Source organism: Oryx dammah, unplaced genomic scaffold (assembly GCF_014754425.2).
Source record: "Oryx dammah isolate SB20612 unplaced genomic scaffold, SCBI_Odam_1.1 HiC_scaffold_14, whole genome shotgun sequence".
Classification (NCBI taxonomy): domain Eukaryota; kingdom Metazoa; phylum Chordata; class Mammalia; order Artiodactyla; family Bovidae; genus Oryx; species Oryx dammah.
In genome coordinates, this window is record NW_024070198.1 from 4,040,217 (window position 1) to 4,184,395 (window position 144,179).

A 144,179-nucleotide genomic window follows, 5' to 3' on the forward strand; every position below is an offset into this window, starting at 1 on the left:
TGATTTTCTCACTCCAGGGACCAGAGTCTGCCTTGAGCTGTGTTTTTGCAACATCTGAGTATATGGAACATTTCTCTGAGTATGTGAATTCCCTCTGTCTAAACAATATTACCAAGGGCAATATTTTTTAAATGAATTTTTTCATTCTATAAATTATTTAATAAATGAAGAGTTAAAAATGATATGATTTTGACTCAATAGTTGTTGCTGTTCAGTTACTCAGTTGCATCCAACTCTGTGCCAACCCAGGACTATTGTAGTCTGCCAGGCTCCTCTGTCCAGAAGACTCTCCAGGCAACGTAACTGGAGTGGGCTGCCATGCCCTCCTCCAGGGACCTTCCCAACCCATGGATTGAACCCACGTCTCTTATGTTCCCTGAATTGGCAGCCAGATTCTCTACCACTATTGCCACCTGAGAAGACCTCCTATATATATTAAGAAATATATATATAATGTTTAAAAATGGTAGCAATTCTACCCCTCACAATAAATAAAATTGATTTTTCATATCGTATTCTCTTTTAAAAATATAAGAACTATTATTCAATATAGTTAATATATTAAAACCTTACATATGCCATCTCTTATATATATATGTGTGTGTGTGTATACACATCTTAGATTTATCAGGATCATTTTCTGTGACCTGCATAATTACAGATAACGTATTATAGAATTTTCAGAGTTCTTGACAATCCCAAGTAGTCATATTTATAGGCCAGAGTGATTCTTCCATGTATGGACTTACTAGGCTTTTCTCTCATATCCAGGAAGAGTGTTTGAGTGTCCTTATGCTAGTCTTCAATTTGGTATACCTAGATCATGACTGCGGAGAAGGCAGTGGCACTCCACTCCAGTACTCTTGCCTGGAAAATCCCATGGGCAGAGGAGTCTGGAAGGCTGCAGTCCATGGGGTCACTGAGGGTCGGACACGACTGAGCGACTTCACTTTCACTTTTCACTTTCATGCATTGGAGAAGGAAATGGCAACCCACTCCAGTGTTCATGCCTGGAGAATCCCAGGGATGGCGGAGCCTGGTGGGCTGCGGTCTATGGGGTCACACAGAGTCAGACACGACTGAAGTGACTTAGCAACAGCAGCAGATCACGACTGAGCTCCACAATCATGTGTTCAAATGCTTTGCAATTCACATCTGTCTGACTTTTATTTTCTTATATGAATTCTTTGGTGTGTATATTTGGGCCCAGGGGTGAATCTTCAATTTAATCATCAATATGCTATTGATAATAAGGAAGCATCTAGTATACACTGAATACTTGCGTATATTACACATTGATTGCACTATTTAGTCTTTCTAACAATACATAAAAGAGGTGTTATTTCCCCTTCTAGGCATGTGAAAAAAGAAGGCAGAATTATCCATGTTTAGCAGAATGGATGTTGCTCAAAGATTTGTCTCACTTTAAGTACCATGTCTCCGAGTTTCACTTTGCTGCTGATTAGCTGTACTAGCAGTGAAGATATGGAAATTCTTAGATTTTGATAGGAATCAATTTTTCAGTGAGTAGGGTCATCAAGACCTATTACACATAACTTGGCTTCTCTTTTTGATGTAGCTATATTAATATATAGATGGTTTATTGGAAACACCATTTATAACACATTGGGTCGAGTGCACCACGTGGGACATTTAACAAGATAGACCATATTCTAATCATACTCTCACAATATAATGAAAAAGATTCACCTCAAGCCAGAGGCTGTAAAGAAATTATTTGCACATTACACGTCTGATAAAGGACATGTATTCAAAATGTATAAAGGACTATCAAAACTCAATAATAACAAGACAAACCAATAGAATAAAAACATCATATTTCAACAAATACTCCACTCTGGAATATATACAAATGATAAATAAGAACAAGAAAAGATGCACAATGTCATTCAGTTCAGTTCAGTTCAGTCTCTCAGTCGTGTCCGACTCTGTGACCCCATGAATCGCAGCGCGCCAGGCCTCCCTGTCCATCACCATCTCCCGGAGTTCACTCAGACTCACGTCCATTGAGTCAGTGATGCCATCCAGCCATCTCATCCTCTGTCATCCCCTTCTCCTCCTGCCCCCAATCCCTCCCAGCATCACAGTCTTTTCCAATGAGTCAACTCTTCACTGAGCTTCAGCTTTAGCATCATTCCTTCCAAAGAAATCCCAGGGCTGATCTCCTTCAGAATGGACTGGTTGGATCTCCTGGGAATGCAAGTTAAAACCACAATGAAGTAACACTGCACATATATTAGAAAGTCTAAAATTAATAAAATGACACACTTGTTTTAGATACTAGTGTAATAATTTTTTGAAATCATTACACATATAACTACCATATGACATGTCATTCTATTCATATTTACCTAAAATAAATAAAAGCATAAGTTAATATGAAGATTTGTATATGAAGGGCCACAGCAGATTTATTTGAAATAATATCAAAGTAAAAACAGCACAAATGTCCATCAACAGATGAACATATAAACAAATTGTGGTGTATGAATGTAGTGAAATACGCTACAATAAAAGGTAATGAAATGTTGATATACATTGCCAGAATTGGATTCAGTTCTTAGTGCAAATGAAATAGCATCCTAGTTGACTCCTGCCCATTTCTAGTTGGCTGCCACTTTTTCAGTCAAGATGGCAGTGCACTTGGCTGAGTCCCAAGTCATCCTATTACAAAATAACACCTTCTCTGTCTTATATTTAGCAAAACATGAACACATTTAATGTCCAGATTACCATGCAATTATTTTAAAATTTTATTACTTGTGTATTATTATTTCTACAGTGTTTTTTATACTGTTATGGGCTTCTCTGGTGGCACGGATTGTAAAGAATCTGCTTGCAATGCAGGAGACCCAGGCTTGATCCCTGGGTTGGGAAGTTCCCCTAGAGAAGGGAATGGCAGCCCACTCCAGTATTCTTGCCTGATGAATCCTGTGGACAGAGGAGCCTGGCAGGCTACACCCCATGTGGTTACAAAGAGTCGGACATAACTGAGTAACCCTGGAAGGATCTTTTTTATGACTTCTCTTCCTCTCTCCTTTTATCCCTCCTTTCTCTGCTCTGTTTTCATTTTGCCTATCTCCTTGTGACCAAAGCTAGCAAAATTCTATATATTCTAAACAATCACATTCTCACCAGTGAAACAGTTATAAAACAAATATGTCATTTATGCGCAAATATCGATAGCTTCTTACAGCATGACTTTGGTATGACAGTGTTATATTGTGGTAAAATCCAAGTTTACCAAATAGTTTTTGTTATTACTATCAAGATTACAGTACTTCATGAAAATCAAGTGCTCAAATTCAAGTTTATGTTCCCTCCTCTTTCTTGAAGCCCTTGCAAGTATCAAATTTCTTTCCTGAACCTAATCTAGGAATAGGACTCTTACTGGTCTAGTGCACTCTTCTACTGTTAGTTATCAATAGCTTTTCTTTGGTGATATCCACTTATTTATTTCCAGTTTATTCATTTATTTACTATATCAGTTGCTAGCAGTAATGTTCCTAGTAAAATAAACAGAATCTATGTTATTAAGGGATTGGGATTCTCAGAGTAAAGGAAATAAAATGATTAATCAGTATCATAATATTATATATAAATATAAAACATTCATCTACATATATACAAAATATATATGTATATAATTTATTAGAAGTATTAAGGCATATAAACAAAGTAAATAGAGACCAAAAAGTGCTATGTTGCATAAAATTGGAGTTAATCAATATTTCACTTTAACCAAATATGTAATTGAATCAAGACTTTTCAATATATATGTAAGAACATTAAATGGAAAATGATAAAATAACTCTATTTATATGCAAATAGCATGGTTTTGCTTTAGTTCTTAGAGTATCAAAATCATATTTATTTAACATTCATATTATACTGAGAAAACTCTTACTTTCAAAACATTTCAAATAATTTGGCTAATAACGTCAGTGCATCTCTTTGTATCTCAGCGTATCTCTTTGTAGTCCCACAAACTCTCATTAAATCATGTTTCTCTTTTCAAACTGTTTGAAATATGGAATTTTTAAACGTGGGTCCATCACTGATTTGACTCTGAAAGTAATTTATTCTCTTGAGATCGTAGTCCTCAGGGATTAAATATGTCTAAGAAGTTTCTGATAAAAGTTATAAATATTCACATATGCAAATGCTGATTTTAATATTCAGTCTATTATAGCTCTTTATATTTTTTGTTTGTTTTTACCTCCACTGTTTATATTAAGTGAAGTTACAAAAATCAGTGATACTTTATTGGTTTTGACTTTCTTCATCCGAACCTCACTATAAGGCAGATTATGGATTAGTATGTTGATTTGATTTAATCTGTCTCTTTACATTTAGTATCAAGCCATTCTTTTCTATTTTTTTCAGATTGTTATTTACCCTCTCACAGCAGTCCCTGTGCTCATCTACAACCTAGTTGCTTAACATCCTAACATAGAAAATTTCACAGATATAAGAATGTACATGTGTGCTAAATTGCTTGAATCATGTCCAACTCCTCAATGCTATGGACCGTAGCCTGCCAGGCTCCTCTGTCCATGGGATTCTACAGGCAAGAATACTGGGATGGATTGCTGTGCTTTCCTCCAGAGGATCTTCCCAACCCAGGGATTAACCTGTGCCTCTTATGTCTCCTGCACTGGAAGGTGGAATTTTTATCCTTCCTGCCACCTGGGGCTGGGGAAAAAAAAAAAAAAAAAAAGGCAATTTTTAGGACATTCTTTCCTGCTATTTTATTGTCATTCATAGATTTAGGACCCCAAAATTCAAGCTGTAATCATAGTAATGAAACAGTTTTGAGTTGCAGTCTTACATTTGATTCACAGAAGATAATAAATCTCATAATACTGTCTCATTTGTAATCAAAATAAGGTGTAATCAGATTATCCATTTTATTTATTTAGTTATGAGTAATTTAGTTCAAGGTAATAAACTAAGCTGAAACAAAATATTTTTCACTACTCAGGACCACTGCTTATATATTTTCCACTTGTGTAAAATCATTATGCTTAAAACAGAAACATATTGGTAATTCACTGTTTTGTGTTTGCCTTTATTATCCATAAATAAGAAAAAATGGCAATCAGTTTTACTGAGTTCTGAAGAAAGTCGTGGTTAGGAAAAATAATTTAGAGTTGTATGAAATGTTAAAATCGCCAGTCCAGGTTCCATGCACGATACTGGATGCTTGGGTCTGGTGCACTGAGACGACCCAGAGGGATGGTACAGGGAGGGAGGAGGGAGGGGGGTTCAGGATGGAGAACACGTGTATACCTGTGGTGGATTCATGTTGATGTATGGCAAAACCAATACAATATTGTAAAGTAACTAGCTTCCAATTAAAATAAATAAATTTATATTTTATTTTACTTATTTATTTATTTATTTTTTGTCATGTTGAGCATCTTTTCATGTTTTTGTTAGCCATCATAAGTCTTCTTTGGAGAAATGTCTGCTTAGTTCTTTTAATTTTTTTTAAATTTTTATTTTTACTTTATTTTGCTTTACAATACTGTATTGTTTTTGCCATACATTGACATGAATCAGCCACGGGTGTACATGAGTTCCCAATCCTGAACCCCCCTCCCACCTCAGGAAACTATAAGCAAGGTGAAAAGACAGCCTTCTGAATGGGAGAAAATAATAGCAAATGAAGCAACTGACAAACAACTAATCTCAAAGATATACAAGCAACTTATGCAACTCAAGTCCAGAAAAATAAATGACCCAATCAAAAAATGGGCCAAAGAACTAAATAGACATTTCTCCAAAGAAGACATACGGATGGCTAACAAACACATGAAAAGATGCTCAACATCAGTCATGATCAGAGAAATGCAAATCAAAACCACAATGAGGTACCATTTCACGCCAGTCAGAATGGCAGCCATCTAAATTTATATTTTAAAAAATAAATAAAACCATTTCTTTTCCAAATTGAGAATTTCTATGGTATGATGAGATTCCTTCAACAACAAATGAACATGCTAGAATCCATACATTAGCCATTACTCTTTCCCTTTACCTGAAGGTAATTTTCTCAAAGGCATGTGTGTGATAGGATACATAAATATGCAGGTATTGCTTTTTACATAGCCATATTTTCTTCATGATACCTCCTGTCATCCAAGTACAAAACTTAGATTGAAAACATTATTCATCTTTTTCATATTGCCTAGAGAAAACAGTCCAAATTTAACTAAATTAGATTCCAGTGTACTTACACTAAAATAAAAGAATATATACGTTGAAAGCATTCATCCTATAAAAAGATTTAGTAGAATTTATTCTAAAATTCCTTTTCTTTAGAATAGTGATAAAACGTGTATGATAAAAATACTGAAAATGATTTTACTTCTATTTGAGGTAATATTTTGAAACACATGTATTTTATTTCCAAAGCATTTCATCACATGGTACTTAAGTGCTTCTCAAGGACTATAGTTTCGTTTCAGTATATAAGCCAGAGTCAACTCAAGATGGTAGCTGTTAGTTTCAGTCTTCCCTGGATGATTATTTGATTGGAAGATAAGTTTGCATACAGAGAGGAAAACCAATTTCTTTGTAGTCTTAAATTCTAAATTGCAAAGTCAAAATATATCACAGACATAGTCTTCCTTCCTACATCATTTGCAGCTAGTTTTCTGTGGGTTTCATTGCATCTCACTAAACTAGATTATACATAGTATCAATTTGGCATGAACTACATTCACTCTGAAGACAGTAATGCTCTGAAGCTCATATTCTGGTTAAACATGTAAATTGACTACTCTTGGCTATGATGACAATGCATCCTACTGATTCATTTTCACTTCTATTGTCCTCCCAAGGCACTATCTGCCAGGACTGCAACAAGAGATCTTTAGGTTGCTGTGTTTGTAATTAGCTTGCTGATTGTCCTAAATAGGATGGTTTCTGGACGATTTTGCTTTACATTTTGACTGTAAAGCAATAAAATGGTAACTTAGTATAGTCACTGAACAACGGATTCTTAAACCCATTTTACATCCACGTTTTGAAATGTATTTTTAACTGGAGAATGATTGCTTTACAGTGTTGTGTTGGTTTCTGCTGTACAACAATGTGAATCGGCTATAGATATACCTATATCCTTGAGCCTCCCTCCACCCATCCCAACCCCCTAGGTCATCACAGAGCACCAAGCTGAGCTCCCTGTACTAAACAGCAACTTGCACTAGTTATTTTACACATGGTGGTGCTTATATGTCAATGCTACTCTCCCCGTTTGTTCCACCCTCTCAATCCCCCACGAATCTGTTCTCTACATCTGCATTTATAATTCTGCTCTGCAAATGGGTTCATCAGTACCATTTTTCTAGATTCCCTTTATATCTATGTGTTAATATTCAACATTTGTTTTTCTCATTCTGACTTATTTCATTCTGTATAATAGGTTCTATGTTCCCCTACATCACACAAAAAAATTATTAAAAGTATTTGAAACACAATTATAGATAATAGTAATAATATGATTCCTACTATTAGATAGTCTAATAATCTGGAGAGATAATGATGGGATTTTCTTTTACGCATTGCCTTCTTGAGACATTAGGAAAACTTTAATGTCTTGAAGTTTCATTTTGTTGTTTTGGTTTTTTGTTTAAATAAGTAGACTTTTTTTTTACCTTTTTCTGACTCTTTAAAACATTACTTAATATTAACTATGGAAAAGCTGAGTTTATGAGACTATGAAGAAAATTCAACATTTAAAACATGATTCTTATGATATTATTTTTAAATATAAAAATAGGAAAATATAGATTATGTGAAACAATTTTTAATTATTTTAGTTGAAAATATAAAAATAGTTTTCTAGTATATCTATTTACAACACTTAGAAAAGTGACACTGTTGAAAGTCCATTTCTTAAATCTCTATTAATAAAGATTTAATACCACTCCTCTCTTTCTTAATTATTTAAAGATTTCTTTCAAAGTTGAAATAAACTTTGTCTTCTAGGTTTTGCATCAGAATAATGCAGATTTAGTCATTCTATAAGTGAACACTTCTTGAGCCAAGGTACCATTCTCGACTCTGATGATATAGTCATGAACAAAACAGAAAAGAAATTTACTCTTGTAGCACTTATTGTTAAGCAATACTGGTATTCTGAAAGTGAAGAGGAACTAAAAAGCCTCTTGAAGAAAGTGAAAGAGGAGAGTGAAAAAGTTGGCTTAAAGCTCAACATTCAGAAAACGAACATCATGGCATCTGGTGCCATAACTTCATGGGAAATATATGGGGAAACAGTGGAAACAGTGTCAGACTTTATTTTTTTGGCCTCCAAAATCACTACAGATGGTGACTGCAGCCATGAAATTAAAAGACACTTACTCCTTGGAAGAAAATTTATGACCAACCTAGATAGCATATTGAAAAGTGAGACATTACTTTGCCAACAAAGGTCCATCTAGTCAAGGCTATGGTTTTTCCAGTGGTCACATATGGATGTGAGAGTTGGACTGTGAAGAAAGCTGAGCACCGAAGAATTGATGCTTTTGAACTGTGGTGTTGGAGAAGACTCTTGAGAGTCCCTTGGACTGCAAGGAGATCCAGCCAGTCCATTCTGAAGGAGATCAGCCCTGGGATTTCTTTGGAAGGAATGATGCTAAAGCTGAAACTCCAGTACTTTGGCCACCTCAGGTGAAGAGTTGACTCATTGGAAAAGACTGTGATGCTGGGAGGGATTGGGGGCAGGAGGAGAAGGGGACGGCAGAAGATGAGTTGGCTGGATGGCATCACTGACTTGAAGGACACAAGTCTGAGTGAACTCTGGGAGTTGGTGATGGACAGGGAGGCCTGGCGTGCTGAGATTCATGGGGTTGCAAAGAGTCAGACACAACTGAGCGACTGAACTGAACTGAATGTATTTATCTAATTAAAAACATTGAACTGTTACCACTTTCTGTTACTTCAAATGGAGAAGGAACTGGCAACCCACTCCAGTATTCTTGCCTAGAGAATCCGGTGGACAGAGGAGCCTGGTGGGCTGCTTGTCCATAGGGTCGCACAGAGTCAGACACACTGAAGCAACTTAGCATGCATGAATGCATTACTTCAAAAGAACTTTGAGAGAGCATTTACAAGTAAAATGATATATTATTTTTAAAACTTTGTCTTTAAGAGAGAGACATGTAAAAAAGCAACATTAATCAATTGACTTAGATTTCACATTATACTGATAATCCTAATTAATCTTTTAAAATTGAGGTGAAGCATAATCCATTTCTATTATTGGTTATTAAGCTTGTATATCTACTGGTTTTTGAGGTGGAAATATCATCTATCACTACAAGTTATTCACGGTTTTAATTACAATGTCTCATTTAGTGAACTAACTTTGTAATTTTTCTATCAGGAATCTAAACTGGGGAAGGTAAGAGATAAGAAGAATTTATAAAAAGAGAGAAAAATGGAAAAAAAATATTCTTTTAATAGACAGTAGGTGACTTTATGCTATTTCTATACCCTAATATGTGGTGAAGTGCCCAAATTATTTTATTAAAAACTAAAGAAAAGAACACCCTTTGAGATTAACTCAATAATTCGGTACCCATGTTTCATGAACTCAAAATAGAAAGCAAATTAGATATTGCTTCTGAAAAACTTTATAGAGACCATATTCATATGTCTTAAGGCTTAGAGGGGGCAAAACCATTTCCTTACATTTATTCTCCCAGAGGGAATACAGCTCCATTTGTCACTCTCTTTAATTCCTACTGACCCTGCTGAGTTATTCCTCAAAGTTCCTCTGCTATGAAGCTGCTCAGCCCACATGGCAACCAAGGTATGTTCTCATTTTACCCTGGAGAAAAACCACAAGTACCAAAGACCTTTACAATCATCACACATCACAGAGACTTTCTTTCCTCATTTTTCAAGTGTCCTTTAAAAGTCAGAAAAGATGCTGGAAGTCAATATTGTATTTAAATTCAACCCTGCCTACGGATCTCCATCTGAAATCTCAGTGGCACTTTTATCACAGACAGGAAATATTCTTGGCAAGAAGCTAGAGGATTATTCATTTTTCATTAACTTTAACTTTCTTTTCTTCTAACTTATATACAGAAAAAATGTAATTTGTACAGTATCGATGGGAAGTTAAACAAATGTGGTCTAAATATTTTTAATCCTGTATTTTATCCCTTTAAAGACAAAGTTTTCATGTATGTCATTTAAACATAAATATTACTAGTCTGGTATGCACCCTTCCAAATTTTTATATGGAAATGCATCGTTTAACCTTGTTCCTTCTGATATAGGGCCATCATTAAAAATTTTGATGATTGTACCCAATTTTAATCTGTGAAACAAGAAAAGATAAGCAAATCTATTCAAGGTAGCCATGTAAATAGCTGTTTGAGGATCTTCTGACTGTACATTTTATTTATCTGTTGTTGGCTGCTGGTAATGAGAGGTGCCATATGTGAGATATTTAATATAGAATCTGGGTCTAAAAATATTGAGTCAGGATTTGGGATTTACCCGAAACATACATGAAATTACTTCATACTTTAAACTTCAGGAAGCAGGTAACCATTAGAGAGATAAAAAGTGGAACTTTAACTAAGTCTCTATTATTTTCTTTCCTTCTGTTTTTTATTTTCAATAAGATCTGAATTCAATTTGGAAAATGTTCACATTAAGAAACTATGGTTTTTATAATATTAATTTGCAAAATTTTCTCAAAGAACTATTGAAACTCTATAGCTATAAATTTAAATTTGATTTATTCATATTCATTAATACTTTGTAAAAACAAATGTTCTATACATCTGTGTCTCTTTTGCTGTCTCGCATACAGGGTTATCATTACCATCTTTCTAAATCCCATATATATGCGTTAGTGCACTGACATGACCAGAGGAATGATACAGGGAGGGAGGTGGGAGGGGGGTTCAGGATGGGAAACACGTGTATACCTGTGGCATTCATGTTGATGTATGGCAAAACCAATACAATATTGTAAAGTAATTAACCTCCAACTAAAATAAATAAATTTATATTTTAAAAAATGTTAACCATGTTAGATATATATAAAACTAAAAATCTGCACATCTTTACAGATTATATTGTATGTTAAAATATTAAAATAATTAAAATTTTATTTTAGAAAGGATACTGGCATTTAGTTCAATTTTTTTTCCAGTCACCAACTCTGTAAATCACTCCAATAGCACTTTACTACTTTATTTCACTCTATATTGTGCTACAGTTTTCTGCTTTCATATTTTATTGAATAAAACATATCTTTAAGGGCCAGATAGCTTTTAGTTTGAACCCAATCTTTTTCAGTTTCCAAATATGTGTCATTGAAAGAGCCAGATAAGCTTGGTGAGCGTCAGTTCCTTCTGATGTAAGATAGGATGTGGGAATATACACCAGGACATTTCTTATTGAAATGTTCTAAAGATACTCTAAAGAAAATGCCAAGAACATACATGTGATATATCTTGAACAATGAGGAGTTAATAATCTCCTAACTCTAATGAATGTTTCCATGACACACACTAACCACACCTGTGCACGCATATATGTAATGACCTGCTCTTTGCTTTGTACCCTAGTGTACATGAAGTTGTTTAAGTAAGTATATTTGAATTCAAAGTTTATAATCAGAAACTATTTTATTGTGATTATCAAATGTTAATGTGATATTATAAGCTGTCCTTCTTCCTCATCACCTTCCATTTTGATGTCAGGGTATAGTTTTATAATAAAAATAATATTCACTCAGAGTAAAATAATAGAAACACACTAATCATTTAAAATGTATGAAGCTCAAGAAATATAAATACATAATTTTATCTACAGTTCACACCTCTATGATATAGATGCTATTTTCATAAACATTTTAGAAAAGAAGACTCTAAGAAACAGGAAATTTGAGTAATTACCCCAAAGTCAAAACTGTGGTTTTAAAGACTTGAGCATCTACTAATCCCCCCAAATGGAAGCAATGGAGGGAGCTCTTCTCGGATAAATGGAAGATAACCTTAGGTTGATAAAGTCATATAGGTTCTGACTGTCTCCCTATGGAACATCCTGTACTTGAAAATAGCAATAGATACCAATAGAGTGAACAAAGGATTGCTATGTCTAGAGGGCAAACATTTTCTAAATCACTTTGTCCCTAAAATAGCTTGGTTAAAAGCTATTTGAGGTAAATATTCAATGTCATATTTCATTGTTTTATCTCTTATAGAATAAATTCTGTTTATTACCTTTGGTTCTCATAGAACCCTTTAAAACTGTTGATATAATTCGTAAGCAACTATTAAAATGTTACCTTTGAGGAAGGATCCGGTGGTTGAAAGACTATGACTGATTTTGTCTATTGATCAAAATATAGATACATTCTCCAATACTTCTACCCTACACTCAGGATTTGAGTTTAAAATGTATATGTTTCATGTAAATGGTTTATATACATGTATATGCTGCTGTCTTTATTAATATTAATGCATTATTTGAAATTATGAATGTTTAACAGTGTAGGAAACTGCGTTATTGAACATTTCAGTCATATATTGATCTTATGGGAATAATTTATCAGTTAGAGTTTCTTTAGGAGCAAGTAAACTGGTTAAAAGAACATGTAGCATATCCATGGGCTAATATCATAGAAATTATATTTAATCGGTTTTATAGAAGTTTGATAATTGTAACCTTTCTCTATAGGTGGCAGTTTTCTTTAGGTGCTAAATTTGAAAACATGTAGGCTATAAATCAACCTTATCATCAATTAGCTATTTGCAGATCTGACTACAATATCAAATTGAATACATAAGCAGAAATTTTCAAGTCTCTTTCAGTAAACAGTGAAATTTCACACAGCTGTGGTTTTGTGAGGAAGATAAAACATACACATAAATTATTTCAAGCTGTAAAACACCAACTGATAAGTGGCTAAGACTGTGAATAAATTATTTAATTAAAATAATACATTGGAAGTTTGGGTCGCCATTATTTCTATTAGACAGTTATTTTATTGTCTTAGATACTTTGATTTTCATTCTAAATCTTAAAATTTCAGGTAACATTTTCCTCTCATGGTGGTTTATTTCTTGTTTCCTCTAGTCATTTAAAGATAATTGAGCATGGTGAGGTTATAATTTATCTACTAGCATACAGTTTTCAAATTTATTTATTACCCAAGATGTTCAGATGGTCACTTGACTAATATGTCAAATAGGCACTCAGTTAACATTTGTTCTTTTACTTGTATCAGCAGAGACAGATTATATTAGGACAAATTAACAGGGTTTTCTTTATGTTTCCATCATAAAACTATCACTTCAGGATAATTTTCATAAAGCATATTCAAAGATTATGCATTTTGTAGAAACTCCTTAATTATATTTAGTCCTTAAAACAATTTACTAAACTATTTCACAAGCTGATCTTTGTTTAGGTAGATCTTATCAATTGTTTATCCCATTAATAATTTCCAAATACTTATGGTTTTTTTAGGAGATAATATAAATATACAATGACTTTAGATATTACTAAATATCTGAAAATATTAAAAACTACATATTTATATAAAAATGTATACCTTAAAAAGGTGTTTAAATTGATTTCAGAGTTTGTAGAGTTTATAATCCCTGAAAGGTCAAATTTACCATTTGTCCCAGACAAAGCTGCCCAGAAAATTGGTGTAACTTATGGATTTTCTCACCTTTAGAAAGTTGTTTCCTTCTTTTCTTAATATTTGGTAGCTTTTAGAATTTGTAGAGTGGTCCTGGAACATTTCCAAAGTGACAATTTTATCCTGACACCTTGGTTTGGTTCCTTGACACTAGGAATGAATTCCAAAGTGGTTTTCTCTCATAGAGTTTTTAGAAATTAGACATCAAAGATAAATTTTTTACAGACCACACTTTCTTGGGGATGTCTTGCTCATGTGATTATTTTATAATCCCAATAGTTACAAGATACTTTGTGACTCCACCAGTAACAATCTCATAATCTAACTATTAATATACCTATCATGATGAAAAAATATTTGCTGATGAGAGAATCACAGCTTATACCATCATTATCATAAGGTTAAAAGGGTGAGTGTTAAAACCTCTTCAGGAAGTTCTGTGTAGTAGTTCTCAAAATATAAAGTGATGAGTCACTGTCAATATCACTTAGATGAAATTATTTAGAACAAATGAATGGAGATTTATATTAAAATATAAATTTGCATTATGCCAAAATACTCCATATAGAAATCTAAAAATAACCCCAAATAACTTATTTACTGAATATTTTTTGACCAGTAGATCAAGTGCATATAGACTGGCTTAAGGTGTATTGAGTAGATATAGATTATCTTGAACATTTTCCTTGGAACTTTTGCTTTCAGGATGTTTCTGTGTGGTCATCAAGTTCAAGTTTCTCTGAGATAAAGTGGGTCTTTTCCTTGTTACTAGAAGAAATTAATGAAAACATCACACAGATGCTGTTTTTTTTGTTTTGTTTTGTTTTTACTGTATATAACAAGCATTTATTTATCCCCTTTCCACTTATTTATTAAAACTAGTAAGTAAAGATATACTTGTTCTGGGTAAGAGGCAAAGTTATGTAAGAACATAACTTATAAAATAGATAAAAGATTTAAAGACAGCTTATTTCAAACTTCCCTAAACTTTATTTCCTGTTTAGATTAGATTCCACTAGACTGAACAGACTGGGGCTCTAACAGTTCTTCCTGACACATAGCCATGCCCACATCTTAGTCCAATTTGTTGGAACAAAATCAATTCTCTTCTCATCCATCTTACCTTGAAACTGTTAAACTCAGAGTATTTTATCACTGGATTGTTTTCTGTTCAAGTACTCTCATAGAGAGATATGCAAGGATACATGGGTTTTTCAGTTGAGGCCCCTGGGGTCAGTTTTCAATCATGATAGACTTAACTATTTAAACTTTCTGAAGATGAAAATATGTAGTTAAAAGTATGAACTAAAAATTATTTATAAATCTGGGCCTCACTGGTGATCACAAAGTGATATTGATTCATTATTCTAAATACATTTAGAATAATGTATTTTAAGTCAAAATATATTCAGTATCTAAACCTTAACATATGAAATATAACTTAAAAAATTTAATTTATAAAAAGATTTTCTTTTTTTTTTCTATTAGAAGAGAGGTCACAGCCAGCCTAGAGTTGTGTCGCAGTTTTTCTTTTTTTGACATTTCTCATTCTTCCTGTGATGCTAAACTATTATATGAGGATTATAGCATTTTTGTCCTTAGACTTCTGTAGGAATCCACTCTTTTCCTGACCTTTGTTTCTGAAATTTGAAATCTACCTATGCTGTGAAGAATTCTGACATTACACAAATTCCAGAAAACCAGAAGGTTCAAAATCACAGGGATTTTCTTATTGTCAAGCAGAGATATCAGTTATATAGCCTCTGAAAAATCTTCAGTTCAAGCTATGGTTCTCAACCCCAGCTACACACAGAAACTAATTTAGGACTCCCCATCCCCTGGGACTGAACCAGAAAATCTGATTTAATTGGTCTGAGGTGGGGATATTTTAAAGGTGTACACATAATTCTACTGTGTAGCAATGGCTAAGAGCCACCCTTAAAATGGGGCTGCGGGAGCTAGAGTAGATTCTAAGATTGACATGAAGTTATCAGTGAAACTCTGATTTTAAAAGTTTATTTCCTATATTATACTTTTTGCAAAGTAACCGTGTAGATAACATTTTGAGGATATTTTGCAGGTGTATCTCATTTAATTGAATGGGAGATGGGAATGTAAGAATGGCATGTGCGATATTTTGGTCTAAGAACTTAAAACAAAATGGATGTTGTTAAATATCAATACCTGCATATATTTTTCAAAATTATCCCTAACGCAGAACTGTTAGGCTACAAGTAGATGACTATTTCATACAGGCCGATCTACCTCAAATGTGACTTTCAGACTCAGTTCAGTTCAGTTCAGTCGCTCAGTCGTTTCCGACTCTTTGCGACCCCACGAATCACAGCACGCCAGGCCTCCCTGTCCATCACCATCTCCCGGAGTTCACTCAGACTCACGTCCATCGAGTCCGTGATGCCATCCAGCCATCTCATCCTCTGTTGTCCCCTTCTCCTCCTGCCTCCAATCCCTCCCAGTATCAGAGTCTTTTCCAATGAGTCAACTCTTCCCATGAGGTGGCCAAAGTACTGGAGTTTCAGCTTTAGCATCATTCCTTCCAAAGAAATCCCAGGGTTGATCTCCTTCAGAATGGACTGGTTGGCTCTCTTTGCAGTCCAAGGGACCCTCAAGAGTCTTCTCCAACACCACAGTTCAAAAGCATCAATTCTTTGGTGCTCAACCTTCTTCACAGTTCAACTCTCACATCCATACATGACCACAGGAAAAACCATAGCCTTGACTAGATGGACCTTAGTCGGCAAAGTAATGTCTCTGCTTTTGAATATACTATCTATGTTGGTCATAACTTTTCTTCCAAGGAGTAAGCATCTTTTAATTTCATGGCTGCAGTCACCATCTGCAGTGATTTTGGAGCCCAAAAAATAAAGTCTGACACTTTCCCCACTGTTTCCCCATCTATTTCCCATGAAGTGATGGGACCGGATGCCATGATGTTCGTTTTCTGAATGCTGAGCTTTAAGCCAACTTTTTTCTCTCCTCTTTCAGTTTCATCAAGAGGTTTTTTAAGCTCCTCTTCACTTTCTGCCATAAGTGTGGTGTAATCTGCCCATCTCAGGTTATTGAGATTTCTCCCGGCAATCTTGATTCCAGCTTGTGTTTCTTCCCGTCCAGTGTTTCTCATGATGTACTCTGCATAGAAGTTAAATAAGCAGGGTGACAATATACAGCCTTGACGTACTCCCTTTCCTATTTGGAACCAGTCTGTTGTTCCATGTCCAGTTCTAACTGTTGCTTCCTGACCTGCATACAGATTTCTCAAGAGGCAGGTCAGGTGGTCTGGTATTCCCATCTCTTTCAGAATTTTCCACAGTTTATTGTGATCCACACAGTCAAAGGCTTTAGCATAGTCCATAAAGCAGAAATAGATGTTTTTCTGGAACTCTCTTGCTTTTTCCATGATCCTGTGGATGTTGGCAATTTGATCTCTGGTTCCTCTGCCTTTTCTAAAACCAGCTTGAACATCAGGGAGTTCACAGTTCACGTATTGCTGAAGCCTGGCTTGGAGAATTTTGAGCATGTGAGATGAGTGCAAGTGTGTGGTAGTTTGAGCATTCTTTTGCATTGCCTTTCTTTGGGATTGGAATGAAAACTGACCTTTTCCAGTCCTGTGACCACTGCTGAGTTTTCCAAATTTGCTGGCATATTGAGTGCAGCACTTTCACAGCATCATCTTTCAGGATTTGAAACAGCTCCACTGGAATTCCATCACCTCCACTAGCTTTGTTCGTAGTGATGCTTTCTAAGGCCCACTTGACTTCACATTCCAAGATGTCTGGCTCTAGATTAGTGATCACATCATCATGATTATCTGGGCCGTGAAGATGTTTTTCATACAGTTCTTCCATGTATTCTCGCCACCTCTTCTTAATATCTTCTGCTTCTGTTAGGTCCCTACCAGTTCTGTCTTTTATCGAGCCCATCTTTGCATGAAATGTTCCCTTGGTATCTCTAATTTTCTTGAAGAGATCTCTAGTCTTTCCCATTCTGTTCTTTTCCTCTATTTATTTCCATTGATCTCTGAAGAAGGCTTTCTTATCTCTTCTTGCTATTCTTTGGAACTCTGTATTCAGATGCTTATGTCTTTCCTTTTCTCCGTTGCTTTTCGCCTCTCTTCTTTTCACAGCTATTTGTAAGTCCTCCCCAGACAGTCATTTTGCTTTTTTGCATTTCTTTTCCATGGGGATGGTCTTGATTCCTGTCTCCTGTACAATGTCACGAACCTCATTCCATAGTTCATCAGGCACTCTATCTATCAGATCTAGGCCCTTAAATCTATTTCTCACTTCCACTGTATAATCATAAGGGATTTGATTTAGGTCATACCTGAATGGTCTAGCGGTTTTCCCTACTTTCTTCAATTTGAGTCTGAATTTGGTAATAAGGAGTTCATGATCTGAGCCACAGTCAGCTCCTGGTCTCGTTTTTGTTGACTGTATAGAGCTTCTCCATCTTTGGCTGCAAAGAATATAATCAATCGGATTTCGGTGTTTGCAACAATATCACCTGAAAAACATGTTGAAATATCAGTTTTCTGGGCCCAGCTCTGACTTTATGAATTATAGTCCCTTAAGGCCAGAACTGGGCTTCAGATGATTTTTTAGACACCTGAGCCTAAGAAACATTAATAGAGCTTGAGTTCTAATGGATACTGGAGAACTCTTCCTGCTTCTGTAACATCTCTGAGCAATTGTAGCTCATAGATCCTAATTTTGTGTAGATCTTCTTTCCTGTTTGATAAATAATTGAGACTCAGTTGTGGGCAAGGCAGTGTGTTCACTGGGTACATATACCTTGAGATCATAAAAATTTACAAATCTGAATTTAATGGTGGTAGTACTGCAACGGGGAAAAGGGGAAAAAAGTTATTAACTTCCCTCCAATCCCATTCATATATTATGCATCATGTAACTCCCCATTTTCAGGAAGATTGAAAGAAGATTCAAGAGTGCTGCTGGGAAGAATTATATGCATCTTGGCAGTACTGCAGTGCTTGTTGTTGGGATGACTTGATGTGAAAATGTGTCAGTGTGTAGAGCAGCATGCTCATATCAGAAGTGCCAGCTGTTCTGTGGGAGAGAACAAAGAAATTCACTGGCTTGCTTTATTTCTTAAGTGTCATATCACTGGGTGTGCCTCTGACCTTCAGAAGCACTCTGATGGGGTCATTGTATTTGAGTAAATCTACAGGTAAGAATTATAGAACTTCTACAGTAGGGTAGAATGTGACATGTACTTTATCTGCATTATCCTTTCTTTGTGCTACAAATGTAGATGCAATTTTTATTCCATTTCCACATGAGGAAATTAAGATTGATAAGGATTTATAGCTTACCTAAAGCCTCAATACTTAGTGGTATAGCTGAGACATGAGTACATCTTTTTGATTCAGAATACAGACCTGTGTCATTTTATATACTCTTCATATAGTATGTTTAGTGACACTTGTATTAGTTTCCTAGGGCTGCTAAAAGAAACTAGTGGCTTTAAACTACAGAAATTGATTCTCTCATGGTTCTGGGAGGCTGGAAGTTTGAAATCAAGGTATTGGCAAAGCTGTGTTCTTTCTGAAGCCTGTAGGAGGGGATCCTTCTTTGTTTCTTCAAGATTCTGGAAATTTGCTGATAATTTATGGCAGTCCCCCATATGCTACTGTGTAATTTCAATATCTACCTTCATCATCCTGTGGCCTTTTCCCTGTGTTTTTGTGTCAAATTTCCCCTTTTATTATTATGAGAAACTAATCGGTGGATTAGTGCCAACTCTAGTATAATATGACCATACCTTAACTTGGTTACATCTGCAAAGTGCCTACTTCCATATAAGGTCACATTCATATTTTTGTGAAAGGAGAAGAGGAGAAGGGTTACTGTTCAACTCAGTAGATCATTTTTCAATAACTTGTGGAAACGCAAGCCATCTGACAGCACATTTTGGCATTATCACAGTGAACGGACTTATATTTCTGTTACTCATCTTAGCTCCCATTTCACATTTCCATTGAAATCTCGGTCTATTTTTCATGCCATGCCTCCCATGATTTCTGTCACATTTTTAAGGGGAAAGGACTGAGGATCATTCACTCTATATTAGAATATGTCTTTGTTCTTCTGTATCTTATAGATCTACCACGACAAAAAAAGTTCTATATGGCAGAATTTCACTAACTATTCTGATTAAGAGTATAGACAATAACAATATAGATTGCTTCCTAGTTATTTCCTAAGTTCCTAAGTTCTTCCACTAAGCCATGCTGCCTCTGTGATGCACTGATGGTGATAAAAATATGGATAATGATTTTTCTAAGGAAGAGGCTGAGAGAAAAGGGTTGCCTGATTTACTGTATAAAGGAAGAGATGACAGTCTGATTTATAATTTTGAGTGGATAATAGAAAGATGGTGAACTGAAGTACAGAGTGAAAGAAGTCAAAATGGTTCAAAGTTGGTTTAGAACATGGAATGTGATCTGATGAGGAACCTGGAGGTTTAACACCCTGAGATGGAAAAAATGAGAAAGGTTGTAGTTCATTTACAGAAACAAGGGACAGATGGAAGGGGAGAAAATTCAGGAAAGAAGGAATTAAATTATTTCTTCTAAGATATTACTTATCTAAAATAAGGTAGTCTAGATGCTTTAGAAGAAAAGGTGTCTGTGCATAGTCCTCAATACCGAAGACTGCAAGTGAACTGCAGGTGTTCAGACATTGAAAAATGTTCAAATAATGCACATTTAGAAGTTAGAAAGTATGAACTTTGAGAAATATACATGACGATGGCCATTTGCAGCGTACATTATATTCTTAAGGTAGAAGAAAAAATTCCATGGACAGAGGAGCCTGATGGGTCACAGTCTATGGGGTCACAAAGAGTTGGACATGATCGGCAACTAACTTTTTTTTGCTGTAGTAATACAGCTGTTTGTGAGCAAATTATAGAAAAATATCATATTACTTAGTTTTCTATTGTTGTTTGTTGTTTTGTTTCTGTACTTTAGCTGTTCCACAGTCTAGTATGTTGTCAGGAATGAGAAATGAGATATAATTAATTGCAATATATAAAATGTATAAAAATATCTGGTACAGTATAACCACTGTATTTATCCCTATTAATTAAAGTTAATGTGCTACTTAAAGTCAATATATCCTTAGAAATAAAATATTTAACATTAAATTCAGACTCCCCTTGCTATACTTTTGGGCTTCCCTAGTGGCTCAAAGGGTAAAGAATCTGCCTGCAATACAGGAGACCTGGGTTCAATCCCTGGGTCAGGAAGATCTCCTGGAGAAGGGAATGGCAACCCAACCCAGTATACTTGCATGGAAAATTCCATGGACAGAGGAGCCTGGTGGGTTACCGTCCATGGGGTCGTAAAGAGTTGGGCATGACTGAGTGACTAAATTTTTTTTTTCCCGTACTCTACTTAGATCATTGTCGAACATGAGTGTTTATTATATGGCATCAAATAAGATGAGGATTAAATATAGAACAGCAAAATGTGAGCTTCTGGAATTGGAATGCATCTATTATAATAATATGTGCATAGTAGGCCTCCAGTAACTGTTGAGTGGTTGAAAGTAACCTGAATTTAAATAAGGACCACCAGAACAGCAAACATAAAGGTCACTGTGATAGTGTTTGCAGAGATGACAGTTCATATTCTCCAGAGACTGAATCCCAGTGCTTAGCACTGTACCATGCAAATCCAGAGAATGCCTTGGAAAACATACTGTCTATTTTCATTCCCACATTGCCATCATAATTTGGTCCCCATGATTTCTCCAGTTCAGTATTTTGCTCCATATATATTAATGAATTAATATTTATTATATATAATTAATTAATATTAATATATATTAATACCAAGGATTTAACAGTGGGTAGTTGCAGTTGTTGCTTGATGCTATATCATATTCCACCATTTATTTTTGATAGAATGTCTGAACTCTGAATGTAACACAATTACCGAAGAAAGTGTTGATTTTTGTCTTTCCACAAACAGAAAGTGAAATGACACTGTGTTCATTTCTTGTCAAGCAAGAAATATTCCTAGGAGACCTTTTCCGAGTTCACTGCAATCTCTAATAAAATTTGACAGCAAAGAAATGTTTTTCTTTCGGTAAATGTCTGGCAGTAAGTAGATATCTGCTACAGATGCCAAGTTATTAATTTTATACCACCAACCTACTGCCTTTACACTTTTGCACTTCTTTTCTCAATTTAGAGGTTAAAGCGATGTAACACATTTTTTCTGTCTTGCAGGAAAAGAGAAAAATTAACACAGCTTTGATTTTAATCAATATTTTTCTTCTAGAATTAGTGATAAAGAGGAGAGAAAAATAGCTTTTCAGTAAAAATTCTTGTTTTTAGCAAAATTGAGAATTCATAAAGTATTTTCATCTTAGGCTGAAATTATTTTGAAAGTATTGCAATAACATAAATAAATAGAAAATAATTATCTATCTTTGTGGTTGAGCTCATCCTTTGGCTAATATAATGCAGTAATTTCTAGCTTTTCTAAGGCATTATATGCAAATGTGACAAAGTCTAGGGGAAGAAGAGACATCTTGTTTTTCCCCTCTCTCACGAAAGACAAAGTCTGTTCCAGATGACTGCGGTAGACTTTCCACAAATCATTCTCCAAAAATGGATAATAACCTAGTCCTGAACTGATTGTCAGCAAAGGAATTGGAGTTATGATAATTGGCTTAGATTAATCCACTGTGATAATAATGGATGTTAGAAAGTTGAATACAATATATTCCATAATAACACTCCTCTGAATTAATGCTCTAATTAAATGAGAGAATTAAAATGTTCAAGCCTATGCCTGGAACATCATGTCTCATGCATCAGGACTCAATGCATGGCTTGTATTTTTTTAGAATGTTATTTGATTCTCAAAATTCATATCCCATTGACTACCAAATTCTGTTTTATTAACCACATTTTAAGAGAAGTCTCTTATTTATCAGTATTTTCATAAACATCCAGATCATATTCAGTTTGCACTTTTATATATATTTTAAATTTTTTTCTTCCTACTTCCTGTTTCAAGCCATGTTTCATTAAACAGTGGTTTTGTTGTTCTGCCAAATTGTTTTCCCTTGACTCACAAGTTTGCAATGACATTATCCTTCATTAGTTACTGCAGAATAGCTCTAAATTTTCTTCTTTCCTTATCCCAGGTGCCCAACACATGATATTATTAGATTGAATCTACTTAGCTTTCAGTTTATTTTTTTAAGGAGAAGGCAATGGCACCCCACCCCAGTACTCTTGCCTGGAAAATTCCATGGACGGAGGAGCCTGGTGGGCTGCAGTCCATGGGGTCGCTAAGAGTCGGACACCATTGAGCAACTTCACTTTCACTTTTCACTTTCATGCGTTGGAGAAGGAAATGGCACCCCACTCCAGTGTTCTTGCCTGGAGAATCCCAGGGACGGGGGAGCCTGGTGGGCTTCCGTCTATGGGGTCACACAGAGTCGGACACGACTGAAGCGACTTAGCAGCAGCAGCAGCATGTTCTTATGTGGAGAAGGAAATGTCAACCCACTCCAGTATTCTTGCCTAGAGAATTCTGTGGACAGAGGAGCCTGGGGGGTTCCTACCAGAGTCGGACACAACTGAAGCGACTTAGCATGCATGCATGCACTGCAGAAGGAAATGGCAACCTACTCCAGTGTTCTTGCCTGGAGAATCTCAGGGATGGGGTAACGCTAGGGGGCTGCCATCTGTGGGGCCGCGTGTCCGACTCTGTGCGACCCCATAGACGGCAACCCCCTAGGGTTACTCTCGTCCCTGGGATTCTCCAGGTAAGAACACTGCAGTGGGTTGCCATTTCCTTCTCCGATGCGTGAAAGTGAAGTCGCTCAATCGTGTCCGACTCTTTGTGACCCCATGGACTGCAACCTACCAGGCTCCTCCGTCCATGGGATTTTCCAGGTAAGAGTACTGGAGTGGGATGCCATTGCCTTCTCCATTTTATGTGCTGCTCACATTAAATGTTGATTTTCTCCCTCTGTCTTTGGTTTTCCTCTTAGTCTTAGTGATCAGATTGCTCATTGTACAATTCAGAGATTATTACCAGTGTCTATCATGAAAGGAAATTCTGTGATCCCAGCCTCGTGGTATTCACACCATGTTTAATTCCCTCCTCTTGGATGTATGCTGGCAGTTGTATTCTGTTCGTTAGAATTGATGGGATGGAATGTCCTTTTTCAGTTCAGTTCAGTCGCTCAGTCGTGTCTGACTCTTTGCGACCCCATGAATCGCAGCACGCCAGGCCTCCCTGTCCATCACCAACTCCCGGAGTTCACTCAGACTCATGTCCATCGAGTCAGTGATTGCCATCCAGCCATCTCATCCTCTGTCGTCCTCTTCTCCTCCTGCCCCCAATCCCTCCCAGCATCAGTCTTTTCCAATGAGTCAACTCTTCGCATGAGGTGGCCAAAGTACTGGAGTTTCAGCTTTAGCATCATTCCTTCCAAAGAAATCCCAGGGCTGATCTTCAGAATGGACTGGTTGGATCTCCTTGTAGTCCAGGGGACTCTCAAGAGTCTTCTCCAACACCACAGTTCAAAAGCATCAATTCTTCGGTGCTCAGCCTTCTTCACAGTCCAACTCTCACATCCAAATATGACCACAGGAAAAACCATAGCCTTAACTAGACGGACCTTAGTCGGCAAAGTAATGTCTCTGCTTTTGAATATGCTATCTAGGTTGGTTATAACTTTTCTTCCAAGGAGTAAGCGTCTTTTAATTTCATGGCTGCAGTCACCATCTACAGTGATTTTGGAGCCTAAAAAATTAAAGTCTGACACTGTTTCCACTGTTTCCCCATCTATTTCCCATGAAGTGATGGGACTGGATGGTCTGATTTTGTTTTCTGAATGTCGAGCTTTAAGCCAACTTTTTCACTCTCCACTTTCATTTTCATCAAGAGGCCTTTTAGTTCCTCTTCACTTTCTGCCATAAGGGTAAGAGAAACCCAAGTAAGATGGTAGGTGTTGCAAGAGAGCATCAGAGGGCAGACACACTGAAACCATGCTCACAGAAAACTAGTCAATCTAATCACACTAGGACCACAGCCTTGTCTAACTCAGTGAAACTAAGCCATGCCCGTGGGGCAACCCAAGACGGATGGGTCATGGTGGAGAGGTCTGACAGAATGTGGTCCACTGGAGAAGGGAATGGCAAACCACTTCAGTATTCTTGCCTTGAGAACCCCATGAAAGTATGAACAGTATGAAAATGTCCTTTTTAAGATTAGTTTATTAAAGGACCGTGGAATCTTTCTTAGGCTTGCTTGCTCTTTCTCAATTTGCTTACTCTGGGAGAAGTTAGCTGACATGGTGTGAAGCAGCACATTAGAGAAGCACGGATGGTAACAGAACAAGATGAATAATGTGAATTTAGAATCATCCCCTCCAGCACCACCACCATGAGACTGTAGCTATACAATCAACAGTTAGACTGCAAGTTCCTGAGAAACCAGATCTACCCAACAAAGGATTCCTGAGTAGAAGAATTTGTAAGACAACAAAAATTTGTCATTGTTAGGTCACTAAAGTTTTGGGGTAATTTGTTGCATAGCAATAGACAATTAATACAACTACCTTTGACATAGAGATTCCATGTATTTTTCCTGTGGCATCTCCACATTTAAATCCATTTTTCATATCTTTTTGTTAGTCTAGAATTGAAAATCACTTCAGTTTCCTTCAGGAATTTTATATGTGACTGCTGCTGCTACTGCTGCTAAGTCGCTTCAGTCGTGTCCGACTCTGTGCGAGCCCATAGACGGCCTCCCACCAGGCTCCCCTGTCCCTGGGATTCTCCAGGCAAGAACACTGGAGTGGGTTGCCATGTCCTTCTCCAATGCATGAAAGTGAAAGTGAAAGTGAAAGTGAAGTCTCTCAGTCATGTCGGACTCCTAGCGACCCCATGGACTGCAGCCCACCAGGCTCCTCCGTCCATAGGATTTTCCAGGCAAGAGTACTGGAGTGGGGTGCCATTGCCTTCTCCTTATATGTGACATATCATATGAAATCTATCTATTAGGAAAAAATGATTTAGGCTTTCTCTCTTTATTTTCCTTCGTCTACTTTCTCCTAATTTCTATTTTATCTGTGCCATCACCTGTATATTCTCCTATTTGCAAGGCCATTAACTTTATGGGCTATCAGGTTTCTTTCTGGTAGGTTTACACCTTGTGTACAAATAACTCCATGTGTGTGAAAGTATCATGGACAAGCCATTTCTTTTTATTTCAGATAGTCTCATATATATTACTGAATTCTAAAACTTTCATTTGTTAGACTTTATAGAAGCTGCCAGCTCTTGAAAATCTATTCTGTTGATTTGTTCTAATCTGTATGGCATGATGGATTTTTAGAAAGACTTCATTCAGGATAATTTTAAATATAATAGTTTCTATAACTGATTAAGTCCAGTTACGCAAGTATTCAAACATAACTTGCATATTTGACATCATTAAAAATTATTATAGTTGAGAAACTATCACTTAAAACTTAGCTATATCCTACATACATTCTCCCTGAGCAACTTCCTGGCTTTCCTTTTGACTGGAGTTTTGATTGCAGGTTCCATACCAATTCTAACCCTGACTCTGACATAGTCCATCAAAAATAATGAAGTCTGACAAATACAGCTTGAAATTTCCCTCTGTCTTCCTACAGTATTTGCAGCCTCAGTGCTTCAATCTCTATTAGACATAAACAGCAGCTATTTCTTTACTCTGGCTCTTACTTTCTGATTAAGAAAAATGGATCATTCACTTGTTTATCTTATATAACAATATTCAATGAAATATTATATTTTTATAAACATAACTTTTAAAAATGGAGTATTTTTCAGTGCCAGCTAATGATAACTTATATGAAAACAATATTACTGTAAAATTAGTGACAAATATTATTATAACTTTGATCATCTATAAAAAATTAAAGCAGGATGAAAATTTTATGAAATATATAGCCTAAGCATATTTTAGGGACATTTATAATAAGAATATATATAAGAAATTACAATGTTTTTTAAATAAGTGAAATAATTTAGATATTTCTATTATAATGTTTATACATTTACTATAATTGATAAAAGCTTATTTATTCTTTCTTCAAAAATGGCTGAAATAATTAAAATGAGCATAATTATTCTCATCTTCTCATCTAAAAGTTTCCTCCCAAAAAATTTCACTGCATTTCTATTAACAAGTAATTTGAGCATGACATTTCTATTTTTGTGCTTTACTTGCTATTTTTAATCTTTTAACAACATATGCCATAAACTAGCAAATCATTTTAAATATGGCAATTTCATCTACTCATGACAAAAAATGAAGAAAATCAATCAAATATTTTCTAGAAACAGCATGGACGCTGATCCCAATACTTGTATTTTCACTGTATGTTTTATAATTATCTATACTAAAGTATTAGTCATTCCATCCTGTCCAATTCTTTGTGACCCCATAGACTATACCTCGCCATTCTCTGTGACCCCATGGACCATAGCCCACTAGGTTCCTCTGTCCATGGAATTCTCCAGACAAGAATACTGTATTGGGTTTCCATTTCCTTCTCCAGGGGATAAAACCGACTCAGGAATCGAACCTGAGTCTCTTGAATTGCAGGCAGATTCTTTCCTGTCTGATCCACCAGGGATGCCCTACTCATTATTTAAATCATAATTTATCACAAACGGAAATGAATTATGTAAAAACACATTGCTAGTACAGAATTTTTTGCATGTTCTATCTCTGATCCTTCAGTTTCGTTCAGTCGCTCAGTAGTGTCCGACTCTTTGCGACCCTCAGGCCTCCCTGTCCATCACCAACTCCTGGAGTTTACTCAAACTTATGTCCATTGAGTCAGTGACACCATCCAACCATCTCATCCTCTGCTGTCCCCTTCTCCTTCCACCTTCAATCTTTCCCAGCATCAGGGTCTTTTCAGGGGAGTCAGCTCTTCGCATCAGGTGGCCAAAGGATTGGAGTTTCAGCTTCAACATCAGTCCCAATGAATATTCAGGACTGATTGCTTTTAGGATTGACTGGTTGGATCTCCTTGCAGTCCAAGGGACTCTCAAGAGTCTTCTCCAATGCCATAGTTCAAAAGCATCAATTCTTTGGTGCTCAGCTTTCTTTATAGTCCAACTCTAACATCCATACATGACTACTGGAAAAACCATAGCCTTCTTCCTTAGTTTCCTTAGTAGTTGTTATATATTTAGTTCTTGGGTAAAGTGACTCTTTAAACTACTTGACATTTGTAGAAGTTACTGTTATTATAGCCTACCAGGGTTATTTCTAAAGTTAACTAAGAGCTTTGCAACTCCATGTGATACCCTAAAGATCCACACTAAAATCTCATTTTCTGAGAGCAGAAAGTACAGAGAATGTTTAAATATGCTTTTGCTTCAGTTCCATATATCCATTGCTCCAGAAGACCTAGCATTGAAAATCATATGGAAGGATTAATTTCAAATAGTCTAAGGAAAAATATTAAAATTATAGTTATTTCAGTTACTTTTTTCTATATTAAGGGGAGAAATGCATAAAATTTTAAATATTATAAAATAAATGAATTAAGCAGATTGACTAAATTTGATTATAATGTTAGAATATAACACTTGAATGAAAAAATTCATTAAATAGAAGATTCTCTATTTGTTCTTATCATTTTTTTATGGAAAAGACTACAGACAACTATTTTAATAATCACTTATGTGATAAAAATATTTAGAAATTTCAAATACCTATGAGGCTAATGTAAAGAAATACTATTATGAGTCAGCAAATGATCACTATATTATTCCAAATATCAATATTTTGCCAAAATAATGCATTAGAAAAAATTGATAAAAATCTGTTTCAAATCTTCAGTGGAGTAAGGTGAGAAAAATAATGGCAAATATGTAAGTAAATGTATATTGTCCAAAACTAGTGAGGAAACACAGGTTATTTGTGCCCTACCCTGATCAGATTACAGAGTCATGCAATCTGAGGTGTCAGTTTATAAAACTTGCTGGAGAATATGACCAGTTTAGAAAAAAAATCAGACAATCACATTAGCTGAAACTTAAAAAACTGAGACTTTTAAATAAAGTGAGAGATAAATATGAATAACATTACAGCTTTATGTTATGGTGTTCAGCATTTAGACATTTGCTGGTCATGAGAAATTGAACAGAGTACTTAACCTTTCTGAAATTTTGAATTACTTAACCTTTTTTGTAAAATGAATGTGTCTGCCTCACAAACACACAAGAGACAAAATTGTAGCTCAATAAATGTTATGTCCTCTATATTAGACTGAAATATGAAACTATTTTATTGAGAACTAGATATGATAGAGGAGGGAGATGGGCTGCAAGGGAATACTGGGGAACTCAGCAAATCATTTTTCAGTTACCTACAAAATGAGATGAATTTTAACTAAAAGTGTTTTAGAGAAAAAGGACAAATGGCACAGGTGTTGAAAAGAGTTTTTAGAAGGAAAATGAAAGTCTTACAAGAAGAAATTTAAACTCTGTATCTAGGGACAAGTATACAGAGGGAGTAGAAAGGAGAAGGTATAAAAAGTGTGGTTAAGAAGGACAAATATGAAAGGATTATGCTTATTGTAATGGAAATGAACTATTACTAGTTAGATTTGGGATTTATGAATATTAATGCAGAGGAAAGAAGATATATAAATGAGAATTATTAAGGTGTCTTTATAAACAGAAGCAGCTTCATTTTTCTTGCAAGGCGAGGGAGAGCCATAAAGAGAAAATGTGGTGATATGAATTCAGTTGACACATAGCTAGAAGAAGATAATAAAAAGAGGGCTTTACCCTTAGGAATAATGATATGCTCCTAACCTGTGGCCGTGCTGATTTTACTACCATATTAATATCACATAATACATAAAGCTACATGTATATATCTCTTTTAAGACTAAGGAGAAAACCCTAAAGAAGGAATTATCCCATTAAGGGCTTTTCATTTTCTTTTCTTATTCAGTATATGTGAAGTTCTCCTGTAATTATTGTTTTCAGGTAAACTATTCCATTCTGAAATTAAAATCCATGGAGTAATATCATATTGCTCAACCATAAAAGATGCTTTTATCCATTACAAATTATTTATTTAAACAGACATTTATATGCATATATATAATTATTTTATCAAAAAGGATTAAACAGCTGAGCTAAGTATAACAAAATTGTTATTATTTAAAGGGGAATGTGTTAGTCACTTAGTCATGTCTGACTCTTTGTGACCCCATGGACTGTAGCCCATCAGGCTTCTGTCCATGGAATTCTCCAGGGAAGAATACTAGAGTGGGTTGTCATTCCCTTCTCCAGGGGATCTTCCCGACCCATGGACTGAACCCAGGTCTCATGCATTGCAGGCAGATTCTTTACCGTCTGAGCCACCAGGGAAGATTTTTACAAGTATAAAAAATATATGTATATTTAAATACATATTTATATATATGTAAGTAATAATTCATAATTATAGATATATATAGTTTATCAAAGAATAACAATGTGAAGATAATATATACACTTGTTAGTTCTACTATGTGTTGCCATCACAGTCCCATGCTGATATTCTGAGGTCTTTTATTCAATCAAGGGAACTATAATCTTATATAACATCAAGAAGTAGGCTGTAAAAATATTCTGGAGCTTAGAAAAAATATTGAAATTTGTTGGGTACCCCCATTACCAGAGCTCAAACTCAGATCTGAAAACTAGGTCACTAAAAGAAGAAAGAGAAAATGGATTTAAAATGGTTTCATGATGGGAATATGAATAAAGAAAAGCAAGTATACTCTCAAAGTGTGAAAAAATTGTTTATAAACTAAAAATTGAAAATATATTTATATCAAATAATCAACATTTTATGAGGAAACACTAGATTTACAAATTAGAGATTTTTAGATTATAACCCTGATTCAACTGAATTAATTTATAGAAGGCTCCTTCTGCAAATCTAGTAAGATGTCATAATTTTTTATTTTCTGTGAAATTCAGGGGTTGGATTAGCTTATATCTATGATTTCCTTTGACTATAATAGTATATAATTCTAAAATGTTTTCATGACTTAAAAATTTTATATATTTACGTATTTATTTCTGGTTGTGCTGGATTTTGGTTGTTGTACAACTAACTTTCTCTAGTTGTGGCGCATGAGCTTCTCATTGTTGCCGAGCACAGGCTCTAGGGTGTGCAGGCTTAGCTGCTTTGTGGCATGTAGGATCTTCCCAGACCAGAGATCAAACCTGTATCCCGTGCATTGGCGGGCAGATTCTTAATCACTGGATTGCCGGGGAAGTTCAATGACATATTTTATCTAACAAATTTCTAGTGCTTATTTGGTAGATGCTAATGGAAGTGATAGGGATGCAGAGGTGAATTCACTGTCCAGTAAACTCACAATGCAGTGGCAGTGAGTGGGTGACAATGTTGTACAGAAAATACACACTTCACGTCTTCAGTCAGACCTGACATCCCTCACTTGGTAAAGTCTCTGAGCGTTCTGTCAGCATCTTTCTTCAGATTCAAAGATGAGGAGGGAACATTCAGAATTAGGAAAAACACTTTAAAAGAAGATGTTGTTCAAACCCATTAGGATGAAGTCCAGATTCTGCCAAAGTTGTTCTTACCACTGGATTTCTTGTGATGTAGATCATTCTTATGATAGAGATACTTAGGGATTGTAATACATCCCAAAGCGCCCAAAACACCAATTTCAGACACTTGATATCTGTGAAAATATGCTCAGGATCACCAGACAGACATTTGATAAGGCTGCTATTAGTCCTAGAACTAGGAATCCAAATTCTACCGTCAAAATCATATAGATTTGTTAGGGATGAAAGAGAACAACCTGGGGTGGAGGGTCAAGTGTCAATGCAAAGAGATCAGTAAGGACACTGGCATAAACTGTGAGGCAATCATGCTATCAGGTCTCAACCACTCAGTTCACTTCGTTATCTTTTGTGCTTCCAGGAAAAACAAGATGTGCTGTGAATAAAGACTTTGATTTCTATAGGGTTGAAGAATAAGGAAGCTAGGAACTAAGAGCAAAATCTTCTATATTGCCACTTATGACCATGTTATTTTTGAGATATATTTTGAAGCTTTTTAAAGAATATGCAGGTCTGTATCCTTGTGATATTTTCTATCAATTTTACAGGAATGAAGTCTTAGTTTAGGTTTTAAGCAAATGATCTTATGTGCTATTTTATATGTACTGCTTTCTAAGTTGGACTTAGGAGGATGTGGAAGTGTTGTCAAAAGACCTCTCTGCTCCCAATCCTCATTAACAATGTCCCAAATCATTGCTTATGAATATCAGGTTTTCATTCTGAAAAAAACTGATATCAGGATGTCTAAGTGATAATGTTTCAATTCATGAAGCAGTTTTTTTTTTTTTTTTTTGCCTAGAAAAATACTACTCTGACAAGAGAGCAATATTTTTTCCTAGAAAAGGCATTACTTAATATTGACATGTCTACACTCAGTATACCAAAGAATCATTTATTTTACTTTTAAAAACCACATATTAATTCAGATATTGAGAAGTAGCTATAAGAATGTATCCTATGCCAGGCTATGCAGTAAACAAAGGGAAAATGACCAAGAGGCCTTGGTTAAATTTTCATATTAATGTCTTGAGCCTGTCTCAGTGGAACTTATTTCTCAAAGTGGAAGATTTATTCTTAGAATGAAGTTTTACATTCTTTTTTTATGCCTCTTACTGCAACAGTCACAACTCAGGGCTAATGATTTGCAATAAAAAGATCCTCAGATAATAATATTTGTGATATTTCATTTGAATCAGTCTCAGAGTAATTTAAGAATTCTGTGGGCTGGAAACTCAGTTAAGCCCACCAAGCTTACTTGAGAAAATATTTTGGTAGAAGATAAGGATGAAAAAGGGTGATTTGAAGCAGGATGCTGTGTTGTCATACCATAAGTCTGAAATCTCCTACCCTAAATATTTGCTGACAAAACTCAGACTTAAAAAAATATATATAAAGGAAACATGATAAATATCCAATATATTATATATTGCCCTTGGTAGCTTCTAGGCATATATTCTGTCATAAAACACATTAATATTTCTCCAACAAACATATCTATTTAGTTCAGGTTTTGCTGCTAAATGCATTTAAACTAATCTTAGTGAAAAATAAAAGCTTGCTTTTTCAGAGACCTTTAGATTTGAAGAACAGAAATAAGGTATTTTTATAGTGGCATGTCATAATTTTTATTTATCTATCTCTATACTAAGTTATCTAAACTCATAAAACTAAAAATATCACAATAAAATACTTTTTAATTTTTTTCATAGGAATTATAATTGAAAGCTCAGACATCCTTTTCTCTATGAAAAGTGAAAAAAGTGAGAAAAGTGTTAGTCACTCAATCATATCTGACTCTTAGTGACCCCATGGAGTGTAGGCTGCCAAGGCTCCTCTGTCCACATAATTCTCCAGGCAAGAATACTGGGGTGGGTAGCCATTCTTCTTTCTCCAAGAGATCTTTCCAACCCAGGGATTGAACCTGGGTCTCCTGCTTTGCAGGTGTATTCTTTACCATCTGAGCCACCAGGGAAGCCTTCCCTTTAACATCAATGTATATAGACTGGACTACATTCACCTCTTCTGTGTTTGCATATCCTCCTTCTGAGGCACTTTTCATCTTCTGCCATAGAAGTCTCTTTATGTTTGTGTCATTCCAGACTGTTCCTAAAGGGTCACAGTCTAGGGAGAGGATGAGCCACTTTCATTTCAATCAGTTGAAAGAAGTTTCCTTGGGAACTGTTCAGCAAGGGCAGAACCATTAGAAACAATTTATTTAATACAATTGTGCTTTTTCGTTCATAATTTATAATCTCACTAGAAATCAAACCAATCCAGTGATCATTTATTTTTGTCTTTTTTTACTGCTAGCTGATGGTGCTTATTTTTCTAAGTCTGTTAATATAATAGAGCTATGGAAAAGAGTAACATAAATGACTACTGGATTAACAGCAATCCACGGATTCCATTTAAGCTCTTGTTATAAGCTACATTATAAAGGGGAATTAATATGAGAGCAGACCAATTCAAAAAATGACCAATTTACCAGTTTTCAAAAAAAAAAGAAAAAAGAAAAAACCGTTGCTTTAAAATACTTGTTTGGTTGCCACAATTTGTGTTAAATGTGTATAATACTCAGAAAAATAGAGTTTATAATCATTAATAAGGTAAATTCAGAATATCATAAGGATACATTTTAGTTTACATTGATTATTGTTAAATAATCACTGAAGAAAGTTTCTATAATTCCATTTTTATGTTTTTTATATTATACTAAGCAATTTTTTGCCAATTTCTCAAAAAACACATCACTTTTAATTTGGTATTTATAATAACTAGTAGTCAAAATTTACTAGGAGATTCCTGTTGTCATTTTCTAATTTATTTACCTTGTCTTTTTTTTTTTTTCAAAATTTTTATACTTAATTTTTTATTATTTTATCATAGGAGGGCTTCCTTGGTGGCTCAGATGGTAAAGAATGTGGGGGACCTGAGTTTGATCCCTGGGTTGGGAAGATCCCCTTAAATAATCTCTAAAGATAGTTTCTATAATCCTGCTTTTAGATGTTTTTACTTAATTTTTGATTATTTTATCATAAGGTCATATTTATACATGACACCTAAATTAATGAGCTAATTACAGATTGGAATGTAATACTTTCCAGATTTTCTCACTTCCTTTTTTTCTTCTTTGCTCTTCTCACACTTTCATACTAAAGCTACTAAAGTCAGCTACCAGGCAATATATTCAAATTTCTCCTTGTTAAAAATCAACATTTTAGCATTTCATCTGAAATAGGGTTGTTTCAGTCACTTCTGCTTTTTTCAGATACTCTAAAATGTCATTTTCTTGAAATGTAACCAGTTATATTGTAATTTCCCAAATCTTCATGTAGCACACACTTCTAGTGATGAGTAACAAAAACATGGCATTTCAATTTGATATGGTAGTGATGGAGATTTTCTTTTTGGTTTTATGTTTATATTTTCCCTCTGTCCATGCATTGTTCTTATTTTGGCGAATATCCTATGACCTGCCTCTTAACAAACCTTCCTGCAGGTCAGGAAGCAACAGTTAGAACTGGACATGGAACAATAGACTGGTTCCAAATAGGAAAAGGAGTACGTCAAGGCTGTATATTGTCATCCTGTTTATTTAACTTATATGCAGAGTACATCATGAGAAACACTGGGCTGGAAGAAGCACAAGCTGGAATCAAGATTGCCAGGAGAAATATCAATAACCTCAGATGGACAGATGACACTGCCCTTATGGCAGAAAGTGAAGAGAAACTAAAGCCTCTTGATGAAAGTGAAAGAGGAGAGTGAAAAAGTTGGCTTAAAGCTCAACATTCAGAAAACGAAGATCATGGCATCTGGTCCCATCACTTCATGGGAAATAGATGGGGAAACAGTAGAAACAGTGTCAGACTTTATTTTTTGGGCTCCAAAATCACTGCAGATGGTGATTGCAGCCATGAAATTAAAAGATGCTTACTCCTTGGAAGGAAAGTTATGACCAACCTAGATAGCATATTACAAAGGAGAGACATTACTTTGCCAACAAAAGTCTGCCTAGTCAAGGCTATGGTTTTTCCAGTGGTCATGTATGGATGTAAAAGTTGGACTGTGAAGAAAGCTGAGCGCCAAAGAATTGATGCTTTTGAACTGTGATGTTGGAGAAGACTCTTGAGAGTCCCTTGGACTGCAAGGAGATCCAACCAGTCCATTCTAAAGGAGATCAGTCCTGGGTGTTCTTTGGAAGGACTGATATGGAAGCTGAAACTCCAGTACTTTGGTCACCTCTTGTTAAGAGTTGACTCATTGGAAAAGACTCTGATGCTGGGAGGGATTGGGGGCAGGAGGAGAAGGGGATGACAGAGGATAAGATGGCTGGATGGTATCACCAACTTGATGGACATGAGTTTGGGTAAACTCCAGGAGCTAGTGATGGACAGGGAGGCCTGATGTGCTGTGATTCATGGGGTCGCAAAGAGCCAGACACAACTGAGCAACTGAACTGAACTGAACTGGTGTACATTACTTTGAACTCTTTACCCTGTAAATCACTTATCTTCATTTACTTAAGGTCTTTTTCTGGTCTTTCGTTTTGTTCTTTTGTTTGGAAAATATTTCTCTTGCTTCATTTTCCTTGACTTGCTCTGTCAGTTTCTGTGCATTACTCTACCAGTTCTCACAGAGGGGTCTCATGTAAAAGATGAACCTAATCATTCAATCAGACCATAGCTCTTGTTGTGATTCTCCATGATGACTTCTATGTTCTTAGTTTCTTCCAGTGGTTAAGGATGAGTCAGGGCCTGTTAGAATCCCACAGAGGAGGGTCTACACAGAGCTGCAGGCTGATTGGAAGCCAGATCCTCAGTTAGCAGCTTTTAAAGTATGCATGTAGACCTCTTTCAGGGAAAAACTGAGAGCTGGATGTTTCTGTGGCTCTTTTTATACTGACTTCATTGGAGACCGCTGGTCGAGAACTGTTTCTTTGTTTGCTTCACACCTGTGGGACCCAGGAGCTCAAGTCCTGCTGGCCTGCAGAGCCAGGAAATTAGAGTTTGTTCTCTGGGTGGCAGCCTCAAAAGTCTGAATTGCCAGATGCTCCTGCCCAGGAGATATTAGTGATTTGGATGGGCTACAAGGAAATTACAGGGATGGTTTGTGCTGGCTTCCAGGTCCTGAGGAGGATCAGGAGGTTCACAATTTATCCCTGGATACATCACTTGTAGCTTTCAAGATATGCAAATAAGCTTCTTTCAAGAAAAGGCTGGAGGACAGGTGTTTCTGTCTACTCCCTGTGCTGAGCCCTGGGGTGCTAAACATAGTGAGTCCTCAGAAGAGAGCCAAAAGCTGTTTTTCTTATGGGTCTCATTGATACAAGCAAGCCCTGTTGACTTTCAGAGCTAGGTGTTTTGATTACAGAAGTCTTAAGTGTTGGGGTGCTAGATGTTGGGGCTAAACTCTTCTCTCCTTAGGGAGAGTCTAGGAGTTGTGAGTTCTTTCACAATTGTATAATGCTGTGAGAGGAATGAGCTTATGGTGAGAATGTGTCTCAGCCTTTGCTACTTGTTTTAGTGTGGATATTTTCTTATTCACTGATGCATAAGAGCCTTTTGGAGGGAACTGCCTCTATGTGTAGTTGTAGATTTAGCATCCCCATGGACAGAAGAGAATTCAAGAACCTGTATACTGCAATCTTGACCAGAATCTGTCTCTTCAACTTTATAACAGAAATATCCCATTTAGAGGGTGCCAGTCTTATTAGAGGCTCCCTTATAGCTCAGCTGTAAAGAATCTACCTGCAATCCAAGAGGCACGGGTTTGATCACTGGGTAGGAAAGATCCCCTGGAGAAGGGATTTGCAACTCACTCCAGTATTCTTGCCTGGGAAATCCCATGGATAGTGGAGTCTGGCAGGCTATAGTCCCTGGGGTCTCAAAACAGTAGGACATGACTTATTGGCTAAACAACCACCATCTTGCAGAGAAACTGTGGTTATACATACCTTATGAAACATACATTCTCAAATATTAAATATGCTTATAAGAAGACTAAAGCACCTCAGGATTTTTATGTTCACAACTGGAATATTCATAGAGTACAGCGAAGAAAACCAAATAAAATCTTGTCAACAGTAAATCGATGATACTATTAAAAAGTAAAACCATTGTATGACACATGAATTAGTTTCCATTTTTAAGCACTTAAAGTATAGTTTTGGAAAAATGATAAATTTTGTACATTTAGAGAATTTATGATCTATGCTGCTACTGCTGCTAAGTCGCTTCAGTCGTGTCCGACTCTGTGCGACCCCATAGATGGCAGCCCCCCCATCCCTGGGATTCTCCAGGCAAGAGTACTGGAGTGGGTTGCCATTTCCCTCTCCAATGCATGAAAGTGAAAAGTGAAAGTGAAGTCGCTCAGCCGTGTCCGACTCCCAGCGACCCCACGGACTGCAGCCCACCAGGCTCCCCCATCCATGGGATTCTCCAGGCAAGAGTGCTGGAGTGGGGTGCCATTGCCCTCTCCTTATGATCTATAAATTTTAGCTAATTAGCTTATGATCCCTATGAGCATCTTAATATTTGATGTTTCCCAATTCTACACATGTATATAAATATTTACCCTAACACAGACCACATCGAGATGTTTCCTATAAAATGGTCATAGAATAATTTCTTATTTAAAGATATCAAATGATATTAATTGAAATAAAAATGCACTTCAACTCAGTTCAGTTCAGTCACTCAGTCATGTCCAACTCTTTGCAACCCCATGGACTGCAGCACGTCAGGCTTCCCTGTCCATTACCAACTCCTGGAGATTGCTCAAACTCATGTCCATCAAGTCGGTGATGCAATCCAACCATCTCATCTTCTGTCATCCACTTCTCCTCCTGTCTTCAATCTTTCCCAGCATCAGGGTCTTTTCCAATGAGTCAGTTCTTCCCATCAGGTGGCTAAAGTATTGAAGCTTCAGCTTTAGCATCTGTCCCAATGAATATTCGGGACTGATTTCCTTTAGGATGGACTGGTTGGACCTCTTTGCAGTCCAAGGGACTCTCAATAGTCTTCTCCAACACCACAGTTCAAAAGCATCAATTCTTCAGCGCTCTTTATGGTCCAACTCTTACATCCAACATGACTACTGAAAAAACCATAGTTTTGACTAGATAGACCTTTGTTGGCAAAGTAACGTCTCTGCTTTTTAATATGTTGTCTAGGTTAGTCATAGCTTTTCTCCCAAGGAGCAAGTGACTTTTAATTTCGTGGCTGCAGTCAGTCACCATCTGCAGTGATTTTGGAGCTCAAGAAAATAAAGTGTGTTACTCTTTCCAGTATTTCCCCATCTATTTGCCATGAGGTGATGGGACCCGATGCCATTATTTAGTATTTTGAATGTTGAGTTTCAATTCAGCTTTTTCACTCTCCTCTTTCAACTTCATCAAGAGGCTCCTTAGGTCCTCATTGCTTCCTGCCATAAGGGTGGTGTCATCTGCATATCTGATGTTATTGGTATTTCTCCCAGCAATCTTGATTCACCTTGTGCTTCATCCAGCTCAGCATTTCTCATGATGTCCTCTGCATATAAGTTAAATAAACAGGGTGACAATATGCAACCTTGACATACTCCTTTCCCAATTTGGAACCACCCTGCTGTACCATGTCCAGTTCTAACTACTGCTTCTTAGCCTGCATTCAGGTTTCTCAGGAGGCAGGTGAAGTGATCTGATATTTCTATCTCTTTAAAAATTTTCCAGTGTTTCTTGTGATCCACACAGTGAAAGCCTTTATCATAGTCAATAAAACAGAAGTAGATGTACTTCTGGAAATATTTTGCTTTTTATATGATCCAACAGATGTTGGCAATTTGATCTCTGGTTCCTCTGCCCTTTCTAAATCCAGCTTGAACAGCTGGAAGTTCTCAGTTCACGTACTATTGAAGCTTTCTTGGAGAATTTGGAGTATTAGTTTGCTAGCATGTTAGATAAAAGCAATTGTGCATTAGATTGAACATTCTTTGGCACTGGAATGAAAATTGACCTTTTCTAATCTCGTGGCCCTACTGAGTAGTCCAAATTTGTGGGCATATTGAGTGTAGCACTTTCACACCATCATCTTTTAGGATTTGAAATAGCTTAACTGCATTCCATCACTTTCACTAGCTTTGCTGGTTGTGATGCTTCCTAAGGCCCACCTGAATTCACGTTCATTAAGATCTTTTTTGTTTACCTCTTCTGTATATTCTTGCCTGCTGTTCTTAATATCTTCTGCTTCTGTTAGACTCATACCATTTCTGTCCTTTATTGTGCCCATCTTTTTATGAAATATTCCCTTGATATTTCTAATTTTCTTGAAGAGATATCTAGTTTTTTCCGTTCTATTGTTTTCCTCTATTTCTTTGCATTGATCACTTAGGAAGGCTGTCTTATCTCTTCTTGCTCTTCTTTGGAGCTCTGCATTCAGATGAGTATACCTTTCTTTTTCTCCTTTGCTTTTAGCTTCTTTTCTTTTCTCAGCTATCTGCAAGGCCTCCTCGAACAACCATTTTGCCTTTTTTTTTTTTTTTTGCATATCACCTCAATCACATTATAAATATTTGATAAATATTAGAGCTACAAATCAGAGAAGGAAAGGGCAACTCACTCCAGTATCTGTGCCTGGAGAATCCCAGGGGTAGAGGAGCTTGGTGTGCTGCTGTCTATGGGGTCGCACAGAGTTGGACATGACTGAAGTGACTTAGCAGCAGCAGCAGCAGGGCTACAAATATACATGAATTAAGGTTCATACTTTGAGGAACTTATAATCAACTTCATTTTGACCATCCAATTGATATGATTTGAAAGGTGTTTGACTTTAAATAAAAATGTACAATATACACACATGATCAAAGTAATCAATAATGAGAAATTGATTTTTACTTTTGGTGTATGGATGGCTCATGAATCAAAAGCTCTTGCTGATCCAGTACAGATTTTTTTGGAAAATGGCCATTTGGGGAAAGTGCAGAATAAACTGGAGATACAAGTGTCCACTTAGCAGTGGGTACATTGGCTGTTAGAAAGAAAAGAAAGAAAGTGAAGTCGCTCAGTCATGTCTGACTCTTTGCGACCCCATGGACTGTAGCCTACCAGGCTCCTCTGTCCGTGTGATTCTCCAGGCAATAGTACTGGAGTGGATTGCCATTCCCTTCTCCAGGGGATCTTCCCAACCAGGGGATCGAACCCGGGTCTCCTGCATTGTAGACAGACGTTTTACCATCTGAGCCACCAAATTTGAGCTTCATAGTTAGTCCCAGAAGGAACAGAGAGTAACAGCCAAGAGACTTGGAGAGAAGTTGAGGAAGATAAAAAGGAAGCAGAGAAGATAATTAAGGCACCCTTTCTTGCAAAGACTTGACTCAACAGTTCAGATCCCAGGGCTCAAATATAAGCATGAGACATAGAAAAATCTTTGTGAGGATTTAAGTGCTTGCTAAAGACTGAGATTTTTCCATGATGGAAGTTCAACAAGTACAGTTTTCTTATTAAAAATAGAAGGTAAAATTTACTAAGCTTTACTATATATTTCACTGAACACTGTATTCAGAAACAACAATAAAAGTGCTCACTATACATATTAATATGCAAAGGAGAAATATGTAATTTTGCAAAAATAAATTGCCCAACATAATTTGGATTTAAAAATTGCAGATAACAGCAAATTAGGATATGTAGGCGGTAAAAAAAATTTTGTAATCTGGCGTATCAATGTCATATGGCTCATTAAATAGTTTTACATAGTATTTTCTCATAGAAGTATATTTCTTTCCATTTTCTTTTAGTATCCCCTTGGCTAAATCCTAATAATGCTTTGGAACTCAGCTTAAATTTTACCTTTTTCAGTAAAATCTCCTCTAACCTCCCTGTCTAACTTAGTCCTGATGTCTCAGTTTTATAATAGATTTCTGAAGCCTAAATGAGATAAATGTACTTGAGGTTTGTAGGTAGTTTGAACATTGCTGCAGTCCTTGGGGTCACAAAGAGTCAGACACAACTGAGTGACTGAACTGAACTGCAGTTTGTAGGATCATACAAGCACAGAATAGATGCTAAAAGCATTTCATTTGTTGTAGTAGTTTTGTTATCAGGATTGGTATTGTATCATATAAAGTACATGGGTTTGATATCAGATAGTAGTGTATTCAAATTTGTATTGCCATGGGTTAGCAATCTGCCACTTAAGCAATTTTCTTAAAATTTCTGGACATCAGTTTTTGCATCTATAAAGGAGTCAGGGGAATTAAACCCAATTCTACAAGGCATATATTAAGGTGAAAGAAATAAATGTAGGTGCTCAGTATTTTATTCATACACACACACACACACACACCCCTACACCTACCCACCCACCCATCCTTCTGCTAGCCCTCCCTATGATTTGCTTAAATGGTATAATTTGGTATGTAACTTACTAAGAAGTGGGAATAAGAGTATAGTTGAACATGTTTTATGGTGTTCAATGGTTATAACACCTTAAATATTCAATTTAATTCCAGGTAAATAACTATCTGTTTCTCAGATTTCAGGTAGATGGTATAAACATGTAGAACAGTGTAACTCTGAGTTTAGTTTTAACTCTTTAGAGTGAAACTAAACTATAAAGACAAGACTGATCTTAAAGGGAAAGAGAAGGTAAAATGTTAGTAAAATAACACAATATAATTCTAGAAAATAAATTCAAATATAAGAACTTAAAATTAATGCTATAGTGTATATGTGAAATAATACATCAAAGTAATGCATTATTTCATACTCTTTTTAAGACTAAATTTAGATATTGTAAAGCTTTGATGCCAGGCATTAAAGTTATAGCAGAAGGCAAACGAATTGATTTAGTTTCATGATTATGAATCATGAAGGTCAAATAAAGTCTGAATTTTTAAGAGATTCAAAAAGAATCACACAGAGATAGGGAGCAGTTAATAAAATCCTGAAAGGGTAGTTCAATGACAGAACTATTTAAAGATGTTCAGTAATTTGAAGCTGAGGTCTAAATTCTATACAATAAACTTCACACAAATTGTCTTTCAAATAGTTAGCTTTGATGTGAAGTAGGATAAAGGGTAGGGGTAATAATCAGAGTGAAATATTAAATAATATATAAGTGGTATGTACCTTGAGTATTATATCAGACCTGAATGCTCTGTAATATCTACATCTGTTCTGGTAGCTTTTAGCTAAATTTTATATCTTTTTTTTTTTTTTAATCCCTGAAGAGGTAGTCATTTTGGGCAGGGATCTTTAACAGACCTGTCACCTAAAGCAATTAGTGTATTGGCAGGAAAAGGGCTTTGGCTTGATAATTGGATACAGGTGGAAGAGAAGTAATGCCAAGATCGATTCATTAGCAGTAACAATATATCCTTGCAAGGCTCTTCTTTCTTTGAAACCTCTATTTTAAAAAACGCTACACTGTTAGAAATCAAATGATAAGCAAAAACATATTTTTCATATTTTTAAGAGAAACTTAAGTTTATTTTTTTTATTTTTTGGAAGCTAAAATCACATACAGATTTTGTTGGGCAAGAACCAAGTGAGTTTGCATAGATAACAATAGCCTCTCCAGAAATGCATTAATCCATTCAATAATTATTATTTTGGTTGACAGAAATCAGTAATTAAGTTTAGAATGATGACCTGGTGACAGATTGCTGGAAATTACTTTGTTTATAATCTTTTTTTCCCTTCCTGCCTCAATATCCCTCCTCCTAAAAATATATGAAAGAATTAGATCCTCCTCAAGTTGATACAGAAAGGTGGTTTCATTTGTTCTACATTATTCATCATAGATTCAGCAGATCCTGAAGAACCCGTCATTGTACAGGCCACCAACACATACAAACACATGTTTACATATTTTAAATAGTTGACCTTGCAAACTTTTTCTATTTGATTGTCACCCATTTATTTCAACATCAGAGTAACGAAAGAGAAAATGTTAATAATACTTACCATTACCTGGATTTAAGTAAATTGAAGCTTTATCTTATAGTGTGTCAGCTTGAGATAGTGGTTGTATTAGAGACACAGTTAATAAAATCAACAATCAAGTTACAACACTTTCAGCCATAGCTAGATTTTCTCTGGTATTGACATTTACTGTGCAGTAAATTACTATAATATTCTATAATATACAAAATTGTATAGGATATTTCTTAGAAAATATATTATGTGCTTGATTGTTTTTGTAAATGTTATATAATCATTAGCTTCCAAATATATTTCAGGTAAGATTTCTGCAGTTTGGAAAAATTCCTATTTCAAGTTGCTTACCTAGTCCTTGCGCATTAGAAGTAAAAATATAATATTGAGGAAGTTAATTATTTCGGGTCAACTTCCAGTAATTTTGAACTTTCCAAAAGATAGTGTGTTAAAGAAGGTATCATTTATCTTTATTCTTATACTCAGTGCTGTTTGTCTTCTTTTTCTTATGGTTTACATTCTACCCCTTTTTGTGTTAAATGCTGCTCTAGCCACTTGAATACGAACTCCAACAGAGTGAGAGTCCTTCTTTCCATTCAACATGGCATTCTGAGCAGCCACATAGAATTCTTTTGAGACTTCATAAAGAATATAAATACAATAGATAATAAATCCTCTCATAAGGCCCTAGAAAGTGAAAGTGGAGTTGCTCAGTTGTGTCCGACTCTGTGCGACCCCATAGACAGCAGCCCACCAGGCTCCTCTGTCCATGGGATTTTCCAGGCAAGAGTACTGGAGTGGGGTGCCATTGTCTTCTCCGCCTATAATCACTACCTAACATTAAACCCAGTGGCAACTAAGCATAGCTATTCACTAACCCCTCATAAGCAGAATTTTGACTGCATTATTCAATAAAGTATTTAGCATCGATAGCATCTTTGGTTAAGTTTCAGAAAAGCAACCTTTTGGTGAGACCATAATACAAAAGGTACACCATTCTCTAACTTGACTTATCCTCAATCCAGGGTGCAAACACTGGGGAGTGGATTCCAGTCATTTCAGTATCTGCTTGCCCTCTCAGCCAGTCTTCGTGGGGTGTACACACCACTCCACATACACCAGATAATCCTTCTTTTCCTCACAGATATGTTATGGCAATTTAGAAATAGTTAATCCATTTTGCAACTATAATTTTTTTTTTTTACCACAAATCAAACATCATTTAAAATTATAAAATTGACAAAGTACACAACTGGAGGTAAATAGGCACCCTGGGGGAAATTAAAAAGATTTTCCCTTTTTAAAAAAATCTTATTCAAACAACCCCTTATAAAATCCATTCAGTTTGCTTTTACTTTAAATATATAAATCTCTTCAAAATATGTTAATTAAAAGTAATACATCTATTTCTGCTTCAGTGACTATGCTAAAGCCTTTGGCTGTGTGGATCACAAACAACAGTGGAAAAGTCTTAAAGAGATGAGAATACCAAACCACAATAACGGACAGAAATGGTATGGACCTAACAGAAGCAGAAGATATTAAGAAGAGGTGGCAAGATAGACAGAAGAACTATACAAAAAAGATCTTCATGACCCAGATAACCACGATGGTGAGAACACTTACCTTAGAGCCAGATATCCTTGAATGCAAAGTCAAGTGGGCCTTAGGAAGTATCACTACAAAGCTAGAGGAGGTGATGGAATTCCAGTTGAGCTATTTCAAATCCTAAAAGATGATGCTGTGAAAGTGCTGCACTCAATGTACCAGCAAATTTGGAAAACTCAGCAGTGGCCACAGGACTGAAAAAGGTTTGTCTTCATTCAAATCCCCAAAAAGGGCAATGCCAAAGAACGCTCAAAGTACCGCACAATTGCACTCATCTCATACGCTAGCAAAGTAACGGTCAAAATTCTCTAAGCCAGGCTTCAACTGTATGTGAACCATGAATTTCCAGATATTCAAGCTGGATTTAGAAAAGGCAGAGGAACCAGAGGTCAAATTGCCAACATTCACTGGATCATCAAAAAAGCAAGAGAGTTCCGGAAAAACATCTACTCCTGCTTTATTGACTACACCAAAGCCTTTGACTGTGTGGACCACAACAAACTGTGGAAATGTCTTCTAGAGATGAGAATACCAGACCACCTGACCTGCCTCCTGAGAAATCTGTATGCAGGTCAAGAAGCAACAGTTAGAACTGGACATGAAACAACAAACTTGTTCCAAATCAGGAAATGAGTACGTCCAGGCTGCATATTGTCACCCTGCTTATTTAATTTATATGCAGAGGACATCATGAGAAATGCTGGGGTGGATGAAGCACAAGCTGGTATCAAGATTGGTGGTTGAAATATCAATAACCTCAGATATGCAGATGACACCACCCTTATGGCAGAAAGCAAAGAAGAACTAAAGAGCCTCTTGATGAAATTGGAAGAGGAGAGTGATAAAGTTGGCTTAAAACTCAACATTCAAAAAACTTAGATCATGGCATCCAGTCCCATCATTTCATAGCAAATAGATGGGGAAACAATGGAAACAGTGACAGACTTTATTTTGGGGGGCTCCAAAATCACTGCAAATGGTGACTGCAGTCATGAAATTAAAAGATGCTTGCTCCTTGAAAGAAAAGCTTTGACCAACCTAGACAGCATATTAAAAACCAGAGTCATTACTTTGCCAACAAAGGTCTGTCTAGTCAAAGTTATGGTTTTTCCAGTAGTCATGTAAGAATGTAAGAGTTGGACTATAAAGAAAGTTGAGTGCTGAAGAATTAATGCTTTTGAAATGTGGTGGTCAAGACGACTTTTGAGAGTCCCTTGAACTGCAAGGAGATCCAACTAGTCCATCCTAAAGAATAATCAACCCTGAATATTTATTAGAAGGACTGATACTGAAGTTGAAGCTCCAATACTTTGGCCACCTATGGGAAGAACTGACTAATTGGAAAAGACCCTGATGCTGGGAAAGATTGAAGGCATGAGGAGAAGGGGACAACAGAAGATGCGATGGTTTGATGGCATCACCGACTCTATGGACATCATTTTGGTTCTGTTCTGGGAGCTGGTCATGGACAGGGAGGCCTGGTGTGCTGCTGTCCATGGGGTCTCAAAGAATGGGACTCGACTGAGTAACTGAACTGAACTGAACTGAATGTTTTAATAATTAACCCTGATGGAATAAGATTGAAATTTTTTTCTCAACTTCCTAATGTTAATAGTGTTACCACTATTGCTGGTGTGTAGGAGTTGCACATTTCCTCAAAATAAATCGTAAGGAAGTCTTTGTCTAACTACTGATGCTTCCACCAAAGGACAAGTCTGTGCAAGCAAAGGTATGTAGGCATTATGGAGACACATATCTGAATTTCTCATTTTAAGAATGAGAGTATATAAATGGCATGGCTCCAGTTCACCAGAGATGTTGTTCCTGAGTTCCATTATCTCCTCAAATTATATTTCAACATCTTTACTTCAGCAAAAGCAATTTGTGTTCTCTCTCCACATTGTCTCCCCCCATACATACACACACTTCATAAAATTCAGATTTCTGATAATATTATTATAGGATTCTAAGTCATCTAAATAATATAACACCTCTTCTAAGTTCATTATATATGGATGCCAGATGGAATTGTCCTTTAGATAACATCATGCTTCATTTTGCATTAGCTCTTCTTAGTGACAAATGGTTGAATAAATAGACTTTTTTTAAATTGTACTTTTCTTATCTTGGTAATATAACATGAAATATGTATGAATGGTGACCCCAGATATACTTTGTATACTATTATGAAACAAATATATTATATTCTGTACTAAAACTATTTTCTTGTTTTCATACTCACAAGACATAAAAATGCTTTTTTTTTGCTTATCCTCACTTTATGTGTTTTTTCAAACTGGGGACTCATAGCCTTGATCCTCTTGCTAATTCTTTGTGATGCATCAGGGAATATTTCTGAAACTTTAATTGTTTGTCAGGTAAGTTTATGGCATTTATTAAAGCAAATTTGTTTAACAAGTTTTGTTCTTTCAACAATCCTCACAATAGTTTAACAAAATCCACTGTGTTACAGAAGTTCTAAAATATAGGGGTTAAGTTAGTAAGTGTATAGATTCAGAAAAGCCTAGTAACCCTTAGAATAGCGTAAAGTTGATAAGCAAAAACCTTCCATCTGAGTTATATTTCTCAGGACATAAAAATAATGTTAAGCCAGTGAAAGAGTAAGTAGAGATCAGATGTCAGCCTGTCAGACACCTACAAATCATAAGTAAGTTGTTTTCTAATTATAAATTCATTCATTTGCATTCAGCTCCAGCTGTACCAAGCCAGAAAGAAATGTTAATATTCTGACCCAGAGGTCTGGCAGTGTTAGGCTTGCCTGCTTTCTAATCTCACATATTAATATAGGATATACCTTTGTTTGGCTCAGATCTGTCTCCCTTGAAGCACGATGCCAATTATTTTCCCTGCTACTTTTTCAAGTGGCAGGGCACATCTCTACTTGCTCAGTTCTCCCTGAAATTCATGAAACCAAATGATGCAAAAACAATGAAAGCAAAGCTTTACCTATATTACTTTTAAGGGTTTTCTGGATATTGCTGAGGAGATAGGCTCCAGTATTACATTTCAAAAACTATTTGAAATGCATGTTAGATTTCCCTGTCTCAGTAAGGATTATAAAAACTGGTAATGAACTGCCTTTCAGCTATGGTATCTGTGTTCCTCTTTCCAATCGTCAACTTTCATTACATTTATATGTCAAGTCATTGTATTTGTTTTTTGTTTGTTTGTTTTCTCAATAGTGTCTGCCTTCCTACTTCTTTAGCAATATCAAACCTAATTTATTCTGAAGTTTCCGGATGACAACTACTGGCTCTAAAAATAGTTAAAATATTCTGCATCTTCTGGTCTCATTCTATGCTATGAAAAATAAAACAGTTGATTTTATCCAAATGATACTTTAATCTACTTTAAATATATTTGTTTATGTGAGATAACATCATATAAAGTTTAATTTCACTGATTATATGCAGAAATAAACAAGAGATTCTTTTGATGAAATTATAGAAATTGAGTCAGGAATTATAAACAGGCTCACAACTGTGAAGTCCACATACATATTATCAGTTTGGTTTTGAATATAGTTAGAACACTTCACATTATTCCTAATCTTTGCTGACATCAAAAATCTAAAAAGAGATATCTTGGTTGAATTCCATAACATATATTTTCAAAATAGAACCTTGGATGAGTCCTTATAGGATTTAATAACTAAATTTTCTCCTGGGGTTAGAACTGCAATGCATTAGCAAAACTTCATTGATTTGAGAAGTGAAAATAAAGGACAAATTACTAAACTTGAGTTACTAGAACCAAAGACAATGATGTTCAGAAAAGTGCCAGAATAAAAGATATTAGAGAAGGAGAGGATGCTAAGAACAGTCCTGGCTGGGGGGAAACTGTACTATTAAATAATTCTCATTTGTTCATTCTCACTCTATCTGCCTCTATTTGTGTCTCTTTCTTTCTGTCTTTCCTCACTTGCCTAACTTGGCCGTCTTTCTCCCATACATAAATGCACACAGAATTCTCTGTTCCCTTTTCAGCTGCCTTACAAATTTGAACTAACAAAGAAAGTTCATGAATTTTGTATTAACATAAAGAGACTAAGTCCAAGTTCCCGCTATATTTAAAGCTCTTCACCTGTGACATTATTTATTCTCTTAATTCTCACCTACTCCTGTGGTAAAAATTATATATGTTCATTAAAATGAGGTTAAGCAGTGGAGAACCAATGTACTGTGTCGTATCAAAATAAACATGGTTTGCATCAGATAATTTTGAGTCTAGACATCTCTATAGGTACATACACAGGTAGAAAACGAGATGACTAAAACATTAGCTGGATACTTGGAGAAAGTGAATATTCAGGTGAGGGCTGTATGAAAGTTCTTTAAACTATTCTTAACCTTTTATTTGGCCACCATGCACAGCATGAGGAATCTTAGTTCCCTGACCAGGAATCAGATTCTTAATATATATGTTTAATTTACAAACAATATTTTATCATATGAGAGAGAAAATTGGGGTTGTTAATAAATAAATGTTAGAGAAAATAAAAGATTAGCTGTCTAATTAGAGTGACAAATATGCTTATGAAAATGGATTATGATATACATGCTATATTTCATAAAAATATAAATTCTGTTGTGTTTAAGAAAAGAAAATAAATTAAATGAAAATTCAATCAGTGATAAACTTGCAATAATAGTTAAGATGAATTTAATAATGATAAAAAATTTGCAAAACTATCATTAAGTTAAAACCATTGTGTTAGAACTATATTTTCTTTTTTTTTTAATTTTTATTTTTACTTTATTTTACTTTACAATACTGTATTGGTTTTGCCATACATTGACATGAATCCACCACTGGTGTACATGAGTTCCCAAACATGAACCCCCCTCCCACCTCCCACCCCATATCATCTCTCTGGATCATCCCCGTGCACCAGCCCCAAGCATCCTGTATTTATTTATTTTAATTGGAGGTTAATTACTTTACAATATTGTATTGGTTTTGCCATACATCAACATGAATCTGCCACAAGTATACACATGTTCCCCACCCTGAACCCCCCTTCCTCCCCCCTCCCCATACCACCCCTCCGGGTCATCCCAGTGCACCAGCCCCAAGCATCCAGTATCATGCATTGAACCTGGACTGGCAATTTGTTTCATATGTAATATTATACATGTTTCAATGCCATTCTCCTAAATCATCCCACCCTCTCCCTCTCCCTCAGAGTCCAAAAAACTGTTCTATACATCTGTGTCTCTTTTGCTGTCTCGCATACAGGGTTATCGTTACCATCTTTCTAAATTCCATATATATGTGTTAGTATACTGTATTAGTGTTTTTCTTTCTGGCTTACTTCAGTCTGTATAATAGGCTCCAGGTTCATCCACCTCATTAGAACTGATTCATCTGTATTCTTTTTAATGGCTGCATAATATCCCATTATGTATATGTACCACAGCTTTCTTATCCATTCATCTGCTGAGGGACATCTAGGTTGTTTCCATGTCCTGGCTATTATAAACAGTGCTGTGATGAACATTGGGGTACACGTGTCTCTTTCAATTTTGGTTTCCTCGGTGTGTATGCCCAGCAGTGGGATTGCTGGGTCATAAGGCAGTTCTATTTGCAATTTTTTCAGGAATCTCCACACTGTTCTCCATAGTGGCTGTACTAGTTTGTATTCCCACCAACAGTGTAAGAGGGTTCCCTTTTCTCCACACCCTCTCCAGCATTTATTGCTTGCAGACTTTTGGATCGCAGCCATTCTGACTGGTGTGAAGTGGTACCTCATTGTGGTCTTGATTTGCATTTCTCTAATCATGAGTGATGTTGAGCATCTTTTCATGTGTTTGTTAGCCATCCATATGTCTTCTTTGGAGAAATGTCTATTTAGTTCTTTGGCCCATTTTTTGATTGGGTCATTTATTTTTCTGGAATTGAGCTGCAGGAGTTGCTTGTATATTTTTGAGATTAGTTGTTTGTCAGTTGCTTCATTTGCTATTGTTTTCTCCCATTCGGAAGGCTGTCTTTTCACTTTGCTTATAGTTTCCTTTGTTGTGCAGAAGCTTTTAATTTTAATTAGGTCCCATTTGTTTATTTTTGCTTTTATTTCCAGAATTCTGGGAGGTGGATCATAGAGGATCCTGCTGTCATTTATGTCGAAGAGTGTTTTGCCTATACTTTCATATTACGTAGTATAGATTGACTACTTGATATGAAAATTTGAGGATAGTCAATTATTGTTTTTCCTAGTTTTGTGTGTCACATTATATTTTTAAGCCTTGTAACAGTTTACTGTAATTACATTCATTTTTTTCAATCATATTCCCACAGTTTTCATTCTTGTTTAATTTCATTCAATTTTCACTTTTCATTCTTTAAACACAGTTCTTCCAATACTTCCTAAGTTCCTTATTTTTCTTAATTGCTAATTGATTTAGTATGTATTTGTGTGTGTGTGTGTCTGAGTGTGTGTATTTATGTGTGAAAGACTTGTGGTATTTGTATTATCCAATTTGTTTTGTTTGTTTTTTTACTTTTAAGAATGTTTTCATTGTTTTTGATTTGTTTATACATAAGTAGTACCTTGACTGAGTATATCTTTAGGGCATATTTTCTTTCCTTTATACATTTATAGACATTTTCTCCTAACATCTACTCTTGATTGTCACATTGGAAAATTTAAAATCTGGTTAAATTTCATTTTTAGGGAATTTGATTTTTCAGCCTAGATAACTGATGAAAAATATTTTATCCTTGATATTTAATAACTTAATGTGGATATATTATTTTACTTATCATTTATATCTACTTTGTCCAGAATATGATTTGTCTTTTCAAACCGCATATTCATTCTTTTCAGAAAAATTTCCCTAAAATATTTGGATTATTTGGGGATCCATTTTTTAAAAAAATTTAACTTAAGTGATAGCAATTATTCATATATTGGGATATCACTGTCCTATATCTATTATTATCTTCCCTCTGTTTGACATTCTATTTTACATTTAATTTAATTATCTCAAATATTTTCTCTATCAGTAATTTAATTTTCAGTTTGCCATACTGTTAATTACCAGTTCTGCATTAGTATCATTTTAAACAATTAATTAGCTCTTAAATTCCATTTATTCAATCTATTTTTATTATTTTCAGTGGATTCATTTAATTAAATAATTGATTTATATTATCATTTAGTATAATAAGTGATAATATTAATGATATTACTAACTTGGGCAGTATGAAAAATACAGGTGAGATAATTTCTTTTGTCCCCAGGATAATGTTTTATTCTGTCCTGGATTGCTCACATCTCTCTTGAGATGTATCATTTTGAAGGTATTTATTTTATTTAATTGCTTATTTATGACCAGTGTCTAACTCCATTGATATAGGGTGAATTATTTTTCCTGTTTAACACATATGAATTATGCTTTTTGTGTTTTGGAGATAAAGTTCACCTGAAACTGTATAGTTTTGGGTGGGGATGGAAAAGAGAGAAGGATCATGTTTCTGTTGTTTCTTTGAAGATTTTATTGTATATACTATAAAGGTTTGATATTTATTCTACCCAGGTTGGAAATACCCTCCATTTCTGACCATTTGGTCAGCTGAGTTTGAAGCCTTGGAATTTTTTAATGTGCCAGATAGAGTCAAATACTCAAAGTGAAAGTGAAAGTTTAGTCACTCAGTCGTGTCAGTCACTCTTTGCGACCCCATGGACTATAGCCTACCAGGCTCCCCAGTCCATGGGATTTTCCCGGCAGGAGTACAGGAGTGGGTTGCCATTTCCTTCTCCAGAAGATCTTCCTGACCCAGGGATTGAACCCAGGTCTCCCACATTGTAGGCAGACGTTTTGCCATCTGAGCCAAACTGTTTTAAATTTTTACTTTAATTATTCCTCTCCATGAACTCTAATTTCTATCCCTCAAGATCTGAGGACATGGGTGATGAATGTCAGAAATTATTGAATTTCCCAGAATTATTTCTGAGTAGTATGAATGGAATTTGGAACTTCTTGTGCTACCCCCAAATCATTAATTTCTTGTACCAATTTATTCCTCTGTTTTTTTAATAGTATCACATTAGTTTATAATCTTGCCTTCATAGGCTGTTCCTGATGGATTTTAAAGAGGTTTATGTTTGTATGATTCTTTTTTTCTTTACACTTTTTTTCTTCTTTTCTAATTTGTAAAGTAAAAATTAAAAATAAATAAATAAATAAATTAAAAAAAAAATAAAGTGACAATTATGTCATTGTATATACAGGAATAAGATTCTGTGACCTATCTACATTCAAATATCTTTACTCAAAATTTTCTTCCATGTGATTAAAAAATATACATGTGCTTTTTATATAGAATTTTATGATAACAATGTCTTAATGAGTTTTCTGTGAATACTGAAGTGTATTTCTTTATGATTGCTTCTTTTTGTAATAAGTTGGGTCTATGTAAGCATGGGAGTATGTGCATATGGGCATGATGGGTGTTCATGTTGCTAAAGATGTGTGTGTTATCAGTGTTACATGTATTTCGGGAATATGTCTGGGGATAATATCTATGTGTGTGGGAGGATATGTATGGAAATTATGCGTGCATCTGCATATACAGATATGCGTGTGTCTGTGTACCTGAGAGAGAGAGAGAGAATTTCTGTGAGAATGGAAGCTTCGAATATAGGTAAAACCATTAGAAAATTGAGAGGTAAATTTTATGTCATATGTTTTGAATCTACAGGTTTAGAGACAAGTGTTGACACTTTTAGCAATGCTAGTATTAGCTCTAGAGATAATTAGTTTTGACCACGAAGATATCTTCATTTTCCTTTTGCAGTGTAGGTCTACTACAGTGACCTTTGAAATTCTTATTGTTCCTGTTCAACATTATATTATAGCTTAGTAACTGATTAAGCTATCATTCTTTTTGCTCTTTAGTCTGTAATAGCACTGAGTGTCAGCAGGATAGTTATTCTCTCCCAGTTGTATCTCGGCATTCTTCAGTAAGAGGCCACTGGCCATGAACAATGCAGTTAATTGACCTTCAGCTCTCACTTCATGGGCTACATGAAATAAAGTTCCTCAACCAAATATTATAAAGTAAAATAATAATAATAATAATAAATACAAAAAAAAAAACTTTCTCAAAATGATCCCCCCCCAAAAAAAAGTTGGAAATATAATGAGAGCTGTATCACTGTGAACGTAAAATGTCCAGAGGTTAACATAATACATGCTAGCATAGGAAAAAACACACACACACACACACACACTCATGGAACTAATATTATAGCTTTCGAAGAGTTCATTTTCACAAATAGGAAAATGCTGCAGCATATTTTCAATGTCTCAATTATTATTAATCATTAAGTACTGTCTAAACAAAGTATACAAGCTAAGCCATTTTACAGACTCATACTACTTACCGTATGTAGCCATCGCTTCAATATAACACCTTAAAAATAACAAATATCCTCAAAGAACATATAAGGACACAAAATCCAGTTTAGTGTTCAGATGTTTCCTAAGTTGACTTCCTTCCTTTCTTTTTTTCCTTCCTTCCTTCCTGTTTTTCCTTTCTTTTCTTTCAAGAGCTACCATGCACATTATAAAGGATATGAGTTTGGGAAATTATTAATAATCTGAGTTCTTAAGTTTTAGACAGAGAGTAGCTAGTGTGTTAAGCACTGGGTATCCATTACTGTACTTAATATATGAGTCTTATTAACATCTCCTCCTTGGAGGGAGGGAGAAAGAGGGACGAACTGAGTTGAAAGAATTGGCTTAAAGTGATTGTGGGGGCTGGAAAATCCAAAAATAAAGGGCAGGTCTGTAGGTTGGAAATTCAGATAAGTGTTGATGTTACAGCCTTGAACCCCAAAGAAGGTTTTGTCTGTTGTAGTCTTGAGGCAGAATTGCTTCTCCTTTGCGAAACCTTAGTCTGTGTCCTTAAGGCTTTCAACTCCTTGGATAAAGCCACTCACATTGTGGATGGTAATCTGCTTTACTCAGAGCCTACTGATTATAGATGTTGGGCTTCCCTGATAGCTCAGTTGGTAAAGAATCCACCTGCAGTGCAGGAGAGCCCAGTTTGATTCAGTTCAGTTCAGTTCAGTTCAGTCACTCAGTCGTGTCCAACTCTTTGCGACCCCATGAATCGCAGCACGCCAGGCCTCCCTGTCCATCACCAACTCCTGGAGTTCACTCAGACTCATGTCCATCGAGTCAGTGATGCCATCCAGCCATCTCATCCTCTGTCGTCCCCTTCTCCTCCTGCCCCCAATCCCTCCCAGCATCAGAGTCTTTTCCAATGAGTCAACTCTTTGCATGAGGTGGCCAAAGTACTGGGGTTTCAGCTTTAGCATCATTCCTTCCGAAGAACACCCCGGGCTGATCTCCTTTAGGATGGACTGGTTGGATCTCCTTGCAGTCCAAGGGACTCTCAAGAGTCTTCTCCAACACCACAGTTCAAAAGCATCAATTCTTCGGCACTCAGCCTTCTTCACAGTCCAACTCTCACATCCATACATGACCACAGGAAAAACCATAGCCTTGACTAGATGGACCTTAGTCGGCAAAGTAATGTCTCTGCTTTTGAATATGCTATCTAGGTTGGTCATAACTTTTCTTCCAAGGAGTAAGAGTCTTTTAATTTCATGGCTGTAGTCACCATCTGCAGTGATTTTGGAGCCCCCCAAAATAAAGTCTGACACTGTAAAGATCTGCTAGAGAAGGGATAGGCTACCCTCTTTCATATTCTTCAGTTCAGTTCAGTAGCTCAGTCATGTCCAACTCTTTGTGACTCCATGGTCTGCAGCATGCCAGGCCTCCCTAATTATTGTCAACTCCTGGAGTTTACTCAAACTCATGTCCATTGAGTTGGTGATGCCATCGAGCTATCTCATTCTCTGGTGTCCCTTTCTCCTTCTGCCTTCAATCTTTCCAGTATTCCAATCAGCCCAGTATTCTTGGACTTCCCTTGTAGCTCAGCTGGAAAAGAATCCTCCTGAAATGTGGGAGACCTGGGTTCAATCCCGGGGTTGGGAAGATCCCCTGGACAAGGGAAAGGCTACTCACTCCAGTATTCTGGCCTACAGAATTCCATAGACTATACAGTCCATGGGTGCAAAGGGTCGGACATGACTGAGTGACTTTCACTTTCTGGCATCTAAAAACACATTCACAGCCACATCCAGAGTAGAAACTGGGCAGGATAGCCAAGCCAGATTGACATATGAACAGTAATACTTTGCAATATCTGCAATTTAATAATGATGTGATCTTGCAATCTTGAGATAGTTCTTTATCATTTCATTTTATTTTGTAGTTCTTTATCACTTTCTGAGACTCTGATTCCTATCAGTGACACATGGCTAATGACACATATAGCATATATACTTTATGCATATGCATGTGTGTGTGTGTGTGTGTGTGTGTGTGTAGTTTGCTTCTTATTCCATTTTTCTTGAACAGATATAGAGCTTCCACTCATTAGCTGGGCAATCCTAGTAATTTTCCTTTATTAATCTTCAGTTTCCTCTCCTCTAAAATTTAGCACAGTGGAGTAGAAGTTCTTAAGTTCTCTTGCAGCTGTAATGTTTAATCAGCCTATGATGTCACCACTTCAGTGACATTTGCTTATCTCATCATTCATAAAATTCTTAACTAATCTCTGAATCCACTGAAAGAAGGAATAATGCCATCATATGACATTAAGGATCAAACAAAAGAAGGTCCTTGTTTTCCTGTTAGTGAGAATAGTCTTAAGCTAGACCACTGACATTTTCTTGCCTGGTTGCCCTGGTGACCAAAGTCATATAGTTGTAGTAAATGTGGTCAGACCTAGGAAACACAGTTTTTTTGTTTTTTTTTTTTTTTAATTTCAGTGCAAATGTACTGTCCAGAATTGGGACTGAGTGGTATGTTAGTCCTTGGACCTGGTCATGGGAATATATACATAACAGGAAAATAAGCTAAATCTTTCATAACAGACTTCTACCACAAATGCAGTTGTTTACCACATCTAGTGTTTTTGTTTTGCTGATTGAAAACATATCCACCCAATTCCTCCCAATTTAGATATCTAAATAAAATCAGCATTGAAAATAAATGTTACCAAAAAATGTCAACTTATGTCTACTTTGCATATTCCATTGATTATTTGTGCTCAGAGTTAATTCAGGCCTGACTAGTGTACTGTGACTGATTCAGATAGGCGGTAACGGAATATCATTGCCAAAGCTTCTCCTGGGGCTACTCAGTCTGTTCCAAATCAGTCTTTTTATGTTCACAGCCAAAAGGGACATCAGCTGTGCAAATAGGTTTTTGTGAGCCCACTTTGGCATCAAGTTAGAGAATGGAAACATAAAGGAAGCTATAGAAATATAGATACTTCAGTAGCAATAAAATCTGTAAACAAGTTCAAATTTCTTGAATTATGGGTATTTACATCCTGAGGAAAATACACCTAAATTGAGCATACAAATATCTATGCTTCAGTGCATTAGGTAGCTGTTTTGGAGTTTTCCCCCCAAACCAGTCTAAGTCAGGGTATCTGTCTTAGCTTTGAAGCTATCTGGGAGAATCTATAAAGATTGGTCTTTTCTCTGCTAATGGGGTGAAGTGAAGTACAATGCCTGATTGATCACTTAATAAAATAATTGTTTTATGGTGATAGAACACCCAAACTCTTCAAACTAAAAAGCATTTAATTACACTATTCTTTCAAATGTATTATGTCCCCAGAATATCCATTGATGTATGGAGTTCAAAATCATCTCCCTCTTGTGTTCTTTAGCTTTTGATTATACACTGTGTTCACAGAATGCCAGTTTATTTCTTAACCCGCAATTATCTTCCTAAAGCTCTAGTGCATGGTTCACACAAACAATGACAATTTTGGTTGTGAATAGGCCAAATCTTCACTCAGACCAAGTTGTAAAAGCACTCTCACAAGTTAACAGATATCACTCTGTAAAAAAAAAAGATGACAAAAAAAAAAAAAGTTTAAAAATCATCCGAAGCTATACCTTATTGAAATTATCAAGATGTTGGTATTTCTATGAAATGTATTTGCTATTTGAACTGCATGAATTATTCCAATGTTGAAAATATCTTTGCTATCATTTTGTTACCTTGCTATTTTATTTTATGTTCCCATAAATCTCACAAACAGTAAAATTTTAAGGGCATGAAAAAAGTCAACACAAATAATTTATATTAGATCAGGAATTTTAAAAAAATCATTGTAGTTATTTTTACCCCAAATCTCTATTTTCAGGAATTCAAATAAAAGTGCTTATGTGAGGGATTATATTTATTAGGATTTATTAGATTAAGCAACAGATACATATGCATAGTGATAACCTACTTCTTCCAAGAATAAATTAACTTTCCATAAGGACAGTCACCCTCTGGAAATGTGCATAGATTTTTTCATATTTGTGCATAATTGTATTGATTTTGTGGGTAGCTGTTCCATTACTTGGCCCTTGCCTATTCATTTTGTAAGGCATTAGAAACTGAGGAAAAGCAGGCAATCTATTTGCTGGATTTATTCCCATTATTAGAGAGTATTTTTAGGTGTGTGCTGATTTGTACAACAGAGTTCGCTGTTTCCTTTGAACAAAATTTTTTCTGAGGTAATAAGCATTATTATAATTTAGAAGCAAAATAGATTTCAGTGTTTCAATGTGGAGACTACAGAACTGGATGACCTGAATGAAACTGATAAAAGTGTATTGCTGAGAGCCTCTTCTATGAGGCACTGCACATGCTGGAGCAAAGTAACAAAGAAATGTAAATGTTTGCAGATAAATGGAGAGATTTCTCCATTTATTGAAGGCACACTGATAGGTGTACTTCATTTCTGATGAAACGATGTGCAACTGAAAAAAAAAAAAAGCATCTGGCAGCTTTGGCTATGGTGGCTATATAATTTAGAATCAAGCTGGACATTTCTGAGAAGGGGATCTTTGTTAATAAATAGAAATAAATCAGGAATGCTCAACTTGTCAATATTATCTTCTTGCTTTAGACAATTAAGAAGCATGGACATTTGGAAGCTTGGTGATGAGATGCTCAGGAACCATTTTGTATCAGAGACTAAGTGCTCAGTTTTGAGTTGATCACAGAAATTTAACTTGGATTGACTAAGTTAAATCCCTGGCTCCACCATTTACTAGATGTTCATCTTTGGACAAGTTATTAATGTCTTTGTACATCAAACTTCTCATTGAATCTTAGGGATAAGAATAGTACCCATGTCCCAGTGTTATGAGGTAATTTCATTGAGATTTAACACAGAAAGCACTTAGTGTAAAGCATCAGTTATTTGAGCAACTATATTTCCTTTTCCTAGAACAGGGTTTTGGTGGTTTTATTATTACTGGTTGCAGTTGTGTAATTAGAGCTTTAGAATGAGAATCTTGGTTCGAAACTGACCTAAGTCTCTCCGCTTTTACTTTAACCACACTCACTGTCCCACTATTATTCACTAGGACTTTCTCTTCACTATAAAACAGCCAAAATAATTTTCTTAAAACCTTTCAATGCCTGTCCATCATATTTGAAGTTGAACCTATTTTTACCTACAAGGCCAGTCTACAAAAGTTATCCTTGGAAATCTAATTATATTTCCCTCTTTCTGTTACTCATCATTGCACATAATACCCTGTCTTCTTGCTTTTTTTTTTTTTTTTTTTTAAAGCATGATATGTTCAGAGACCTTCAGAGCCATTGCATTTGAAGTTTTTTCAGACCGGGAATGTCATTAAATCTGCAACTGGTCACTACCGTCAGGTCTCTATTTAAATCCCCATCTGAGAAAGGGCTTGCCTGACTCCCTTCTGATTACCCTCTGTTTCTTTATCTTTCTTTATTCTTCTTTGTAGCACATACCACTATCCAATGTTATGTCTGTCTATTTTATGTTTCTACCATGAGAACATAAGTTTCAATATGTCACATATGTTGTAATGCTGTATCCCAATACATAGAACTGTATCTGGTACCTATAGCCCTGTTGCTCAGTCATGTCCGACTCTTTGCGACCCCATGGACTGTAGCCTACCAGGCTCCTCTGTCCATGGGATTTTCCAAGCAATAGCACTGGAGGGGATTGCCATTTCCTTCTCCAGGTGATCTTCCCAACTCAGGGACTGAACCCAGGTCTCCTGCATTGCAGACAGATGCTTTACCGTCTGAGCCACCAGGGAAGTCCGAGTTACTCAAAGGAACTGTTTAATGAGTGTAAGGATGAATAACGAATTAAAGACTTAAATGAATGAATGCATTCATAGAACTCATGTTTAAAGTTGGATAAACAGATGAAAAGGATAGAAAATACATTATCACCAGCAGTTCCATTAATGACTAGATGCTTTTCAGGAAGTAATATAAAATTATATTTATTTATATAAATGCACATTTTGTGCAACATCAGTAGGAATATTTGATGGCATAGATTCTTACTTAAAAATGTTTTTCAACTGAAATCTATAAGTAAATAGAAGTATATGCTAAAAGTCAGAAAGTAGGTCAAATGTAATAAATCTATAGAACACATAAACTGAATTATAATGGTTTTATAAGCTTGGCAGCTCAGATCATTGGGATCCTAAACTCTAGTCCTAGTTCTGCCTTTACTTGTTTTGTGTGCCCCAAGGAAGGCTATCTCTACTTTCTCCAAGTCTTTTCAGTAGAATATTATTTTTGAACTTTCTGCTCTCCCTCACATTGCCTATAGATAGATAATATTGGTCCAAGCCAAGGTATGTTAATGCTTCTAATAGACTAAATATTTTACTAAGAACTATATCTATCTAAAACTTGCATATTTCTGAAAAATTATTGATATTTAATCCAAGGCATCATTACCAAAGTTAGTTGATCACATAAGCCATAGCATTTATAAAATATCCAGAATACAATAAAGTTAGTTTAGTTTTCTGAATATAAATACATATATATATATTCTTTAAAAAGTAGCTTATTGGGAGACATACATTAATAATTCATAAGTTTCTTTCATCACCTGCAGCAGAGTTGTGTGAATCCACATCCCAAATAACCTATAATAAAATCTGCTTTCTTTCATATTATTGAGCGTTAATGTTCAGAGAACTTGGAACATGGTAGATACTAACTATAAATATCGGTTGTCTTTGCCAACTAAATGAAAATTGTGATTAGTTCTATAATAATTTTAAAGGTTTCAATCAGCCCAGCAGGCAATTTAATAAGAGGCAGTTGTTTTTCGCCAGGTCTTTCAGGATAAAAATCATTACCCTGCTCCCAGTGGAGAGAAAAGGATTGAAATGCAATAGATTTAAATGTCTATGCACTGAAAACTGGTTTTCTTCTCACTACCTTGCAGACTTAAGGAAAAAATAATTAAAACTAAAAAGTACATTTGAGCATTCTTTGGCACTGCCTTTCTTTAGGGTTGGAATGAAAACTGACATTTTCCAGCCCTGTGACCACTGCTGTTTTCCAAATTTGCTGACGTATTGAGTGCAGCACTTTCACAGCATCATCTTTTAGGATTTGAAATAGCTCAACTGAAATTCCATCACATCCACTAGCTTTGTTTGTAATGATACTTCCCAAGGCCCACTTGACTTCACATTCCAGGATGTCTGGCTCTAGGTGAGTGATCACACCATTGTGATTATCTGGGTCGTGAAGATGTTTTCTGTACAGTTCTTCTGTGTATTCTTGCCACCTCTTCTTAATATCTTCTGCTTCAGTTAGGTCCATACCATTTCTGTCCTTTATTGAGCCCATCTTTGCATGAAATGTTCCCTTGGTATCTCTAATTTTCTTGAAGAGATCTCTAGTCTTTCCCATTCTGTTGTTCTCCTCTATTTCTTTGCATTGATCACTGAGGAAGGCTTTTTTATCTCTCATTGCTCTTCTTTGGAACTCTGCATTCAGATGCTTATATCTTTCCTTTTCTCCTTTGCTTTTCACTTCTCTTCTTTTCACAGCTATTTGTAAGGCCTCCTCAGACAGCTATTTTGCTTTCTTGCATCTTTTTCTTGGGGATGGTCTTGATTCCTGTCTCCTGTACAATGTCACAAACATCTGTCCATAGTTCATCTGGCACTCTGTCTATCAGATCTAGTCCCTTAAATCTATTTCTCACTTCCACTGTATAATCGTAAGGGATTTGATTTAGGTCATATATGAATGGTCTAGTGGTTTTCCCCACTTCAATTTAAGTCTGAATTTGGCAACAAGGAGTTCATAATTTGAGCCACAGTCAGCTCTCAGTCTTGTTTTTGCTGACTGTATAGAGCTTCTCCATTTTTGGCTGCAAAGAATACAATCAATCTGATTTTGGTGTTGACCATCTGGTGATGTCCATGTGTAGAGTCTCTTGTGTTGTTAGAAGAGGGTGTTTACTATGACCAGCACATTCTCTTGGCAAAACTCTGTTAGCCTTTGCCCTGATTCATTCTGCATTCCAAGGCCAAATTTGCCTGTTACTCCAGGTGTTTCTTGATGTCCTACTTTTGCATTCCAGTCCCCTATAATGAAAAGGACATCTTTTTTGGGTGTTAGTTCTAAAAGGTCTTATAGGTCTTCATAGAACCATTCAACTTCAGTTTCTTCAGCATTACTGGTCAGGGCATAGACGTCAAATACCGTGATGTTGAATGGTATGCCTTGGAAATGAATAGAGATCATTTTGTCATTTTTGAGATTGCATCTAAGTAATGTGTTTCGGACTCTTTTGTTGACTATGATGGCTACTCCATTTCTTCTAAGAGATTCCTGCCCACAGTAGTAATATAATGGTTATCTGAGTTAAATGTACCCATTCCAGTCCATCTTAGTTCACTGATTCTTAGAACATCGACGTTCACTCTTACCATCTCCTGTTTGACCATTTACAATTTCCCTTGATTCATGGACCTAACATTCCAGTTCCCTATGCAATATTGCTCTTTATAGCATTGGACCTTGCTTCTATCACTAGTCACATTCACCACTGGGTATTGTTTTCGCTTTGGCTCCATCCCTTCATTCTTTCTGAAGTTATTTCTCCACTGATCTCCAGTAGTCTATTGGGCACTGACCTGGGCAGTTCATCTTTCAGTGTCCTATGAAAATTCTCCAAATCAGGCTTTAGCAATACGTGAACCATAAACTTCCAGATGTTCAAGCTGGTTTTAGAAAAGGCAGAGGAACCAGAGATCAAATTGCCAACATTTGCTGGATCAACGAAAAAGCAAGAGAGTTGCAGGGAAACATCTATTTCTGCTTTATTGACTTTGCCAAACCCTTTGACTGTGTGGATCACAATAAACTGTGGAAAATTCTGAAAGAGATGGGAATACAAGACCACCTAACCTGCCTCTTGACAATTCTGTATGCAAGTCAGAAAGCAACAGTTAGAACTGGACATGGAACAACAGACAGGTTCCAAATAGGAAAAAGAGTACATCAAGGCTATATAATGTCACCCTGCTTATTTAACTTCTATGCAGAGTACATCATGAGAAACGCTGGGCTGGAAAAACACAAGCTGGAATCAAGATTGCCAGGAGAAATAGCAGTAACCTCAGATATGCAGATGACACCACCCTTATGGCAGAAAGTGAAGAATTAAAGAGCCTCTTGATGAAAGTGAAAGAGGAGAGTGAAAAAGTTGGCTTAAAGCTCAACATTCAGAAAACTAAGATCATGGCATCTGGTCCCATTACTTCATGGCAAATAGATGGGGAAACAATGACTGACTTTAGTTTTTGGGGTTCCAAAATCACTGCAGATGGTGACTGCAGCCATGAAAATAAAGACACTTACTCCTTGGAAGGAAACTTATGGCCAACCTAGACAGCATATTAAAAAGCAGAGGCATTACTTTGTCAACAAATGTCCATCCAGTCAAGGCTATGGTTTTTCCACTGGTCATGTATGGATGTGAGAGTTGGACTGTGAAGAAGCCTGAGCACTGAAGAATTGATGCTTTTGAACTATGGTGTTGGAGAAGACTCCTGAGAGTCCCTTGCACTGCAAGGAGATACAACCAGTCCATCATAAAGATCAGTCCTGGGTGTTCATTGGAAAGACTGATGTTGAAGCTGAAATTCCAATACTTTGGCCACTTGATGCGAAGAGCTGACTCTTTTGAAAAGACCCTGATGTTTGGAAAAATTGAAGGTGGTAGTAGAAAGGGACAACAGAGGATGAGATGGTTAGATGGCATAACTGATTCAATGGACATGAGTTTGGGTAAATTCTGGGATTTGGTATGGACAGGGAGGCCTGGTGTGCTGCAGTTCATGGGGTCACAAAGATTCAGACATGACTGAGCAACTGAACAGTACTGAACTGAAAAAGTATGTTATTGCATATATAGCAGAATGAAGACATTTTTAATACAACTTAGGAAATTAATATGATTTTTCACTGGGTCATCTTCCAGTCACTGGTTCATTGGATGTTACCATCTGTTGTTTGACATTTATGAAAAAAAAATAAGTGTTTGCTTTATTGTTTCTTGAGTAAAAATTTGAAACTATTAGAAATATTGTATTCTGGCTAGTGGACCTCAAGAGAGACTGTCATACGGAGTCGCTGTTTTTTCAGAGAGCATTTGCACTCTTTCAGTGACATTGCTAGTTATAGAAATCACTGTCATACTAGAGAAACCACTGTCATTCAGAGGTGAACTGGCTATCTGGCCATCTGGTTCCATAAGACATTTCCTGCCCTTCATTTCTTACAACACATAAATTCCCATATGTGTGCTTGGAACCCAGCTCCTAGTGTGTCCAAAGGTCCAACCACTGTCTTCTTAGTTTGTTTTCAGTAGGAAAAGCAAATAGCTTTCATCTCAGGAGATGAGTTCTATTGATTGCTTGTGTTTGTGTAGAATGTTGTCTCCAAAATCCCGAGTATGCAGCTAAACTCAGTAGAAATGAATGCTTGTAATTAGTTACATCTTCCAGGGAGAGAAGAGTGGTTGTATACCTGCTTTATATCTACATTCTCTGGTATAGGTTATCCTATCTTTTAGGATTTAGCAAATGGGGAAAACATGGACATTTTAACATCTCCTTTTTTTTAAACTGAATTTGCCTGTATTCAGTAGTCAAATTTTTCCTCTTTGCCATTGTTTAATTGTCATTTTTCCACTCTTAGTGGGAAATGGTGGCCATATATCATTTATAAGTTTGAGATATACTGCACAATGGATTGATTTACATATGTTGTGACATGATTACCACAATAGGTTTAGCTAACATTCATCTTCTCATATAGCTACAATACAAGGTAAAGAAAGAAAAAAGGAGAAAAGGGAAAAAATAGTTCTCCTTGTGATGAGATCTTTTAGGGTTTTATTCTCTTAACTTTCCCATATATCATAAAGTAATGTTAACTGTTGTGATTGTGCTGTACATTACATCCCTAGAACTTATTTACCTTCCTAGTGGAATTTTGTACCTTTTGACCACCTTCCTCCAATTCTCCCTCCCCCAACTCTCTGTCTTTGGTAACCAAAGACTGATTTCTTTTTCTATGAATTTTTTTAAAAATTGATTTTACATATATCTGAGATCTTCCAGTATTCATCTTTCTCTGTCGGATTGATTTCACTTAGCCCAATACTTTCAAAGTCCATCTATGTCATAGCAAATGGTAGGGCTTTTTCCATTTTTTATGGTTGAATATATATGTGTGTGTGTGTGTGTGTGTGTGTGTGTGTGTGTGTGTGTATGGTTTCTTTATCCATTAATAGACACTTAGGTTGTTTCCATGTCTTGGCTATTATAAATAAGGCTGCTATACACATAAGGGTGAAAATGTCTTTTTGAGTTAGTATTTTGGGGTTTTTTTTTTTAGTGTGGTAGGAAAATATCTGGGGTAAGTGAAATTACCAGAGCAAATTAAAACCATGGTGATGTATCACTTGATGCTTGTGAGAAGGGCCATCAACAGAAGACAAGAGATAGATACTGGAAAGGATGTGGAAATCCTTGTGCGTTGTCAGTAGGATTGTAAATTGATGTAAATGCTATGGAGAACAACACAAAGGATAAAACTTATCACCTAGTAATGACTCACTTTTATGATTTTAGTGTGGATTTTTTTTTTTTAATATGTCTTCGTGTGCTTAAAATCTTGGAGGGTATTTGTATAATACAATTGAGAATCATATCACTGTTTACCAGTCTGTACTCCAACACAGCAATTTTGTTTTTAAGTGTAAATTAAATTTAATTTTACAACTCTCTTTTTTCCATTTTACTTGTACATGCTTCATAATTTGGCATAGTGCTTTAACAGGTTTACAGATTATTTTGGAGGTGTGAACTAATATCAGATTTTGTTTCAGCTGTCTTCCCATTTTATATTCTCCTCAGATATCTATATAGGGGCTTCCCTGGTAGCTCAGATGATAAAGAATCTGCCTGCAATGCAGGAGACCCCGGTTTGATCCCTGGGTTGGGAAAATGCCCTAGAGACGTGCATGGTGACCCATTCCACTATTCTTGCCTGAAGAATTCCTGGAGAGGTACCTGGTGGGCTACAGGCTTTAGGGTCATAGCCAGACACCACTGAGTGACTTTTACTCTGCAAATCTACCATTTTAAATCTATATCTATGCTGAACTTAATTAACTTTGATGTGATAAACCATACTTTTATTAAACTATCTGAATGTCAGGAAGAATTCCACAAAGCAGTCTAGGTTGAGTAAAAGTTACTAACTACCAGATTTACCAATTGATTGATTACCTTATTCAGTCAAAAAATATTAATAGTGTCCCTATTAATGAAATTAGGCCCTTTGCTAGGTTCCTGTGATATCAATAAAAAGATAAGATCTCTACCATGTGAGGGTAAAGATTTCATACAGTAACACAGATTATCATAATAGAAAGAATCATTCCAACTGAAGGCATTAGACAGTGTTTTACTGGAGAGGGCTGCTCTGCCATGGAAGGGGTTTTTATTTAAGAGCTGTGAGTACTCACTGAAACAGTTTAAAATGATGCCATGATGGATTAACATGTGGAAATCATTCAAGATTAGAGGCTATAAGAACAAGCTCTGTGCTTAGTGAATATACTGTTGATAACACAGTGTTTCCTGATGTTTGGTAAGTTCAGTACCCTGTGTATCGTGTCTATAATAACATTGGTTTATTCCCTGAGTACAAAAAAGAACATATTAAGTGATGGTTGCTTATTAGTCAGGTAAATGGGACTAGAATATCACAAGACAGGAAGAGCATTTAATTATATGAATAGTGCATTAAAAATTAAAAAATAACATTTTTGAAGCTTTGAGGGGAAAATATTTTCACCCACCCTATGGATTTTCTTGAGATTCTATTTATTGAGATTTGTAGTTAAGTGATGATCTATGTTTGTCTCTGATGGAGAGAAATAAGAGCACATCCAATGTGCTAGAACATGTTCAGTTATGTCCATAACGTCAAGTAAGGAAGGGAGAACCACGTTTGCTGCCTTCTTGCCTTCCACCCATTTTCTTTCCCATTTCTTTCTGTCCTGAGAACTATCAATTGACCCGTGTGATAGGAAATAATGGAGGCATTTGGGGCCTCTTTAGACCTGATATCACAGTAATGAGTGGATAGTGCCTCCTGATGTACATGTGAGGCCACATTGTTCTTGTTCTTTCTTCAAGGTACAGGTGGGGAAAAGCCCAGTTAGCTACGATAGGCACTTAGCTGCCTGCCCTCTTTGCCACAGTTATTGCTGCTGTTCTTTTTTGCTTTGGTGGACCTTGAAAAACAACAGTAACTGGGATCATGCAAGGATTTTTTCCTTCTGGTTTCTTGCTCATTATATTGATTACAATTTAATAATCCCTAAAATAGTGGGCTTTACTCTATATACCTATATCACAGATCTAAATCCTGCAGTAACACTTTGGATATCATAAACAAATGATAACTTTATACATCGGTTTGGAAATTGGAAAAAGGAGGTAAAACATCTTGAGTTTTAGGATGGCACCCCTGTGGAAACTTTTCTACAGGCACTTAGACAGATTTGTAAGACTTTCTTTGGAAACCTGGGAACAATAAAGAGATAGTACTAATATAGTTTGATAGTAGGTATATGGCAGGGATTGACAGTATGCCAGTGCAACTGCAGATGGCATTTTCTGTTATAATTCTGGGACTGCAAGAGAGAGAAATTGCATAGACTGTTCAAAAAAGATTCTACAAAATCTAAATTATCATTTCTTGAGTTGTATGAAGCTTTTTCTGGAGAAAGCAATAGCACCCCACTCCAGCACTCTTGCCTGGAAAATCCCATGGACAGAGGAGCCTGGTAGGTTGCAGCCCACTGGGTCACTAAGAGTCAGACACAACGGAGTGACTTCACTTTCATTTTTCACTTTCATGCATTGGAGAAGGAAATGGCAACCCAATCCAGTGTTCTTGCCTGGAAAAGCCCAGGGACAGGGGAGCCTGATGGGCTGCCATCTAAGGGATCATACAGAGTCAGACATGACTGAAGCACTTAGCAGCAGTAGCAGCAGCATGAAGCTTTTTCAGGAAAAAAATAAGTACCTTTTTTTTCTGAAAAATAAACAATTTGTGTTAGCTTTTTCTAATTTTAAAATTACATACAAGAGCAAGTTTCCATTGCATTAAATAAGGTAGAATAATAAAATTTGGTATAAGATTTGTTATTATATAACTTAATTTTCAGTGGAAATATGATTATTAAGACAAAAGGACAGTATAGCTGTTAGTTCCTCTGGTTTTAAAATTAATGAAAACCAGACTCAAATCTACTTTATATATTTTTTCTTTTTTTATCCATTCTTTTTATAAGGATACCAGTCTCAAATCCACTTTAAATGCCCCAAAATTTAAAATACCACTAAAATAAATACTTCATAGAGAATTTACAAAATAGAGTACATCAAGAGAAATGCTGGGCTGGAAAAAGCACAAGCTGGAATCAAGATTGCCAGGAGAAATGTCAACAACCTCAGATATGCAGATGACACCACCTTTATGGCAGAAAGTGAAGAAGAATTAAAGAGCCTGTTGATGAAAGTGAAAGAGGAAAGTGAAAAAGTTGGCTGAGAGCTCAACATTCAGAAAACTAAGATCATGGCATCCAGTCCCATCAGTTCATGGTAAATAGATGGGGAAACAATGGAAACAGTGGCTGACTTTATTTTTTTTGGTGGCGGCGGGGTGGGGGTGGGGGGCCCAAAATCACTGCAGATGTTGACTGTAGTCATGAAATTAAAACACGCTTAGTCCTTGGAAGGAAAGTTATGATAAACCTAGACAGCATATTAAAAAGCAGAGACGTTACTTTGCCAACAAAAGTCCATCTAGTCAAGGCTATGGTGTTTCCAGTAGACATGTATGGATCCAGTAGACATGTATGGATCCAGTAGACATGTATGGATGTGAGAGTTGGACTATAAAGAAAGCTGAGCGCTGAAGAATTGATGCTTTTCAACTGTGGTGTTGGAGAAAATTCTTGAGGGTCCCTTGGACTGCAAGGAGATCCAACCAGTCCATCCTAAAGGAGATCAGTCCTGGGTGTTCATTGGAAGGACTGATGCTGAAGCTGAAACTCCAATAGTTTGGCTACCTGATGCGAAGAGCTGACTCATTTGAAAAGACCCAGATGCTGGGAAGGATTGAGGGCAGGAGGAGAAGGGGATGACAGAGGATGAGATGGTTGGATGGCATCACCGAATCAATGGACATGAGTTTGGGTAAACTCCAGGAGTTGGTGATTGACAGGGAAGCCTGGCATGCTGCAATTCATGGGATCACAAAGAGTCGGTCACAACTAAGCAACTGAATTGAACTGAACTGAAAGAAAAAAAAAAATCCAACAAAAGGAAGCTTCTAAACTTCAATAATAACTCCAAAAAGATAAATTATATTAGTAAAAAACGATGTTATCTTTCAATTATCCCTTGAGATATTAAAATTACAAAATTGCTATACTATTAAGCAAAGATGATGGAAGGCAAAGCGTATGAGAACCAAACAATATAAATCTGCATCATGTTTGCTCTTTTATTTTGAAAAGAAAGATTTTTCTTGATCTCGTGAAGCTAGTGGTATATATCAACTATTAAAAATTCTGAGTTATGGTTTATTTTCCAATATGAACAAAATGTTCACTTTTGCTTTTGATTTACATGTATAAACTTGTGTTATTTTTCTTAAAGAGAATCATAAAATTGTACAAGATTTAGGTCCTACAAAAACAAAACTACCACATTGAGTTTCTAATGTATCTAATTAAGACAATGTTTGACCTAAGGTTGTGTTCAGCAGACAACACATTTTGATATTCAAGAGTAACTTTGATGCTTAGTCTAGAAATCTACTGTCAAAATGTGGGTAGATAGAATTTGAACGTACTTAATATGGATTGTATCAATCCCATGAAAAAGTTGTGGACAACCATTTCCAATTGGAAAGCATTTGACAATTACATAACTTTTCATTGTTACTTTTTTCTAGAATTAAATAAGATTGAATAAGTAGAAGTACAAATAAATTATAGTATTTCATGGTTCCGTTCAGTTCAGTTGCTCAGTCGTGTCTGACTCTTTGTAACCCCATGAACTGCAGCACACCAGGCCTCCCTGTCTATAACCAACTCCCAGAGTCCACCCAAACCCATGTCCATTGTGTCGGTGATGTCATCCAACCATCTCATCCCCTGTCATCCCCTTCTCCTGCCCTCAATCCTTCCCAGCATCATGGTCTTTTCAAATGAGTCAGCTCTCTGCATCAGGTGGCCAAAGTATTAGAGTTTCAACTTCAACATCAGTCCCTCCAAAGAAAACCCAGGACTGATCTCCTTTAAGATGGACTGGTTGGATCTCCTTGCAGTCCAAGGCACTCTCAAGAGTCTTCTCCAACACCATAGTTCAAAAGCATCAATACTTCAATACTCAGCTTTCTTTATAGTCCAACTCTCACATCATAAATGAATATTGGAAAATCATAGCCTTGACTAGATGGACCTTTGTTGGCAAAATAATGTCTCTGCTTTTTAATATTCTGTCTAGGGTGGTCATAGCTTTTCTTCCAAGGAGTAAGTGTCTTAATTTCATGGCTGCAATCACCACCCACAATGATTTTGGAGCCCAGAAAAATAAAGTCAACCACTATTTCCACATCTATTTTCGATGAAGGGATGGGACCAGACATCCTGGAATGTAAAGTCAAGTGGGCCTTAGAAAGCATCACTATGAACAAAGCTAGTGGAAGTGATGGAATTCCAGTTGAGCTGTTTCAAATCCTGAAAGATGATGCTGTGAAAATGCTGCACTCAATATGCCAGCAAATTTGGAAAACTCAGCAGTGGCCACAGGACTGGAAAAGGTCAATTTTCATTCCAATCCCAAAGAAAGTCAATGCAAAAGAATGCTCAAACTACCGCACAACTGCACTCATCTCACAGGCTAGTAAAGTAATATTCAAAATTCTCCAAGCCAGGGTTCAGCAATACATGAACCATGAAATTCCAGATATTCAAGCTGGTTTTAGAAAAGGCAGAAGAACCAGAGATCAAATTGCCAACATCCGCTGGATCATTGAAAAAGCAAGAGAGTTCCCGTAAAACATCTATTTCTGCTTTATTGATTATGCCAAAGCCCTTGACTGTGTGGATCACAATAAACGGTGGAAAATTCTGAAAGAGATGGGAATACCAGACCACCTGACCTGCCTCTTGAGAAATCTGTATGCAGGTCAGGAAGCAATAGTTAGAACTAGACATGGAACAACAGACTGGTTCCAAATAGGAAAAGGAGTACGTCAAGGCTGTATATTGTCACCCTGCTTATTTAACTTCTATGCAGAGTACATCATGAGAAACGCTGGGCTGGATAAAGCACTACCTGGAATCAAAATTGCCAGGAGAAATATCAATAACCTCAGCTATGCAGATGACACCACCCTTATGGCAGAAAAGGAAGAGGAACTAAAAAGCCTCTTGATGAAAGTGAAAGAGGAGAGGGACCTTCATGGCAAATAGATGGGGAAACATTGTCAGACTTTATTATTCTGGGCTTCAAAATCACTGCAGATTGTGATTACAGCCATGAAATTAAAAGATGCTTGCTCCTTGGAAGGAAAGTTGTGACCAACCTAAATAGCATTTTCAAAAGCAGAGACATTACTTTGCCAACAAAGGTCCATCTAGTCAAGGCTATGGTTTTTCCAGTGGTCATGTATGGATGTGAAAGTTGGACTGTGAAGAAACCTGAGCGCTGAAGAATCGATGCTTTTGAACTGTGGTGTTGGGGAAGACTCTTGAGAGTCCCTTGGACTGTAAGGAGATCCAACTAGGCCATTCTAACGGAGATCAGTCCTGGGTATTCATTGGAAGTACTCATGCTAAAGCTGAAACTCCAGTACTTTGGCTACCTCATGCGAAGAGTTGACTCATTGGATAAGACTCTGATGCTGGGAGGGGTTGAGGGCAGGAGGAGAAGGGGACAACAGAGGATGAGATGGCTGGATGGCATCACCGACTCGATGGACACCAGTTTGAGTAAACTCCCGGAGTTGGTGATGGACAGGGCGGCCTGGTGTGCTGCGGATCATGGGGTTGCAAAGAGTCGTACATGAGTGAGCGACTGAACTGAACTGAACTGAACTGATGGGACCGGATGTCATGATTTTAGTTTTCTGAATGTTGAGCTTTAAGCCAACTTTTTCACTCTCCTCTTTCACTTTCATCAAGTGGTTCTTTAGTTCCTCTTCACTTTCTGCCATAAGGGTGGTGTCATCTGCATAGCTGAGGTTATTGATATTTCTCCTGGCAATTTTGATTCCAGCTTGTGCTTCTTCCAGCCCAGCATTTCTCATGATGTACTCTGCATATAAGTCATAAGCAGGGTGACAATATACAACCTCGACATACTCCTTTTCCTATTTGGAACCAATCTGTTGTTCCATGTCCAGTTCTAACTGTTGCTTCCTGACCTACATACAGGTGTCTCAAGAGGCAGGTCAGGTGGTCTGGTATTCCCATCTCTTTCAGAATTTTCCACAGTTTATTTTGATCCACACATCCAAAGCCTTTGGTATAGTCAATAAAGCAGAAATAGATGTTTTTCTGGAACTCTCTTGCTTTTTCAATGATCCAGCGGATGTTGGCAATTTGATCTCTGGTTCCTCTGCCTTTTCTAAAACTTTTCTAAAGTGTTTCATGGTAGAAGGTACATATTTGTCAGATATATTTTATGCTCCATTGTAGCATTTTCCATGTAAGTATATAGCTGCTATTTCTTTAAAAAAAAATAGCTAAATATATTTAAAACCATTTGGGGGCCATGAATTATTCATGTTTTATTTTTGTTTTTTGAGCAAACATAAAATTAGTAAACAATTGTTACTTGAAAAGGGTAACTGAATTGATCATAAGAGCTTTAAGTATAAAGCCCTTTAAGAATAAACCTATCTATCTGAACACTGTAGTACAATGATCCTCTGTAAACTTCATTTTCAACAAATTTTAGTCACTTAAGCTATATAAAGTCTTATGGTACTTACAGAAACTAAGAAAATAATACAGTAGCAGAATACTTAAGTAACATTTGAAAGAAAATATATGGTTTATTTTACCAGCTATGTAATAAATAATTAGTTCATAAGGTCAGTAAGGGAAATATTCAAATCTAATTGTTCTTTCAAACACTTTAAAAATGTTTCAACTTGGCAGGTCCAATTTTAAGCAACATGATTTCTTTCAGCTTTCAGTACAATTTCTGAAACCAAAAAGAAAGAAAAGAATGAAAACTTGTCATGTTCTTGCATTTAAAAAGACTGAGTGAGAACATGCGTGTGGAGTACAGATGGTTGCAAAGAGAATGTCAATATATTCTAAGAAACAAAACTTTTCTTCAGGCCTATGAGTGAATCATTTCATGAACATGGTGATTGGTAAAAGTAGCTTTGGAAAAGCCAAAATGAGTTTCAGAATGTAAATGCATATTTAGGAACATTTTTACTTTGGAACTGTCGTACCTTTCATTGCATCAGATGGATCCATTGAGTAAATTCCACTCCCCCTGATAAGATTATTTTCCCTATTCCTGTTGGAATAATTTCTGTGGAGAAGTTTGCAAAACTTTTCACAAATTTAACACAATCATAGGCCTTGGTGATGATTTCTTTGCCCTCACTAAAAATTTTGAGGAAAACATGTTTTCTCACAAGGTTGTGAAAGAAAGTCAAAGTTGCTCAGTCCTGTCGGACTCTTTGTGACCCCATGGACTATATAGTTCATGGGATTCTCAGGCCAGGATACTAGAGTGGATAACCTTTCTCTTCTCCAGGGGATCTTGCCAACCCAGGGATCAAACCCAGGCCTCCCACATTGCAGGTGGATTCTTTAACATCTGAACCACCAGGGCATTCATTTGCATTACAAAGGCATAGATAAGTATAATAATATAAGCATTCTAGAAAAACGTGTAGTATTTCCTTCTCTGTGAAGAAAAAGAAAAACTGATCTTAGTCACACAGTATGTGCTGTACTGAACTTACAATTCACACAGTAAAGGGAGGTGATTCCTCTGTCGTGCAGGAGGAAATGTCTTAGGATAGTTATCTTATGGCATATAGTCTTCTTAAAATCGATGACTTTTATTCCATATTATTGTATGCTGTACTAAGGGTAAAAAATTCAGGAAAACAATAGTGAAACTAAGAAATATAAAAAGAGAGACTTTTTATAAAAACTTTACTTTATAAATTCTGTTTTATTATTGAACATTAATAAGAAAACATGTTCTAAATAATAGACATTATGATATCTAGAAGTCTTATAAGCCAAGAGAATAGATAAGCTTTGATTGTTTTCAATAAATTATTTTAAATGAAATTTGGCTATCACTTGTAAGAATAAAAAAATGTTTAAATTTTAAACATTTATTCTTATTATTCTTTAAACATTTATTTAAAGAATAAAAAATGTTTTTAATTTAAACTAGTAAAACATGATTGAACATTAAGAACAGATCAAGGGAGATACATTACACTAATTGAATAATTGAATATTTTTTGCATATACAATTTTGAGAGTTGCTATTTCTTAGTGTGTTTTTTATTGTGAATCTTTGAAATGTAATATCAAAGGTACTGCATATCCTAAATGAAATGGATATGGTCAAACCGTCAAGCAAGTTGTTTTTTGTTTTTTTTTTTTTCCTTTAGTACATGCAGGTACGTAATTGTGTCCCTATATACTCTTCTGAAAGAATTTATAGATTAAAATGCAGGCCTCTAGTCATTCTAGTGTAACAAATCACCTGAAAACATATGGGCTTAAAGCAACAATAAAGCAAATAGCTCTCTCTCCTGGTTTCTGTGAATAAAAGAATTTGGGAAGTTCTCAGCTGGAAGTTTTGGCTCGAGGTCTCCCAGCAATTGTAGTCAGACGGTAGATGGAGATAAAATACTGGAAGAATGCAGCAAGTGAGATTTCTACTTGTATATTTTCCTTCAAGTAATTTCACAGACTCTTCATATAGTCTATTTTCCTGGCCTAATTTGGGCTTCCTCACAGATCGACAGTAGCAGGTTGCTTACAGAGTTGTTCAAAATTCTGAGTGTCTCAAGTGAATTTGTATAGCCTTTTATCACCTAGTTTTGTTGTAGGAAGGGGGAGCCTCCAAGGCCCCAAGAGTAGGCTCTTGTATAACACTCAGAAAAGAATTGTCCAAGGAGACATGTGCTGACAAAGCAAGAGAGTTTATTGGAAGAGGGCACCCAGGCAGAGAGCAGCAGGGTAAGGGAGTCCAGGAGAACTGCTCTGCCACATGGCTCACAGTCTTGGGTTTTATGTTGATAGGATGTTTCCAGGTTGTCTTTGGCCATCATTTGGACTCAGAGTACTTCCTGGTGGTGCACACATTGCTCAGCTGAGATGGATGCTAGCGAGAGGGATTCTGGGAGGTGGATGGACATGTGGTGTCTCCTTTTGACCTTTCCTGAACTCTTCTGGTTGGTGGTGGCTTATTAGTTCCATGTTCCTTACCAGGACCTCCTGTCGTAAAACGACTCATGCAGATGGTTACTAGAGAGCTTGGCCAGGGTGGACGGTTTCAGTCAGTGTGCTTCTCCTATCTACTCCCCACTGAGAGACTTCATACTCAAAATACTTCTTGGGAATTGGGGAGGAGGTCTCTTTTCTTCTGTAACTTCTTCCTACTGTGATGGGTATAGTCGTGCCTAGCAGAGCAGAAGTTTCTCTCTACCTCATCTAAGTTGAGGAATTCCACATCTGAAACCAACCTTCACCCTTGTATGACATCGATTTGGCTTGAACTGCTGGAGTCTGCTGTAGATAAACTTTGTAAAGAGTTGAAGTATACAGGGGCCAAGTAGGAGGCCTAAAAATATAGCTATCACTAGAGCCAGAAACATCAGAGCCAAGAAGGAAAAGAAGGAGGACACACACTTAAGGAACTCACATCCTGGATCCTTGTGGCCTATTCCAAAAGCCCCTTGATATCTTCTTGGACCTCTCCAGACTGGTTATAATAAAAATAGCATTCTTCTTTTAGATAAAGGCAAGTGACCCCGTGTCCTGCAGTCAGTAAATCTAGGGCCCAACAATTTTGTAGGACCATTGCTGCTAGAGAGTCTAACCAGGATTATAGGCATTGGAGGGTCCTCGCAGTTTTTTCTGTGGACATAGCAACATCAGTAGAAAGCTGCTGAAATTTCTGTAAAGAAGTCCCCCCAGTGTCAGCTCCTGTCAAACCAGTGGTCAGTCCTAAGTATTATTACTTACCCCCTATTTTCATGGCATTAGGACTATATTATTCTATATTAAGTATTATATTACTACATTATATATCCTCTGGTGGGTATATACTAGTAAAGGAAAGGAGGTATTACTCCAGGCCAGATCTATGCGGGGCGTGAGATACCCTAGGGAACAAGTTCCTTACCAAAAAGGTGGCAGGGGTAAATAAGCTTTATTTCCACGTATGAAGTAGAAACCATGACTAAGTTCAAGGTGGGCAGCAAAATGGGTTTGCCAAAGGGGAACAGGATTTCCATCTGCCTTACAACTGGAACAATGCATAATGGAACAGGGGCAGTCCTTTAGTAGCTGGGAGGAGACTGTCACTCCACTTGCTGCAAAACTGGCAGCAGGGCATTTAGTAAGGGATTCAAGTGTTGTGAAGCATCCTGAGTTTTTTCCTCAAGGTAGATAGTATTTTGTTTAGGCTTGCACTGTAGGGTTAGGTTTTCAGGGGTGGGTACCGCTACAAGGGACTAACAGGCGTCAGAGTTGCCTGCCCAATTTAGAAACCAGGATGAATGGGTGTGGTTTCTTGGTTGTCCAGAACAGAACATGGATTTTCTTTTTTTTTTTTTTAATAAATTTATTTATTTTAATTGGAGGTTAATTACTTTACAATAATTTAGAAAGATGGTAACGATAAGCCTGTATGCGAGACAGCAAAAGAGACACAGATGTATAGAACAGTCTTTCGGACTCTGTGGGAGAAGAAGCTGATGGGATGATTTGGGAGAATGGCATTGAAACATATATAATATCATATATGAAATGAGTCGCCAGCCCAGGTTCAATGCATAATACTGGATGCTTGGGGCTTGTTCATTGGGATGACCCAGAGGGATGGTACAGGGAGGTAGGAGTGAGGGGGTTCAGGATGGGGAACACGTGTATACCTGTGGTGGATACATGTTGATGTATGGCAAAACCAATAGAACATGGATTTTCGAGACTGGTTAATAGCATCCGAGGAGAGCCAAATGCTCAGCATGTCAGTTCTGCCAGAACCTCTAGTTCCCAGACTTTGGGCTACATCATAATACTCTAGAGAAATTTCTAGATCCCAGTTTTCTCCATCAGTTCTGACAGTAAAGGTTACCCCACATTGTGAGTTGTCTAGATTTGTTACTGACACCCCGGTTAGGGAGTCACTGTTTAGACAGATAGGGAAGGTCACTTGGGGAATGTTAGTCAGGAGAGAAAATAAGGGCTTGGGTGGGATGACCAATATTATCGTGGGAGTAAATAGACAGCCGTTGCTGATACCAAGGCATAAAGTTTGTCTCCCCTTATTCCCAAAAGGCCACATCATGACCAGGTAGGGTGTACTAGGTGACAGCATGTAGCTGGGCTAGAAGGGTGGGCAACTGATACCTTGGGATAGGTTGGACATACCCCTGACTTCTGTCATTAATGCAGATCCAGCAAGGGCTGGTTAGGTTGAGTTGAGAAGCAAAGCAGTTTGCAAGTGTGTGCAAAGATGGGCTCGATAAAGGACAGAAATGATATGGACCTAACTGAAGCAGAAGATATTAAGAAGAGGTGGCAAGAATGCACAGAAGAACTGTACAAAAAAGATCTTCACGACCCAGATAATCACGATGGTGTGATCCCTCACCTAGAGCCAGACATCCTGGAATGTGAAGTCAAGTGGGCCTTAGAAAGCATCATTACAAACAAAGCTGGTGGAGGTGATGGAATTCCAGTTGAGCTGTTTCAAATCCTGAAAGATGATGCTGTGAAAGTGCTGCACTCAATATGCCAGCAAATTTGGAAAACTCAGCAGTGGCCACAGGACTGGAAAAGGTCAGTTTTCATTCCAATCCCAAAGAAAGGCAAGGTCAAAGAATGCTCAAACTACCACACAATTGCACTCATCTCACACGCTAGTAAAGTAATGCTCAAAATTCTCCAAGCCAGACTTCAGCAATACGTAAACCGTGAAGTTTGAGATGTTCAAACTGGTTTTGGAAAAGGCAGAGGAAGTAGAGATCAAATTGCCAACATCCGCTGGATCATGGAAAAAAGAATAGAGTTCCAGAAAAATGTCTATTTTTGCTTTATTGATTTTGCCAAAGCCTTTGAGTGTGTGGATCACAATAAACTGTGGAAAATGCTGAACGAGATGGGAATACCAGACCACCTGACCTGCCTCTTGAGAAACTTATATGAGAATCAGGAAGCAACAGTTAGAACTGGACATGGAACAACAGACTGGTTCCAAATACGAAAAGGAGTACGTCAAGACTGTATATTGTCACCCTGCTTATTTAACTTCTATGCAGAGTACATCATGAGAAACGCTGGGCTGGAAGAAGCACAAGCTGGAATCAAGATTGCCGGGAGAAATATCAGTAACCTCAGCTATGCAGATGACACCACCCTTATGGCAGAAAGTGAAGAGGAACGAAAAAGCCTATTGATGAAAGTGAAAGAGGAGAGTGAAAAAGTTGGCTTAAAGCTCAACATTCAGAAAACGAAGATCATGGCATCTAGTCCCATCACTTCATGGGAAATAGATGGGGAAACAGTGGAAACAGTGTCAGACTTTATTTTTGGGGGCTCCAAAATCATTACAGATTGTGACTGCAGCCATGAAATTAAAGGACGCTTACTCCTTGGAAGGAAAGTTATGACCAAACTTAGTATATTAAAAAAGCAGAGACATTACTTTGCCAACAAAGGTCCGTCTAGTCAAGACTATGGTTTTTCCAGTGGTAATGTATGGATGTGAGAGTTGGACTGTGAAGAAAGCTGAGCACCAAAGAATTGATGCTTCTGAACTGTGGTGTTGGAGAAGACTCTTGAGAGTCCCTTGGACTGCAAGGAAATCCAAACAGTCCATTCTGAAGGAGATCAGCCCTGGGTATTCTTTGGAAGGAATGAAGCTTTAGAGCTGAAACTCCAATATTTTGGCCACCTCATGTGAAGAGTTGACTCATTGGAAAAGACTCTGATGCTGGGAGGGATTGGGGGCAGGAGGAGAAGGGGACGACCGAGGATGAGATGGTTGGATGGCATCACCGACTCAATGGACGTGACTTTGAGTGAACTCCGGGTGCTGGTGATGGACAGAGAGGCCTGGGGTGCTGCAATTCATGGTGTCGCAAAGAATCAGACACGACTGAGAGACTGAACTGAACTGAATGCTTCATTTAGGGAAAGATTAATAGCTGTACAGGGAGATATTATCAGGAAGAGGAGGAACATCATAGGATGTATTTTACTTACCTGAGGGAGATTTGATGGGCTTCTGCCTGAACAAGAGTCTGAGGACTTCAACAGGTTCATAGGATTAGTTGGCCTGTGGTTTTGGAGTCTCGGTTCCCATCTCCTCATCCTGTAGGCCTGTAGGCCATGGGGTTTTTTTCTAGAAATGTGGACCCAGGCAGATAGACCCTTCATTTTTACTGTAGTTAAAGTTACTAGGACAACCTGATATGACCTTGTCCATTTCTTGGACAGCTGGCTTGGACTCCCTTTTTCCTGCCAGGCCATTACTAATACTTGGTCCCCCAGCTCTACTTGGGGATTTTTCAAGTCTTCCTGTGAACTAGGGAGGACCTGTTCTCCATATCTTTGGAGTTCTTGTTGAAACCTTCCCAGGTCAATTTATGTTTCATGAGTGTATTGGTGTCGTCAAAAAAAAAAAAAAAATCAGAAGTTAATAATGGATGTCCATACATCATTTCATAAGGACTTAATAATAGTGACCACTTGGGGACCTTCCGTACCCTCATGAGGGCTATGGATAGCATATGGATCCATTTATTTTGTGTTTCTTGACATAGTTTGGCCAGAGCCCTTTTAAGAGTTTGGTTTGCTCTCTCCACCTTTCCCGAGGCTTGAGGCCACCAGGATGAGTGGAGGCAGTATTTGATTCCTAAGCATGGGGCCAGGTTCTGGGATATTGTGCCTGTAAATGAGGGCCCATTGTCACTCTGAAGTGATCAAGGCAGCCCAAACTTAGGCACTATTTCCTTAAGCAGAGTTTTACAGACTTTTGTAGCTCTCTCTGTCCTAGTTGGGAATGTTTCAATCCATCCTGTGAGCATGTCAATAAAGAGTAGCAAATAAGAGAAAGAAAGGAAAAAGAATGCCCTAGCACCCCAACAGAAAAAGAAAGAACACTTGGGTCTTTGGCATGGCTGTAAAATCTGCCTGCCAGTCCTCTCCTGAGTATTATACCCAATGTTGGACAGGTTTAACTAGAGTAGGTGACAAGGGTCTAGTTTTTGGATTATTTCCTTGACAGGTATCACAATTTTGTGTGAGCTGTTGAACAACCTTAGCCAACTGGGGATGGTAGAGAATAGGCTTGAGCAAATTTTCCAGATTATCTCTTTCAAAATGAGTACTTTTACGTAAGGAGTTAGTAATTTTCCAAACCTGAGAGTTAGGGAGCATTATTTGGGCCTGATCAATCTGAAACCACCCATGTGACCCAAACTCCCAACCATGCTCAGCATATTGGGAATGTTACTCTGGAATATAATTTGGAATCAGGGTTTCCTTGGAGAAAGGGGGCAGATAGCAGTGACAGGGATAGCTTCCTTAGCAGCTCATTTTGCCTCCTGGTCAACTTTCCTATTTTTCCTGGGCCTTCTTTTCTTGCCTCTTTTGGTGACCCTTGCAGTGGATGACAGCTAATTTAGCAGGAAGTTTGACTGCCTCCAGGAGCCTAAGAATGAACTCTTTGTGTTTAATAGGAGAGCTTCAAGCACTGAGCATTCCCCTTTCCTTCCAAATGGCTGCATGGGTGTGTAGGGCAAGTAAAGCACACTTAAGAGTCATATACACATTAATCCTCTTTCCTTCCCCTAATTCCGAAGCTCCTGTCAGGGCAAAAAGTTCAGTTTTCTGGGCTGAGGTGCGTGAGGGAAGAGATCCACTTTCCCTAGTTTCTTCTAGGCTCATTACAGCATATCTTGCTTTCCCCTCTCCTTTTTTTCTATAAAACTACTGCCGTCTGTGTACCATTCTTCCTCTGGGTTAGATAAAGGTATCTCTGATAGGTCAGGATGAGAAGGGTATAACTCATCTATAATTTGCAGGCATTGGTGATCCAAAGGGTAAGTAAGGGTATCTAGCATTAAGGTGGCTAGATTTAAAGTCTGACAGACCCTCAATTTTATTTCTGGAGTGTCAAGGAAGAGAGCTTGGTATTGCATAATTCTTCCCCCTGTCATCCATCTACCCCTTTAGTTTCCAAGACTGCTTGCACCTAGTGAGGCATATACACAGTGGTGGGCTGACCCAGGGTCAGCTTAGATGCCTCTTTAACCATAGGAGCGGTGGCCTCTACTGCCTGGAGGCAAGTGGGCCACCCTCTGGCCACCTCAGTTGTTTTGAGAGGTCAGCCATGGGTTAAAATACAGGCCCCATCATTTGCTCTGACACCCCAACAGCAGTTCCTATCCTTTCAGAGCATACAGCCTGAAAGGCTTTTCTAGGTTCAGGAGGCCTAAAGCTGGGGCTGTAGTGATAGACTCTTTCATGGCATTAAAGGCAACCTTGAAAGTCTCACCCCAGTCAAGTGGCTCTTCCTCTTTCCCTGTTAACTTTTCATATAGGGGTCAGGCCAGATTTCCATAACCAGGGATCCAGATCCTGCAAAACCCAGTCATTCCTAAAAATCCCCTAAACTGTTTTATCGTTTGAGGGTGTGGGTTATTTAAGATGAGGGATTTCCTCTGGGGGTCAAGCATTCTTTTTCCTTCTTTAATTATAAATCCAAAGTATTTTACTTGGGTTAAGCTAATCTGAGCTTTTCTGGGGGATACTTGATAATCTATTTCATACAGAAATTTTAAAGTTTTAATAGTAGCCATTTGAGAGCTGGTAAAATCTGAACTAGCTATGAGCAAGTCATCCACATACTATATTAGATTACTTTTTGTTAATGTTGATTCTCTTAGTTCTCTCCCTCAGGAAGTCCTGAAAAATATGAGGGCTGTCCCTAAACCTTTGTGGTAGTAGAGTCCAGCAAAGTTGTATGGTCTCCCTTGTTCCCAGGTCCCGTCACTCAAAGGCAAAGAGTTTTGGGGATTCAGGATGGAGAGGAATGCAAAATAAAGCATTCTTAAGGTCCAAGACTGAGAAGTATTTAGCATTACCTGAAACTTGGGATAGGAGGGTATACAGGTCTGGGACTATGGGGTGGATGGGAACCACAGCTTCATTTACAACTCTTAGATCCTGGATGAATTGATAAGATCCATCTGGTTTTTTTTAACAGGAAAGATTGGAGTATTGCAGGGAGACTCACAGGTGATTAGAATTCCAGTATATTGGTATTTGTTAACTAGTGGTCTAAGACCCTCAAGAACTTCTGGTTTTAAGGGATATTGTCTTTTCCAAGGGTAGTGAGCATTTGGCCTCAGAAGAAACTTCATCAGAGGAATATTTATGGCTAGGCCAGGGCTGGAGACAACCCACACCTGCGCATTGACCTCATCTAAGAAAGGGAAGAACTCCTCCTTTTCTACATCTGACTGCAAATATTCAGACAATAAGCAAAGGAAATTATCAGCTTCTAGCTTTCCCAAAGTCACTCTGGTCTGGGGGTGGCAAAGAAGAGGAGCAGGGCAACCAGGGATGTATAAGAAGGGGTGGGTTCCTTGCCAGTTGTCCACCTTACAATGGAGGGGCTTAGTAAATTTTCGGCTTTAGGGTTTTCCCTCTACCCCCATCACCGTTTCAGTCCGGGACTCTAAAGGTCCTAATCGGAAAGGAGGAACAGAGAAGGCAGCCGCCGTGTCCAGAAGAAAGTTCACACCCTTACCTTCTATTTGTAGAGTCACCCAAGGGTCGAGAGGAGTGATCTGCATTTCACCATTCACTGGGGTTTCTCTAACTGCTGGGCATCAACAGTCCCAGTCGCCAAGGACTAACACAGAGGGAGCAGGTGTAAGGGTCTCCATATGCCTTCCCTCAGGGAAATATGGACACTCCTCTTTGCAATACCCATCCTTTCTGCAGTAGGCATACTGGGTATGTCTCAGCTGTGACGGATTTCTTTCTTTCTTTTTTTTTTTTAAATTAATTAATTAATTAATTTTTTATTTTACTTTACAATTCTGTATTGGTTTTGCCATACATTGACATGAATCTAAGATCCTTTTTACTTCCTTACTTTCCCTGGGACTCTTGCATGGTGGCAGGATGAGTCAACGCCAGGATATTTGTCTGTTGTTGGGCCAAGGCTTGGGTCTGCCTCTCTATTCTCCTAGCCTTTCAGACTTTCTTTTGTTTTGGCTTCCTCTTCCCTGTCCCTATTCAAAAACACCCTATCTGCCTCCTCCACCTAATTGGAGACTGGGGTCTCTGGTTCTTTTCCTAGTTTTTGCAAGTTTCTCCTTATGTCTGGGACTGCCTGGGTTATGAAGAAATGGGCCAACAGGACTCTTCCTTCCATACTTTTTAGATCTGCCTGGGTAAAGTTTTACCTCTGGCCAGAGGTAAAGGCCTCTGTGAGTTTTTACAAAGAGCTGGAGTTTTATTCTCTTTCAGTGTAACCTCGTTTATTTTAATATAATTAATGACCTTTTGGACATGCCAGGTCATTCCCTGTAATAGCCAAGTAGTGAAGTGTCTTAGGAATTCCTTTCCTGCCCTTGTATTGAGATCCCAATCTGGCTCTGTAGAGGGGATTGCCTCTTCTGCAGGGGCCAGACTGACATCCACCTGCTGTCTTTCATCAGCCACTTTTCTAGCCTGATCTAAGATTCTAGCTTTTTCATCTTCATTATAACACTGGGGGAGGATGACCATTATATCCCTTCAGATGAGGGAGAAGTTAAGGCTCAGATGCTCAAATTTGTCCCTAATTTTTTAGGGGTTCTCAGAATATGAACCCAATTTCTCCCTACAAGTAATGTCTTGTGTAGAAAAAAGAACATGAACAGGCATAGTTCCCCCCTCCCCATCTGCTACCTCTCTTAGGAGGAAGATTTTGTCCAAGGATGACCTTTCCTTCTGTAAAGGGCAAATCTTACCTCCTGATGATAATCCCCTGGGGGAAAGGACATATGGAGGCAGAGCCAAGGCAGCTGTAAGAGACTTCCATTCAGGTCCCATGACTTTCAGGCCTAGCCTTGTGACTTCTGGGCTTGTCTAAACTTCCTTTCTCTGTGACCCCTCTGCCTGAGCTGAGGGTTTCAAGAGAAGGTCAAGGGGATCTTCTGCTTCAGACCTTGCCAAAAGAACTTTGGAAGGACATTTATCAAAGTCTTCAAGCTTATATTTTCTCTCTTTTTTTGGAATCCTGGTAGAGGGCCATAAAGGCCTGGACATAGGGAACCTACTTGTATTTACCCTCACGTTTGTAGTTTAGACTGAGCTGTAAAATGTTGTTGAATCCAAGTGACCCCAACTGGGGCCATTTTTCACCACCTCCCAGGGAGTTAGTAGGCCAGTATCAAGTACAGTGTTTGAAAAGATTTTTTTTCTTTTCTAGCCCTTCCAATTGGTATCCCTCCCAGTGGGCAAAAAGACAGCCCGGTGGGAAGTCTAAAGGGAAGCTAGGCTTATTTCCCATTTTAACAGTGGTATAGTTTAATGTCTCATTCCCAGGAGACTAGTAATGGGTGGGTGCCCCTATATCTGAATATAGAGCGAATGTAAGCTCTCTCCTGGTCCCCAATTCCCTGACTGTACATGCACCAGAGGAAATTCTCAGTAGTAAACACAATCAGCGGGTCCCGAAGGGTGAATTAACCCCTAAACATGTCTAGGGTGTTACTTTTTACCCAAGACCAGGTGCAACTATGCTGAACCCTGTCAATTTCTTCCACGTGGAAGCATTCAGCAAAATGCTAAATCAAATGGCTGAATTTATAGAAACAGGGCACCTGATGGAGGGCTTCTAATGCTTGATTATCTCTCCAAGAACAGAAAACACAATTATTGAGGAGGAGAGCACATAGCCTCTCAAAAAATCTCTTACCCAGAACTTCAGGTCCAAGTATTGACAGACAGTGAAGTGAAGTGAGGTAGCTCAGTCATGTCCGATTCTTTGCGACCCCATCGACTGTCGCCTGCCAGGCTTCTCCCTCCATGGGATTTTTGGGGCAAGAGTACTGGAGTGGGTTGCCATTTTCTTCTCCAACTGAGAGACAGAGTAAATGGAAATGACTTAAGTCTTCAAAGAGAAGAAAAGAGGCCAGGTTGAGAGAGGAGTAGGGAGAGAAAGGAGGTCTAAGAGTGGGGGAGAGAAAGAAGGGAAAAAAAGAGGTGTTCTTACAGACATCTCCTGCCACCTGCAGATACCCAGGCTTTACAGGACTTTCCCCTGGGCCACCAGAGAAGGGAGGACTGGAACCCAGCCCTACCAGAACCAAAATTTGAGTTCTCTGCCAAGAGGAGGTAATCAGTCTCCAATCCTCAGCTCAACAAGATTCCTTCAACAAGATTCCTGTGTCCATGACCGCGGGAAAGGAAAAAAAATAGGATAGGATAGAAGGGATTGAAAAGAAGGGTGAGATAAATGGCGTCAACGAAAATCTTGTTCCTTACCTGTTCAGGGCACTCTGGTCAGTTGTCCATGTCAGGAGGAGACCAGGGACAAACAGGTCCCAGTTGTGGCTGCTGGGTCAGGTCCGTCAGCAGGTGAGCTCATCCTGGAGTACCTCTAGTGGTCTGGATGTCAGCCACAATAAAAATGGGGGTCCCTTTGTGGTCACCAGTTGTTGTAGGAAGGGGGGCCCTCCAGGGCCCCAAGAGTGGGCTCTTGTATAACACTTGGAAAAGAATTGTTCAAGGAGACATGTGCTGACAAAGCAAGAGACTTTATTGGAAGAAGGCACCCAGGCAGAGAGCAGCAGGGTAAGGGAGTCCAGGAGAACTGCTCTGCCACATGGCTCACAGTCTTGGGTTTTATGTTGATGGGATTAGTTTCCAGGTTGTCTTTGGCCAATCATTCTGACTCAGAGTCCCTCCTGGTGGCACATGCATTGCTCAGCCAAGATGGATGCTAGCGAGAGGGATTCTGGGAAGTGGATGGACACGTGGTGTCTCCTTTTGATCTTTCCTGAACTCTTCTGGTTGGTGGTGGCTTATTAGTTCCATGTTCCTTACCAGGACCTCTGGTTGTAAAACAACTCAGGCAGATGGTTACAAGAGACCCTGGCCAGCATGGGCGGTTTCAGTCAGTGTGCTTCTCCTAACAGTTTCAGAACTCACAGAGTATCCCTTCCACTGGAGTCAGAGTAACAAACCAACATACATTCAAGGGGAGAGATCATTCTTTCTATCACTTAGTAGAAAGAGCTCCGGAGATGTATTGTAAGAGAAGCATATGTGGTGTGAGATACTGATGTGGATATTACTGATTTGCCACAATTAGTAATCATTAATCATTTTACTGAGAATATCCTAATAATCAATCAATTGTATTCTCTTTCTAATCTAATAAAAACCATTCCTTTAAAAGTGTTTCATTCTAAATAAAGACTTTGACATATTAACTTTTAAGCTAGACATTGATCAATCAATTATGATAGATATGTAGATTAAACAGAAATAACATAGACTACATGGATAGATGGCTGGATAAAAAAAATGAAGAAGAAGAAGAGAACAAAGAACTATGGGATGTGAATTAAACATTTGATAAGCCACACTTTGGAGTAGCAACTATATATTAAGTTGTATGCTAGGAAATATGATACAAATAAGAAGGAAGCATGGTTCTTTTCGTAATATAGTTTATCATCCTCTGAGGAACATAAATCATTATAATTCAAGAAAGGATGAACTGTACACTTTTAATGCATATATGTATATTTATGAATGCAAAATGGACTATAATATTAGTAATAGATATAAATAAGACTGGTAAAATGAAAAGACCTTTTAGTTGTTAGTGTCACTGTATTGATGTTTTAGCACTTGGGAACTTTAGTATTTCATGTATGAAAATGGGATGATAAACATATTTATTAAAATACATTGTGATAGTAATATATATGTGCCTCATAGTAATCTCAAATGCATACTGTTTAATTCATTCTAAGATGGACTGAATGCAAATGCAAAAGTCTCTCTTGTTAGCATTATTTCATTTATAATTTTACTGACAGAATTCTCCTGGTAAAGATCCAAGACAGCAGTGTTGAAGTTGATGTGGCAAAGCACAGGATTTATCTTTCCCTTTTTGACAAGTGGATGCTCACTTTGGATTTCTTTAACAATGAGGCAGTTGACAGAGATGCTTAAGAATGTGGGTTAGGGAGAGAGGCAAGCGTTATTATCTTATGCTGACTTTTAGTGGCCACCTGATCCCAGGAAGTTTCCTTAGCATCATTGAGTCTCAGTTTCTTCATTCTTAGAATGGTGATGATAATTTACTTAAAAGGATTCGTGGTAATTATTCTATGCATGGTAACTCTGTCATTATCATTATCGCTCTAAGACTACTCTTCAAATGTAATATATTTTGAGTATTTTCACACAGCAAAGTTGTGTTATACCTTATTCTTAGATCATTTCTTTCTGGAATTTCCTTTTAATATATTCAAAATATTAACAAGATGTTAATATAATTTCATAGTATATAAAATAGTATTTTAATGAGGTAGATCACAACAAAGGCTGGTTGAAAGGTAACATTGAATGATAGTCAAGGGTTAGATTGCTTTCCCTTCAGCTAAGTACAGAGGATGTACCAAGTCAATTGGAAGAATACACAGAAGGATTGACTTACTTATATTAAGGTTAAGTAAATATATGATCTTCCTTTGAGAAACACTGAATTCAGGAAGTAGGAGGAGGGACCCATAAGGTCAAGATAGCTCAGAACTGTTAAATTGCTACATTTTCTATCATTTGATTATAGTAAAGCCATGTAGAGGCAAGGACATCATTACTTAAGAGTCCCTTCTGTAAAAATATAATGAATATATCTAGATATTTGCTGTGTATTTCAGATTCTATTTTTTATTCCAGCATGGGTCCTAAAGCAGATCTGTTTAAGTCTACCATGTGGGAAGGTATTCAAATTTCTTTATATTATTTTCATATTTTATTTTTATTTTTCATTTCATTAAAATTGGACTAATAAAAGTGAATTCAGTTCAGTCGCTCAGTCGTGTCCGACTCTTTGTGACCCCATGAATCGCAGCATGCCAGGCTTCCCTGTCCATCACCAACACCCGGAGTTCACTCAGACTCATGTCCATCAAGTCAGTGATGCCATCCAGCCATCTCATCCTCTGTTGTGCCCTTCTCCTCCTGCCCCTAATCCCTCCCAGCATCAGAGTCTTTTCCAATGACTCAACTCTTCGCATGAGGTGGCCAAAGTACTGGAGCTTCAGCTTTAGCATCATTCCTTCCAAAGAAATCCCAGGGCTGATCTCCTTCAGAAAGGACTGGTTGGATCTCCTTGCAGTCCAAGGGATTCTCAAGAGTCTTCTCCAACACCACAATTCAAAAGCATTGATTCTTTGGCGCTCAGCCTTCTTCATAGTCCAACTCTCACATCCATACGTGACCACAGGAAAAACCATAGCCTTGACTAGATGGACCTTAGTCGGCAAAGTAATGTCTCTGCTTTTGAATATGCTATCTAGGTTGGTCATAACTTTTCTTCCAAGGAGTAAGCGTGTTTTAATTTCATGGCTGCAGTCACCATCTGTAGTGATTTTGGAGCCCCCCAAAATAAAGTCTGACACTGTTTCCACTGTTTCCCCACCTATTTCCCACGAAGTGATGGGACCGGATGCCATGATCTTCATTTTCTGAATGTTGAGCTTTAAGCCAACTTTTTCAGTGTCCTCTTTCACTTTCATCAAGAGGCTTTTTAGTTCTTCTTCACTTTCTGCCATAAGGGTGGTGTCATCTGCATATCTGAGGTTATTGATATTTCTCCCGGCACCTTGATACAGCTTGTGTTTCTTCCAGCCCAGCGTTTCTCATGATGTATATTCTGCATAGAAGTTAAATAAGCAGGGTGACAATATACAGCCTTGATGCACTCCTTTTCCTATTTGGAACCAGTCTGTTGTTCCATGTCCAGTTCTAACTGTTGCTTCCTGACTCTCATATAGGTTTCTCAAGAGGCAGGTCAGGTGGTCTGGTATTCCCATCTCTTTCAGAATTTTCCACAGTTTATTGTGACCCACACAGTCAAAGGCTTTGGCATAGTCAATAAAGCAGAAGTAGATGTTTTTCTGGAGCTCTCTTGCTTTCTCCATGATCCAGTGGATGTTGGCAATTTGATCTCTGTTTCCTCTGCCTTTTCTAAATCCAGCTTGAACATCAGGAAGTTCACGGTTCATGTATTGCTGAAGCCTGGCTTGGAGAATTTTGAGCATTACTTTACTAACATGTGAGATGAGTGCAATTGTGTGGTAGTTTGAGCATTCTTTTGCATTGCCTTTCTTTGGGATTGGAATGAAAACTGACCTTTTCCAGCCCTGTGACCACTGCTGAGTTTTCCAAACTTATTGGCATATTGAGTGCAGCACTTTCACAGCATCATCTTTCAGGATTTGAAATGGCTCAATTTGAATTTCATCACCTCCACTAACTTTGTTCATATTGATGCTTTCTAAGGCCCACTTGACTTCACATTCCAGGAAATCTGGCTCTAGATGAGTGATCACACCATTGTGATTATCCGGGTCATGAAGATCTTTTTTGTACAGTTCTTCTGTGTATTCTTGCCACCTCTTCTTAATATCTTCTGTTTCTGTTTGGTCCATACCATTTCTGTCCTTTATTGAGCCCATCTTTGCATGAAATGTTCCCTTGGTATCTCTAATTTTCTTGAAGATATCTCTAGTCTTTCCCATTCTGTTGTTTCTCTCTATTTCTTTGCATTGATCGCTGAAGAAGGCTTTCTTATTCTTCTTGCTATTCTTTGGAACTCTGTATTCAGATGCTTATATCTTTCCTTTTCACCTTTGCTTTTCGCTTCCCTTCTTTTCACAGCTATTTGTAAGGCCAGACAGCCATTTTGCTTTTTTCATGTCTTTTCCATGGGGATGGTCTTGATCCCTGTCTCCTGTACAGTGTCACGAACCTCATTCCATAGTTCATCAGGCACTCTATCAGATTAGGCCCTTAAATCTATTTCTCACTTCCACTGTATAATCATAAGGGATTTGATTTAGGTCATACCTGAATGGTCTATCAGTTTTCCCTACTTTCTTCAATTTGAGTGAATTACTTTGGTTTTTTAAAGTTTCTTATGAATGACCAAATAGGTTATTGAGTTAAAAATATTTTTTTTGTGCTCACATAAAGAGCAGAAAAATACCAGAGTTTATCGTTTCCCTTAAAAACAGTATGTCCATAAACATGGCTGGTGTTTTGACACAAAGCTTCTATAAGCCTTCTGATGCTGTAACTAGTGGCTTTCTAAACAAGTAATAACATGCCTTGAAATGCCTCTGCTTGAAATGCTTCTCTGAAATGCTTCTTCTAGTAATTGTACCTTTGTTCCTTACGCAACATCCTGTAGAACCTCAAATGAGCTACTTAATTTTTGTTATAACCATTACCAATTGTTCTGCATTTAGCAGGTATGAGCTGTGAAAGCGACTGATTTAAATTTAAATACTAGCTCCTATATCCATTTATTTAAGTGTTATATATGTATATATTGGGAACTGCATTAGGCATTACTGACAAAATGGAGGCACAGTCCCCAGCCCCCTCTCCTCATTCCACAGGCACGAATCCCGGGATGAAGGAGTTAGGCCTTGTAATTCTGACTTGTCTTTTCCTCTCCTCAGCTGACTTGACTGAAAAGGAATATTAAGGTGCTTATTGTTCTTGAGAAGAGCATGAGAAGGCACAAAGCCTTCTGCAGTATTGCTCAGAAAATAATTCATAAAGTTAATCATTGACATTTGCTCAAGGACTTTTACAAAAGAGTGTTCCAGGATGAGCACATAGGCCGTAGCTTGAGGCCATGGGAGGAATTGATATCTGAAGCCTATTTGTGAGGAGAATGTTTATGGCAAAGGAGTTTACTGAATTTAGGGGTTAGAAATAATTAAAACAGTTAGAAGTTAAAGATTTAAGGAATGTTGCAAAGTTAGCATACTTTACTATAGCTTATAGAAGTTAGGAATTTTTAGAGACACTATAGCTAGAAGCCTTTTTAAGAGATAGTGAGCTCAGGATGTTAGGGGCAAACAGGATTTAGGAAGATAAGTAGTAAACTGAGGAATGTAGCATGAGTTACAATGTAATCACAAGTTAACTATAGGACACATTAGAAGAGGTAGATAATAGATGATAAGGCTGATTCCGAGAGAATCACTGAAGCAGGAACTCTGTTTGAAGAGCAACAATGATTTATGGAGATAATAAATCTGGGAGAGAGGGAACTGAAAATGTCAAACCTTTGGCCTAATGTTTTTGTAAAAGTATAAAAGAGAATCTTAAACTTGGAATAAACAGGCAGTCCATAGAAAAATGAGAGTCTCTCATTTGCCGACACCGTCCACCTCTTCAGGTTGAATCCCTGGCTGCTGGAGTTGGACTCCAGTATATATATATAGTCTTCTGTTTATTAGGCATTTCCTTAGGACAAGGAACATAATGCTGAATAACATGTAGTCTCTGACCTCTAGGAGCTTGCAGTTCATGGAAGAGACAAGTAAACATTTACTATGTATGCAGAGCTATGGATTAGGAGAAAAATAAGCATCGAAGGAATGATGCTAAAGCTGAAACTCCAGTACTTTGGCCAGCTCATGCAAAGAGTTGACTCGTTGGAAAAGACTGATGCTGGGAGGGATTGGGGGCAGGAGGAGAAGAGGACGACAGAGGATGAGATGGTTAGATGGCATCACCGACTTGATGGACGTGAGTTTGAGTGAACTCCAGGGGTTGATGATGGACAGGGAGGCCTGGTGTGCTGAGATTCATGGGGTTGCAAGGAGTCGGACATGACTGAGAGACTGAAATGACTAACTGGGTGACTGAGCATCGATTTGCAAAGATCTACAGGAGGAACATGAAATTGTCCCAGCGTGTATCATAGCAGAGAAGGAGAATAAAAGATACAAATAGCTGAGAAAAGAAGAGAAGTGAAAGGGAAAGAGGAAAAGGAAAGGTATACCCATTTGAAGGCAGAGTTCCAAGAATAGCGATGAGAGATAAGAAAGCCTTCCTCAGTGATCAGTGCAAAGAAATAGAGGAAAACAACAGAATGGGAAAGATGAGAGATCTCTTCAAGAAACTTAGAGATACTGAGAGAACATTTCATGCAAAGATGGAGTCAATAAAGGACAGAAATGGTATGGACCTAATAGAAGCAGAAGATGTTAAGAAGAGGTGGCAAGAATACACAGAAGAACTGTACAAAAAAGATCTTCATGACCCAGATAACCACAGTGGTGTGATCACTCACCTAGAGCTGGACATCCTGAAATGCAAAGTCAAGTGGGCTTTAGGAAGCATCATTATGAACTAAGCTAGTGGATGTGATGAAATTCCAGTTGAGCTATTTCAAATCCTAAAAGATGAGGCTGTGAAACTGTTGCACTCAATATGCCAGCAAATTTGGAAAACTCAGCAGTGGCCACAGGACTGGAAAAGGTCAGTTTTCATTCCAGTCCCAAAGAAAGATAATGCCAAAGAGTGTTCAAACTACCACACAATTGTATTCATCGCACATGCCAGCAAAGTAATGCTCAAAATTGTCCAAGCTGGGCTTCAACAATATGTGAACCATGAACTTCCAGATGATCAAGCTGGATTTACAAAAGGCAGAGGAACCAGAGATCAAATTGCCAACATTTGCTGGATCATGAAAAAAACAAGAGTTCCAGAAAAACATCTACTTCTGCTTTATTAAGTAGGATAAAGCCTTTGTCTGTGTGGATCACAACAAAAGTGGAAAATTTTTAAAGAGATACCAGAGCACCTGACCTACCTCCTGAGAAATCTATATGCAGGTCAAGAAGCAACAGTTAGAACTGGACATGGAAGAGCAGACTTGTTCCAAGTCGGGAAAGGAGTACTATCAAGGCTGCATACTGTTACCCTGCTTATTTAACTTATATGCAGAAATCATCATGAGAAATGCTGGGCTGGATGAAGCACAAACTGGAGTTAAGATTGCCAGGAGAAATATCAATAACCTCAGATATGCAGATGACACCACCCTTATGGCAGAAAGCAAAGAAGAATTAAAGAGCCTCTTGATGAAGATGAAAGAGGAGAGTGAGAATATTTGCTTAAAACTCAACATTCAGAATACTAAGATCATGGCATCCTGTCCCATCACTTCATGTCAAATAGATGGGAAAGCAACAAAAACAGTGACAGACTTTATTTTGGGGGGCTCCAAAATCACTGCAAGTGGTGACTGCAGCCATGAAATTAAAAAACACTTGCTCCTTGGAAGAAAAGCTATCACAAATCTAGACAGCATATTAAAAAGCAGAGACATTTCTTTGCCAACAGAGGTCCATCTAATCAAAGCTAGGGTTTTTCCAGTAGTTGTGTATGGATGTGAAAGTTGGACTATAAAGAAAGCTGAGTGCTGAAGAATTGATGCTTTTGAACTGTGGAGTTGGAGAAGACTCTTGAGAGTCCCTTGGACTGCAAGGAGACCAAATCAGTCAATCCTAAGGAAAATCAGTACTGAATATCCATTGGAAGGACTGATACTGAAGCTGAAGCTCCAATACTCTGGCCACCTGATGCAAAGAACAGACTTATTGGAAAAGACCCTGATGCTGGGAAAGATTGAGGGTGGGAAGAGAAGGGGAAAACAGAGGATGAGATGGTTGGATGGCATTACTGACTTGATGGACATTAGTTGAACAATCTCCAGGAGTTGGTATTGGACAGGGAAGCCTGGCACACTACAGTCCATGGGGTCACATAGAGTTGGACATGACTGAGCGACAGAACTGAAGTGAGCTAGCAGTTACAGTGGACAATTCTTGTGTTTTTGATCTGAAGTGAGGTGAGAGAGTATTAAGAATCAAGAGTGACTCTCAGATTTTCAGCTCAATTAATGTGTAAATAGAATTATCCTCTGTGGAAAGGAAGAACACTGGACCACAATGAAAATTGTAAGGTATAATGGAAGAGAAATTGCACATCTCTTTTGAGTTTTTGGCAAACCCAAACCAATGTGCCACCTGGGAACCCTGATATCTAACAAGCAGATGGCATGTGGGAATGGTCTTCTGATCCAGAGATGAAAACTTGGGGCTCATTTGCTTCACTGGTAAATGTGTTTACTGGAATGGAACAGAAGCCTGTGAGAAGAGGTGAGCTTTAATACATTGACAGGAGTGCCTAGAATAGAATCAAAATGTTTTCAAAATTTAAAGAAACTAGAGAAAGAAGAGTCACTAAAAGAGACAAAAAAGTAATAGTCACAGGTAGAGGAGAAAACCAGGAGAGTGTTTTTTTTCTAGCAATTCAAAGAGAGTCTAGTAAGAGAGATTTTGAAAGTTTCTGAAAAGTATTGAAAGGGCAAGGGAAGGAGAGATTGAGGACTATGGCCCTTCTGAGAGATAGTCAGATTTCTGATTGGTTATAGAATCCACATTCAAGTATTTGAGCTGTAAATGGGAAGTAAGGATAACCTTCTTGAAAAATTTTAAGGAGGGGAAGGAGAGTAATAGCTGAAAAAGTCAGTAATTTTAAGTTTTGATCATATATTTGTGTTTGTTTTGGGTATTTTGGTGTTGGGAGAGAATACATAGATCTGAGAGAGAAAACATATTCTTCTTGACTGAATGCAGTTATTGATATTCGGGATTGTGTTATGAAAACATTTTATAACTGATACTCTCAAAACATTTTTCCATTAGTTATCTACCTGACAGCCTTTATGAATTAAGCGTTGTGGAGATGTACTTAATCTTGGAAAAGGATTTATAGTTAAGCTTCCTTAGCAATTTGGAATCTGCTAAAGTACGTTTATAAATGCCAGATAGCATTGGAGATGAAGTTTTTTAAAATTGAAAAAATATCCTGTTCTGAAGAGATCATGGTTTCTGAAACTACCATTTTGAAAATAACTTGTGTTCACCTCTTTCAACTCATAGGACTATCAAGATTAGTTATTTTTTACTGAGAAAACTCTAAAAATACAAATAAATTTTTGAAATTCAATCATATGGCTATCACTGAATTCTTACTGAATGCACAGTTTCAAAGAAAAAAAAAATTGACAAGCTAGCAAATGTTAGAATAGAACTGCACAGTTAAAGAATCTCAGAATTGGAATATTCCATGAAATCAATTAAATCAAACACTCCATCAATGTTTGGATTCTTGGACAATCTATGTATGTTTTTTCTCCGCATAAGTGTTTCTCAGGTAAAAAATAATACTAATAATTTCATTTAATTAAGTTAAATGTTATGAGAGTAAATCACAACAAGACAAATACCACATATTAATGGATATATATGGAATCTAGAAAGATGGTACTGATGATCCTATTTACAGGGCAGCAAGGGAGATGCAGACATAAAAAATAAACAGGGTCACAGTGTGGGAAGGAGAGGGTGGGATGACTTAAGAGAATAGCATTGAAAAATATATATTTTCATATGTAAAATACATAGCCAGTGGGAATTTGCTGTTTGATGTAGGGAACCCAAAGCAGGTGCACTGTGATGACCTGGAGGGGTGGGATGAGGAGAGAGGTTGGGGGGAGATTTAAGGAGGATGCATATGTATTCCTATGGCTGTTTCATGTTAATGTATGGCAGAAACCATTACAATATTGTAAAGTAATTATCCTCAAATTAAAAACAAAATTAAATTAAGAAAATATTATTAGAAACAAATCCCTATAGAAAATGTTCGTATTTATGTTGCCAAGATTATGTTGCATTATTCTGTATATATTTTCATGTTTGACAGTTCCAGTGTATTTCCAAAATTCCACTTGTAAAAAAGATATGGCACAACTATGAGGAAAATTATAGAAAAAATAAAAGCTTTCAAACTGACAATTATAGATGCATAGTGGAGTGGCCCTGCTTATTATTACAGATCCTTTTGATAATCCATTCATTATTGACTTACACTACAAAGTTATAATCTTATTAAGAATGGTCAGGCTACTTTTATATTTTCCTTAGGATTAAAAAAGAATTATTAAGGTAGAAAATCAACCACAATTTACATTAATCAGATCTATTTTCTCAAACAGTGACCTGTATTTTGAAAAAATAACATATTTGATTCAGGATTTAAATAGGTTGAAATTTCAAATTCTACTTACATTATTACAAATCTACAGCTATTAAAAAGTAGAGACATTACTTTGTCAACAAAAGTCCGTCTAGTCAAGGCTATGGTTTGTCCAGTAGTCATATATGGATGTGAGAGTCGGACTGTAAAGAAAACTGAGTGCCGAAGAATTGATGCTTTTGAACTGTGTCTTGGAGAAGACTCTTGAGAGTACCCTGGACTGCAAGGAGATCCAACCAGTCCATCCTAAAGGAAATCAGTCCTGGGTGTTTATTGGAAGGACTGATGTTGAAGCTGAAACTCCAATAGTTTGTCTACCTGATGCGAAGAACTGACTCATTTGAAAAGACCCTGATGCTGAGAAAGATTGAGGGCAGGAGGAGAAGGGGACGACAGAGGATGAGATGATTAGATGGCATTACTGACTCAGTGGACATGGGTTTGGATGGACTCCAGGAATTGGTGATGGACAGGGAGACCTGGCGTGTGTGGTTCATGAGGTCGCAAAGAGTCGGATATGACTGAGCGACTGAACTGAACTGAACTGAACTGAATTTCTGTTAACAGTGTAAAAAGAAAACCAACTCTCATATATATGCTCATATTAGAGTCCCTTATTAATACAGGTTCCCAAAATATATTCACTGTCATTCTGGGGCTGACACTTATTATCTGTCTTTAGGTTGTTTGACTTGGTTGGGTGTAAAATTTAGAGTAGGAAATGTTAGGCTCAATTCCAGAGATTTGGGTAACAACAAAGTTAATAAAATTGTGTGATTTTTTATGACGTATTTTAATATATGAATCATGTGATATATTATGTATATATTTTCATGTTTGACAGTTTGATCCTTCATGTCTGATTCTTTGCTACCCCATGAATGGTAGCCTGTCAGGCTCTTCCACCCATGAAATTCTCTAGGCAAGAATACTGGAGTGAGTTGCCATTTCCACATTTCCATATTAATAAGCCTCTTCTAATAATGAACAAATGCTGATCGAATATATATTTTAACTCATGCAGGAATTGGATTCTGTATCATGCACCTAAGTTGTGATAATAGATTAAATTTTTCTCAGGTATGTGAAGTGAGGAAAAAAAGTACCAATAGTGCTTCTGAGATGAAGAATGATGATCTGAGACTTTTTACGCCTCAGTAGTGTGAACAGATCTTCTTGTCATAGGTGGTCCCCAAAGTAACAGTGAAGGCAATTCAGATCTGTTCAGTTCAGTTCAGTTGCTCAGTCATGTCTGACTCTTTGTGACCCCATGGACTGCAGCACACCAGGCTTCTCTGTCCATCACCAACTCCCAGAACTTGTTCAAACTTATGTCCATCAAGTTGGTGATGCCATCCAAACATCTCATCCTCTGTCTTCCCCTTCTCCTCCTGCCTTCAATCTTTCCCAGCATCAGGGTCTTTTCCAATGAGTCAGTTCTTCGCATCAGGTGGCCAAAGTGTTGGAGCTTCAGCATCAGTCCTTCCAATAAATAGTCAGGGCTGATTTTCTTTAGAATTGACTGATTTGGTCTCCTTGCAGTCCAAGGGACTCTCAGGAGTCTTCTCCAACAACACAGTTCAAAACCATCAGTTCTTCAGTGCTCAGCCTTTTTATGGTCCAACTCTCACAACCAAACATGAACTGGAAAAACCATAGCTTTAACTAGATAAACATTTGTCGGCAAGGTAATGTCTCTGCTTTTTAATTTGCTGTCTAGGTTGATCATTGCTTTTCATCCAAGGAGCAAGCATCTTTTAATTTTGTGGCTTCGGTCACCATTGCAGTGATTTTAGAGCCCAAGAAAATAGTCTGTCACTGTTTATATTGTTTCCCCATCTATTTGATATGCAGTGATGGGACTGGATGCCATGATCTTGGTTTTTTGAATGTTGACTTTTAAGCCAGATTTTTCACTCTCTTCTTTCACTTTCTTTAAGAGGCTCTTTAGTTCTTCTTTGCTTTCTGCCATAAGGGTGGTATGTGCATATCTGAGGTTATTGATATTCTCCTGGCCATCTTGATTCCAGCTTGTGCTTCATCAAGCCTGGCATGTTAATCATTAATTTTTGAAAATTGATGAGAGGTTACTAAGTACCCATTTTGCGGGAATGGTCATTTATAGGTTATTTAAAGGTATACAGACTGAGAAAAATATTCAACAAATTATTACTTTTCAGTAGAAAAAAAGTTTACATTAATTATTTGATCAGATTGAAACTAAGAGATCTGCTCTGAATAGAAGAGTTGTTTCCTTTGATCTGTGTTTTCAAGTTACAACTACAAATGACTGGAACTAACATTTCTCTCCAACAGCAGAAGTGACTGATTGAAAAATTGTCCAAGTTGTTCTACCTATTTACATGAAGAATTCTGACTTGAGCAAAATAACAATATCATCAATGTCTTTGTCTACCATCTTCCTTTCCTTTCTTTTCCTCTCTCTGTGACTCAGACACATTTTTAGGACTATCTGCTCATTTATATGTTTTTTGAATGCCAGTCTTAGTTACTACCATGTTGCCAGTAGCTTTGCCTGGCACATTGTTGGCATTCTGTACTGAGCGAATAAATGTGCAGCACTTCTTCTTCAGATAAAGTATCTCTGGATTAAGAGATGAGAGTTTTGAAAATGAAATAATATATAAATATAGTGTGTAATAAACATACCTCTATACAGAAGACTGGATTCCCACTAAGATTTCATTGAAGTGTATTTGTTGAGCTTAAAATTTCTTATTGACTACACTAGCATTTATCATAGCACAAAACAGAACCATTTGTTCTCTAGGATTATGAGAGAAAAGAGGGGACAGTGCAGACCTGAAATAAGCAGGACTGTTGGGTAATTGAAGACAAGCTGAGCTGCAGTTTAGATATTGGAGGGGACAATGATCAGGATCTATCAATGTGGTTATTAGTGAGCAATGATTAATTCATTCACTTTGCATATGAATTCAACATTAAGTATTGCAGAATATACATATTTTCATTGCTTGAAAGTAGAAACTTCCCCAGAACTATCTTTCATTAATTCATTCAGAATTGTATGAGAATTACAGAGGGAATCTATGACATTGGTAGATTAGATTTTATATTTCTTTTATTTTCACCTATCAGTTTACATAGAGAGAAATCTAGGAAGATGTAACTAACAGAGAAAGTTGATTAAAACTCAATTAAGACTGCAGCAATCTCTGACTGTTCTAAAATCTAATAGCTTGCTGAACTTGCTAGAGCAAGAGACTTTGTGGGCAAATAACTTACAAATAATATTCACACCTTAACACTTAAGGTACAGAGTTGTTCTCGGTGTAATTTATGCTCTCTTAATATAGCCATACTTGTATCAGTTTTTATCATCTAGATCAGGAAGAAAAATGTTGTTTCTTAGGCTGTCAGTGTTAGTATTTTTTTTTTAAAACAATTTCTTTGTTTTCCAGTTCCTTAAATTATCTTAAAGGATGAATCAATATAAAAATGGACATGAGCATGTCAAAGGCATATGTATCTTGGAAAATACCCCTGCTTCCATATTTCTACATGTTTCCATTAACTGCAGAGTTATCATGTCACATCACTTTTTGTCTGGAGTGGGACTTGGCCTTGTTCCAAACTATGTGACATAATCTCTTGCTATGGGAATTAGGGAAGCTCTTATACATGAAACTATTAAGCAGGTGTAAAATCCTTCAGTCCTTCAGGATATGGATTTGAAAGAAAAGCATACATTTTGGAAAGATCTGAATAATTGCAAAGGAATAAATAAACTGCCCATCAACCTTTAAGACCCAACCTTAAGACTGTTGGTGGCTCCAAGAGGAGGCAGTTGGAGCTACAAGATGAGACTGCCTCGGTTAGTGACCTGCTTAATGAGGTACAAGTGAACAAAATGCCTGCCTCCCTTCCATACCTTTAAAAAAATTTTTTTTAATATAAATTTATTTATTTTAATTGGAGATTACTTTACAACATTGTATTGGTTTTGCCATACATCAACATGAATCTGCCACAGGTATACACATGTTCCCCATCCTGAACCCCCCTCCCTCCTCCCTCCCCATACCATCCCTCTGGGTCCTCTCAGTGCACCAGACCCAGGCATCCAGTATCATGCATCGAACCTGGACTGGCTATTCGTTTCATATATGATATTATACATGTTTCAATGCCATTCTCCCAAATCATCCCACCCTCTCCCTCTCCCACAGAGTCCAAAAGACTGTTCTACATATCTGTGTCTCTTTTGCTGTCTTGCATACAGGGTTATCATTACCATCTTTCTAAATTCCATGTATATGTGTTAGTATACTGTATTGGTGTTTTTCTTTCTGTCTTACTTCACTCTGTATAATAGGCTCCAGTTTCATCCACCTCATTAGAACTGATTCAATGTATTATTTTTAATGGCTGAATAATACTTTTAAAATTTCATGGCTGCATTCACCATCTGCAGTGATTTTGGAGCCCCCCAAAATAAAGTCTGACACTGTTTCCACTGTTTCCCCATCTATTTGCCATGAAGTGATGGGACCGGATGCTTCATTTTCTGAATGTTGAGCTTTAAGGCAACTTTTTCACTTTCCTCTTTCACTTTCATCAAGAGGCTTTTTAGCTCCTCTTCACTTTCTGCCATAAGGGTGGTGTCATCTGCATAGCTGATGTTATTGATATTTCTCCCAGCAATCTTGATTTCAGCTTGTGTTTCTTCCAGCCCAGGGTTTCTCATGATGTACTCTGCATAGAAGTTAAATAAGCAGGGTGACAATATACAGCCTTGACATACTCCTTTTCCTATTTGGAACCAGTCTGTTGTTCCATGTCCAGTTCTAACTGTTGCTTCCTGACCTTCATACAGATTTCTCAAGAGCCAGGTTAGGTGATCTGGTATGCCCATCTCTTTCAGAATTTTCCATAGTTTCTTGTGATCCACACAGTCAAAGGCTTTGGCATAGTCAATAAAGCAGAAATAGATGTTCTTCTGGAACTCTCTTGCTTTTTCCATGATCCAGTGGATGTTGGCAATGCCATGAAATTAAAAGACGCTTACTCCTTGGAAGAAAAGCTAAGACCAACCTAGATAGCATATTCAAAAGCAGAGACATTACTTTGCTGACTAAGGTCCGTCTAGTCAAGGCTATGGTTTTTCCTGTGGTCATGTATGGATGTGAGAGTTGGACTGTGAAGAAGGCTGAGCGCCGAAGAATTGATGCTTTTGAACTGTGGTGTTGGAGAAGACTCTTGAGAGTCCCTTGAGTGCAAGGAGATCCAACCAGTCCATTCTGAAGGAGATCATCCCTGGGATTTCTTTGGAAGGAATGATGCTAAAGCTGAAGCTCCAGTACTTTGGCCACCTCATGAGAAGAGTTGACTCACTGGAAAAGACTCTGATGCTGGGAGGGATTGGGGACAGGAGGAGAAGGGGGCGACAGAGGATGAGATGGCTGGATGGCATCACTGATTCGATCGACGTGAGTTTGAGTGAACTCTGGGAGTTGGTGATGGACAGGGAGGCCTGTCGTGCTGCGATTCATGGAGTCGCAAAGAGTCGGACACGACTGAGCGACTGAACTGAACTGAGACCATTTTAAAGCCACCAAAATACTATGTTGAGTATTTCTTCATAAGTCTTCAGTGTAGCAGGGTGGCGAAGGTGATTCATAATTTTTTTTTTTTTACCCATCACCTAAATTCTAATGATGAAAGCTTTAAATGACCAAAGTAATTACATTTACCTATTAAGTATCTGTGAGTGTTTTTATGTACATTTATATAAATAAATACATTTAAAAAAATTTAAATAATACTAATATACTTACATATATTTTATACCTATATATATATAGGTAGCCTTCTCTTTCTCTCTCTCTTTCTATATATATACATAATACACACACACACACACACACACACACATATGAAAGCTAGTCTCTCAGCTGTGTCCAACTCTTTGTTACCACATGGACTATATACCACCAGGCTTCTTTGTCCATGAGGATTCTCCCACCAAGAACACTGGAGTGGGTTGGTATTTCCTTCTCCAGGGGATCTTCCTGATCGAGGAATCAAACCTAGGTCTCCTGCTTTGTAGGCTGATTCTTTACCAGCTGAGCTACCCGGGAAGCCTTTTATCTAAAACCTGTGTTTAGTAATAAGTCTTACGCTCAAGAAATCAAATATATTTTCTTGGTAATCTATCTTCAGATTTTATTATTAAAGTCAGAAGACAAAACAAAGCTGAATCAAATTTTTTTTACATACTAATAATGTCATAGTCTTTAGAAATTTATATAAATTATCAGTTCAGTCACTCAGTCGTGTCCAACTCTTTGCGACCCCATGAACTGCAGCACGCCAGGCCTCCCTGTCCATCACCAACTCCCAGAGTTCACTCAGACTCAAGTTGATCGAGTAGGTGATGCCATCCAGCCTTCTCATCCTCTGTTGTCAACCCTTCCTCCTGCACCCAATCCCTCCCAGCATCAGAGTCTTTTCCTGTGAGTCAACTCTTCGCATGAGGTGGCCAAAGTACTGGGGTTTCAGCTTTAGCATCATTCCTTCCGAAGAACACCCCGGGCTGATCTCCTTTAGGATGGACTGGTTGGATCTCCTTGCAGTCCAAGGGACTCTCAAGAATCTTCTCCAACACCACAGTTCAAAAGCATCAATAGCTCATAGCAAACACTGTCCTACAACATGGGATCCCTAAATACCTCTGCTGGATGTAGGTTAAAGTTATATTGAGATATATTTTTACTTTTCTTCTTTATTTTTGGAAACAGTTTCCTCAACTGCTCTGTTTTTAATTATATCAACTTATTAATCTGTTTATATCTGAGAGTTATATCATTATTTTCATGTGGTAAGACAATGTGTAATTTATATACATATAAATTTATTTATATATAAAAAGTTCTATAAAGTTTTCAAACATATTGAAAACAAACTTTTATTGTTTCCAGTTCCAGTTCAGTCACTCAGTCATGTCTGATCCTTTGTGACCCTATGAACCACAGCACACTAGGCCTCCCTGTCCATCACCAGCTCCTGGAGTCCACCCAAACCCATGTCCATCAACTTGGTGATACCATCCAGTCATCTCATCCTCTGTCGTCCTCTTCTCCTCCTGACCTCAATCTTTCCCAGCATCAGGGTCTTTTCAAAAGAGTCAGTTCTTTGCATCAGGTGGCCAAACTATTGGAGTTTCAGCTTCAACATCAATGCTTCCAATAAACACCCCGGACTGATTTCCTTTAGGATGGACTAGTTGGATCTCCTTGCAGTCCAGGGAACTCTCAAGAGTCTTCTCCAAGACACAGTTCAAAAGCATCAATTCTTCTGTCTCAGCTTTCTTTATAGTCTAACTTTCATATCCATACATGACTATGGAAAAACAAGAGCCTTGACTAGATGGACCTTTGTTGACAAAGTAATGTCTCTGCTTTTTAATATGCTATCTTGGTTGGTCATTACTTTCCTTCCAAGGAGTAAGCACTTTTAATTTCATGGCTGCAGTCAGCATCTGCAGTGATTTTGGAGCCCCAGAAAATAAAGTCTGACACTGTTTCCACTGTTTCCCCATCTATTTGCCATGAAGTGATGGGACCGGATGCCATGGTCTTATTTTCTGAATGTTGAAACTTAAGCCAACTTTTTCAGTGTCCTCTTTCATCTTCATCAAGAGGCTCTTTTATTCTTCTTTACTTTCTGCCATAAAGGTTGTGTCATCTGCATATCTGAGATTATTGATATTTCTCCCAGCAGTCTTGATTCCAGCTTGTGCTTCTTCCAGCCCAGTGTTTCTCATGATGTGCTCCACATATAAGTTAAATAAACAGGGTGACAATATACAGCCTTGACGTACTCTTTTTTCTATTTGTAACTAGTCTGTTGTTCCATGTCCAGTTCTAACTGTTGCTTCCTGACCTGCATATCGGTTTCTCAAGAGGCAGGTCAGGTGATCTGGTATGCTCATCTCTTTCATAATTTTCCATAGTTTATTGTGATCCACACAGTCAAAGGCTTTGGCATAGTCAATAAAGCAGAAATAGATGTTTTCCTGGAACTCTCTTCCTTTTTCCATAATCCAGCAGATGTTGGCAATTTGATCTCTACTTCCTCTGCTTCTTCTAAAGCAGCTGAACATCAGGAAGTTCATGGTTCATGTATTGCTGAAGCCTGGCTTGGAGAATTTTAATCATTACTTTACTAGTGTGTGAGATAAGTGCAGTAGTTTGAGCATTCTTTGGCATTGCCTTTCTTTGGGATTGGAATGAAAACTGATCTTTTCCAGTCCTGTGGCCACTGCTGAGTTTTCCAAATTTGCTGGCATATTGAGTGTAGCACTTTCACAGCATCATCTTTCAGGATTTGAAATAGGTCAACTGGAATTCCATCACTTCCACTAGCTTTGTTTGTAGTGATGCTTCCTAAGGCCCACTTGACTTCACATTCCAGGATGTCTGGCTCTAGGTGAGTGATCACACCATCATGATTATCTGGGTTGTGAAGATCTTTTTCATACAGTTCTTCTGTGTATTCTTGCCACCTCTTCTTAACCACCTCTGCTTCTGTTAGGTCCCTACCATTTCTGTCTTTCATTGAGGCCATCTTTACATGAACTGTTCCCTGGTATCTCTAATTTTCTTGAAGAGATCTCTAGTCTTTTATTGTTTAGACACTTCAAATTCTTTATTTTATTAAATTCCTACTTATGCATGCATAGAGAAATTTGCTATTTGACTGAATATATTAAATACATCAAGAGTTTATCCAGTGTGGTAGACAGATTTCTAAAACCACCCCCAATCTCATCACCTGGTATGAGGTCCTGCATTATCCTTTCCCCTTGAATACGGAAGGAACCTGTACCTTACTTATAACCAATAGAATAAGGCAAAGCTTCTGGGATACTGAGATGTGATTATGTCACAAGAGAGATGTAAGGTTTTGTTTCCCTAGTACGCATGGAAAGCTGCTTCTGCTGGCCTTGAAGAAGCAAACAGCCATGTTATAAACTGACTAAAAGGAAGGCCATGAGGCAGAGGAAACAATGAGCAGCCTCTAGCACCTGAAGGCAGCCACCAGCCAGTGGTAAGTAAGAGGTAAAGCCAGGGCCTGGGCCCTCAGTCATATCTTCACAACCAAAGGCAGTCATGCAGATCGCCTGAATCAGCTTGTAAATGGAACCTTTCTTCATCAAGTCTCCTGAAGGAAATTCAGCCCTGTTGTCACAACCTTGATTAAAGCTTTGTGGAGTCCTGACCTGAATCTATGACCCACAAAAACTATGAGATAATAAATGTGTGTTATTTTAAGCTGCTAAATTCATGGTAATTTGTTGTACAATAATGAAGCTAATGGGGCTTCCCTGGTGGCTCAGACAGTAAAGAATCTGCCTGCAATGCAGGAGACCAGGATTTGATCCCTGGATTGGGAAAATCCCTTGGAGAAGGAAATGGCAACCCACTCCAGTATTCTTGCCTAGAGAATTCCATGGACAGAGGAGCCTTGCAGGCTACAGTCTATGGAGTTGAGTCTCACAGAGTCGGACACGGCTGGGCAACTATCACTTTCACTTTCAATGCAGGTAATATATCCAGCAGATATGAACTGGAATTGAGAAGAGGTAGCATAAGTTATATGTATATATATTATTTAGACTAATTGAAATATTTTGTAATGTATAAATGTTTTACTTTAGGGAGAAAAAAGTATCTCTAAGGCAACTATGAAATAGCTAAAGATTAAACATGATATTTAGAACATATTTTATAGAAATTATTTTTACATTACTTCTTAGTTTTGTTTTCCTAGGTCAAAAGATTTTAGACTACATGAAAGAGATAAGTAATTTCACTTTTTAATGTTTAATCCCATCCAAACTTAAAAATAGTCCCTATATTTCAAAATCCATCAGATACATTTCTCATTATAAATTCACTACTCTTTAAGAATTAAACTTTAAAAAATAGTGTGAATGGTTCAGTATCTTCACATATTTTACTTAGTCACATTTTATATGTATGTATCCAACTATATGTTTATGAAATTGGTTCTTTCACATTGCCCTTGAACTACTGTATTATATGCCTTAACCGTTCTTCTAAAGTAATATCCTGTCTGTTTGATACTTCACCACAGCAGAGTATTAAATGAAGATTATACTATCACTTTATCCCTCAAGCTGTTTGCTAGATATATATATATATATATATAATCTTTTTGCCAAAAAGAAAAAAAAAGCTATCTTAACTATTAGCTGCCTTGAATCCTGACAATAAAGAATTGTCAGAATCAAAAATAAAGACATGAAATCACAACAAAGATTTACTGAACTGTCCAGCCCCAGGTCCCTGATTGAGATTTTATTGTGTAGTTATTCCCAACAGCTTTGAATTTCAACTCTAACTGACCACTGACAATAACAAGCCTAGAATGATTTGATTCCTGGCAACTTGGTGAGACCCTGTCTGTAATGAGCAAAGCTATTTTGATATATCGAGAAAGCTTTTGTTCGCTAAAGCTTTAATCTGGGTTTAAAAAAAAAATGCCTTCTCTACTTCTTTACTTTGCAGTTCCTATTGACTCAAGGACTCGTTTTGAAAGGATAGACAAAATCCTCTTGTGTCTCACTTTCTCAGGGAGATATATTTGAGAGTAAAGTATGGGTTAGTACTGGTTTGCTTAACTTAAATCAGATACTCTGAAATTCTTCCTACCAGCAGACTGAAGTCTAAAGCCCATAGAAAAACATTCTATTTAGTTAGCATATAAATTTTCCAGAGATAGTGAAAGGAATAGGCAATATTTTAAGTCTCTTGATAACAGGAAAAGTAGCTTTGTATTATCAGCCTACTGTTGGTAGGTATAATATAAACCTATCATGAAAACAAGTCAAGATTTCAAAAATTAACTACCAAAAATGAAATTTGTAATTTTGGCTAGCGATTTGCTTTTTATTGTTCATTAAACACCAGTGCACAGATGAACTGGCTTGAATACAAAAGTTTATAGTACTCTTCACAGCTGTATGTAGGATGTAGCTGATTTTTGGCATACAGCTGAAACATTATGTGTTTCTATTCAATTTCTCTGTAAAATTCAGCTTTACAAAAAGGTCTCACAAAATATTAACACAATTGGCTTTATGAATTTTTAGAATAACATAAAATATACATTTCTTTACAAGGACAAACAAAAACACAAGCTAAACTTATTCAAATGGTTTTCTATGAAAGGAGGTGGGGAGATTTGAGAATAAGAGCTGCTAAAAAAAAAATTTAATAAATAAAAAATGCATTAAAACAGACCTGGAGGTGGTGGGAGTCTACCACTGTCTCTCCCACGGTAGTCACCAAAGCTATATTGACCATGATGTTGCTAGTACGTATGTTTACGTATACATTTTAATGCAGTTTTTAAAAAAGGATGAGCAAAAGTTTTCTTCAAATTTAAATATTTGACCTTTTATTTTGCCATTAAAAAAAACCAATTCTGTGATTAGTACTGTAATGCCTGAATAACCATCCTTAAAATTATTTACTATAATATGCATATCCTCTTTGCTATCATTTTTTACATTTAATGATTCATTTTTTATGAACTTTTATATTTAATGGTTCATTTCTTAACATATATAACATTTTTCCTATTATAAAGTAAGTGAAATTCTGAGCTTTAATGATTGAATGTTAAAATGTTTTCAGTGTTTAAAATCTTTCTAAAGCTCCTAATGTAGCCAATTTATTCTTCAAAGTGAACTAGTTCCACATGTGTGTCATTGACTTGCTGTGCTTTAAATAATACAAAACTTTTGTTAACTTTGTGCTATGCAGTTTATATACTGTTCAGTTCAGTCTTTCAGTCATGTCCAACTCTTTGTGACCCCACTGACTGCAGCCTCCCTGTCCATCATCAACTCCTAGAGTTTACTCAAATTCATGTCCATTGAGTCGGTGATGCCATCCAACCATCTCATCCTCTGTCGTCCCCATCTCCTCCTGCCTTCAATCTTTCCCAGCATCAGGGTCTTTTCCAATGAGTCCACTCTTCACATCAAGCGGCCAAAGTATTAGAGCTTCAGCTTCAGCATCAGCCTTTCCAATGAATATTCAGGATTGATTTCCTTTAGGATTGACTGATTTGATCTCCTTGCTATCCAAGGGACTCTCAAAAGTCTTCTCTAACACCAGAGTACAAAAGCATCTATTTTTCAGCACTCAGTCTTCCTTATGGTCTAACTCTCACATCCAACATGACTACTGGAAAAACCATCGTATTGACTATACTGACCTCCCTGATAGTTCAGTTGGTAAAGAATCTGTCTGCAATGCAGGAGACCCTGGTTCGATGCCTGGGTCAGGATCTGCTGGAGAAGGGATAGGCTACCCACTCCAGTATTCTGGCCTGGAGAATTCCATGGACTGTATAGTCCACATGGTCGCAAAGAACAGGACATGGTTGAGTGGCTTTCACTTTCACCTTTGTCAGCAAAGTAATATCTCTGCTTTTTAAACCACTGTCTAAGTTTGTCATAGCTTTTCTTCCAAGGAGCAAGTGTCTTTTAACTGCATGGCTGCCGTCATCATCTGCAGTGGTTTTGGAGCCCAGGAAAATGAAGTCTGCCACTGGTTCCATTGTTTCCCCATCTATTTGTCATGAAGTGATGTGACCAAATGCCATGATCTTAGTTTTTTGCCTGTCAAATGTTAAGCCAGCTTTTTCACTCTCCTCTTTCACCTTCATCAAGAAGCTATTTAGTTCCACTTTGCTTTCTGCCATAAGGGTAGTATTATCTGTGTATCTGAGGTTATTGATATTTCTCCTGGCAATCTTGATTCCTGCTTGTGCTCATCAAGCCCAATATTCTGCATGATGTACTCTGCATACAAGTTAAATAAGCAGGGTGATAATATCCAGCCTTGACATATTCCTTTCCCAATTTTGAACCCGTCCATTATTCAATGGCCAGTTCTAACTGTTGCTTCTTAACCTCAGGAGGCAGGTAAGGTGGTCTGGTATTCCCATCTCTTTAATGATTCTCCACAGTTTGTTGTGATCTACACAGTAAAAGGCTTTGGTGTAATCAATAAAGCAGAAATAGATGTTTTTCTGGAATTCTCTTGCTTTTTCTGTGATCCAACAGATGTTGGCAATTTGATCTTTGGTTCCTCTGCCTTTTCTAAATCCAGCTTGAACATTATCAGAAAATTGAACCTGAGACATTGAGCAGCTTGGGGAAGATCAACTGACTGGAAAATGTCAGAATGGAGTTTCACTTTCTATAGCCAGTTCCAATGCACAAGTTCTTGAGCACAGCCTTGTGTTGCATTACTGTGAACCCTGTGACCGGGGCTGTGAACCAGGGTTCCTGCTGTAGATACGACTGTGACAGGGAATGGACATAAGTTTAGCTTGACTTGTCCACGTGCAGGCCCACTCCAGATCTTCTGATTTATAGTCCCCAGGATTATTTATTTTAACAATAACCTGATGACACTTAGGCAAATAAAAACAAGTACCATATGACATAACTGATTACAGGACCTCTTTGCCTGAAATTCTATAGTGACATTACAAAAATCAAACTTTTTTGTGAACTTTTTGTTTTATATTGGAGTATATCCAATTAACAGTGCTGTGATAGTTTCAGGGGGACAGCAAAGGGACTGAGCTATACAAATACACGTATCCATTCTCCCCCAAACACCTCTTCCCCAAAATTAAACTTTAAAACACTGCATTACAAGTAATGGCTCTTTCTTACTTGCACCTGTAACCTTAATCACAGCAAACTTTATGTTAACATGATAATACTAATGCCTAAAAAATACCAAATATATGCAATATTCCTTTATGTTTTAAGTATTTGTAAAATATGTCATATTTAAATATCTTACTGTGTTGCTTGTTACTATATTAATACCCAGATTAAGAATTAGGCTCTCATAGGGGTTAAAGAATTAGCTCAAGATTATATAACCATTAGCTCTCAGGCACTTACATGCAAGCTCTAGCACTCTTAACATGGGTACTTATATGTCTCCTGAATTATAGACATAGCTGTAGAGGCATGAGAAAGCATAATGTGTTTAGAAGAATAGCAGGCTCTTTAGTGACATAATTCTCTTAAATTTTTTGCTCAGTGTAAATAAAAAACCTGACTGAGACTTAAATAAGTCAGATTATTTGCCTAGCTAGAGCACACAGAGTCAGAAATCAAACCCACAGTCCCCAGCCTCTCAGATTTAGGCTCTTGACACAGCATGGTGTCACTCAGGCTACTTTGCTGGAATCCACTCTTTTGAATTAGTTGCATGTTTCCATGGTCGTGTTCTAACCCTGAAGTTCATCCTAAATCACAGTTAAACTGTAAGAGTATGTTTATCTGAATTATAAGTACTTTCTTTATTCTTTTTGGATTCTCCTAACAGTCTCTTGTACCTAGTCCATAATGATTCTTGTTTCCATGTATATCTTTCACTCAGTCTTAATTTTCACAGACTCTTTAGTCTAATTTGAGATCTCTGTCTGGTCCATCCTGGATTATTGTTTCTGGCCCTTTTAAATATGCTTCCCTCAATCTCTATCCACCATGAACTTTGCTATTCTTTTATTTTTTTTTTTCTTTTTGACCATTCTTTTAAATGTTTGTGATGAAGGGTAAAGTTTCATATTCTGTATTATGGAAGGAGTATTTTATAGTGTTTAAAATCATTTGTTCCAAGTGTGTATTAGACAAACAAGGTGTTAGAGATGTATGCATGTATATTATCAAGAGAACATTTCATTAAACATTTACTTCGTGTGTGAGATTCTTAGCTAGATGTAGTAAGGCAAGTGTGTATGTGTGTTCAGTTGTTCACTGATGTTGACACTTTGAAACCCCATGGACTGTAGCCTGCCAGACTTCTCTGTCCATGGGGTTTCCCAGGAAAAAATACTAGAATGGCTCCCCTTCTCCAGGGGATCTTCCTGACGAAGGAACTGAGTCTGTGTCTCTTGTGTTAAACCTGTCCAGGGATTGAAAGGGTGTCTTATACGTCTCCTGCACTGGCAGGCATATTCTTTGCCACTGAGCTATGTGGGAAGCTTAAAATAAATTAAACCATGCCCTTGTTTATATAATAACTTATATTACTAAGGATACTAAGATAACACAAACATCATCAAATGTCATCCAGGAGTTTGACAATGAATGATCAACTTCCTTAGACCAACTATTTCAATTCCTAGAAAGTTATGCTGATGAGAAGATTAGAATAAAAGACATTTCTACAAACATATTAAAATTAGAAACAATATAAATGTCAAAATGTAACTATTTTGATAAATAAATTGTATATATGGATATATGATAAAACATAATAACAATCATTTAAACATAGTTTTATTGACTAAAAGAACATCCCAGTTATCTTGTCAAAGGGAAAAAGGAAATTGAAACACAGTGCACAGTGCAGAATTTAATTTGGCTTTAAAATGTATGTGGGCGAGAGAGACTTAAAGAAGTCTAGTCTATAATATTATATGCCTTATCTTTTAACAGAAATTATCTCAAGATCTGTTAGTGACTTTTTCTGTTTTATTATATTTTTTAATTGGTCCCATAAAATTCACCTATACTTATCCTTTAGGACATAGGATTTTATTAAACATACATTTTCCCAAAATATCAATATATATTGCATTTTATTAAACATATATTTTCCCAAAATATCAGTTTTTTCTCTTAAAAAAAATCTCTATATTGAGATTGTCATCTCACCTATTGTCATCTATAAGAGTTCAATTGCTAATGATCTGATATCTCATAGGACATGAGGAAGAGATGAAATTTTCTGCATTCTAGCTATCTTTCTGATGTGTCATCAAAATTACATATAATTGGATGTCACCAGAAATGAAGCTGACTTTGTCTTTAAAAAAATTACATTTAATAACTCCTATTGTTACTGGAACAGTTTTCATAATGTCAGCTGCTATATCTAACCAACCATATCAGTGTATGGATTATTCCATATATGTGCTATTTCCCAAAATGAAAAAAAAATCTCCTCAAGCTAAATATACACAACTTTGCATAAATGTTTAGAGATAAAAGAATCTTTATTAAATTATCAATGTTTGAATTTTTAAAACATCAGCTCTTACAACTATAAAATGAATCTTTCTCCTGTAAGTTCTCACTACTGCCCTCCAGCCTTTGTTTTGAAGGAGGCAAATGTTTTCATTTCTTTGAGTTGTATATTAGGGCAACCAGGTACTGTCTGAAGAGTCTGATTTCACCTATTAGTTATCTGTGACTCACCTGTGCACATTTTACTGCTTGGCATTTGTGACACGTTAGACTGACCCTGGATTATTTACACATTCTTCAAAGTGTTTCTCTCTCTGGAAAACTGAACTTGCAAGAAAAGTGAATTTTGTATTAAATGAGCTGTTACTCTCTAAAAATGAATGTGCATAAATATGGCAACACTCTAGAGGCACTGAGCATTTTTTTTTTCTTAAATAGGATGAGTATATGATCATGATAAATAATCTGCCTTATCTATGAAGAAAACATGTGCTGTGGAGATTTTGTCTGTGTACTTTTCATCTTGTCACTTTTAACCAACTTCAAGATATTTGCTCTGTCACAACCACACTTCCAAAATTGCCTTCATTTTTAGCTTCTTCCTTCTGAGAGCCTCAGATGAACATGTGGGTAAAATTAATATGAACTTGCATAAGTTCATAGACAAGAAATGGCATACCTGATTTAATAGCTATATTTTTCATAGTTAAAAATAACTATGCTTTTTCACTAGTTTTCATGTCCATTTTCAAAATATTGTTGTCAGCATCTCACATATTACAATATTGAAGAAATAAACACTATTTTATAGTATGTTTCTGTATAACCTGTTAATGAGTAATGTGTGCCTATAAGAACCGAGAAAATATATTTTTACCTTCTATAGAATATGTGAAGTTTCCTTATGCTCTAAAGATATGAAGATGTGGAGGACTTGATATGAAAGGGTAGATTTAAACGGGAGAGATAGTGAGAGAGAATGATGAAAGGAGATTAAGAGACTATTTTGACTTGTCAGTAATACTGTCACAGAATGTAAGCGGCTAAACTTCTTAATGCTGATAAAGTAAAACAGTAAAAACAACCACACAAAAGAAAACAGAGAGAACCACCAGACAGGCTGAGGACGTAGTACGATAAAGCAGCCAATACTGATGATCAGTGGGGCATCAATTTCTCTATCAGGTTGTAGCCCCTGCTACTAATTGGTGCAAAGAGCTCCCTGGTCGCTGTGTGGTTTAGAGCCTTCAGCTCTCTCCTGCAAGGGCTGAAGCAGGACAGCTAATTGCTGTTGCTTCGGTGCCAGTGAATCAACGTGCTGAGCTAATAGCAACAGATAGAGGGCAGACAGATCCCTGCTAGCAGCTTAGAGTTAGTTGCTTGTGATAACTAAGGCAGTTGGCATATATCTCAGAACCCGGAGAAGGATGATATGCCTTCTGGATTAATACGTTGAGGGTTGTTTTTTTTTTTTAATCTCTAGTTACGTTTTTCTTGATGATGTGGAACTGGATAACAATGCCTCCCAGAAACAAGAAGTGTGACGTGAGAACAAACCGTCTTGGACCTAGATTGTGAACACTGGTTGTTTTGAAAGGAACGTGCAGGAGACAGCCTTTGCAAGAAAACTTGCTGCATAACCTTACATGGGCTAAAGATGAAACTTTAAACCAGCAAGTAAGTTTTTTTTCCCCCTCTCTTTTCTTGGTCTTTCAAATTTAAGGCAGGAGTCAAGTGTGGAGAAAGTTGAGACTTTGTTTTAGCATAATAGATCTCGGTCAAGAGATCACTTTCTGTCATGCCTGTTCAAAGACTTGAGCTGTAATGATGTACATGTAATTATCTGCTCGAAGAATGAGTACAACCCCTTGTCCCCTCAACCTTCTGGATTATTGTGTGGTATTGTAATTTTGTTTAGAAGTCAATGCAATATTTGGAAAGACACATGCTTTTGAATTATGACTCTGGTTTGTCATTTTTAAAAAATGTAATTGTAATCCTCAACTGTTTTTCTTTTTTTTGTTTGTTTGTTTCTGTCTCCCTGACAAAATATCGGAAAATGGTATCAGCATTGACATGGTATATTCGATTTTTGTGTGTTCATGTACACGTACATGAGGTTTTGTTTTGTGTGTGATAGTTGTAGGAGGTTAGAGTTAGTAGGCAAGTTCCAGTGGCTCACTCTGTTTCACAATTAACAGAATTATATTTTGTGATTTGTAGTCATCTAGAGTATCCTGATATTTATATATAGATCTTTCAGTGTATTGGAGTATCAGCTCCTTTACAAAAATATTGGGAGCATTAACCATTTAGAATTTGAATCCAGGTGGACTTTATCTTTGTAAAACAAAAATTAATACTAGATGGTACTAACTGCTTTCCTGCTTTGTAGTGTGGTCTTTACATTAAACACATACTGATGTGTCTCTCGGAGAAGGTAATGGCAACCCACTCCAGTACTCTTGCCTGGAAAATCCCATGGGCGGAGGAGCCTGATAGGCTGCAGTCCATGGGGTCGCACAGAGTTGGACACGACTGAGCGACTTCCCTTTCACTTTTCACTTTCATGCATTGGAGAAGGAAATGGCAGCCCACTCCAGTGTTCTTGCCTGGAGAATCCCAGGGACAGGGGAGCCTAATGGGCTGCCATTTATGGGGTCGCACAGAGTCGGACATGACTGAAGCGACTTAGCAGCAGCAGCAGCAATGTGTCTCTAGCATGCACAGAAGTTCATCAGTGTGATGGAGTTGTAACATGGATGCAGAAACGCATTGTTAACTTGAGTATAATGTAAGGTTATACTCGTGTAAGGCCTCATGTAAGGTTAACTCCAAGTCCACACTCATTCGCTTTCACAAGTAGAGCTAATTGTCAAATCTGGTAACCAAATACTTAAAGCATAGGGTTATTGTGTTGCTTAAAGTCAGGGAAGCAAATACTTTGTGAAAGAGGCATCTTTTAAACATAGAATGTTTCCTGTAGTTTGCACACCTTGTTTGAAACTTTTTATGCATGCTCAAGGGAACTTATTTTTCACTGCAAATGGCTCCTCTGTTAGTCCTTTAGTTTTCTTTAGTTGTGGCTAAGTGTAAGTCGGTGCATTGGTCTGTATGTGCAAGTCTTCAAATTTCAGCAACTCGATCCCCTTGACTATGGACTCATTCTCCTATGAAATAGAAGTTCAATTTAATGTGTGCCCAGTTTTGCTGAGCAGGGACACCCTCATCTCTCAGATGGTGCAATTATGTGCATGTGAAACAGAGAATGTGATTTCCATCAGTTTGCCACAAAAATGACCCTTAAACATTAACTATTCAGGGACTTGAACAAATGAGCATGTGTGCTATCTTAATATTAGCTGCCTGTGTGGAATATTACGGGGTAAAGTTTTGAGGATTCTTTAGAAAGAGGTTTAAGAACTCTTGCTTTCTAAGAGATTTTTTAAAATTATAATATATCCATTTATGAGATTATTTGAGCTCACTGAGTGACTGAGCTATAAAAGTAGTTTAAAAATTAACAGTAATAATTATAATTCTAAGAAGAAAGAATTTAAGTTAAACATTCATTACAGACTTGTTTCTTAGTCTTTCCACATTTAAATTTTGCATAATTTGGATTGTGTCTTTTCACCATCCAACTTTAAAGGCAAACATAAACAAGCCCTTTGTAAAAACTCCCCAGAATTTTGATTCAAAGCTCAAGTTTGAAGTTAAACTCAAAAGGTAATTATTATTTTTCTTTGATCAAAAAATGTGTGTCAGGCAAATGTGTATTGAATAATTAATCTTTTCTGTAATCACTTGATCATGTGGGCTTTTGATACTGAATAAATAATGAGCCCTTGTATAATAATAGTACAACGTAAAATTTAAATACAATAAGGTAATCCTCTAAATGTGAATTTAGTAAGAATAGGTAACTATATTCTTTCTGTTGTAAATGTACAGATATAATATCAGACAATAGGAACTTTCATCCCTACTTCCATGTGTAAAATAATAGAAAACTTCTCTCAGCTGTTTTCTCAATTTTTTTTCTAGCAGGTATACATTTACATTTCACTGTAGCCTTAACATTGAGGGGGACATACAGCTTTAAGTTTTACTCAGGATCCCAACTTATGAATAAATTCAAGATGGCAGAAAAAATAGTTTCAACAGAAGACAGGATAATTTCTGGATGGAGTAGATGTGTTTATCAATTAAAAGTTTAATTTTACTTGAATTCTAAGAGTTGGTTATAGTCATTTTTTTCCACTTTTTGAAGAGTTATTCTTACTCTTGTCATCACTTGTGTCTGTGAACCATTTTGTTTTTCTCTGTCTCTGTAGATTCCACATGTGTCCATGGATGAGGCTATAGAATTATGTAATATTGAAAAAATAGTGTCACTCAACCTGGGTGAATTTTTATTTTTATTACTATTTTTGTTTTAACTAAAAGTTTGCTTGGATATAGATATATTTTGTCTTGTACTGGGATTTACTTGTTATTAGCTTGTAATACTCCAGTGTTCTTGCCTGGAGAATCCCAGGGACGGGGGAGCCTGGTGGGCTGCCATCTATGGGGTTGCACAGGAGTTGGACATGACTGAAGTGATTTAGCAGCAGCAGCAGCAGCAGCAGCTTGTAATATGGCAGACCATTGATTCCAAACTAATGATGACATATGGGGCTTTCTATATTAGTTTCATGCTCAAATATCACTGGTTGCATGAGGAAATATTGGAAGGAACTGTGGGAATTCATTAGAGCTCAAGTCAGTCTTGAGTGCAAAAAAGAGCTACTGTGAGTAATTTACAGCAAAATTATGTTCTCTTGGTAGAATCTCTGTATAAATTCCAAAAGTTCAAAGCACTCAGAAACTGAATTAATATGCAGCCTTATTTTCAAATTGAATACTAGAGCCACTTAGATTGAAATGGTGACAGGACCAGAAAATATACATGGAAATTCCAAATGTAACCATTACCTCCATGAACATGTGAGTGGATAAGGGGAGGCAGAATGAGGAGGTAATTTTGAATGTGAGTATGAATAGTATGGCCTTGAAGCAGAATCACCACCTGTGCTGTATAAGCCGTAGTGCCAGATTCTAAGGATCACTAAATGAATATTATTTTGTCTCAGCCTGCAAATAAATGAGACACTAACAAGCAAGATGATGCAAGTCAGGAAGCAACAGTTAGAACTGGACTTGGAACAACAGACTGATTCCAAATAGGAAAAGGAGTGCGGCAAGGCTGTATATTGTCACCCTGCTTATTTAACTTATATGCAGAGTACATCATGAGAAACGCTGGACTAGAAGAAACACAAGCTGGAATCAAGATTGGCAAGAGAAATATCCATAACTTCAAATATGCAGATGACACCACCCTTATGGCAGAAAGTGAAGAGGAACTAAAAAGCCTCTTGTTGAAAGTGAAAGTGGAGAGTGAAAAAGTTGGCTTAAAGCTCAACATTCAGAAAATGAAGAGCATGGCATCTGGTCCCATCACATCATGGGAAATAGATGGGGAAACAGTAGAAACAGACTTTATTTTTTGGGCTCCAAAATCACTGCAGATGGTGACTGCAGCCATGAAATTAAAAGACGCTTACTCCTTGGAAGAAAAGTTATGAGCAACCTAGATAGCATATTCAAAAGCAGAGACATTACTTTGCTGACTAAGGTCCATCTAGTCAAGGCTATGGTTTTTCCTGTGGTCATGTATGGATGCAAGAGTTGGACTGTGAAGAAGGCTGAGCGCTGAAGAATTGATGCTTTTGAACTGTGGTGTTGGAGAAGACTCTTGAGAGTCCCTTGGACTGCAAGGACATCCAGCCAGTCCATTCTGAAGGAGATCAGCCCTGGGATTTCTTTGGAAGGAATGATGCAGAAGCTGAAACTCCAGTACTTTGGCCACCTCATGCGAAGGGTTGACTCACAGGAAAAGACTCTGATGCTGGGAGGGATTGGGGGCAGGAGGAGAAGGGGATGACCGAGGATGAGATGGCTGGATGGCATCACGGACTCGATGGACGTGAATCTGAGTGAACTCCGGGAGTCGGTGATGGACAGGGAGGCCTAGCGTGATGCGATTCATGGGGTTGCAAAGAGTCGGACATGACTGAGCGACTGAACTGAACTGAACTGAACTGAATAAGCACGATACACACACACACACACACACACACACACATATACAAACACACATACATACTTTCTCTTTATTAATTGATATAAGGAGTAAAGAAATCTTAGATTCTGATATAAAGACAGCAATAATTTTTCTTCTAAGCCTTGGCACAGTCCCTAAACATCTCTAAAACACCCTACCAGAGTTTTGACCAAGTTAATGAATAAGAAACGTGTATGTTGCTAACTAGTAATCAATTAACAGTTAATCATTATGATTGTTTATCAATTCCTCAAGATGATTGTGTCTCTGGGTGTGTATATCTATCAACAAGTAATAACAGCAGAGACATAATTTCCACTCTCAAGAATAAAAGTTTCTAGCTGAGCAAAGTAATGGACAGATTTCCTTTTAGCTCATGAGTAGTTTAAAAGTTGCACTCAATCTTCAATATCAGATCATGACTACTGAAGCTATAAAGGTAAAAGGCAAAAGTAGTCATTATTTCAAGAAACTAAAGCATTTCTTTTCTTCTGACTGGTAAACAGAAAAATTCCATGCTTGTTTATTGTGCTTCTTGATGGGTAAGAAATTGACAGGAGGTATAACTGTCTTTATGGCTTTGTGAATGTAAGCAGTCTCAGGCTTGGCAGATGTGTAATTCCTATTACTTTGAAAAGTCATTCATTCTAATGCTTAGTGAAAAGGCGGGTTTCAGACAGAATTAAGCACTGTTTCCTGAATCGGGGAGGACAGCGGTGTGTGCGATGAAGGGCATCATTCAGTCCGGAGCCCAGCTAATGAATGCTCTCTCTGTTGTTTTCATGGAGGTGTCAGAATGAGCCTTTTCTGATTCTGCATCACTGAATCCTTATGGAAATGCAAATTGTTTATCCAAGGACAGTGACTTTCCTTTTTGCTTTATCATTTAATGGACTGATTTTGTCAACGTTGTAGCACATCGCTAGAATCCAGAGAAGGTCCATTAAACTGGATGAGAGGTTATTTCTTGAGAACTTTAAGTCACTGACTGCAAGACATAGACTAGAGATGTCCTAAAGAGATACTTGCAGAGATACATGCTCAAAGAGAGTTACAGAGGCATCTACACGGAACAGAGAGACCCATGAAAAGAGAGAGAAGTAAGTTAGAGACACAGAATGAAAGATGGAATAAACAGAATGGGAGCTGAGAGAGAAACTGAAATACACAGTGAGAAAGGAACAGAGTGAAGAGAAAGGTAGAAACAGTGAAGGAGCAAAACAGAGTCAGAGAGACAGAAAGAAATGGACAGAAAGAGACAGACTGATTGAAAAATAAATGGTTAAAAAAGAAAAAAAGATAAGGAAAGGGGAATAGAAACAAAAATTCTAAAAGCAGAAGCAAAAAGGGAAATTGAGACAGGCAGACAGAGAAAAAGAAACAGACCAGAAAGAGAAAGAGAAAAACCAAAAGAAAAACAAAGAGCCTTTTTAATGCAAAGATGGAAAATTGAGACAAACTTAAAAGTGAGGAGAGCAGATAGAACTGAGCTTAAATCTGTCCTAGTCTTTTTACTAATGGTGAGCTTGTTTTCTCACTTCTCAGCCTTGTCTTCTGTATCTAAAATGATGGCCACAGATATAATTCACAGATGTAAAGCATCCTGGCATAGGAGATAAAACCAAGGAATGTCTTAGTAAACAGAGATTGATATCTATCATCATCATCACCATTTAGGTAGAATTTGGACAGGAGACTTTAGAGTTAGAACTCGGGTCAAATCTTGCTTCACCCCTTATTCTACAGGTAAATAGTTTAACATTGATAAACTATAGTTGCTTTACCTGTGAAACTCTGATATTATGTTCTACCTCATAGTCTTGCTCTGCAAATTAAATGAGAGCATATTTCATCTGGGGCTTTGCTTTGCACAATGTATTTTAGCAGTTCCACTAACTAGCTCAGTGTCCAGAATTCCGTAAGTAGTCAATAAATATTTAATCAATGAATGCATATTTGCTCTAAATATTAGTTTCTACAGAGTAAGGAAAAGCTGAAATGATGTTTTGGAGTTTCAGTGTGAAACACTGCAATAAAAAGTTTCCTCTATGCTTTGCAAAGAATGGTGGTATTAGTTTGCACAGTTGCTAGAGTAGTGGTCTCCCTGAGTCCATTCTACTTCTTAAGAACAACTGAAATAGTAGTTGTGACCATGAACATTTGTCTTATCCTGGTAATGACTTTTGGTCCTACTTATTTATTTATTTACTACAAAGCCTATTTGTAGAAAAGTGGTAGGAATTTAGAAAACAAGGAGTGAATGTTTAGATTAAGAAGAGTAAAGATGTATGAAGGACAAGAGAAGGGGATCTTGGGAAGCTTTGAAGAAGGATTCATATATTAAAGGCCATTGCTAATGCCAAGAAGCTAAGAACTAAGAAATGCTTGTTGGTTTCAAAAATTAGAGGTCGTTACTGACTATGACAAGCACTCCAGGTGCTATGATACTGGTTAAAAGATAATTGGCCTGCAAGTATTTTGGTCATTGTTTTATTATTCTTTCCTGATAGTTTTAATAGTTCACACTTTTAAGAGTTCCTTCTTGTTCTCTGTTACTTAAGTTGCTTTTTTATGAACATATTCTCTTATCTCCATGAGGATATTAATTGAGTGCCTGCTGTGTGCCAGGAACTATTCCTGGTGCTTATGTCATCCATTTAACCTCTTCAAGGTAGGTGATATAGTACAAATGTTCCCTCCAGGTGTACTTTTATTTTTGAATATCTCTGCATGAGTCCTTCACGTAAAAAGCTTTCACAGTCTGCTAAACAACCTCCTTTTTGATACTGTGAGCATGGACTAGAAGGCTCTGTTTGGAGCCTCAGCTCCATCAATGTGCTAATATTTTACAGAATGACAGCAAGGCTTTAAGACATCTTTGTAAAGTTTATTGTGAAACTTTCACTCAGGATATACTGAATTCTGACGAGTATATGTTATATAAATTCTTATACTTTAATATAAATGAGGTTTAAGAATAGAATAAAATTTAACAGAACTTCAGATAATAAGGCTTCACTTTATTGCTGTTGCAAATAGTTTTTTCAAATGATGGTGACTTCAGTGGAAAATATTGTGTGAATAAGAAAAAGCTAAAGCAAACAGTATTTCTAGTATTTATGGAGGATAATACATATTTTGTAAACAGTTGCCATTTGGATATAGATTACTTTTTCTTTCTTACATTTTTTTATACGTTAACATACACACATGTCTGTGTATGTTTATGTGCACATAAAGTGCTTTCTTAGAGCCCATTTTATTTTAATAAAAGTTGTAGGTGTGCATTATTAAAAAAAAATCCACTTGTTCATGTAGTTAAATATGAATTTTACTTTTCAAGTGAAGTCTCCTTATTTGCTCAATCCTCTACTCTGGGAGTGTAGTATCTTTATTTTTGTCTACATTTCTCCATCATAATACACTTATAATTCTTTCTCTTCATTGATTATTTATCTCCTGTGATAGTACTTAAACATTTGGCTGCTTTATGCCATCACCATTTTTTATCCCCTCCCAAGTTCCAAATAGAAAAGCATATTATAAATTCTAGTTATTTTAATATGCTAATCCTATAACAACAATGGGCTGTGATATGATTTTCTAATTTTTGTTTTTCTATTGTAAACACATTGCTTTTTTGTGCTTACTTTTTAAAATATATATCTTTAATATCTTGTGCAACATTATACAGATTATTCCAGGCAATAAATCTTTCCAAGTCCTCAAAAAGATTGATGCCTTGGTTCCATTTTTTTCCCCAAAATTGCAGCCCTCCTTTCAGTTATATTTTGACAGACTGGCATGGCCTCTTTGGGGTGTAAGATTACACTGGTATCCCATAGGCACTCAGATTGGGAGTGGGGGTCTATCTTCTACTGAGCTGTTGCTGCAGGATTGGGATGGAAGTTGACTTCCACTGAGTCCTGCTTGGGTTCGACCGGGAGGTGGGAGAGTGAAGTCTACAGAATACAAGCTCAGCGTAGCGCTGCCTCCCTGATTAAATCTGCCTGGTTCTGGGTCAGAGTGGAGGCTTACCTGGATTACCTGGTGGAAGATCCCTCTGGCAGCGTGCTCAGGGTGAAACTGGGGGAATCAGAGCACCTCCAGCTTCTGTCCAATCGGGAAGAGAAGAATAACTCCCCACTCCACCAGGACTGTACCCACTCCATACAGGCCAACACTACTGTATTAGTCAAGATTCTCCAGAGAAGCAGAACAAATAAAAGTTATATGTATCTTCTATTTAGAAAGAAAGATAATATGTACATATACATACATATTTATACACACATATACATATATATACAAAGGAATTAGTTCATACAATTATCACACTCAGTTACTTGAGTGGTGTCCAATTCTTTGTGAGCCCATAAACAGTAGCCTGCCAGGCTCCTTTGTTATGGGATTTTTCAGGCAAGAATACTGAAATGGGTTACCATACCCTCCTCCAGGGATCTTCCCAACCCAGGGTTTGAACCCACATCTGCTGCATTGCAGGCACATTTCTTACTGCTGAGCCACTGGGGAAGCCAGTACAAGTTTGAAGCCTGAGAAATTCCAAGATCTGCAGTGTACAAGCTGGAGACCCAGGAAACCCAATGATACTCTAGTTCTAGTATGAGTTTAAAGGCAGATAAGACCAATACCCAGTTGGAAGATAGTAAGGCAGAGAAAGCAAATTCTCTAGTTTTTTTTGTTGTTGTTGTTCCTCAGACCTTCAGTGAGTTGCTTGAGGCTCACCCAGATTAGCAAGGACGATCGACTTTACCCAGACTGCAAATTTGAAAGCTAGTCTCATCAGGAAGCACCCTCACAGATACCCTCAGAATAAAATTTGGCTAAATATCTGGATGCTCCAGCACCCAACCAGGTTAACACACAAAATTAACCAAATTGGGAAATTGAATGGTGGCTACCTTATTCTCTGAGAGGGGAAAGGATTGCTGGTGGTAGGAAATCAACTTCCTACTTTACCCCACTGAAACACCTGGGGAGAAAGAAGGGATGCAGTTTCCTGCCTGGTATTTGATTAGAATAGGGTAGGTATAGCCAGCCTTTTCCCAGTTCTTTAGCTGGAGGATGAGACTTTTCTTGGAGTTTTGGGGTCTTTATCTCTTGGCAGTTCCATGTTGGAGGCTTCTCTCAGATATGTGGAACACAGTAAGAAAATCCAGAGGGCTCACTGTCTTGTTGAAATAATTCAGTTTATTTGCCTTGAGGATGCTGAGTGGAAATAGTTTGTAGGCAGGCAAGAGCAGAAGCATGGTTATGGTGTCAAAGGTAAGAGTGGCTCGGACTAAGGTATTAGCATTATGAATGGACAAAAATAGTTTTATTTGGATATATTGTAAAGATAGAACCAAAATAAATGTATTGCTGACTTGAACGGGGTGTATAAAAAACAGAGAGGGAACTTCTTGGATGACTCTCAGATTTTTGGAGTTGTCCCTAAGATGAATTCTGAAAGGTATTAGAAAGGCAAATCAATATTTGGTTTTTCATCACATCATATTTGAGATGACTATAATATATTCAGATTAGATGACTCTGCAAGCTCAAAGGAAAGATTGGACCTGGATATAAATGTGTAAGGAAAGAGGCCTGAGGATTGTGCCCCAGAGTCTTGGGAAGCCATTGCTGGTTCCAGGAAGATAAGAATTGAGAAAGAAACATTGGTTTCAGAAAGTGCCAGTCGTTAGTAATCATGAGAAGGAGTCCAGGTGCTATGGTATTTGATTAAAAGACAATTGGCCTGGAAGTATTTTGGTTATTATTATTGCTATTTTCTCCTCTGTGTTTTTAATATTTCACATATTAACAAACTCCTTCTTGTTCTCTGTTACTTCAGTTGCTTTTTTAGGAATGCATTCTCCTATCCCTGTGAGAATATTAATTATGTTTATTTAACTTTTGCTTGGCTCCCTTTGTTATATTTTCTTTCCCCATCCCTACCTTTCATTATGTATACTGCTTTATTCTTCATTTTTCAGATTTCAAGTTTTCCTCAGAGAAACTGATTGATTATTCATGCCTCCCTACTCACATTTAAAAATTTATTAGGTTACATATGTCATAGAAATGAATGTACTCTCACATGTAATTGCTCCATGTTTATGTTTTTGTTTATGTAACTTTGTGTGGGTGGTTTTATGTCAATAGTATATAGAGAGTCTGAGGAATGATATTCAACACATGGCTTTCAAATTCTCTTTTGAGGCTCTGCTATCCAGACAACCTTCTGTGGAAAACAAACAGCCAGCAAGGTGGGGATTATGGGTCAAGATTGGACTGAACAAGGCTCATGGGACTTTCTCTTATATTCCTTTACCTAGAACTCAGTCACATGGCCACTTTTAACTACAAGAGAAATTGAGACAGAAAATCGTGATCTGTATCCAGAGGGGAAAGGATTTTTTGAAAGATAGTTGTCTGTGTCACTGAGGACATGGCACAGAAATGTTCTTTCACAAGCCTCTGTGTATGACAAGCACAGGGCTTGTCAACAGGTAGGCTTTACTGTGAGGCATGAAGCAAAGAGATGGCCTTGTGCTTGATGACTCACAGTGTGGGGCTCTGTGACAATGCCTTCTGGAAACTCTCTAATCTCTAAGCTATGGGACAAGAGAAGATTTGGGGAAGATTGCTCAGAACCTAATTGTTTAACCAGAACCCTTATACAAGGTATCTCTGCTGACACCAATATTCTCCTCTGCTTTCCACATTACTCCAATATACTGAGCTTTTCATATATTCTGTAGAGTCAGTTGGCTGTTTTTATTATCATATCTCCCCACTTTTGCCATTTGCAATGTAATTTTCTGTCCTCAGCTAAATAAGTTACTCACCTTCCATTAGCAGATTTAAACAATTTTGATCCTATTAAATATGTGTTAATTCCTTGCCAGTAAATTATATTTGCAGTTATTAAGTCACTTCAAGTCTCTGTCTTTTGCTTAAAGTATGCATGTGTGAGAATGTATGCACACACACACTGGGCCAGACTTACTATCATACTTATTTCTGCTGTGGTAATTTAATGTTGAACATGGATGTTGGTGATATAGCAAGAGGAAGGAGTAAGCTGTTACAACAGCTCATCAGGAAATCCTCTCTCCTGCAGCTTTTCAACAAGTGACAGGGTAGGAATTTAACAAGGGACTAAAAAGAAACAAGATTTTTAGATAAAGTACAGCTTTCACAAAAAAAAGTACTGGGTGGGTTTTTACGTTTTACTTTTTGGGGGTCATAGCAAAGAAATTCTTGTAATTGTTATAAAATGTCTTGGTTGTCAAATCAATTTTAAGTTACAAAAGTTTTTGAAGCCACATACTCTGTTAGAAGTCCTTGTTTTGTCCTTTAGGAAAAGACAGCCACAATTTCTGAAACAGTCAATATTGCCTTCTATCCTGTGTAGTTAGGATTCTTCTTATGGGGAAGTGATAGTTTCGATTGAGATTCTCATGTAGGAAATGACTGAGTTCCCAGGGGTCGTTGATTCTTTAAAAAATTATAACTGGAAGTGTGAATTCTACTCCAAATTCACTGACCCATTAAGTGAATTATTAAAGCAGTTTCCCTATTCCCATTACAATCAGGCTCCCACTTCCCCCTACTCAGCTATAATGCCTAATACCAAAATCAGCAGTGACCTCCTATTTGCTAAATTCAATGGAAGATTTCAATTGCCTTATATTCATTTATTTGCATTATTCAATTTTGCTGACTATTCCTTGATCTTTGACTTTTTCTCCTCATTTTGTTTCCCAACATTTTTGTTTTATTGTTGTTTTTATTTTATTTTTTTAAAATCTTATTTCTCAAGACATATTCCAGGTTCATTTTCAGGCAATTCTTTTTCTATGAAGGTCTTAGATGCTAATGTGCTCAGACATATTTCCTTACATTTTTTTCTTCTCTTATTTCATATTATTGATTCTTCTCATTTATTTCATCCACTATGAAATTCTTAACTATTTTCTGTCTGCAGATGGCAGCTAAAATGTAACTCTAACATCTCCAAATTTCATTCTAAAGTGCAGATTTGTAAAACTGAACTGTACCTTCCATTTGGATATCCCATGAGTAATTAAAATTCATTAAGTGTGAAACTAAATTCATGATCTTAGTTCACCTCTGCTACCTAACCTTTCCTTTTACTTTCCCACGTTCTTATTTCAGTGACTAATGACAACCAACGTGAAACTGTACCAGTTTAAAACCTTGTATATCGGCCCTTGATTTTTCCCTCTCCCTTTCTGCTCCTGTTCATGAACTGCCAAAATTATTCTGTCAAGTCTACCTCCCTAGGAGCTTTAGAATCAAACTTCCCTTCCATCTTTTTCACAAATTCCTGATCATTTCTCACATACTGCCCAACTCATCTGTTTTCCCTTTCTCCGTTTCCTATGCCACTCTTCTTCCTTCTCTTGGCTTCTTTTTTTCCTCTGAAAACTGCCAGTCTCATGATATTACTACCTTGCAAATATATTTCAGTGCTTTTTCAGTCTATTTGTCCATGCTGTCCCTTGGGTTCTCTCTCTGCCTCTCTCTGCCTAATCAATTTTCTTCAAAAGAAATTAAAGGCAATGCACTGTTCTGCGCAATTAAAAGTCCAGATATGTAGATGTGAAATGCCATAAGCATTTAAGCTCAAATGACTCTGAGACACATCTTTTCATTTGCTTTTTTGGCTAGTTGAAGCTGTTTTCAAAATCCATATTTTGGCTATTAGTAGCTTTGAGCTCATATGATTCAGCATGTAGTACAAGAGAAAATAAAGTTCATACTCTGATAATTGAACCCCACATCTCTATATAGGATCTACTTGGCTCTGATATACCTGAATTGATTCATGTACCTTATGAGGTGATGGTGAAAAATATTGGCTGGCTCATTCGAAGTCATGATTACACTCTTGGTTTCTGAAAAAGGGTCAGATCTAGATAGTATAGACATAATATGAATTGGTTTGCAAAAGAGAATACTTGAAAATAATTGAACTGGTAAACATTATAATCATTCCTTACATTAAACCAAAATATTTAGTTTTTTAATACTATATTGGCTAACATATAATTTGTGTAAGTCTTTAGATATGTTCTCTAAAATTTCAAAGGTAAAAATTTAAAACTATATATAGTTTTTAGGCAAAGGACTGTACTACATATCATGTATGTATGTATATAACAGTCACAGATGGTATACATTAATAAATATAGACTGTCATGTTTGATCATTCAGATTCTTATGAAATGAATTTTCTGTTTTTATCTTTATGTAGAATATTTTAAAAAATATTTTATACTTTGGCATATGATATAAGCTACTTCCAACATGTATTTGTCATCAATTCTGTAGAGAATTTTTCTCATTTTTGAAATAGCTTAATTAAACAATTAACATGATGTGATCTGAACTTTTCTGATGGCTCAGACAGTAAAGAATCTACCTGCAATGTGGGAGACCTGTGTTCAATCCCTGGGTTGGAAAGATCCCCTGAAGGAAGATATGGCAACCCACTCTAGTATCTTAAAAAAAAAAAAAAACTCATACCAAGCTCAAGGTTATATAGATTTTATTCTTTAATAGGTATGAATTTGCATTTTTAAAATTATGTTTGTGGACTATTGAGTGAATTATTGTGTGAGTTAGAACATTTGTATCTATGTTCATTTTCCCACGTGGTTTCCAGTTGCTTTAAGGACATTTGTGGACACATTCCCTTCCTCTAGTAAACATTTCTTTCCTCTATTAAATTCTGTCCCATTGACAAGTCACTTGACTAGATTCACAGGGCTCTATTGTCATGCTTTCTGTTTTGCCTGGAGAATCCCCATGGACAGAGGAGCCTGGCAGGAAAGAGTTAGACACAACTGGGAGACTAAGCACAGCACAGCACAGCATGGTGTGATTCACTTGTAAAAGGGAAATTAAGCATTACTTTTTTACATCAAAACTGACATTCTGTCTGAAGGTGAAATCTTCACAGGCAGATAGTTTAAGGCTACCAGTTTTTGATGTTACTCTTCTAAGCTAGACAAGCAAAATCTAGAACTAACAACCCCACTGATGTTACATAGCAATATTGATGTCTTGTCATAGTTATCCTTGAAAGGAATTAACAAAGCTAATTTCAATGGGTGTGGACTATAAAAACACAGTTGTAGTGATACAGTAGTATCAGGACATGTCATCATTGTTTTAAAACAATTGTTATTTTAGTAACATATATGCTAAGAGAAAGAAAATACCAGTCACCTAGTAAAGAATAAATGATAAGAAATTACAGTTTGTCATTTAATTGTTTTGACATAGATTCAGTAATTTATAACATCATATTCTTAGAGCATCTTCCTAATTAGAAATTCTGCTACTCTAATTATATTTTTCATATTTATATTCACAACATCAGTGACTTGTATGGTACCAACAAATGCTTGTTAAATGAATAAATTAGAATTGTTTTTCAAGACAACCTTTTCCTGTGACTCATTTGGACTTTGTGTCTTTGATTTCTATAAATGAGAATGATATTGTACGCATTTGAAATCTGACTTGCCTGAATTTTTTAGAAAATACTGCTGACAATATTTTGCCATGTTTTTATTTGGGCTTTGAAAGAGTCTTGTTAGAATCTTCCATTAGGAAGAAATTTTTCTAAAAGCTCTTACTTTAATTGGTAGCAGATATTGAAGCAATATCATAATCAAGTGCCTATTCTTGGTGATTATACATGTCATATGTGATTCATTCCAAAGCTACATTAGAGGGTGTAACTGCGGACTCCCCAATGATGTGATCCTCTTAAAATATTTCCTAACAGTGATATACTGATGAGTTCATGAGAGTCATGTTCTCATTTAGTTGCCAGTTTCACTTCATACATTTTAAAATCTCAGAAGGATGACTGATGGTGATGATGAGACTTTTACTTCCTGTAATCTCAGAAATCAGTCATTTTTTTTCATGTTAATGTACTTGGAGAAGTGAAGGAGAATATTATGTCATAAGGGAGACCACCCAGGACATTTGTTGAGTGAATATATGGATAAGTGTAGAATCTACAATAAGCACTTCAGTCTATATCTCTAACAATTCAACAACAAAAAAATAAATAGATGAGGAAAGAAATCTTTAACAATATATTATCTGCTTCTTACATATATTTCAATATTATTTATTTTTTTACTTAAATTGAAGTTGGAGATTATATAATCTTAGTATTATTTATATCCAATATTTCTTAGTATTAAAATATCATATTTTGTCTTACTGAACCAAAAACATATATAAGTATATATTTAAGAATTCTGTATAAATCCCTGTAAAAATTTGAAAAATTTACTTGCTATTTTGATGTCTCTAGAACTATTGAATAGATGTGAGCATCTAAGGTAAGCTGTCCTTATTATGTAGTAGTAGCTAAACAAGGATCCTCATTAACAAGAATTATTAGTTCAGTTCAGTCACTCAGCCATGTTCAAATCTTTGCAATCCCATAGACTGCAGCAAACAAAGCTTCCCTGTCCATCACCAACTCCCGGAGCTTGCTCAAACTCATGTCCATCAAGTCAGTGATATCACCCAAACATATCATTCTCTGTCATCCCCTTCAATCTTTCCCAGCATCAGGGTCTTTTCCAATGAGTCAGTTCTTTGCATCAGGTGGCCAAAGAACTGGAGTTTTTCAGCTTAAGCATCAGTCTTTCCAATGAATATTCAGGACTGATTTCCTTTAGGATTGACTGATTTGATCTCCCTGCAGTCCAAGGGACTCTCAAGAGTCTTCTCCAACACCACAATTCAGAAGCATCAATTTTTCAGTGCTCAGTTTTGTTTATAGTCCAATTCTCACATCCATACATGACTACTGGAGAAAACATAGGTTTAACTAGATGGACATTTGTTGGCAAATAATATCTCTGCTTTTTAATATGCTAAGTTTGTCATAATTTTTTTTTCTTCCAAGTAAAAGCATCTTTTAATTTCATGGCTGCAGTCTTCATAGCAGTGATTTTGAGCCTAAGAAAATAAAGAAATAAAGTCTGTCACCACTGTTTCCCCATCTATTTGCCATGAAGTGATGGGACCAGATGCCATGACCTCAGTTTTTGAATGCTGAGTTTTAAACCAGGCTTTTCACTCTTCCCTTTCACTTTCATCAAGAGGCTCTTTTTAGTTCCTCTTCATTTTCTGCCAAAAATATATACATTTTTTTCTGAGTCTCCTGTGCATGATAACTGAATGAATCTAATCTTTTCTAACCTTCAAAAACACAGGCAGTCTATTTAAGTGAGAATAATATGATCTATTTATCTATATTTTACTCCTTACCTGATAAAATTCACCCAAGCCCAGATCAGACTTGGCTGGTAAAAATTCTCAAAGGTAAAAATAGATTTTCTCTGTATATACTATTAATAATTTATAGATATGAAAAAAATAAGTATGAATAATGTACATCTGTACATGAATGGAGATAAATATATTTGCTGAAGACTGATCGTTTAAAAATATCTATTAACATTTTGGTTATTAGTATTATCATATGACTCTATGTTGAAGAGTAAAACAGCAAACTTTGTATTAATATGCCCCAACTTGATTTGTTTACCCTGAATAACGTATAGACTTAATACCCACAAACTTAACAAGTAATGGTTTCAGTTATAATTACTTCTGACTTTTTATCTTTTTTTCATTATACTGCTGTTTTCCTCTTTAAGTATATTCATGTATTTAAATGCATAATTGCACACAGTAATTGGTTCTTTATATTTTCAAAAAGTTTTTAGAAATTTTGACTTAATATGGTAATCAATTGTCATTTTTAAGGATGTGGACACTGAAGTGGGATGGGTGATCAGATATTAAAAATCAGTGTATAAATCATGTATCAATCATCTATTGCTAAAATAATGCCATGTAACAGATGACCTGAAAACCTCAGTGTCACAAAAGAATAATCTATTGTTGCTTATGCATGTGAGATAGTCAACATGGCAGCTCTATTAACAAGACTGGGCTCACTCATATCTGAGAGGGTTGGCTGATATAAACAGGATTTATCTGAGAATACTGGGGCTAATGGCTATGCTTCACATCTGTCTCATCCTCTAGGCTATGACGGAATGTTATTGGGTTGTTAAAAAAAAAAAAAGCAGATACAAAAAATTGGGCAAGTTCAAATACTTGAGTGCTCTTCAACATTTTCATCAGTTAAAGCAAGTCTCATGGCTGAATGTAGAATTGAACTGGAAGGATACTGCAAAGTTACACAGCAAAAGGAGACGACACTGAGAATGGTGAAGAATAAGGGCCTTTCAGGCAGTTTATGTCTTACCAAAACTTATAGCTCTGGTTACCTCAAAGTATTTCTATTAGAAAAATATTATAAAATTGTTTTATGGGCTTATATGGCATTTTTTCATTTGTGGAGCAAAGAAACAGGAAATTCAAGTAGCAGTTCACACTTGGAAGTCAGGTGCATAAAATGTCTGAGAAATTTATCTGTGAGTAGAAGGACCACAGTAATTGAAGTTATTGGAATTAAGGAAGTTCAGGATCTTGTTCTAAAGGAAGACTGGCATGTACTATGTGGTCACTAGATAGTAGATTAGAAATTAGGGGCAAAGTAGCATTCTGGTGCTCCAGAGTAGGCCACCAGGCACTGAAGACCATGGAGAAGAAGATGTGGATTTCCAGAGACCACTCACACTGCTGGTGCAAGAAATTGAAATTTCAGCAAGAAAATTTGAAGCAAGAAATTTCAGCAAGAAAAATTGAAGGGAAATTTAGCATCTTGTCAGTTGTGACTCTGCCACCAGATTCTGGAATGGAATGAAAAATTGATACCTAAAACCCTGGGGAGAGGAGATCCAAGGCTGTTGCTTTGTGTCATGGTGATTTTAGTCTAGAAAAATGGTGAATAACATAGGACCCTTTCTCTGACTCACAAGAAGAATTGGGAGCAGAGTGTGGTAGATTTAAATTCACAGCTGGGACATATAAGAGTTTTTCAAAGTTTTGTCCCCATATTGTTTCCGTTTCAGCTGTAGGTCTCTAATTACAGGAGGAAAATGTCTAATGTCTCCCCTTGAGATTGAAATGGAAAAAATGAAGATTTCTGCAGAGAACAATGTGCTTTTTTTTTTTTTTTTTTTCTTGCATCACCTGAATTTAGACAGGACTGGAATAGAGAGACTTGAAAGATAAGCAGCCATTTACATTTCAGTTGACACCCAAGCTGATTACACAAAGGAACTGGTGAGATTCTGTCTTGAGGGATAAAAGAATGCACTTCTTAGGAACATTTGTTCTGACCAACAGGGGATCCAGTTTCACTTATCACAAGTATGCAGGGTATTAACCCTGTCAATTGTTTCTTAAATAGCCTCTCAAGATGGGTATAGGATGCTTAATAGGCATTGCCATGTCTGGGAACTTATTAAAGAACTAGAAAATGAAGGTAAGAAAGGGGAAGGGAGTTGGGGAGAAAAGCAAAACACTTTTTATTCATATATTAATTCTGAGGTATAGGGTTAGGTAGAACATGAAGAATGAAGAGACTGAGGGAGGCTCCTATAGATCAGAAAAGATTAAACAGTTACTTTTTACTAGCGTGAAAGGTTACAGAATAAGCCATTACTTGCCAGAGAGAATAAATAAGAGAAAAATACAGTTTTATACAGTGGAAATAGCTTTATGTTATCTTTGCTTCTTTTCTTGTTTTCCCTTCTCTCTGTCTTTCTCTGACCTGATTTTTTGGGTCACATTTGGGTATCTGAAGGTTTGTTCTATTCTAAAATGCACACATACTTTTTCTTAATAAGATCAGAGTTGTTTCAAGGCTTAGAGAAGGACTGACAACTGATGAGACTGGTGCTAATTCATTAGTGAATTAGCATGGGACTGCAAAGGAAGTAGAAGAGGTCAGAGACAAAAAAATTAAAATAACACATAAAAATTCATTCATTCACCTGTTATCAGATTCTAATTATTCAAGACCAGAACCAGTTTGGTATAAGAATATAAGGAAAGCAAAAAGCAATATGATGTTCTAGTGTATGTTTATACCATACATTCCTACTGCTTTTTGTCCTATATCCATTTTTTTTCCTTCTGATAATAGCACCCTAATTTTCCTTGGGAGATACCCCTCTCCCATGATTAATTATAATTCATATAATTTGATTAGTGATGTCCACCCTACAACTTTTCCATGTAAACACAGGAACAGGCATGATGAATCAGAAGCACAGTAATTGATCAGCATAGGACATATCCTAATTCAGGGTAAATATAGCCAATGTATATCACACCTGGGAATTTTACTCTAAGGTTCTACTTCTACTGGAATATATACACATATGTACCTGCATGTACCATGTTTTAAAAAAAAAAATAATGAGTATATTCTCTCAGTTCAATTCAGTCGCTCAGTCGTGTCCGACTCTTTGCGACCCTATGAATCGCAGCACACCAGGCCTCCCTGTCCATCACCAACTCCCAGAGTTCACTCAGACTCATGTCCATCAAGTCAGTGATGCCATCCAGCCATCTCATCCTCTGTCGTCCCCTTCTCCTCTTGCCCCCAGTTCCTCCCAGCATCAGAGTCTTTTCCAATGAGTTAGCTCTTCGCGTGAGGTGGCCAAAGTACTGGAGTTTCAGCTTTAGCATCAGTCCTTCCAAAGAACAGCCAGGGCTGATCTCCTTCAGAATGGACTGGTTGGATCTCCTTGCGTATTCTCTAGAGTTAGTTAAAAATGTGCCAAAGAGCCTTTAAATTTGTTTGTTGGTTAGATACAGAGCAACCAAGGTCAGTGTGATAACCTCAGTATGTGTTTCCTATACGCGTCCATTAAGTTTACTTTTTTTCTTTGCCTAATCTTAAAGACAACATGGATCTTATTTCATAAACCTGAAACTGTTGGGGGAGTGTGTAATTTCCTCAGTTCTGTCTTACCACAGTAAAAATGTGAAGCAACAAATGGACCAGTGTTCCAGCTCAGTTTTATTTAGAAAGCAAAGGAAAATACATCCTCCAGATGTAAAGGAGGGTTGACTCAAAAGATACGAAGGGAAGAGATGCCCACCCACCCCACCACCACTGCTGCCTCGCTTAATTTTGGCCCCTCTTTTTATATGATATTTTCTCCTGCCCCGATCCTGTCCTATGTAAATTGGGCTAGCCAGGAGGGCTGTTTGTTTTACCTGAGGTCCTCATTCTGGTCCTTGGACCTTCCTTTGTTCTATTTTCTGTGGGCTTTTCCCTTCTTTTTCTTTTAGCCACCACCATTCTGGACTCCTTTTTCCTATTCTAAACTACCCAACAAAACTTTATTTATCCCAGATTTTCTGAGGCTGCCTTTGGGTAAGTATAGGTCTGAAATAGAGGCACTAAATATTGTAATTGTAGAATCTATCATGGGATATTCTTAGAAACAAATAAATGGAATTAAGAAAATAGACTTTTGTCCTTCAGAGAAAACTGGGGCTTCTTTCAGAACTGGACAACTGAAGCATCTTTGAATATGCCAGCATCATCTTATTAGACCATGGGGCTCAGCTCTGCTTGGGTATGGGAGTTAGACAAATTCTCCTTTGCATCACCTGAGCTTCCTAGTGACTAGGGGAAAATCCAGCAAGAGGGGGAAAACCAAGTGAGGGATACCAGATCTCTTTGCTACTAATGTTGATAAATTCTTCTGTAACTACTTGGAAATAGAAGAGATTATTACTGAGTCCAAGCTCACTCTGCTCACTGTATGAAAGGCCAGTGAACCCGAGAGATGAGGTGTTGAGATGAGATATATGACTTTATATGGAAAGCCAGCTGACATAAATGGCAGACTACATCTAAAACTAACCATCTTTTGGGGGTCTGGATGGCAGGTTCTTTTACGGATCAGAGATGGAGGGGGTGAAGAAACAAAGGAAAAAGGCCATCTAATCTTGCAAGTATCTCCTAGAATGGCAAGCCTTAGACAGGAGGAAGTGTTAATTTCTTCCTTCCTGACTTCTATTGGGGGACAGGGTTCTGAAAAAAGGCACTTTAGCCTAACAGTCAGGCTGAGGGGCAGGATTCTCTGGGGGCAGGCCATTATGTGTGACAAAAGCAGCCAAAGAAACAGATCTAGCCTGGAAGAGTCAAAATTGAGTCTTTCCTGTTACAATTTGATGGTTTAGTACCCTTTCATCTTGCTTTGACTTAGATTATTTTAACAATGATCTTTGCTAGATGATGGGGAAGATGGTGAGCATTTTGTAGCATTTCACAACATGCTTAAATAGGCATTATTAGCCTAATACTAAGTATGTAGTGCCTGAGGCTCACACACTTAAGGAAGTGAAATACAGTGATCATAAATTGTGGAGTCAGAACTATAACTCATCTATCTGGCTGCAAAGCCCATACTTTTTCCCAGTGTCATACTACTAGACTATGCAATTATATGACATCCTCAAAACTGACCCTTCAAGTGAGTGTATAGTCACTAATATTGAGTGAGTATCCAGTTCTTTTCACAGCAGGTGACTAAATCACCTGTCCTATGCATAATGCTTCCAAAGGCTGGCCCATTCTGTTTTATAAATTTGTTCCATAACTTCACTGGTTAAAGACTGAATTTTGTTTTTAAAAATCCCTTGTCTCTGAGACTTACAAGCTTGTTTGAATTAGTTGCCACTATGTTTTCCCAGGACTGTGACAAATCTAAATTACTTGAAGTTGCACAGTATGTCTCTGTAAGATTTCTTCTGTATAAATGTAAACACACAACCCCAGCTGTTGAGGTAATTGAAAGAATGAACCTTGTGTTTGAAACATTTCTTCATACGGGTAATATTCTTTCAAAACACTATCTTCCTTCTAGAAGAAAGTGTATGTCTTGAGGAAGCAGATGGTAAAGTTGCTTAGTGAGTTATCATATTTAAATCCAGTGGGAAGTATAAAGATTTAGAAAACTGACATCCAGTAGTTCAAATACAGACAAATAAAGTTTATTTGAAAAAACTAATAATTTTGTTTACAAATACGTTCCCTATATATATTATATGTATATAATATATATAAACATTTATATGTTATATATATAATATATATAAACATTTATAAATGTTTATAAATATGATCAACACTTCATTTATTAGAAAAGTATGTTAGTGTGATTGCTCCATAAAGATTACTTCATTTCAGTGAATAATTTTTCATTAGTTGTAAAATACATTATCATTACAGGGAAAGATAACTTACATTCGATGTAAATGTACTATGATAAGTATGTCATTATTACAAATATGTTAAAATATGAAAAGGTCACATTTTATTTTCAAAGAATTATGGTTAGATTTTTCCTATAGTTGAAAACTATCTACATAGATGTGTTAAGTTTTGTGGATGACGCACATGTCATGTAAAATACATTTGGCATTTCCCGTATGGCCTAGATCCCAAATGTATTATGTTCTAAACTGCTGATGGCACTCACTTTAAAAAAGAGGCCTAGAAGTGAGGAACACATTAAGATCTGAGGTGACTTTTCCACATTGCAGCTGTCATTATCCTTTACCATAGAGAGGTCTGTTGAGTTCTCTTCTTGTATATTTCTATATTTGGAACATTATGGCAGTGCTGCTTTTCTAAGGAGTGTTCCATTTTGCTGCAGCATTTTGGGTTTCTACTCTGACTTTGACCTTTGTTATCAAACAGCTCTATCTTTCAGTGCTGCTTTGATTAATTAGCTACCAAATCTCTCCGAATAGTTCATTCTTGTTTGTTAAAAGATAACTGACACTTCAGAATGTCTTTTTGCAGTTGCCTATCAACTCACGAATACAAATGAGATCACTTTCTTTCTAGCTTTGTTGAGATATAATTGACACATAGTGTTGAAAGTGTGAGAGTATTAGTCATTCAGGCTTGTCCAACCCTTTGCCACTCCTGGACTGTAGCCCACCTGGTTCCTCTGTCCATGGAATTCTCCAGGCAGGAATAGTTGAGCAGATAGCCATTCCCCTCTCCATGGATCTTCCTTATCCAGGCTTCAGATCTGGGTCTCCTGTATTGAAGGCAGATTCTTTACTCATTGTGTTTAAATTTAAGGTATCCAATGTGTTGATCTGCATACAATATGTTTCAAAATGATTATTGCCATGAAAGTGAAGACACTCAGTTGTGTCAGACTCTTTGTAACCCCATGGACCTGCAAGGCTCCTCCATCCATGGGATTTTCCAGGCAAAATTACCGGAGTGGGTTGCCATTTCCTTCTCCAGGGGATCTTTGCAGCCCAGGGATCAAACCGGACTTTCCTACATTGCAGCCTGACTCTTTACCGTCTGAGCCACAGGGGATATTAGCTAATTCCTTCATTCCTTCATATGATTACCATTTCTCTTTTGTGATTAGAACATGTAGGATCTATTCTCTTAGTAACTTATAAGTATATAATATAGTGTCATTAGCTGTAATCACCACTTATCTGATGCACTATTTGTATTTCACTTAGCATAATGACTTCAAGATTCATCCAAGTTGTTGTAAATAGCAGGATTTCCTTCTTTCCAATGGCTGAATACTATTCATTCTGTATAAATATTATATATATATATATATATATATATATTTAATATCTTCTTAATTCATTCACTAATGGACATAAGAGATATCTGTACTTTCATGTTCACTGCAGCATTCTTAACAATAGCAAACACATGGAAAAGAGACCAGATTTTATTTACATAAAAATTCTAGTTCCTCAAGTCCCTCTCCTTGGCTAAAATCTTCATGTTTTTCATCGGTTTTCTTCCTCAAAATATTTCCAAGAATACATGATATAAGAAGAGATCACGTTTGCCATGATTATCACATGATTATGGTATGACATGAGTTTACTAGCAAATAGTATAAGGAATAATGTGCACACACACACACACACACACACACACACACACACACACACAATTCTCAAGGGAGATGTTTTTGCAGTTTCACATCCCCTGGTTCACAGGGCTTACAGATTTTGCAGTAGATAGTATGCCTACAATCAACTAATGGTGAGATTTCAACTATCTTAAATATTTCAGTGTTTACATTGGAGATCAGATTAATAACTCTCCATTATATTCAGGTTATAACAACTGACTTACATTTCCTCTATCTTAAGTGGGTTCACTTTGTAATAAGGGCTTTTTTGCTGATCTTGTTATAAAATGATCAAGTATTTTTTTAGAACTAGCTTGTGGCACCTGAAACTAAGATCTTCCTTACTTATCACAGAGATCACAGCATATTTGACAGCTACTTTGGCAAACATGTCATAAATGTATTATTGAAATGAAGCAAAATGCAAAAAAAAGCTAAACAATTTAGTTTTTCTCACTGTTACATATAAGAATAATTGCAAATGTTCCTCAAACTCTGTTTATTCTGTTAATTATGATTTTTGGCAGCACTAACCAAAACTAAGACTAGCCAGTTTAATCATAAAAGGAACTTATTTGGAAGATAGATATTAGCCCACGGAATTGATAGGAATGCTTTAGACTAAAACTATTATGTGAAAGTGCTGCAATAAATCCACAAGGCTCTAAATAAAAAAGCACATGGACACTGGTGAAAGAATATCACTGATTCAATGACTGTCCATTCACTTTTCTGTTCCTGTGTCATTGCCCTCCTAATTTAAATTACTGGGAATAAGAATAGGATCTACTTAAGCTCTGCCAGTTCTCTACTGTGTTCATTTTTGTCTTGGTAAGGGCAAGCTTCTGGATTTATCTTGTAGTCAGAGTATGACAGAGTAGAGGAGAGTCAGGGTGCTATTATCAATGGAAAGCAGAAGAAATGCTGGGGTAGCAAAAAAAATGTAACTATGCTTATGACCGGTCCTCGTTGCTACCAAGCTTGGCACAGTTGAGATTATTAAGTATTTAGCCTTAACCTTGATATAGAGTTCTACTCACCAACCGAGGCTCCTTGTTTCTTCACTTGTATTTTGGTTCTAGAGCACAGGTATTCTGTGCTCTAAATATGGTTTGAGGAAACTAAAATAAGGTCTGTTTTATTTTTATAGTCCTGCCACTTAAAAGAGCATTAGAATTTTCTCTATCTCCTGAATTAGTAGTTTTGAATATGTAAGTAATAGGGGACATTTCTCCCCACACTAGCAGCATATAAGACCCTTAAAACCATTCAGTGCACTGGGGGCAAAAAGATGAAGCCCATCTACTTCTGGGTCATACCACTGCCATTGGCAGTGTACCCTTTACACGCAGTCTTTCATTCTGATGTCTCAACTTAACACGAGTGAAATGCTAGAATCTTTGACCCCTTTAAAACTGAGCTAATTGTGACTGTATACTTGGTCTGCAATTATTAAATACATTTTAATCTTATGTCAGTATAATAGGAAATCGAATCTAACCAATCAAGAGTAGAGAAATCCTTTTACAATTATATTTAAGGAAATTTGAAATAATTATTATCTTTATACATATCCTAATTTTGAGTAAGCTTATGTATTATTTCATAATTAGGGTAAAAATACCAATCAAAACCAAAAGCATGAGAGAAATAAAACCTGACCTTACAAATTTTACAAGAGTAAACAAACCCAAACTCTTCACATACTTTGAGATTTCTTTATTCCATCATGTTTCCATATAGTGGAAAATTTTTAATGATACTTATCCAGGGAAATACTAGCTGGTAAATCTCCATGAAATTATTAAAGAATTCAGAGACTGACGTTTAATAGAAGCATAATGTCCTCAAAATACTTGGCTAATGTAGTATAAATAGGGAATCTGTAAACAATACCTGTCTCTCTACACTAGAAATTTATTCTAGTGAAAGCAAGGGAATTCATCAATGTATCATCCTGAGATCAAACCCCCATTTTGAACTTACCCAGGCAAATGCATAGCATTTGTATTAGCTACACTTTTATCTGTTTTGCCTGGTGTCAATAGATCGCTGCCAAAATCTATTGAAGGGAATGGGATCTTGCATATTGTGACTGAAGTGCTTCTAATGAGTTCACCCCTGTTTCACAGTGACTTATCAGTATCTTCCGATCTTGTCAGTATGCACGTAATTACTAACCCTTTTCAAGGTTTCAGTTCTTCCGCTAGTCCAATTCTACTGATCTCCTGAACTGACTCCTTATTTCCAGGAAGACTGATTGCAGGAAAGAAAAGATCTAAAACCCCATGCTACTAGCTGACACACTTTGGAAAACTCTTAAGAGACCCTCATTTCCAGCTTTGCTATAAATATCTATATTTTATGTTGGCAGAAATAAATCTGTTTTAATTTTCTCATTTTCCTTTTCAATTATTCTTCAAGTAAGTATAAAAAAGTTACAGAAGTTATTTAAAATTAGAAATTCTGAATGAGAGCTTATGTGGAAATGAGCAATATTAGAGGAAACAAAGCAGTTTGAAAGTGCAAAAGGATAAATATACTTAAATTGGATGAATGCTTAACCTGAAACAGTTCAACTACCATCCCTATGTCTGCTCTATCATGAAGAAGGTATCCGTTATCCTTGAAAGTCTCCTCTAATTTAGATGAGGTTATCCTCCTGTAGACAGTCTTGGCTCTTGAAACACCACCTTGAGGTTATGCTTGAACTTTTGTAGTGGGTACCTCGGTGCATGTTCAGTCTCTAAGTCATATTTGACTTTTTTGTGATCCCATGGACTGTAGCTTGCCAGTCTCCTCTATTTATGGGATTTCCCAGGCAAGAATACTGGAGTGGGTTACCATATCCTTCTCCAGGGGATCATCTGGACCTAGGGATTAAACCCACATCTCCTTCATTGGCAGATGATTCCTTTCCACTGAGCCAACAGGGAAACCCAAATACCTCCAAGATTGCTATTTTGTTAATTGAGGTATATTTGATGTATATCATCATGTAAGCTTAAGGTGTACAACATGTTGATTTGATACATTGATATATTGCTCTATAATCACCATCACAGTATTAACTAACACCTGTATCACATCACAAGTTTATCATTTCTTTGTAGTATTAATTGAGATCTAGTTTTTTAGCAAATTTGATGTTAATAATACAGTATTGTTGTTTATACCATGCATTAGATCTTCAGGATTTATCTACTAGTTGCAAATGTATAGCCTTAAACAAAATCTCTTCTATTCCTGACATCCCTGCTCCTGGTAACCTCCTTTCTACTCTCTGTTTTCATGAGTTTGGCTCTTTTAGATCCCACATAGACGTGATATCATATAGTGTTTGTCCTCCTTTGTCTGACTTACCTCACTTAGCAAAATGTCCTCAAGGTGTATCCATGTTGTCAAAAATGGCAGGATTGCCTTACTTCTAATGACTGAATAATATTCCCTCTTTTTGATCCACTTATCCATTGGTAAACAGGATTCTTTAATGGACACATAGACCAGTGAAGCAGACTAGAGAGCCCAGAATTAACACCGCCCCCGCCCCCAAACACACACACTCACACACACAGGATCAACTAATATTTACAATGTAGCCAAGAATACCCACTGGAGAAATGATAATGCCTTCAATGATAGGTATTGAAAAAACAGGATGATAAAAATGTAGAAAAATTAAACCCAATCCCTATCTTATACCGCTCACAAAGATTGACTCCAAACAAATCAAAGGTTTAAACATAAGACCTGATATCATTAACCTCCCGGAAGAAAACAGGAAAAAAAGTTTTCTAGCATTGGTCTTGGCAATGATATTTTGGATATGACAATAGAAGCACAAACAACAAAAGCAAAAGTCAACCAGTGGAACTACATCAACCTTTAAAGCTTCTGCATAGCAAAAGAAAAAATATCAGCAAGATTGCTCTTTCAATCTCCTAAACCGTCAGCAATGTTGAGTTCTAACAGCTTTCAACTTATTCCTAGCCTAGAAACTGTTTTCAGATTATGACACCTACTGTGCCCAAGACCATACCCATGCCTTCTGGGCAGCTGGGATTCAAGGAGTGGTCTGGTGGTCCATTTGGGGTTAAATAGAAGGTGCTATATAAAGATCAGCAACAGTTGCCTCAAGTTGAGACAACTCTTAAGTATTAATTCTGAAATGATTGCAGTCAAATAGCTATCTTAAAGCTTCCTTGAAAGGTAATCAGCCCCAGTCATCCTTTTACTATCTTCCAAAACAAATTGAATGCATCAAATAGAAAATGATATTTTAATGAAGTTAAGCAAGAAGATTGAGACGGCAATTTATATTATACAGCATAAAATTTTTAAAAGGAAAATTTTGATTTTAAAATATTTCTTCTTCCAATTTCCTTCTTTTCTTTCTCCCTATGGACTCCTCTTTGACTTCTATATCCCTAGCACTGCCTTAAAACTCCCTCTACTCTTATAATGGGACTATCTTCTGCTCCTCCTCGTGTCTGGTGTAGCATTACCTACCCATACCTGCAAAAGACATAAAAGAAACAACAGAACCTAGCAAATGAAGCTTAAAATCAAATAAAGTGAAGCCTTCTTTTAGGAGAAAATTCTGCTTGTAGGGATATTTTGGACTCCCTTCCTTTTTATTAGCATTCAGTTTAGCCTGAGCTGAAAACTGAAACTTTTCATGAAGTATCCTCTCATAAATTCTCTCCACTAGAGTCTGTTTTTCTTCCCCACATGTACTCTCCCATCAGCATTTATCTTCATATAGATGCTTCATAAAATATTGGTGGAAAACCACTGTCCTGATATTTAACTAGAGGCTATGCTGAAGTCTGGGTCTTACCAGATGGTGCTAGTGGTTAAAAAAAAAAAAAAAAAAAGGGGGCAAAAAAAAACCCTACCTGCTAATCCAGGAGATTTAAGAGATGCCAATTTGATCCCTGGGTTGGGAAGATCTCCTGGAGAAGGGAATGGCTACCCATTCCAGTATTCTTGTCTGGAGAATCCCATGGACAGCAGAGACTGGTAGGCTATAGCCCATGGAGTTCAAAGGAGTTGGACATGACTGAAGCAACTTAGGATGAACACATGCTGAAGCCTATGGCTTGAGCAGT